Genomic DNA, 144179 nt, shown 5'->3' on the forward strand with positions numbered 1-144179 from the left:
ATACCTTAGTTACTGGACTGTTCTTATCTCAACCCATGGGAGTTACACTCTTTCAATTCTTCTCCCTATCCATCTGGTAGTGGGGGGAGGAAAGGGGGGAGTGAGCGAGTGTCTGCTTGGTTCTGAGTTACTGGCTGGGCTTAAACCATGACAGTTCTTTGTGGTGCCCAACATGGTGCACGAAGGGTTGAGATAAAGACATATCTGACCAGAGTGTGTCTAATTGTATTTGTGATAAGCATTCATTGTTTTGGATTAATAGTCACTCGTCACAATGCTGATTTATTGACTCTCAAAGTTGTTGCTCTTGATGTCAGAGTTTCAGCATGTCATACCTTACAGCCGGCATTTGCTGTTTTAGTGTTTATCAAGTGTGGGGCTTGGGCTAAGGTTCTTGTCTTATTGTACTTTATGGTAATGACTTGTAATACGGGCGGGCTATGGCAGCAGGGCAGCATGGACATGGCCGTGGACTTGTACCTGGCCATCCCGCTGCTCTTCACTGTCCAGGCCCTCGTCCTTGCCTCCGTCTTTGTGAGGCTGCTGGGAGCCGAGGGGGAGTGGCCCCGGGAGCCGGCAGCAGCTGAAGCGGCCTGGAAGAGCGGCCCCGGGGACGAAGCGGCGGTGGGAGCGGGGCCGAAGGCCAGGAAGGAGGCAGCTGCCAAGCCGCAGGAGAAGGCTTCGGAGGAGCCGAGCCCCACGGCTGAGCCCATCCCCGCGGTGGCTGAGAGCATCCCCTGGCAGCCACCCACAGAGATCCACGAGCCCGAGCCCCAGGAGGATGCAGGAGACCACGCATCATTTCCCAGCAAGGCAGAAGAGGAAAATCTGGTCTCAGAAAAAGAGAAGCTGGTGGTGAGAGAGCCAGCAAGCACAGAAGCTACACCAGCCCCATATGGCCAGTGTGAAAGTCTAATGGAGAGTGGAGACTAACAGTAGACTATTGTGGCCTGAATGAAGTCACACCATCATTGAGTGCTGCCGTACCTGACATGCTAGAACTTCAGTATGAACTAGAGTCAAAGGCAGCCAAGTGGTATGCCACGATTGATATTGCCATTGCATTTTTCTCAATTCCTTTGGCAGCAGAGTGTAGGCCACAGTTTCCTTTTACTTGGAGGGGTGTCCACTTCACTTGGAACCGACTGCCCCAGGGGTGGAAACACAGCCCTACCATTTGCCATGGACTGATCCAGACTGCACTGGAACAGGGGCAAGCTCCAGAACACCTGCAATACATCGATGACATTATTGTATGGGGCAGGCAATGATCCAACACTGCACACAGCCTCTCCTGCCCCGAAAGACTGTTACAAGAGATGGATCCTGACATCATGGACCGAATGGACTCAGCAGCATTATAGGGATTGGTCCTTGCACTAAGAAATGATCTCTTTCTCTCTGCCTGTGTGTGGATGTGGATGCATGTATATGTAAGAGCGATGGTATATTGAAAATGTGGGATCTGAGAATGACATGAATGATATGGAATAAAGGGTGGATATTGTCCTGGGTTTAGCAGTAGAAGTAATTTTTTCTCCTTCTTAGTAGCTGGTGCAGTGCAGACTTTCAGCCTGGGAACAGTGCTGATAAAACTGATGTTTTTAGTTACTGCTCAAATGTTTAGACTGACCAAGGACTTTCTGAGCTTCATGCTCTGCCAGGGAGGAGGGGAAGCCAGGAGGAAGCAGAGACAGGACTCCTCACCCAAGCTAGTCAAAGAAGTATTCCATACCACATCATGTCATGCCCAGGATGTAACTGAGAGTTACCCGGAAGGGCTAGGGGACTGCGGGGTTGGACAAGGTATCAGTCGGTGCTTGGTCAGGAGCAGGGGGAGCAAGTTATCGGTCGGCGGGTGGTGAGGTGTTGTATTTTCTTCCCTTGTTATTTCCTTTATCATTATTATTATTGGTGGTAGCAGTAGTGATTTGTGTTATACCTTAGTTACTGGACTGTTCTTATCTCAACCCGTGGGAGTTGCATTCTTTTGATTCTCCTCCCCATTCCTCCAGGAGCAGGGGGAGGACAAAAAAGGGGGGGGGGGGAGGGGGGGTGAGAGAGAGACTGTGTGGCTGGCTTACCGACAGGGCTTAAGCCTCAACAACTAGCCAAAGAGGTATTCCATACCACAGCACGTCATGCCCAGTGTATAAACTGGGGCAGTTACCCGGAAGGGCTAAATCACTGCTTGGGTTGGGCTGGGTATCGGTCAGTGGGTAGTGAGCAGTTGTATTCTCCTCCCTTGTTTTTTCCCTTATCATCATTATGATTGGTGGCAGCAGTAGTGGTTTGTGTTATACCTTAGTTACTGGACTGTTCTTATCTCAACCTATGGGAGTTACATTCTTTCGATTCTCCTTCCCATCCATCTGGGAGTGGGGGGAGGAAGGGGGGGAGTGAGCGAGTGGCTGTGTGATTCTGAGTTACTGGCTGGGCTTAAACCATGACACCTCATCACCAGCTGGAAGGATGATGTGAATGATGGTCTGCAGTTGTGCCTCTCTGAAATCATAGAATCATCAAATAGTTAGGGTTGGAAAGGACCTTAAGATCACCTAGTTCCAACCCCCCTGCCATGGGCAGGGCTTTGCAACCCAGAATAAAGTAGGAAGCAGAATGACATTGCAGTCTTCCATAAACACCAGCAGAATCAGGTTTTGTTGGCTTGCTTATGGTCCTGCTCCCACTAAAATCAAAAGGAGTTTTGGAGTTGGCTGCAGTGGGAATAGGAACAGTCCTTAAGGCACCAATTAGTACAGCTGGCTGAATAATGCATAATGAGCAGTTCATTCAGCTGTTTTAATCTCTTTTTCTATTCATGAATTGCCTGTGAACCAATCCAATTTTCTCAGTTTGGCCATCATTCAGAAGTTACTTGTGGGTTTCTTCAGGAAATTATTCCCATTGTGCAATTCCAGTGCATGACATGTAAATAGCTGAAGCTTGCACAGAAGTGTTTAAAGCGTGGGGCTAGCAGGTGGGGCAGAGGACATAATCCCTCTTGCCCAAGCTGGCATTTCTGTAACCAACTGTAGCATGAATTTTAAATGTTGCAAGGAAATGCAACAGTAAATACTTGTGCACGTTCCTTTTCTTCTTCATGCTGTCTCCTTGAGCATTGTAATCCATCCTGCTTTTGCTCCTGTCACAGCAAGGACACCTTCCACCACCCTGTCCAAACCAAATGTGTTCCATTTATTACTTGGAAGGCAAACTGCAAGTGATGCTGCAGGCCCAACATCTGGCTTCTTTTTTTCTTTCCCTTTTCCCAAAGCCCATGAGATATTTTTCTATGTGCTTCAAAGCTGGGATTTGGTGTGTTTTTTTCAAAACCAAGAGCTCCAAATTCAGCATCTGTGAGAAACCTTACAGGAAATAACCTGTGTACACAGAAGTAGTTGAGTGAACATGCCATAGCAATATTTATCTTTTCCTTCCATGTAACAGTGCAGATGGCACACAACGCTATTGCACCTGTCACTGCATCCCAGCAGAAAAGGAGATGGGGAGTGCAGGGTGGATATGAAGGATAAAAAGGCTCCACTGAGGCTGAGTAGGGAAGAAGAATGGGAGAGGTGGACAACGGACAGGTCAGAATGGGCGGTTTTATTTGGCAATAGGGAGCAAGGTTTTGGCAGAGGGCAGCCAGGAAGGGCATGAGGAGAGAGGCAGGGGATGATCAGCAGCAGAAACTTTGCAAGACGTGGGATAGAGCAGAGGAAATACAAGGAGGTAGCTCTGAGTAGCACAAAAGGAGCCAGCAGCTCAAGGGTGAAAGTCCACACAGGTGCCACTCACACACACAGAGCTGGTCCATCAGGTTTTATGTACATCAACAGACAGAAGTATGCTTTCTCTCAGCATGTAGTCCTGGGAAAGCACTCAGTCCCCAAAGAGAGGAAAGCTGGCTTGGGGTGGAACCCACCTGGGGGAAGATGCCCATCAGCTAACTCATCCCCAGTGAGACCAAGCCAGCAGTGGGTTCATCTAGGGCTTTGTAAGTCATTTTGGTAAAAGACTTAGAATTTCCAGGCCTAATTTCTGGCAGAAGTGCTAATATTTAAGCCACATTTAGGAGGTCTAAAAATACCAAACATGCAAAAACTACCCATTTCATGACCAGTGTTGAACAGCCTCCTAAAGGAACTGGAGAACTTCTAAAATGTGATAGCTGGAACTTCTGCTGTGGCCCTTGCTGGAGCTGGTGGAACCTCTCTAGAGCAGAGGGTTAGAGACCTTCCATTTGAGATCCCCTTCCTGAGAAGCATTCCATGTTGCATTGAATCATACTCACACAAAGAAAAAATTACCTTGGTGGATTTGGCTACATTTGCTCTGACATGCTGTTTAAAGGGAAAGACGTACTTCAGCTGGGCTCCTTGGTTAAACAGGATTGAGGAAATGGAGTACAAGATTTCAGACCCTTAAGACAGAAGGTGAGAACCAAAGGAGATGCATCCAGTATTGAAGAAATTTGCTCTGTCCCCTTGCCTGATGGAGGCATTCAGTGACAGCGTCTGCATGTTCTGAAAATCAGAAGAGGAAAATAACTGTGCTCTTGGTTATTGTTTACTGATTACTCTGACAAAGAATCTTCCCCAGCTGTTTGTCTCAAGCATGCACAAGGAGAATTTACAGGATGAGAGGAGATTCTGAAAACAGGACAATCTGGGGATGAAACAAGTAATCAGTTCTGGTGTCCTGAGGGCCGTGCTCTTATGGGATCATGGCTCTACAGACACCCCAGAACAACCTTCACTCACAACCCGATGCCTTGAGCAAGTGGTAACATGAGCTCTTACAAAGTTGATTTATCTTGCTGAACGCAGTTCCTTGCTTTGCCCACTGGCTAGCCAGGAATTCTTGGTGGCTTGTGACAGAATTATATGTCATGCTCTGTCTGGTTTCCTCAGGCTTCACCCAAAGCCACTTCTAATGAGAGGAAAGGCTCCCGGTTCATACACTACACTTCAGATTACGGTTTGTCTTACTGTCTGGCATCAAAGACAAACAATTTCTGCTCTGGGTGTGAACCACAGCTGTACTCGCTCTTTAGCAGCAAAATTCTCATGCAAACTTTCATTTGGGCTCAGGCTTAGACCTAATTCCCAAGCAGAAAAGTTTAAACTTTCACCTTCCTAAGGACCAGGTTGTTACCACAAAATTCAAAGAAACTCTCTAAGACTCAATTTGGAGTTTTAGAAAGCAACATTCTTTACTGCAGCCCTTGGAGTGCATGCAAATCATTTTGAAAAGGTGAGCGCACACATTACTTGACAATAGCAGCTATGTATTTAGCATACTCATACATATTCACACCTTTTCCATGAAATTATTTACATATGGTGACAGCCAGCATGGCTTCACTCAGGGGAAATGCTGCCTGACCAATTTGATGGCCTTCTATGATGAGGCTACGGAACTGACGGGAAGGGTTAGGGCAGTTGATGTCATCTACCTGGAACTGCAAAGAGTTCGACACTGTCCCCCATGACATCCTTGTCTCTAAATTGGAGAGACATCAATTTGATAGGTGGACAACTCAGTGGATAAAGAACTGGCTGGATGACCGCAAGCAAAGAGTTGTGGTCAATGGCTCAATGTCTGGCTGGAGAACAGTAACGAGTGGTGTCCCTCAGGGATCGGTGTTGGGACCGGTCTTGTTCAACATCTTTGTCGCTGACATGGACAGTGGGATTGAGTGCGCCCTCAGCAAGTTTGCCAATGACACCAAGCTGTATGGTTCAGTTGATACGCTGGAGGGAGGGAAGGAATGCCATCCAGAGGGACCTTGACATGCTTGTGAGGTGGGCTGATGCCAACCTTATGAAGTATAACCATGCCAAGTGCAAGGTCCTACACCTGGGTTGGAGCAGTCCCAGGCACAGCTACAGGTTGGGCAGGGAAGAGATTCAGAGCAACCCTGTGGAGAAGGACTTGGGGGTGCTGGTTGATGAGAAACTGAACATTAGCTGTAAGTGTGCGCTCGCAGCCCAGATAGCCAACAGTATCCCGGGCTGCATCAAAAGAAGCACGACCAGCAGGTCGAAGGAGGTGATCCTGCCCCTCTACTCTGCTCTCATGAGACCTCACTTGGAGTATTGTGCAGTTCTGGTGTCCTCAACATAAGAAGGACATGGAACTGTTGGAACAAATCCAGAGGAGGGCCACAAGGATGATCAGGGGACTGGAGCACCTCCCGTATGAAACTGTTCAGCCTGGAGAAGAGAATGCTGTGTGGAGACCTCATAGCAGCCTTCCAGTATCTAAACGGGGCCTATAGGGATGCTGGGGAGGGACTCTTCATTAGGGACTGTAGCGATAGGACAAGGGGTAATGGGTTAAAACTTAAACAGGGGAAGTTTAGATTGGATATAAGGAAAAAGTTCTTTACTGTGAGGGTGGTGAGGCACTGGAATGGGATGCCCAGGGAGGTTGTGAATGCTCCATCCCTGGTGGTATTCAAGGCCAGGTTGGACAGAGCCTTGAGTGGCATGGTTCAGTGTGAGGTGTCCCTGCCCATGGCAGGGAGTTTGGAACTAGATGATCTTAAGGTCCTTTCCAACCCTAACTATTCTATGATTCTATATTCATGAGATTTCCCTGGAACTAATTATATTTGCATCCTAATTTTGCATGCCCTTTCTTGCTGAGTGGGGGTCTCTGGTGGTCACCGATAGTCTTCCTCACTGTCTTTACTGAATGACCTCAGTGCTTGCACATGCTCACAAGGTCCTAGTGCTGAGTTAGCAGTTGGTATGTCTGCTGTAGAAAATATATGGACTCAGTCAGAGATCAACATGATCAGACAAAAAGCCCTTTATTACAAAGCCGTAACCCCTTAAATACTATTTCTTACATGCACTTACAGTGATTTGGCATATTATGATTGGATACATGTCCTGAAGACCCTTTGCAACTAGCATATAATTGGTTAAGCACAGGTGTGGGAACTTGACCTCGAAAGCTTGCCAACAGTCCACAGGTCTCATTAACTCATTGAATTCCAGCTTCTTCTGATCTTGCCTGTTTAGGCTTCCTCAGGCCTCTCATGGCCTTGCTGTATCTTTCAGGATTTTCAGAGTTTATGTACCAATTATGCATTCTCCTGTGAGAACACTGTCTCCACATCTCCCCCTTTTTGTTTTACATATGTTTTGGGTGACCCTACTTGAGCAGGGGATTTGGGCTAGATCATATCTCCAACATATGCCAACTACAGGCCTGCCCCTTTTTTCTGCTGTATGGCTCTCTGGTAACAGGGGAGGCCATCCTTCACATTAAGGTCTGGTATGGCATGTGTCCCCACCGCTCCACGCCTGCTGGGTTGCAGCCAACAGAGGAGCTAAAGGTTCTTCTTGGTGGCAAACACAGAGGCCAACCCACTCTTGCCCTTGACTGTGATAGCAGGCATTTTGTCAGCCTCAGTCCTTGCACCTTGTTGCCAATGCACAGTTTCACCTGCTTCATCCAGTAACAAGTTGCAAGGCACACACAAATTTACATTAGCAGAGTAACTATTACAGGGTGCAGCAGCATGTTGAAGATGCAGAAGGCAGCAAAGGACTAGCCAAAGAAATTTCTTACCAGTGGAATTCTCCCACCCTCTTAATTTGTTCCATCACCTGCTTTATAACACTACCATTGTATTAAAATCTTTCTAGCTTTTGCCTTAGCATTTTCTAGCAGCTACTGCAAATTTCCATACTCTAACATCTCTTTTACAAGTGACAAATCTATACAATACAAGGTGTAGTTTCTTATTAGCAACTAGCTAGTAAATACAGGTGGTTTTATACACAAAATCACAGCCTCTAATAATAGCTACTTTACAAGAACACATATTTAGGATGTTACTTTTCATTTGCCCCCAAGTAATGTTTTGCAGTCATTCGTTTTTCTCTTCCTCTATCTCATTCTGCTTGGGGTATTCACAGTCAGCTCCTGTAGCTGTGGCATCAGGTTTTTCCATTTGTATTGTTGAGGTCATGGCAAGGCTTGACAAACTTTGCAGGCAGTCGCCATGGATCTTGGACCTGTAGTCAGGTGTACACAAATATACCCCCTCCCCCAGGTTATCAGTTCTTGAGAAGTAGACAAGTTAAAGTGCATATTTGCAGCATCTTTCCCCCCCCTTTTTTTTTTTTGATCCCTGCAAAAGCCTGCCTGCTTCAGCAGCAACCATAAATACCTGCCAGCAGCCGCACTTTTACATTAACCCTTTCATGCCCAAAATGTTAAACAGCTTCTCATTAAAAACTTTTACATGAACCCAACAATACACAAAACACCGATTGCCCTCAACACACACACACATGTGTGGGGTCCCACAAGCACACGCACACAAGTACAATATTTGAAACACAAAAAGACAATTATTACTCCCACTACACAGTCCCACGTACAGAACGTGGCATAAGGACCCTGTGGAGACTAACAGAAAAACAGCTCCGAGAAGCATCATTGCAGTGCGAGGTGGCAGGATCAACCTTAGCGGGCGTCCCCACAGAGGCTCTGCCTCCCCCACAGCGCATGAGGCTTGGGCTTTTATACTGACCAAAATGCACACTCATTACGACACAGGTGGCCAGCCTGTGCTGGAAGAAGTGGCCAGCAATATCTACAAAGGTCTCCAAAGGTTGATAGAAACCTGGACATACTTATTTTTACCAACTTTTAGTTCATGAGTATCACAGAGAGACTGTATTAAATGAGTCACTGTATGCCCAATACCCCTGATAAGAGCATATGAAAGACCTTCCCACCACTGAAAATGCACACAATACGCCTGTATCCTGTGTTTGTCTCGCTGTAGGTTCAGGGGGGTGGGTGGGGGGTGGTGGATGGGTTTTTTGTTTTTTTCTTTTGTGTGTGTTTTTGTTTGTGTTTTTTTTTACTTTAACGTAAAAAAGATTGCTCCCTTCACTTCAAGAAGGATTGAAAACATCCATAAAACGGAAGTCCTAAGCTGAAATTTCAATTAATTCAATCACTGACAAGGGGGGTTGTCCTGGGGTAGTGCTGACTCTTTCCAGGGTTTCACCCATCGAGCTGGCACCCACCGCAGACCAGAATCTGTAATTACACATATATAACCTCGACCAGTTAGTTTTACTTTCACAGGACCTTTCCAAATCCTTGTATTGGACCAGAATACCTGGAGTTTTAGTCATATAACCTGAACCTAATGCCTGACCATGTATTATAGCGGGGGGGGTCATTAAAGTCTCCTGTCAATTGTACAAAATTCATAACATATACAGCTTCCTGTGTCCTTGCTACCGGTGTACGTCCTTCTTCCCCCGTTTTTTGTTTTTTCCAACAACTTTTTCAAAGTTTGATGTGTTCGTTCAATAATAGCTTGTCCTGTAAGAGAATAGTGTCAATAGTAACATGGACATATTTCAATTTCCCAAAAGAGGGTACATGAGTCACATCCATTTGCCAAAGCTGGAGGCCTCGAGGGTTGACTTCAAGGACCGTAACCTACTGCTTGGCCTTGACAATCGGGACAAGATTAGTGATTTTTGTCATGATGTGATCTAAGGCCTCATACTGAGCTTTTGATAGAACTCTTTTGTCCTGCCTTTGACTCACCCTTTAAAAGGGGCATGAGATCGGTCAGATCATCATTTGAGATTTGAGCTATTTTCAAATTTTCAGGGATGTTGACCAGAGGAGCATGTGTTTGCACCATGATCCCAATATTTCCAGTATAGTCAGCATCAATTACACCGGGTAATACAAAGATTCCTTTCCTTGATGTTGATGATCGTCCCAGTAGCAAAGCACATAACCCATGACCAGGAGGCCCATTTAATTTAGATGGAATACAATGAACAGAAGTATCAGTTATGGTAAAATCTATTGCTGTTGCCACGTCCACTCCGGCACTCCCTGTGGTGGCAGAGGGGATGCAGTCCAGACACCCTGATTTTGTGTCGTCGCGCGGGGTGGCATCACACGCACATTCAAGTTTGCCAACGGGGTTCTGTCTTTTTTAAACTTTGAACGACATTCAATTGTCTTGTGGCCAAATTTGTCACATTTAATACATTTGTCTGCAAAATCAGTAACACCACACTCAGGGGGGCGGGTTTCTGAACTGATTTTCTTTACAGTACACTGCTTTTTAAAATGCCCCATCCGTCCACAATTATAACATCTCATACCTTTAGTACCCCCACGATCACCCTGACCTTGTTGTAGAAGTGGTTTAGCAGCAGCGGCGAAGGCAGTAGCCATGTATCCAGCCTTTTCCTCTGCTGTGCCCACTTTAGAACATGCATCCATCATTTCTTGAAGACCAGCAGATTTTGGCAAAACCTGCAAAATACTCTTACAAGCTGGGTTAGCATTTTCCATAGCCAGAGACATAAGCATCGATTCTTTAGCATTAGATGCCAGATCAATATTCTTTTCGATAGCCTCTGTCAATCTGTCAATAAATCGCATATAGGGCTCAGCAGGTCCCTGCTTTACTGATGTAGATGAAGGATTAGGCTTTCCTGCTTCTGGCACAGCTTTCAGAGCAGCTAAAGCCAATTGCTGTGCTTGCTGTAAAACTTCAATTTTCATATGAGCTTGTACTCCATCAGGGTGAAATTGTCCCTTTCCCAATAACATTTCAGGTGAAACACCGTGCAAAGGGTGATGAGGATTACACTCTGAATTCTCATCTGCAGCCCTTGCAGCAAGCTCCTCAAACCCACTTTTAAAATGTAGGAGCTGTGAAGGAGTTACACTCTCCTCCTCAGGAGACTCCCACCCCAGCAAAAATTCTTGGGGACTAAGTTCAGGGGCAGTAGCAGCACGGAAAGGGTTAACATCAGTTTGTTTCGGTTGCTCAGTAGCCGCTACTGACTCCCAAGTATCAGCTGGAGCTACCGCCGGTAAAGGCATTGTTGACACAGGATAGGGGAAAGGCGCAGGGTCCTCAAACTTTCGTACTGTACTGCACGCCGGTTTTTGGCCAGAATGTTTTATGCCTGAAGCAGACGACACTACCATGGCTGTAGCACCGGGTGTTGAATCTAATGTAGGTGCCGAGCCCTGCTGTTGTGAAGGCGAGTCAGAGAGAGCTGTAAAAACAGATTTTGCTGCCTGTTTCTCAGCCTTCATTGCGGCTAGAGTCCCTTTTAGTAGTAACCAGGGGGCAGCAAGAGACTTCGCCTCTTTAAACCCACAAGTAACTTGATCCCACAGGCATGCCCCAATTATTTTCCAAGTCCCGAGATCAAAAGCTTCATTAACCCCTCCGAATCAGCTCTTTTTCTTTACTCCAGAGCAACAATCTTTTTAACAGATTATTGTCATATTCTATCCCTCTCACTGAGAGGATACGCTGGAAGAGCTTAAGGATGACCTTTTTTTTTTTTTTCCCATCCTAACCCTCTTCCAACCCCTGTCGGCTGTTACCTTATTTCCACTGCGCAGTGTCTTCCGGGCTCACTAGGCTCCGTTCCAAGGTGACTACCTCCCGATCCTGGTCCTGCTGGATCGAACCCAGCCAACGTCCCTGCGGCTCTGCGTTTTCCACTTTCTTCGGTGCCACACGCTTTAATTCTTTCAGCTTCAATATGAAAAATATGGGGGGTCCCTGTTCGGGTGCCAGTTGCCACAGAAAATATATGGACTCAGTCAGGGGTCAATATGATCAGACAAAAAGCCCTTTATTACAAAGCCTTAACCCCTTAAATACTATTTCTTACATGCACTTACAGTGATTTGGCATATTATGATTGGATGCATGTCTTGAAGACCCTTTGCAACTAGCATATAATTGGTTAATCACAGGTGTGGGAACTTGACCTCCAAAGCTTGCCAACAGTCCACAGTTCTCATTAACTTGGTGAAATCCAGCTGCTTCTTATCTTGCTTGCTTAGGCTTCCTCGGGCCTCTCATGGCCTTGCTGTATCTTTCAGGATTTTCAGAGTTTATGTACCAATTATGCATTCTCCTGTGAGAACACTGTCTCCACATATGTCCTTGCTTCTGTTCTGTTCCAGTGTCTGTTATTATGAAGGCTGGCATCCTTGGTCTTATTTACTGCCTCCTTAGTTGTTATCAGTCCCATGATGTTCCTTCGCCCATCAACTGGACATTCTTTACTACCTACGTGTTAGCAAGTTAGAGCAGTTTGTTGTATTTTACTATGTTAGTTTAAAGCCACACACGCTATTGTTAGTTTAAACCTATAATTTAAGCCTACAAGGTAATAATCAGATACCTGACTTTAAGCACAGTGCAGCACTTTCAGGATGGATTAATGCTAGGAAAAAGACACCAATATAAACAGAAAAGCCACCAAAGAACTTGGTGTCCTTATGTCTACTGCTGCAAATCAATGCAAACCTTTCCTAAGGGACTGAGAGCACTTCCTCTGTTTTCTTCATTATCCCTTCCTCCAACAGACAATACTGGGCATGGCAGGAAAAGGAAGCACATATGGTTTGCACTCAGTTTTCGGATCGCTACAAGGAAAGGACACAAAGAGGCTGTGTGGAGAGAGACCCTCTCTCGGCAGGAGTCTGCAACACAGAAGCAGAGTTGTGTAGCTTTACAATATATGACATTATGCAGCCCCAGTAAGCGTCCTTTGACTGTTTACTCTTCCATTTAAGTATGGCTTCAATAAATGCAGTTGATGGTGTAAGATATTCCACAGGGAAATAAAAAAGGATAAACTACCAGCATCTGGAATTTTTGTGGTGCATCTTAGCAAGGTGCATAATCAGGTTTCCAATAAACCATCACCCAAATGAATAAGCCTTTTCTTCTTATACGATACCAACACAAATGTTCACATAACTCGTGACAGAAAGCAGTCTGCATTTAGGCACCATGTTTATCCCATAAAGATAAACCCAAGGCAAAATACAGTTGTGCTCCTAAAAACATTAGTGTTAGGTCTTTTGTTTATCTGCCTTGAAGCAATATTGCACTTGCTAAAATAAAAAACACTCCGTCTTCCAAGAAGATTGCCATCATATAAAAATCAAGTCTGGAATCATTCTTTGCCTGCCTGAGGCTGCATTTAAAAATGTTATTCCTGGCCTGCTCCACTTAAAGATCACCACCCATATCATTTATCTATCTGATGCGCAGTCTGGCTACCGGGCTGTAGCAGACATACAGCCAAGTCCCATAGAAAAACAGTCTGGAAAAAAAAGAAATTATGTGTCAGTCTGTTGGCTGCTGGATACTGTGAAATACGAGCTCACTCCTCTAAACAAGATAACAAGGTTTTATTGAGGGACAAAGTCAGTAAAGCAAAAGCAACAGTGCTGGGCGTGTGACCATAGACAGAGGCACACTGATTAGCATTTATTACAGGTTTATATACTTTCACTATTGCATTAGCCATATACATATTCATAATTCCCGTGTATAGGCAGGGAATATTATAACTTACTCCAGGAACTTATTATCATAAGTCTCCTCCTCTTGGCGTCTGCGCACTGCTCTGAGGTAATTGTGGGCAAGGGTCTTGAGGATGAAGTAAGCAGTCTTCCTCATGCAGACTGGGGTCTTCAAGATGAAGTAAGCAGTCTTCCTCACAGTGTACTTTTCACCTTTGGCACAGTTGGACCCCCCAGTAATCACAAAACTAGCTGAAACCAGCCATATCTGTAATTTTCCTGATAGCTGTCAAAGATTTAGAACAGTGTGACCTTCAAGCAAAATTTATTGCAAGCAAAACAGGATGGGCAGACAAGGAGTATCCAAAGCTAGCAGATGTTTGGGAGGCACTGTCTCTAAACTAACTGATAAGTAGAAGGATGGTGTGAAGTAATTCACTCATGTTTAGTGGGGCCACTAAATTCTGTTACCTCACCACAGACTTACAACACAAACATCTTCAACCTAAGTTAAGCTAGAAGTACTTTAACCATATATTTTCCAGGCACTAGCTTTCCTCATATCAAGCTCCTCCCCCTTCTCTTTTACCTTTACAAATTCTTTTGCTATGTGACTCCATTTTGCTCAGGAGTTCTGGCCATTTTCAACTTGTTGTCTAGTCTTGTGTCTTTAGCGAGCTTTGCAAACTCATACAGTTATATCCACATAGCAACACCTATGATTTGCGAAAGCCAATACATTTATGTGTTTATCACAATACCATCCATGCAACCCTTAGGCAAATCTGAAGATGATAAAGCTGTTTCAAAATGTTAACCAGAATCCCAGTTTAGAGTGGGAAGGGGGGGAGGGAATATCACCATTTGAAGAGGCCTTTTAGTGTCGCTTATTTCCACATTTTTTAAAGATAATTTGAAGTCAACTGCCCAATTGGCTTTGACTGCATAGCACGGCTTGGTTCAGGCAAATGCTGGTACCAAAAGCTTTATCAGGATTTTGGCATCACATACCCAGCAGCATCTCGGCCATACCGCATCCCTGCACCAATCAGTGCTAGGGGCGGGATTAAGAGGGGGGCTATAAGGTAGTGATTGACAAATCTCCGAGACCCTGTTTCTGTACGCGAGGAAGGGCGTAGGGCCGGTGTGCTGGTAGCTAAGCGCCAGGTGTGCGTAGACGGTTCAGCTAATCGCTGGGGCGGTGGGTATGGTCCTCCGCAGGGTCAGGCCGGGAGTGAAGGTGCTCAGGCGCTCCTTCTTTTTCTGCCGCTCCGCTTCCGGTTGTGACTTCTCACTGTGGGATCCTTCCGCCATTAGCCGGCGGTGAATGTACAGCCCCGGCCCCCTCCGCCTGCTTGCTGCCTTCCCGCGAGGGATTATTTCCCGCTGTTGTGGCGGCGGTGCGGCGGTTTTGGTAGGGCCCAGTGTGGCGAATGGAGGCAGCTGGCGCCCGGTTGAGAGAAGGAGCTTCCCGGTGAGGGAGGGAGAGCGTGGGAGCCCAGAGACCTGCTCGAGGCGGCCAGGTCCTGCCGGGTAGGGACCCTGCGGCCAGGCCACGCTTCAGCGCTCGGGCTCTGCGCCGCCGGTGGCCGCCCTCGGTGGCCTGTCCCTGTCTGCCGTCTGGGGCTACCCCCGCGCTCCTCGCTACCGGCCCCCCTGGCCACCCAGGGGCCAGGCTTGTCAGGGGGGCGGAAGCGCGGAGGGGGACGCTTCGGGGGTATTGAGGCGCCGGTCTTACGGATCCTCCTCGGGGCGCTGTTGCCTGACTTCGCCGCCGCGGCCTCCAGCAGGGTGTGCGCTCTCCGGGCTGGGGAAAGGCGGAGCACCATGGTGGAGAAGCGGTGCCCGCGGCTGCAGCGGGACGGTGTGTACCGCTGGTTCTCTGAGCTGCCTTCCCCGCAGCGTGTGGAGTTCCTCTGCGGCCTCCTGGACCTTTGCATCCCGCTGGAGCTGCGCTTCCTGGGCGCCTGCCTGGAGGACCTGGCCCGAAAGGACTACCACTCCCTACGTGACTCTGAAATCAAGGCCAACAACCCCGCCGACCTGGGGAGCCTCACCAACCTGACGGACGAGGTGGTACGCAGCAAACTTCTGGTGTCTCTCGCCCTGCTCGGGTCTGCCCACCGTGAGGCAGCCGGAGTCCTCTTCCGTACCCTCACCCACATCGATTCGGTCATCAACAACTATGGGCTACAACTCAACGACGGCCGCACAGGGGACGAGTTCCTGTTGCTCTTTACAATGGCATCCAACCATCCTGCTTTCAGCTTCCACCAGAAACAGGTCCTGAGGCAAGAGCTCACCCAGATCCAGAATATCATGGCCAGCACCAGCAAGAATCCCAGCACCTCTACCCTCGATGCTATGCCAACCTATCCTGGCTGCCATAAGGTGGGTATGCTGCTTTTGCACACCATGATGGCACTGCTGCAGGGCACTAGATTGTGTCTTTAGCTGTGTTTTTAAACCATTCTCTTAGTACAGGCATTCTAGTGGTAAATGGGAGCTCTTAGACTGGTGGTGACCACTTGCTTGGTTAATGATAGGGATAGTCAATTGAGGGCAGAAAGAGGGGATGCATGGGGTTTTTATGGGCTTGTGACCTTTAAATGGGAAGGGGGTCACAAGCTGATCAACGGGCAGCAGTGCAAGCCTTAACTGATTGCTTCTGGCAGTACATCTGCTGAGGGGACAGTCTTGCCAGTTATGTGGAAGACCAGTGATTTAGTAGAGGAAGCAAACATATAGTATATCTAGATTTAGGAGCAAGCATCTGTTTTAATAGTTTTCTTGGAAGAAGTTGGAGAGGAGAATCAGCTTTGGGAGTAGCTTTCCAGTGGCAAAGGCATCTTGGCAAGTCTGAGTTTTGTTTAGACAACTGTGATGGCAAACACTTTGAATTTTTGATACTAAACTTGAAGAAATATCGTGGTTGCCCATCACCCTGAATCTCTCGGGATCTTAGTGGTTCACTGTCATTAAATTGCTGTTTGTTCGTTCAGCTGCCAGCAATTAAGCTAGACAGTATTATTTTAAGATGTGCTGCTAATAATTACGTATGTTACTGAATGCTCAAGTGCTCTTGGCCTTCTGCAATTTAAGGGAGTTAAACTGTATTTTTGACAGAATTTAATCTGCTTGAAAGCTCAAGCTAAGTACCAGTGAGGTGGGGGTATGTGATCAGTTAAACAGCCTCTATCTTTTGAGGATACATGATATCAATCAGTAAATAACTGTGTTAACCTTCTATTAGGAAAGGTGGTGTATACTTAAAGGCTATGAAAATGCCTCTGTTGAAGTAGGATCCTAAATAAAGCTTTTTCAGAGGGCTCAATACAGATTTTGTTGAGTATTGAATTTCAGACTGAGATAGAAATCTATTCTCAGTCTTCCCCTGAATACATATTTTTATAATGGTTTGAGTACTGCTGCTTTAATTGTAGAATTTAAATGAGTATTATTAAACTTTATATTTCTCTTAATCTTCCCTTCCTATGTTAAAGACTGTGAAATATGAACTCACTCTTCTAAACAAGATAACAAGGTTTTATTGAGGGACAAAGTCAATAAAGCAAAAGCAACAGTGCTGGGCGTATGACTGTAGCCAGAGGTGCAAGTGATGAGTATTTGTTACAGGTTTATATACTTTCAGTATTACATTAGTTACATGCATATTCAAAATTCCCGCATATAGGCGGGGGATATTATAACTAGCTGCAAGAATTTATTATCGTAAGTCTCCTCCTCTTGGCGTCTGCACACTGCTCTGAGGTGATTGTGGGCAGGGGTCTTGAGGGTGAAGTAAACAGTCTTCCTCATGCAGACTGGGGTCTTCAAGATGAAGTAAGCAGTCTTCCTCACAGTGTACTTTTCACCTTTGGCACAGTTGGACCCCCCAGTAATCACACAACCAGCTACATCTGTAATTATTCTGATAACTAGCAAAGATTTAAAACAGTGTGACCTGCCTGCAAAATTTATTGCAGGATGGGCAGACAAGGAGTATCCCAAGCTAGCAGATATTTGGGAGGCTCTGTCTCTAAACTAACTGATAAGTAGAAGGATGGTGTGGAATAACTCATTAACGTTTAGTGGGGCCACTAAATCCTGTTATCTCACCACAGAATTACAACACAAACATTGTTCTTTAAAACTAAAGATACTTTAGAAGACTAGTGTGAAACAATTAATTCATGTTTAGTGCGGCCACCACATTCCACAGACTTAGAACATAAACATTGTTCTCTTTCTACAACCTAAGTTAAGCTAAAAAAGTACTTTAACTCTATGTTTTTCCAGGCACTAGCTTACCTTATAACAAGCCCCCCCCTCTTTCATTTACCTTTACAAATTCTTTTGCTATGTGACTCCATTTTGATCAAGAGATCTGAACCTTTTTAACTTATTGTCTAGTCTTGTGTCTTTAGTGTGTTTTGTTTGTTATTGTGAACTTGTACAGTTATATCCACATAACCACACCTATGATTTGCAAAAGCCAATACATTTATGTGTTTATCACAAAGACAGTGCTTTTTCCTGACATTTTCTTTTGAGGGGAAAGAACAAGGTATGGGAGTGCTTTTTCTTCAGTTTTAACCTTTATGTGAATAAAATATAGAAGGAAAGATTTCATGCCGAGTATAGAAGGGTATAATTAAAACCAGAAAAAGCTTCCTTTCAGATGCTTAACTACTTGCACCTTCCCTTATTCAAAGGCTGCATGGACCCTAGGCTTGAAAGGGAAGAATAAATCAGATACAAGTTTTCCCAAAATAAGATGAGTAAAAAAAAAGATAAAATTTTGTGGGCAGGAATATTTATTTTTTTAGAGTATGCTTTCAAAGCTTCACAATAGCCCACAGTTTATGTAGCTGAAAAACTGTCACTATATCAATCCATTGTACCATCTCTTGTGCCAGCAGTAAGGCACACAGAACAGTTGTTTTTTTTGTTTTTTTTTTTGTTTGTTAGTTGTTTGTTTTTTGGTTTTTTTTTGTTAGTTTTTTTTTCTGACCTCTTTGAAGGGTTGTTTCTTTACAAAGTACTTGTTGAATACTGGTTGCCAAGTACAGAATAGTTTAGAGGGAACAAAAAAAGGTGGCTTTGCTTTCAGTCTGTTGATTATGCATTTTGTTTGAACAGACACAGGTTTCCCTTTTTAAGATTACTCTGTTCTTTTTATGTTGATAGCTGGGTAATTTTGCTACTTTTAGAGTAAGCACTTGGATTAAAACAGGAGTTGGATGAAGCAAGTGGAGAAAACAATGTCTTTCTTCATTCAGCCCAGTTTAAATATGCACAAATAAATTCCAGCACTGTGGACTTGTGATGTATTGTCACAACATAATTTGGTAACTTGTATTGTAACATCACCTTGGAGGAAAAAAACAAACAATGCAGATGTCAAGAGAAAGTGAGTGGCAGTGGGCTGCTGCCTGCCAAGAGTTCTGTGTTCTTTGTCCTCTTTGGAACTGGAAAAGAATTTATTCCCCAGTGCCAGCACTTTCTCATCACTCTTGTTGCTTTACTACAGCTTGAGCTATGTGAAGCCAGTACTTGAAGTCAGTGCTGTGTGTTAAATTGTGTGAATGCTGCTCCTATATTCTCAAGTGAAAACCTCTTTGACCTCATCCTTAAAAGTTAAATAGCAGAAATGAGCACCATTTGAGGTCCTGAGAAACTTTGGGACTCTGGAATGGCATGGTTGTATAACGGCATGCAAGTAGGGAGCTCCTTGGGAGCAGGGCTAGTTATCCATCAGCATTTCCCTTGTGCCAAGTGTGGGAATAGGGACTAACACTTGTGTGACCACCATTTTTTCTATATAACTAGAGGTCTGTTACAGTTTCTAGTGACTTGTACTTAAATTGTTTATTCAGGGAGTTGCAACAACAAAAAAGTTGAAGTGATCTGTTGTCTTTGCAGAAACAAATGTAAATGTGCTGCATCTCCTTAGTCCTATTAAAATATGATCCAACTTGATAGTACCTACATTTTTTCAGAGGATTGGAGCTTGCAGTCCTCCTTCCGTCTCTTATCTCTTTCACATCTAATAGTGAAATATCTCAAAAATAAATTGTGAAGTGACTGAACAGTTGATACAAAATTACTGTAAACATTTCATGACCCTTCAAGTTACTTCATATCACTAACCAACTTCAAATGTCTTCAACTACCCCAAAGAACTGCTTTTTGTCCTCTTTTACAGTCTGCTGCAATTGCTGAGTACAAGGAGGCTCAAAACAGCTGCTTTAATTTGTGCTCTTCAAGCTTATTCTTGTAATATATGAATCTTAACAGCAAAAGGTGGCTGTGGCTGGTTTTACGTTGGTCAGTAGTTATTAGATTTGTGGTTTCTACTTGATATTTCCAAATGAACATTGTTACCTTGCCATGAGGAGGGAAAATTCTGCCTTCTCTACAGCAGACTATGGTTTCAGTTTCTATAAAGATGATAATTTCTGCCCCTTGTCATAGAATCATAGAATGGTTAGGGTTGGAAAGGACCTTAAGATTATCTAGTTTCAACCCCCCTGCTATGGGCAGGGACACAACAGCACTAAACTATGTCACCCAAGGCTCTGTCCAACCTGGCTTTGAACACTGCCAGGGATAGAGCACTCACAACATCCTTACATCCTTGGGAAACACATTCCAATACTTTACCACCCTCACACTAAAGAACTTCTTCCTTATGTCTAACCTAAACTTCCCCTGCTTAAAATTTAGCCTATTATCCCTTGTCCTATCTGTGCAGTCCCTGCTGAGGAGTTGCTCTTCAGCGTCCTTACAGGTCCCCTTCAGATACTGGAAGGCTGCTATGAGGTCTCCGCTCAGCCTTCTCCAGGCTGAACAGTTCCAAATTTCTCAGCCTGTTTTCATATGGGAGGTGCTCCAGCGACCTTGTAGTCCTTACGGCATTCCTCTGAACATGTTCCAACAGTTCCATGGCCTTCTTATGTTGAAGACACATGAATTGTACACGATACTCCAAGTGAGGTCTCATGAGAGCAGAGGGGCAGGATGGCCTCCTTTGACCTGCTGATAACGCTCTTTTGATGCAGCCCAGGATATGGTTGGCTGTCTGGGCTGTGGGTGCACACTGCTGGCTCGTGTTGAGTTTCTCATTGACCAACACCCCCAAGTCCTTCTCTGCAGGGCTGCTCTGAATCTCTTCTCTGCCCAACCTGTAGCTGTGCCTGGGATTGCTCCGACCCAGGTGTAGGACCTTGCACTTGGCTTGGTTGAACTTCATGAGATTGGCATCAGCCCACCACTCAAGCATGTCAAGGTCCCTCTGGATGGCATTCCTTCCCTCCAGCATATCAACTGCACCGCGCACCTTGGTGTCATCAGTAAACTTGTTGAGTGTGCACTAAATCACGTTGTCCATGGCACTGACAAAGATGTTGAACAAGATCAGTCCCAACACTGATCCCTGAGGGACACCAGTCCTTACTGGTTTCCAGCTGGACATTGAGCCATTGACCAAAGCTGTTTGCTTGTGGCCATCCAGCCAGTTCTTTGTCCACCTATCAAATTGATGTCTCTTCAATTTAGAGACAAGGATGTCATGTGGGACAGTGTCAAAGGCTTTGCACAAATCCAGGTAGATGATGTCAACTGGTCTACCCCTGTCATAGAATCATAGAATAGTTAGGGTTGGAAAGGACCTTAAGATCCTCTAGTTCCAACCCCCCTGCCATGGGCAGGGAAACCTCACACTAAACCATGCCACCCAAGGCTCTGTCCAACCTGGCCTTGAACACTGCCAGGGATGGAGCATTCACAACCTCCCTGGGCATCCCATTTCAGTGCCTCACCACCCTAACAGGAAAGAACTTCTTCCTTATGTTCAATCTAAACTTCCCCTGTTTAAGTTTGAACCCGTTATCCCTTGTCCTGTCAAAACAGTTCCCAATGAATAGTCCCTCCCTAGCATCCCTGTGGCCCCCTTCAGATGTGTAGAGTGTGTTTGTTGTGTAATTCGTGCAGCCCATTTACTCCATGTAGCATCAGTTGCATGATGTGTAGAGGAGACCCTGCCTTTGAACATCCAGCCCAGCACGGGCAACCGGGGTGCCAGAAGGAGCTGTGCTTCAGTGCCAATCGCTTCCGAAGCAGCTCGAACCCCTTCATAGGCTGCCAGTATCTCTTTCTCAGTTGGGGTATAGCTGGCCTTAGACCCTTTGTATCCCCGACTCTAAAAGTCAAGGGGTTGACCTTGAGTCTCCCCTGGAGCTTTCTGCCAGAGGCTCCAGGTAGGACTGTTCTCCCCAGCTGCAGTGTACAGTACATGTTTTTCCATCTGGCCCAGTCCAGACAGGTCCAAGGGCTTCTGCGTGAACTATCTCTCATTTAATTTGCTCAAAGGCTTGTTGTTGCTCAGGGCCCCATTTAAAATCATTCTTCTTCTGGGTCACATGATAGAGAGGGCTTACAATCGAACTGTAATTTGGGATGTGCATTCTCCAGAACCCCACAGCACCCAAGAAAGCTTGCATTACTTTCTTATTAGTTGGTGGAGACATTGCTGTTATCTTGTTGATTACATCTGTGGGGATCTGTCTATGTCCATCTGTCCTGGGTTCAGCAGTAGCAGTCATTTTTCTCCTTCTTGGTAGCTGGTGTAGTGCAGTGTTTTGACTTTCAGCTTGGGAACAGAGCTGATAGCGATGTTTTGGTTTGGCCAAGGACTTTGTGGGCCTCATGCTCTGCCAGGGAGGAGGGGAAGCTGTGAGGAAGCACAGACAGGACACCTGACCCAAACTGACCAAAGAGGTATTCCATACCACAGCACGTCATGCCCAGGAGGTAACTGGGAGTTAGCCGGAAGGGCTGGGAGACTGCAGGGTTGGAGGAGGTATCGGTCGGAGCTTGGTCAGGCTGGGGGGCGAGTTATCGGTTGGCTGGTGCTGAGATGATGTATTCTCTTCCCTTGTTATTTCCTTTATCATTATTATAATTGGTGGTAGCAGTAGTGATTTGTGTTATACCTTAGTTACTAAACTGTTCTTATCTCAACCCGTGGGAGTTGCATTCTTTTTGATTCTCCTCTCCGTCCCTCCAAGAGCAGGGGGAGGGCAAGAAAGTGGGGGAAGTGAGCGAACGAGTTACCTGACTGAGTTTAAACCACGACACCATCTTGATATTTTATTCCCAGAAATTGAATCTCCTGTGCAGGTCCCTTGACCTTACTTCGTTTTATGGGAAAACCGGCTTTCAGCAGGATTTGGATTATTTTCCTCCCTTTCTCAAAGACTTCTTCCGCTGCATCACCCCACACAATAATGTCATCAATGTATTGCAAGTGTTCTGGAGCTTGCCCCTGTTCCAGTGCAGTCTGGATCAGTCCATGGCAAATGGTAGGGCTGTGTTTCCACCCCTGGGGCAGTCGGTTCCAAGTGAACTGGACACCCCTCCAAGTAAAAGCAAACTGTGGCCTGCACTCTGCTGCCAAAGGAATTGTGAAAAATGCATTGGCAATATCAATCGTGGCATACCACTTGGCTGCCTTTGACTCTAGTTCATACTGAAGTTCTAGCATGTCCGGTACGGCAGCACTCAATGGTGGTGTGACTTCATTCAGGCCACGATAGTCTAGTGTTAGTCTCCATTCTCCATTAGACTTTCGCACTGGCCATATGGGGCTATTGAAGGGTGAGCGGGTCCTGCTGATCACCCCCTGACTCTCCAGTCTACGGATCAGCTGATGGATGGGAATCAGGGAGTCTCGGTTGGTGCGATATTGCCGCCGTTGCACTGTTGTGGTCGCTATTGGCACTTGTTGTTCTTCGACTTTCCACAACCCCACAGCAGAAAGATCCTCTGAGAGACCAGGCAAGGTGGACAGCTGCTCAATTTCCTCAGTCTCCAAAGCAGCAATACCAAAAGCCTCTCGATCAGAAGGTCCCCTGTAGCACACGCAGTAGGTGTTTCTTCGCTGCACGAGTTGTTCTTTGTGGCTCTCATTTTCTTTTCCCCTTCCTTACAGGGTCATCTGGTGTTGGCATGGATTGGTCTTTTGGTTTATCTGCAGTGTCTTTCACTGTAATCAGAGTGGCTGCAGTTTCTGTCACCAGAGATGGAGTGGCTGCAGTGTTTGTTGTTGGGGTTGGTGTATCTGCTGTGCTTTGGGGTTGAGTATCTGTGTTGTCTGTTGCTTTGCCATGAGATCCAGTTACATCTTTTTCCAGAGACGCTCTGTATGCATAGGCCAGGCCCTAGCATGTTGCCGTCATTTGTCCCTCTCTGGTATTTCCAGGATGACAGCACACCTTGTCTAAGTTTTCTGCTAATTTTTCCAGATTTCGCACTTGTTCAGGGTGAAATTCCAAAAACAATGGAGGGGCCACTGGCCTAGGAGCTTGCCCATATGAACCCACACACCCTGCCACTTATGACTGTCCAGCCTCGGGGAAGATCTCTTGGTGGTCCTCTTTGATTGTCATTTAAACTTAGACAAGACCCGAGCCTGACCCTGCTTAACTTTTGAGGTCAGACAAAATAGGGTGTTCTCAGGGTGGTATGGCTGTGGGTAAAACACACACTGTATGTGTGGCAACATGGTGATCCCCATTAAAAGCAGCAGGCAGGTTTCATGGGTATCCAAAGGCAATCCAAAAACTTTGGAATTCTCAAATGCTGCTGTAAATGGCCTGGTGGGGGAGCAGAGGGTGTGAGGGAATGTTTCCTTCATAGGTTGACCCTGTGAAGAGTTAAATAAAGATGTGTAATTGCTAAAAATTCCCATTATATGCCTCCCTAAGTATATAGGTGATGACCACGCTGAGAACGCAAGCCAGACCACTTTCATGATCAATGATTCTAGCGTATTACAAGTGTCCTGGGTTCAGCAGTAGCAGTCATTTTTCTCCTTCTTGGTAGCTGGTGCAGTGCAGTGTTCTGACTTTCGGCTCGGGAACAGAGCTGATAGCGATGTTTTGGTTTGACCAAGGACTTTGTGAGCCTCATGCTCTGCCAGGGAGGAGGGGAAGCCAGGAGGAAGCAGAGACAGGACACCTGACCCAAACTGACCAGAGAGGTATTCCATACCACAGCACGTCATGCCCAGGAGGTAACGGAGAGTTAGCCGGAAGGGCTGAGAGACTGCAGGGTTGGAGGAGGTATGGGTCAGAGCTTGGTCGGGCTTGGGGGGTGAGTTATCAGTTGGCTGGTGGTGAGGTGTTGTATTCTCTTCCCTTGTTATTTCCTTTATCATTATTATCATTGGTGGTAGCAGTAGTGATTTGTGTTATACCTTAGTTACTAAACTGTTCTTATCTCAACCCGTGGGAGTTGCATTCTTTTCGATTCTCCTCTCCGTCCCTCTTGGAGTAGGGGGAGGGAAAGAAGGGGGGGAGTGAGTGAACGAGTTACCTGACTGGGTTTAAACCACGACAACAAGTAATTACCAGGAAGTACAGTGAAACAAGAACCTTAGACCAGGCCCCAGAGTTGGTAAACGTTAAACAGCAAATACTGGCTGCAAGTAAGGTATGACATGCTGAAATTGAGACCAAGCACAGCGACTCTGAGAGCCAATAAATCAACTCTGTGACGAGTGACTATTAATCTGAAACAATGAATGCTTATCACGAATATGATTAGACACACTCTGGTCAGATCTGTCATTATTTCAACCCTTCGAGTCCCATGTTGGGTGCGACAAAGGACTGTAGTGGTTTAAGTCCAGCTGGTAACTCAGGACCATGCAGCTGCTTGCTCACTTCACTGTCTCTGCTTCCTCCCAGCTTCCCCTCTCCCTGGCACATCATGACACTGAGAAAGTCCTTGATTGGAGGGAACATTACTTAGTAACAACTAAAAACATTGGTGTTATCAGTGTTGTTCTCAGACTAAAGTTGAAAGCACAGCACTGCACCAGCTACGAGGAAGGACAAATATAACTGCTACAGCTGAACCCAAGACACAAATTATTAGGGAACATGAATTGCGTCTCTATTGGGAAATAGCAGCTTTTTTACCTAAGACTTCCAGGGTTGTGTCATTGCCATCAAGCTCCAGCTGGAGCATTTTAGAATCACAGAATAGTTATGGTTGGAAAGGACCTTAAGATCATCTAATTCCAATAACCCTGCCTGTAGCTGTGCTTGGGATTGCCCCAACACAGGTGTAGGACCTTGCACTTGGCATGGTTAAACTTCATAAGGTTGGCATCAGCCCACCCCTCAAGTGTGTCAAGGTTCCTCCGGACAGCATCCCCTCCCTCCAGCATATCAACCGATCCACATAACTTAGTGTCACTGGCAAGCTTGCTGAGGGCGTACTCAATCCCACTGTCCATGGCGCCAAAACATGTTGAACAAGATCGGTCCCAACGCTGACCCCTAAGGGACACCACTGGTCTCCACTTGGACGTTGAGTCATTGACCACATCTCTTTGGTTGTGGCCATCCAGGCAGTTCTTTATCCACCAAGTGGTCCACCTATCAAATTGATGTCACTCCAATTTAGAGACAAGGATGTCATGCTGAACAGTGTTGAATGATTTGCACAAGTCCAGGTAGATGAGATCGACTGCTCTACCCCTGTCCATCAGTTCTGTAGCCCCATCATAGAAGGCCACCAAATTGGTCAGGCAGGATTTCCCTTGAGTGAAGCCATGCTGGCTGTCACCAAGCACCTTGTTGTTTTTCATGTGCCTTGGCATGCCTTCCAGGAGAATCTGCTCCCAAGGTTTTGCCAAGCATGGAGGTGAGACTGACTGGTCTGTAGCTCCCTGGGTCATCCATTTTTCCCTTCTTGAAAATGGGGGTTATATTTCCCTTTTTCCAGTCATCAGGGACTTCACCTGACTGCCATGATTTCTCAAATATGATGGACAGTGGCTTAGCAACTTCTTTCACCAGCTCCTTCAGGACCCGCAGATGGGTTTCATGAGGTCCCATGGACTTGTGCACGTTCAGATTTTTAAGATGGTCTCGAACCAGATCCTCTCCTACAGTGGGCCCAAGGTCTTCATTCTCACAGTCCCTGCATCAGCATTCCAAGACTTGGGTAGTGTGGTCAGGGCACTTGCTGGTGAAGACTGAGGCAAGGAAGTCATGAAGAACCTCAGCCTTCTCCAAATCCAGGGTAGCCAGTTCTCCTGATAGCTTCTGGAGAGGGCCCACGTTGTCCCTAGTCTGTCTTTTGATTGGTACATACCTAGAGAAGCCCTTCCTGTTATCTTTCACATGCCTTGCCAGGTTTAATTCTAACTGTGCCTCAGCTTTCCTGACTTGGTTCCTAGTTTCCTGGACAGTATCCCTGTATTCTTCCCATGCTGCCTGTCCTTGCTTCCACCTTTTATAAGCTGCTTTTTTTCTTTCCAAGTTTTCTCAGCAAAATAGGATTGTTCAGTCTTAAAGACCTTTGCGTTGACCTCAAAATAAGTTGCTTTTAATACTCCCTAATATGAAACTGGCAGGAACAGAGTTGACTTTTTCCTCCTACCAGACTTCTCTGCTCCAATCCCTGAATGCACTCTTACATGTTGCCTGCATCACCCTCAAGCATGGAGGTCAGTTTATGGTTATGAAAAAACTTTTTTAATGGAGACTTCCAAAGCAAATATTGGCAGAAGCATTTACCTGTGGGACTTTCCCAGTGTATCACTGGCTGTTTTCATAAGCTGAGTTTTATGTGAAAACATTTTCCTGCCTGATCAGTGTAATCCTGTGTAATGCAGGACCTAAATTTCATATCTAACTAGGTATAGAAATTGTATTTTATTCTCTTGGGTCCTGTATCATTGTTGCATGCATACTCTAGGTAGTAAGCTGTATTGATTTTTAGTATCGGCTCCACTTCAAACTCAGTCAGCAAATACTTGGTATTAAACCATGTATTTTCTGTGTTCTGTTCAGTTATTTTTAAAAGGAGCATAATATTGCTGTTTTGGTAAAATTCTTACCACATGAAGTTTGACTTAGTTGTGTTCTTTTTATGAAAGACTGCTATATTAAATGTCAGGCATTGTCCCTGGGGAGAAAAGCTAACAGTTACTGAATCTGGCTTCACAGATTTACTGTTTTCTATTGACTTCAATTGTCTTGGACAGTGGCAGAGACTCTTCAGGTAGCAGTGGCTGAAAGAGAACCTGTTGAAGTAACTGTTCCTGGTGATTTTGTTGTGCAATTTTTTTTTTTTATTATTTTATTTTTTTCCCTCCTGTGTGCTTTTTGATGGATCAAGGGTTTTAGAGAGCTTTCTAGAACTTTTCTTTTTGCTGTCCCAAGAAGATCTATGCCTGTTAGTATATCTATGATACTGAGGAAAAAAAAAATAACTGCACTGCTGGGGAAAAAAAAGAAATAAACGTTTCCTGGAAGGTGGAAAGGGAAAAATGTGATAACGGCTAAAGTTCTAGCAGTGAATTCTGGTACCTTGACATGTTTGTCCTCAACCCCTGAGTCAAAGCAATTGTTCCACTTCCTTGCTGACTCCTGGCGGTGAAAGGCTTCAGGGTGGCATTCTGTGATCCTTCTGTCTAGCCCTTGTTGGGAAGGATGTGCTTTTCAGTTTTGATACTTTTTTTATTACTATGGAGAATGAGGCACAGAGGAGTTCAGGCTGACCCTCAGTCATTAGGTACTGGTGAATTTTCTTTGTTATTATCATGGTTTAAGCCCAGGCCGTAAATCAGAACCACTCAGTCTACTTCCCCCCCTTTCTTCACTCCACTCCCGGACGGATGGGAAGGAGAACTGAAAGAATGTAACTCCCACGGGTTGAGATAAGAACACTTTAGTAACTAAGGTATAACACATACCACTACTGCTACCACCAATAATGATAAGGAAAATAACAAGGGAAGAGAATACAACCGCTCACTGACCACTACCTAGCCCAACCCAGCAGTGAACCAGCAGTGAACCAGCCCTTCCGGGTAACCCTCAGTTACATCCTGGGCATGACGTGCTGTAGCATGGAATACCTCTTTACTCAGTTTGGGTGAGGTGTCCTGTCTCTGCTTCCTCCCGGCTTCCCCTCCTTCCTGGCAGAGCATGAGGCTCACGAAGTCCTTTGTCAGACTAAACATTTGAGCAGTAACTAAAATCATTGGTGTTATCAGTGCTGTTCCCAGGCTGAAAGTCAAAAACACAACGCTGCACCAGCTACTAAGAAGGAGAAAAAATGACTGCTACTGCTGAACCCAGGACAGTATCCACCCCTTATTCCATACCATTCACGTCATGCTCAGATCCCACATTTTCAATATACCATAGCTCTTATCTCAGTGCACTCTTATCTTACTGCATGGACCAGTCCCTGTAAAGCTGCTGAGTCCATCCGGTCCATGATGTCGGGCTCCATCTCTTGTAACAGTCTTTCAGAGCAGGAGATGCTGTGTGCACTGTTCAAACTCGTGAATAACCTGGGTAATAGTTTCCATTGCTAAGTTCACCCCTCGATCCTGAGTCCATCTCTGTGTTGCATCTCTGCCCTGATGGCCTGAAAAGTCATGGGCCCACCAGGCTCAAAATAATTCACTGTCCCCTTCAGCAGTTTCTGCAACTTGTCGTTGGGGACTTCATACAGCTGCCTTCCATCTCCGACACTTCCAAATCACTGGAGGGGCCCACTGGACTAGACACTTGCCCATACTGTCCCACACACCCTGCCACTCATGACTGTCCATCCTCGGGGAAAATCTCTTGGTGGTCCTCCTCTATCATCGTTTAACCCCAGACAAGACCCAAAGCTGACTCTGCTTAACTTTTGAGATCAGACAAAATGGTCGTGGGTAAAATACACTCTGTATGTGTGCCAACATGGTGGTCCCCATCACAATCAGCAGGCAGGTCCCAAGGGTACCCAAAGGCCATTCAAAACCTTCAGAACTCTCAAATGATGCTCCTGTACTTGTCACTGGGGCTGGTGTAGCTGCTGTGCTTGCCGGCTCTCTCACCACCAGCTTCTCTTTCTTTGAGTCCAGATCTTCCTCTTCTGCCTTGCTGGGAAATGCTGCGTGGTCTCCTGCATCCTCCCTTGTCCCGGGTGCCCAAGGCTGGACCCAGCTGAGCCTCCCAAAGGTGGTATCTTGGTCTCCGCATCCTCCTGGGGCTTTGGCTTGTGGGGCTCGGGCTCGGCGGGCGGCTGCATAGAGATGCTCTCGGCTGCTGCGGGGCTGGGCTCGTCTGTGGGGCTTGGCTCTTCTGCTGCCTCCTCCCGCTGCTCAGCAGCTGCCTCCTTTCCCTCCTTGACCGCCCTGACCTCCTCCACCGGCAGCAGCTCCCTGCCGGCCTCCGGCCCTGCTCCCACCCCCGCTTGGTCCTTGGGGCCGCTCTCCCAGGCCGCTTCAGCTGATGCCGGCTCCCGGTGCTGCTCCCTCTCAGTTCCCCGCAACCTCACGAAGACGTAGGCGAGGACGAGGGCCAGGACGGTGAAGAGCAGCTGGACGGCCAGGTACAAGTCCACGGCCACGTCCATCCCGCCCTGCTGCCGGATCCCACCCGTATTACCAGTTATTACCATAAAGTACAATGAGGCAAGAAACTTAGCCCAAGGCCCCCAGCCAATAAACACTAACACAGCAAATACCAGCTGCAAGTATGTCACAACATGCTGAAGCTGTGAGATCAAAAGCAACAAAATTGAGAGACAATCAATCAGCATTTTGATGAGTGACTATTAATTCGAAAAAATGAATGCTTATAACAAATACTATTAGACACACTCTGGTTAGATCTGTTGTTATCTCAAACCTTTGTGCTGATACGGAGAAAACTCCAGGAACAAACTTGCCAACAAAGTTTTCAAGCTGACAAGCAGGTATTCTTTATCGCAGCGCCGGGAGACACGGGGGATAGCTCCTCCTAACGTGTGTCTCCCCATTGCCACACAAGCCATCCTTTTATAGCCACTGGGCATACATACATAGTCATGAGGCTACGTATGGATTACATCATTTTCCAGAAAGTTCCCCGCATGCGTACAGAATTGTGGTGGTGGTCTCTGAGGGTCGTTTACTTCTTCCAACAATCTTCATCACTTCTGGCAGCCTTTGAAGCATGCGCAGTAGATGCTCATACCAGTTTAATTGGTTCGTTAGCACCAGAGACATAATAATCCTCCTATCCTCCTACTTATCAGTTAGTTTAACTGTAGCCCATCCTGGACACCTGCGGTTCCCAGATACCCCTTATCCCTGTGTCCTGTTCTTCTAGACTGTTTTTCTTAAACTATGTCACAACTATAAAGATTTATCTTGTGAGAATTCTCAGTATGTTCTCTAGCTGTATTTTTTTTTCTCTATGTATCATGCACCTCAGTAATTTTCCATTGCTACTGTTACAAAGCCATCAAACTTAACATTACTTAAAACTAATTCTAAAGGTTTCTATATTCCATTTTGTGATTTTGTGCTCCCTTGTTTCAGTGCCCCACGTTGGGCGCCAAAAAGAACTGTTGTGGTTTAAGCCCAGGCTGTAAATCAGAACCACGCAGTCCTCTTCCTCCCCCCTTTCTTCCCTCTGCTCTCTGAGGGATGGGAAGGAGAATTGAAAGAACGTAACTCCCATGGGTTGATATAAGAACACTTTAGTAACTAAGGTATAACACATACCACTACTGCTACCACCAATAATAATAATGATAAGGAAAATAACAAGGGAAGAGAATACAACCGCTCACCAACTGCTACCTAGCCCAACCCAGCAGTGAACCAGCCCTTCTGGGTAACTCTCAGTTTACATCCTGGACATGATGTGCTGTGGTATCGAATACCCCTTTGGCTAGCTTGTGTCAGGTGTCCTGTCTCTGCTTCCTCCCGGCTTCCCCTCCTCTCTGGCAGAGCATGAGGCTCAGAGAGTCCTTGGTCAGACTAAACATTTGAGCAGTAACTAAAATCATTGGTGTTATCAGTGCTGTTCCCAGGCTGAAAGTCAAAAACACAACGCTACACCAGCTACTAAGAAGGAGAAAAAATGACTGCTACTGCTGAACCCGAGACAGTTATTTAAAGTTATGACCTCTACTTTAACTTGAAATTCAAGAGACAATCAAGGTTTTAATCTGGACAATCAGCAGTTCATCTGTGAGCCAGGTGCTTTGATATGGAGGGAGTAGCCATAACATTAAGAGTTGAGTAGAAATAATTTAAGAATCTCTTCTGCACCCATTTGTGTGGTGCATCTTCTGGACTTTTTGAATAAGCCACTCTTGTGTTTAAATAATCTATAAATAATATAGTGAAACTATGGCTAGGTGGAACAGAGGGCTTTCCTTCTCCCTTGTCCTCTACAAAATGCTGTGCTAAGGGTAAGATTAGGTATAGTGAAGAATATTTTTATTCCTTTAACTCTCTGGGGTTGCTGTTCTATTTGATTAGTCTTCATGGACTGTTTCTGCTGATGAATAATTTCAGTTGAGAAATCCAAAGTCTTCTATTCAGATGTCTGATGCTGTACCCTCTTAGACCTTAAATGGTTGATGAATTTTTCTGCACTTATAAAAATGTCACTGCTGTGGTTTTATGATCTATAGCCTGGGCCTTTCTGGTTTGTGAGGCCAGCTTATCCACCTTTATTGTGTACTCTTACTGCTTTAGAAAACAAGCCTTTAACAGTTCCTGAACAGCAGATGCTTATTCTTTAATGGCATCTTGGCTTTCTTCAAAGATGTTACAGATCCCAAAAGGCCCCAAACAATTTACTTGTGACTTTTCAGAATCTTTATCTCACTGGAATGCCTTGTTCTTTATTCAGAATCTAGTGACTGCTTATTAGTAGTTGTGCTGAGCCAAATCTATGGGATTACAGTAATGTTTAGGTATGGTGAATGTTCCTCCCAGAAGTGATATGACACTGAGTTTCTTAAGTTGAACAAGTTGTACAAGTTCTTCCTGGGCATTTATCTACTGTTAAGCTTTTGCCAGTGGTTCTCCTAACTCTCCTAGGACACTGTCTTCTGCAGTTTGTAGCTCATGGGTTATTGTTCCTCTGGTTTGCTTGGCCTCAAATTAAAACAAAAAAGCTGTTACTACTTTGGAAATAAAACTTTGATTTGCAAAACATTTTTCATTATTTTACTTTTCCTAAGCAAATCCAAACCTTTGAAGTATTTGTATGTTTAAGTCGGTGGAAAAAAATATTTAAAATTTGGAATGAAAGTTTCAAGCAGTCGGATTCACTGGTTATAACCCCATTCAGCTCACTAACAAAGTGCTCCATTTGGAACTAATCAGAGCTTTGTGATTTTTCTAGGCCAATTTGAAACTGCTTTCCTTTGTGTGGCTGAATCAGATAGTATATGAGCTCAGTCAGTCAAGACATATGGGCTAAATTAATCTCTACCAAGTATATAAAAATTAAGTCTTTATGGAAAGAACTGGAGATTATGTATAAACAAAATGTGAACTTTAAACTGCACGTGATGCCTATTGTAAGGATGGTGTAGAGAAGGGAATACAAGATAAGAGGCAATATATTGTAGCAAACTGCTTGTTTAGAGATTTTTCTGATCCATGTGAATCTTACTGAGTTCTTACTCAGTTTCATGTACTGTAAGTGTTTATATTTGCTGATTGTTCTGAATATTTAGAACCTGGTTGTTCAGGATAACATAGTCTTGCCTGAATCTAATTTTCTAGCTTCTGTTACTCGCTTGCTCTCATGAAATCTCCTATGGCCAGGAGGATGGTGGTGTCATTGCTCAGTCTGCTGGAACTTCCTCTCAGCAGCAGTCCACTGGAGTGAGAGTTTAATCAGCTCCAGGAGAGAGGTGGTGTGGGATAAACTTGGGTAAAGGCTGACTTTGGCAAGGAGACTTAAACTATTCTTCACCTTCCCCCCAAGCTTGATATTTAATGTCTGGTCTTCCTAATGGGAAAGCTTGATACTAAGTTTTTGTTACTGCTGGAAAGCTGTGCTGAAGCAGCATACAAGTAAACTTTATTTTTTGATCAAAAAATAGACAGTGTTGAAAAGGAAAGCAGGTACTCGTAATCCTGCTTTCTTCTGACACTCATCTGTCCTTCTGGATTGATTTCTTTGCACATATAAGTTTTCTTATGGATGCCAAGTATACCAAGTCTTTACTTGTGATACTGCGTATATTTATACTGTGTATAAATCTATAAATGTTGATGCGCGGATTGACTCCACAACTCGTTAAAGTGGTAAAGTAGGTATGCTTTTTATTCAGCGCTGAGATGCACGGGGATAATTCCTCAAAGTCATGCGTGCCTCAGTGTTGTTTCCCTCTACATTTATTTTCTAGAGTTATATATATTCATAAGGTTGCACAATACGCCTATACATATTCATATCCTATCCCCGCTTCGTATTATAATGAGCCAGAAGGTCCTCTGCGCCTGCGCAGTGCCCCCTCTGGTCATGGGCAGGGGTCTCAAGATGAAGTAAATGAGTCTTCCTCCTCTGGGTAGGGGTCTTCAAGATGAAGTAAATGAGTCTTCCTCTTCTTGTACTTTTCACCTTTTTAGTCTTTATGTGTGGCCTTAGAGATTGGTCAGTGTCCCAGCCGTAAATCCTCTACTTCTCCCCTTTATCAGTAGAGTTTGATCAGTGTCCCAGCCATAAATCCTCTGCTTCTCCCCTTTATCAGTAGATTCAGGCGTCTGCTTATTAACAGGACCGGAGGTCTCTGTTCTGCTTAGCAGGCATTTAGTCCTTTTGTTTAAACAAATTCCTCTAACCCCCTTGTACAACCCCCCTGTACAATCCCCTTGTACAACCCCCCTGTACTAGCCCCCTGTACAATGGTCAAACCTCTGTATCAATCCCCTCTTTTTCTTTTAAAGTTAGTAAATTCTTTTACTATATTATTCATGACAGAGCTATCCATGTTCCTTCTATCGATTTTATACAAGGTACAATCATAAAAGGCCTTGTTTCAGTATGTCCCTGAACCATCCAGTAACTCCTAGGTTATTTAACCACTCATCCAATCTGCCTCCAACAATTCTAAGCTCTTGCATATTTTCCTGCAATTTTTGCAGCTTAGCATGAATTGATTCAGAATGATCCAACATGTCAAATGATGTATATCTGCTTCTGCGGAGGCTGTCCTTCATGTCCTGGACTAAATGCCTTTTGGAGGCTGCAAACAGGGACAATTTACCTAGATAACATGGTCCTCCAAAGGGTTTGGTAGGAATCCCTGGCCATGCATGGTCTCCACATATCAAGAAATATCCTGGGGGTAGAGCTTTAGGTATTGTATCGTACCATGTCTTCCCACTAGTTACCTTGGTCTTAGGGACTTTGCTTGACCATGTATTAAGTTATACAGCTCTGATTAGTCTTGTCAGATCCCAAGAGGTGGAGTAATTTAAGTTTCTTCCATTTGCGCTGATGCAACTGTCCAGTCGGTTCCATGAGCTCTCTGGACCATTCTGATCACTGTGCTAGGATTTAGAATCGAGTCATTCCTAACCCATCCCTGAAAATCAAAGGGGTTCAAGTATGGTATACCAATTAGGCACGTTTGAAAGGGATTTTCCACCTGTGCCAAGGTCGGACAAAAATCAGTAATCCCAGTCTTGTTTGCCCATGTGAGCCAGACATTCGTATTTGAACCCAGTATTGAAGTTTCTTTTTCTATGGCTTGGACCATGGTACAGGTATAGGGGATTAATATCAATAATCGCTCCGTTTTAACTATTCTACTTAACTATATATGTTGATTACAATTGCAACATCGTATTGACACCCATGAATCACTCTATTTTTTTTAATTGTTTTCCCAGATTGACCAGAAATTTTAGGAGATAAACTTCTCCCACTTCCAGAAGACTTTCTCCTTTAAACTGGGACCGATATGGTCTTCCACATAAAATTTTTACATAGGATAGCCTCTGGTACTCCAAAACCTACAAGGGAATGCTTCTGGCCACCCTAAAACAGTATTCGTTAACACCAACAAATATTGGTCTAATTGAACTATGATATATAGATTCATATATATAAAGACTTGCTATCTCCTGAACTACCGTCCAGAGTTGGTTATAGGGGATTATAATTCACCCATCAGGTATCTGAACCCAATCTTCTTTGTTTTCCTCTCCTCCTCTGAGATCTTCAATAAATTTTCTATCCTCCTTTGATTTTCTAGGTTTAGATTTCTCAATTGTTAGTTTGCCGTCAGGGATTAAGGGAATGAGTTTAGATTGTTAAAATCAGCCAAATTTCATCTTGTTGATATCCTTGACAACACATAATAGCTACTTCCTCAGGTAGCTGAACAGCTCTCAGTAGTCGTAGCATGTTTATTCTGTTTCTCCTGTGCGTTCAAAGGTCCTCGTTCTTTCCAGATGGCACCATGTGCATGGACCACACCAAATGCATATTTAGAACCAGTGGGCTTCTTTCTGTTCCAGGAATGCTGATACAACACAGGACACTAGTACAGTAATTTTTGTCCCAAGGTAAATAAGCGGGCCTCTTCAATATTCATGACAACTGCTGTCACAGCTCATAGGCATCCGGGCCATCCTTTGCTCACTTCATTCAGCTCTTACAGGGTCCTGGTTTCTGAGTAAGGACCACCAAAGCTATTCCCTGTTCTTCATAGGAATATAGCCAAAAGGGTTTAGTCACATCCAGAAGTCAGAGCTGCAGCTCTCATTAGCTCTGCTTTTAAATTTCTAAAGCCCTCCTCTGCTGAATCAGTCCATACCAAAGAGAGAGGGGTTTCTTTTAACAGTTCACATAGGGGTCTTACCAGAACACCATCATCATGCATCCAAAGTCTGCATCATCCAGTTATTCCCAGGAACGTCTGGAGCTCCTTGATGGTTGTCAGTCATGGAGTTTGACAAATGGCTTCTTTTCTAGCAGTTCCAAGTTTTCTCTGTCATCCTAGGTAGGAAACTCAGGTTTGGATTAGTTGGGCCTTTTGTCTGGTTACCCAATAACCATTCAGTCCCAGAAAATTCAATAATTCCACCATTCACTGGACACATTTTTCCTTTGTTTCTGTGGCAATAGGTCATCCACATATTGTAAGCAAATAAATTCTGAATGGTAAACAAAAGAAAGAGTCCTTTAAATCCAAGACGGCAAACCATTTCTGATTCAATTTAGTCAATACGGATTAGTTATTACTGAATATCCTCTACAAATTTGTTGATTTCTGAGATCTTGAACCAATCTGCAACTTTTCTTTCCTGGCAAGATAGGAGTATTATATTCCAATTCACATTCATGATTTTTTTTTTTTTTTTTATTTCCCTTTCCTGCAATTTTAGGGGCTATTGTTCTATTCTAATTGGGCAGGCCCCTTTTTTATTTCTACTTTAACAGGCAGAGCATTTTTCGCTTTACCTGGAACTTCAGATGTCCATATTCCCAGGTATACCTGGATTAAGGATTTCTTCTATTTCAGGGAGGTCCTCCTGTTTGCTTTTTCTGTTGAATTAAAGATAAACTCAAAACTGCAATTAATTGATTTTTAACTCTTTAATTCCATTTTGCCTTCTTTAAATGTTGCTTCTTTCCAATTTGTGCCTCTTTTTGCCTTTTTTTTTTTTGGTTTTGTTTTTTTTTTTCTTTTCCTTGGTGGCCAGTAGCTCCCACATCTGTAACAAATTCTTTTCCCTCTGAATTAACGCCGAATAAGTTGCTCCTGTATCCACTAAAATTCCACTTTATTTCCTCTGGTCTCTAGTTTTAATTTAATCAGTGGATCTACTAGGGCAGATTCCCCAGGTCCTTTGTCAGTCTAGTTTCAATTCAGCCACCGGAGTCACTCCATGGCATTCTTCCCCCAGGGCAAAAACTCTCCACAGCACACTCACACCGATCCGGTCCCATAGGAGAAAAACCCACTTCCCCCACCTTTGCCTGACATTCCTCCTCCACCAGTTTCAAAACATTCAACAACCCCTCAGTCCCGTCTATCAACATGTCTGTTCCCACTTGTTTGCCTGTCCCAGCACTCATCCCGTGCTCAAACACAGGAGCTGCTCGAGCTCCCCTCCTTTCCCCTTTGATTTTCCCTTTTTTCTTTTTTTTTTTTTTTTTTTTCTTCTCACAGGTGCTCACCCTGCTCTGCAGGGGTTACAGATGCCTGCCTCTGCAACAGCACTTCTGGTTTTGTTGCTTGTTGCCAGTGATAGAATCTCCTCCTCCTTATCAATATCTGATAGGACAGGTATAGAGGATGTTCCTCTCAGAGGTATAATTTTTATACTTATTTTCCTGATTCAACTTTTAAACATCATTCTCCCAATATCACAGGCTGAACAACATCTCTTCAGCTTAGCTTTCTGGTTTTCTCTGTCCTTTTCCAAAGCCAAAATTAGGTTTTTCACTTTAAGAAATCACCCGGAGTGGCAGACAGGATAACATAGCTCTGCCAGATCCCTATCTGTATATAGTACTTCATCCCATTTTCCTGGCCACCTCAAAACCAACATTAATTGTAGCAATGTATTATAATTCAAAGTTCCATTTTTAGGCCATTTCTCCTGATCACAGAATCGTAGAATTAACCGGGTTGGAAAAGACCTTTGAGATCATTAAGTCCAACCATTACCCCAGGACTGCCAAAACCACCACTAAGCCATGCCATTAAAGGCCTCATCTCAATGTTTGTTTTTTTTTTTTTGAACGCTTCCAGGGACACATATTCCACCACTTCCCTGGGCCACCTGTTCCAATGCTTGATCACATTTTGGTGAAGAAATTTTTCATAATACCCAGACTAAGCCTCCCCATGCCCAGCTTGAGACATGAGATAAATTTAAAATAAATAAATTATACATGTACACACTGCCATAGAGGATTCTCTGGCTTAGGCATCAAACATCCTTAAAGAACTGCTATCAAACCCTAACACACGACAGACAGAAGGAGGAATCAAAGTCAGGGAAAATTCTATATCAAATAGGAAAAATGCTTAGCAGTCTCCAGAGCAATCCAAGTCTGGAAAGGCAAATCAAACACATATAGATGATGACCATGGGAAAGAGTCATTTAATTGACACACTGTTCTCTTCCCATATCATTCCTGAATGTCTTATGGGTTTTTTACGGATAAGCATATAATAAATAGGGGGCTAATACTTGTCCTCTGGTACTCAACTTCAGAGACTTCACACCAAAATCCCAATTAATACTTTCCCAATCTCATAAACAATCACAAGTTTGGCAATGAATTTTTCAAAAGTAAGCTTTTTACACTCACAATATTTTTACAGATAGGAACATCACAGTCTTCATAAAATTATATACCTGCACACAAGACCTGATATTCCATACGTATGCATCAAGTACTCAGTTTTATCCAGAGAAGTTTCCTATCAAATTTTACAAGTTAAAAATAACAGGGGTGTACATCATGCAAAATTACAGGAATGGAGAATTTTACAATATTTTATCAACGTTTTCTTGTTTACCGAACCCCCAGAAGACCCTCCCAGTTCTTTCCAATGTGCCAAAATGTAACCCAATGGGCTTTTCTTCAGAATTCCCTTATTTCGACCGGCTCCCATTTCAAACAATCTTTTACAAATCTATAGCTTCTCTTTCCTAGTGCTCTGCAAATGCACTTAAAAATGAGAGCACCTACACACAAGTTTTATGATATTCTCAGGGGTTCAGTAAAATAATATCTCTGGGTTCTGCAGATCAGTTCCCCTGTTGTTAGATCATAGTTTCGGTTCCAGCAAAATTTACACTAGTATCCACGGTAGGTTCCACTGTTCAGAAGTTACTATGCACCCATATGTGAGGCTACAAGCCTCTGGTACTGAGTGTAAAGTCCAGATCTCAAGAATAGGACTACAGATATTAGAGGTTATACTTCTCTCATACAGCCACTGGGGCGCAGAGAGGGAACTCTTCTTAAACCCCCATTAGCCACAGTTTACTTTTGTCTACTCCTCCCCCACCGCTTAAACACTAATCTTTAACACTAACGACAGACATACACACACACAAAGCACTTAGGCACAACACAAAACAAAGACGCTTCGTCCGTCTCCGGCCGCTCTCCTCGCGGAGAACACGGAACCGCGGATCAGGACTCCACACTCGCTTCGTAGCTGTGCTACGTCTCAGTCACACGGAAACAGAAACACAAACACACATGGGATCCCACACACTCACACTGTGGTTCCGCCTTACCCTTCTCCTGCTTCCTATGGTAGCAGGTCTGTCCTGGATCCCAGAATTTGAGATGCAGCGGAGACCTGGTGGGTTCGCCTACCCCTTCACCTGCTTCCACTACGGTCATTAGCAGATCCTTCCTGGCTCCCAAAACTTGGGATGCAGCGAAAACCCGAACTCACCCGATCCACCCTCAGGATCGCTAGCGGCCGCTCTACCGGTCGGCGAGTCCCCTGCTTGCAAGCCCTACCTGCCAAGGGAACTACGCTGTGCGCCAGACGTCTCTGCGCGCCTTACCAGCAGCCCCGGGCCACGCGTACGCCTTACAGGCCCCCTAAGTTTCAAGCATACCGTTTCTCCGCAGCCGGCACAGGTTGTTGTCTGTCCTCGCAGTGAGCGGACGAGGAGCGGAGCTCCTCCAGGCAAGCGGCCTGGGGCGCCTAGGATGTCCGCCCCTCAGCCGATCCTGCAGCCGAACAGAGACCTCCTGCCTGGCTCGCCAAATTGATGCGCGGATTGACTCCACAACTCGTTAAAAGTTGTAAAGTAGGTATGCTTTTTATTCAGCGCTGAGACGCACGGGGATAATTCCTCAAAGTCATGAGTGCCTCAGTGTTGTTTCCCTCTACATTTATTCTCTAAAGTTATATATATTCATAAGGTTGCACAATACGCCTATACATATTCATATCCTATCCCCGCTTCGTATTATAATGAGCCAGAAGGTCCTCTGCGCCTGCGCAGTGCCCCCTCTGGTCATGGGCAGGGGTCTCAAGATGAAGTAAATGAGTCTTCCTCCTCTGGGTAGGGGTCTTCAAGATGAAGTAAATGAGTCTTCCTCTTCTTGTACTTTTCACCTTTTTAGTCTTTATGTGTGGCCTTAGAGATTGGTCAGTGTCCCAGCCGTAAATCCTCTACTTCTCCCCTTTATCAGTAGAGTTTGATCAGTGTCCCAGCCGTAAATCCTCTGCTTCTCCCCTTTATCAGTAGATTCAGGCGTCTGCTTATTAATAGGACCGGAGGTCTCTGTTCTGCTTAGCAGGCATTTAGTCCTTTTGTTTAAACAAATTCCTCTAACCCCCTTGTACAACCCCCCTGTACAATCCCCTTGTACAACCCCCTTGTACTACCCCCCTGTACAATGGTCAACCCTCTGTATCAATGTCAGTCTTAAAATGGAGCTTACAATAGGTAATTTTAGAGTAAGTATGTGCTATTTTTAACTTGCATTACGTATTCTGCCTGATGTCAGTGTGTAAGGCTAATGGTAAGGTGAGCAAAGTATTGTTTTCAGCTTAAGTTGTACAAACTCACACTAGTCTCACATAAACAGGGTCTGAGTGAGCCTTTTTCCTTACAGAGACCTGTAGTCACTGGTTTTGGTTACAATGAATAAAGGATAGCTTTTCTTGTGATGTGGAGATGCAGGTTTTCTCCTGTGATTTGTGAAAGGCTAAAATGGATGCTAAATTCTAGTTACAGCTCTCTATACCAGGATTTTGCATTGATTCAAAATGTGGCAATTGAATTTCAAGTGATGCATTAGTTAGCATGAGTGCTTTTGTTAGTCTTAACTACCTCTTTAAAGCACACTTTCCTCTTTATGGTACTTAAACCCTTGTGTTCAGTACTGGTAATATAACTGTTCATCGACTTCTGCTTCTCTTTACCTAGAAAACAAGAGAGTAATTGCCTTGCTTATGAGGCAGGCATTGAATGTTATACTGCAAGTAATAGATGTGGTTTTGTTGCTACATAATTGTGAATGCTCTTGTGGACAGCAGCTTGTGGGCAGTGTTTAGTTCTGCTTTTCCTAATGACTTCTGTTTGTTTCTGTAGCTTTAATGGTGAAAATAAGTTTTCTTATGGTAAATGCAGTTTAGAAGGTAGGTGAAGGCCATGAAGTCTGTTTTGATGATGCAGCCTTCTGCTTGGGCATTTTTAGTGTGCAATTTTTCATTGAAATAAGTCATGATAGCAGGCTTTTAAATTGCAAAGACCATTATTTTTTTGTTGAATTGGAATTCATTCCTTGTATTCTTCATGGAAATACTTTGAAATGACCAAACCAAGGAATTTGTTCACCACTTCCCATTGGCAAGCCAATGGTATTCAGCTATCTCCAGGAAAGCAGGGGTTCATCATGCTAATGGTTACTTGGGAAAACAAATGCTATTACTCAGAATGTCTCCTTCTTCCCCCAGCTTTTATAATGCTGAGCAAGATGTCATGTGGTCTCAAATATCCCTTGGGTCAATTGGGGTCATCTGTGTACCCTCCTGTATCCTTGTGTGCCCCCAGCCTGTTTGCTGGTGGGGTGAGGAGCAGAAGCTTGGACTCTGTGTAAGCACTGCTCAGCAGTAACGAAAACATCCCTCTATTATCAACACTGTTTTCAGCATAAATCCAACACACAGCTCCATACCAGCTACTGTGAAGGAAATTAACTCTATCCCAGCTACAACCAGCACAGTGCCATAACATAAAAATGGGATTTCCCAAGAGCCCTTTTCCCCTAGTTTTTTTCTTCAAGAGTTAAAACTGCAATGTGGAGAGGTTAAGGATATTGCAATATCTCTACAGTTGACTGCTGTGTGACTATTGTTTAAAAAATATTTATACTTTAAGTAGCTTTATAGATTAGCCAAAATAATCTAAATTTGCGAATAGCTGCTAACTAAAACAACTTCCCTGAACTGTTACTTGTGGAATATCGGTAGTAACACCCCTTGGTTTTAGAAGAAACAAACTTCTAACTGCCATCAAAGTGGTTCTGCTCACTCTGGAGGAAGGTGTGATGTTTGTACATTCCTTCAGTTTATTTTATTGGATTTTTGTGTTTTGTTTTTTTTTTCTTTCCAGGTCACTCCAAGATCCGAGACCCCCATCAACAGTGTCAGTACTAGTTTAGAAAATGTACTACATACATCAGCACATTCCAGTGAGGAGTCATTACCCAAGAGGCCTTCAGGGAAACACTCCAAAGGTGTGTCCTTTTCCACATGCGCACTTCCAATGGGGTAACAAACTCCTATCTCTTGGTGGCAATTGGTGTTATTTTAATTGTGATTGGAGACTGGAATCTTGCTTCTTCTCAACAAAGGAAGTCACAGAAGGGGTTTTGTAGTAAGGCTATCAGTGAAAAAATCGTTAGCAAGAGACAAATATGCTTATTTTTCTGTTGGGGAAATAAACAAGAACTTTCCTTATGAGCTGAAATAGCAGCTTAGCTCTCATGAAATATTTTCAGAGTGAAAATCTGACACTACACCTCTCATTCTTATAGTAGCAGGTTATTTCTTGGATGAAGCATATGGTGGTGAGTGTTGCTTTACTGGGGAGAAGGTGTTTAAAACAGCAGTTAGGCTTCTACTTCCACCTGTCTCTTGGCTCCCAAGAATGTGTGAGAAGCTGAGGGAAGAGGAGTGGAAGACAGGAGAGAAAACTTGCACCTTTCTCTGCATATGTGTGCACTCTGAATGTTGTTACAAAATAAGTCTTATTTTTCTAATGCTGTATTACGTCCTGACCTGGCTAAAACCTGGGCTTAGCAAATTTGAGTTAACAAGTATGCATTCCATTTCCACACTCCAGGCTATGATTACAGATATTAAAATGTTGAGGTGAAAAAGTGACTAATAGTATTTTTTTTAATGCGTACAAAAAGCACTGTTAAGTGAGGAAAGTCTTTGAACTGTGAGCTGCTATTTGTGTAGCAAAGAGATACTCTTTGTGGTATTAATAAAAACAGCTCTGTGTGGCAGAGCTAATGTATGGGTGTCGTGTTTTAAGCTCAGCCGGTAAATCAGAACTACGCAGCCTCTCTCTCACTCCCCCCCCTTCCTTCCCCGCTCCCAGAGGGATGGGGAGGAGAATCTAAAGAATGTAAGAATGGGTTGAGGTAAGAACAGTCCGCTAGCTAAGGTATAACACAAACCACTGCCGCTACCACCAATAATAATAATAATGAGAAGGGAAATAAGGGGAGATAATACAACCGCTCACCACCCACTGACTGATACCCAGCCCGACCCCAGCAGTGATCTAGCCCTTCTGGGTAACTGCCCCCAGTTCTACATTCTGGGCATGACGTGCTGTGGTATGGAATACCTCTTTGGCTAGTTTGGGTCAGGCGTCCTGTCTCTGCTTCCTCCTGTCTTCCCCTCCCTGGCAGAGCATGAGGCTCACAAAGTCCTTGGTCAAAGTAAACATGACTTAGCAACAACTAAAACCATTGGTGTTATCAGCACTGTTCCCAGGCTGAAAGTCAAAACCACAGCACTGCACCAGCTACTAAGGAAAAAAATGACTGCTACTGCTGAACCCAGGACAAGGGGAAATGCACCATCACAGCAGCATCACTAGTATATTGCCTTTAAATGTCATTAAAAATACTGCCGTGGACCATATGAATTTTTTACTTGGAGTTGGTCTTCAGAGTTCTGTTTCCTTCTCTGCCACTGGCTTGCTGCATAGTCTTGCAAATATAGTTTAATTCCACTTAAATGGCAATGAATGATTTCACAGCATATCTTCACTCAGAGAAGCTGATATGGATTGGAAAGGGTTACATGTCTCAAGAAAATGTTCTTAGCTTGCCTGGACCAGACCTCCTTTTCTGTGACATACTCAACTAGAATCCCAGAAGCTGTAAGCAGCAATATTTTTTTACAGCAGAATAGTGCTCTAAGTAGCTATTTTTCCAGCTGTAAAAACTGTCTGGGTAGAAGAAAATGCAGCACTAAGCAGAAGCATGGCTAAGATTTGTGGCTTCCATCTGATTAAAAATAGAACAGGGTTCAACACTGTTTTCAGTTGTACTCAGTGGTTGCTATTCCAATACCATATATGCCAAGATTAGTCATGGGTAGCATTTTGTGACCTTTCTGTCTAGCCCTTGTTGGGAAGGATGTGCTTTTCAGTAGGTTTTCCTCTGATCTGTTTTTCTTTTGTAGAATACCTGCTTAGTTTTCAGGGAATGTAGCTTTTATAGATTTTAGAAGAATTAGAATTTTAGAGGAATTTAGAATTTTATAGATTATTCATAGATTACCTTAGTAATAGCCATAAAAGGAGTCGTGGAACAAATACAATTTTCTTACTAACTGATACTCTCTTTTCTGGTTCACCAGCAACGGTGTTGAATTCTCCATGATATATGATCTGTCCGGTAGGGAGTTCTGCCTCTTAAGGTTGGAGTACAGCTGAAGATCCTGGAGCCTGCCTGGAGCCACCATTGCTCACTTACATATTTCTGATTCTCATAGCAAATAGACACATCTCTTAATGTAGCAGGACCCACAAACTTCATGGTCAGAAGTAGTGAGCTGCCCAAGTTCGTCATTCCTCTCTTGGCAAAGTACTGGAGCTGGAAGTGTCTCAGTTAAAAAGGCTGTAGCTAAACCAGAAGAAAAATGGGAAGCTCATGAAAGGTGCAGTATCCATGTGCTTAGCTGGCTTAGAGGCAGTTTGTATTAATCCAGTGAATGGTTTTAATCCCGATTTGCAGAAATGTTAGTAATTTAACATACTCTGTAGTTGAACAGTGAACGGGTTTATAGTAAGCTTGGACCTGAAAGCTGTCAGTGGCTGTATCTTCCCTAAACCACATTTTGAAAGTAGCTTTTAGTATAAAGTATTTCCAGTTTCTACATTGGAGAGAGATGAGAAGAATGGAGTATATTGCTGAATACTCCTTAACAAGCTGTGGTGGAGGTCTGTATGCACTTGTTTGCATTAAGTGGTTAGCTGGAAACTTTCATACATGCTTCATGTAGAGACTTGTCAAATACATAACTTCTGAATAATTTCACCATCCTATCTGCACAGAATATTGCTGCCTTGGGAAACAAATTTATACAATGAGTGTCACTGAGAAGCTTTTATCTCAGAGGCCCAGCTAACTGTGGGAACACTCTCAAGCATGGGGCTCCTGGATCCATGCTGTAATGCCCAAGTTGTTGGGAGTGGTGACCATCTGGGGGCAATCATATGGTTATTTAGGAAAATTCATCAATTCTTTTATGCTGGTCTTCAGTCTTAGTTAAAACCCCCTCTCCCTTCTGCATATAACGGTGCTAAAGCAAGGCAAACCAGATGGACATTTCTGCAAAGACACTAGGCACATCCTGTAGCTGTTGACATAAGCACTTTGGGTATCTGCACTTTATTTTATAAAGAAAAGTCCACATAAAGTTAAAAATTTTGGCCTATGCAAGTTTAGAAAAATTACAGATGGGTATTGACATAAAAGGAGGTGGACCTCTTTTGGAATCTAGTAGCTGTAACATGCAGTATGAATTGTGCTTTTAACTCATATCTTTTGGTGATTTAGGATTGTTCAAACCTGTTTTCACAGATGTGGAAGTAATTTTAATTGAAGGTAACTTCAGGAAGTGGAGACTTTCCCTGTTCTCAGGGATTGGCTATTGTTGTTGTTGTAAGCTGCAGACAGGCTTATTTACAGGTTTTAAGGTATTGACAGATCTCACAGGTCAAGGAAAACAGAGGTAAATACAGATTTTTGTGTTAACTGAAATTCCAGGTGTAATGTGTTGCTAGATCTTTGTCTCTTTCCACTATTTCTAGAATGTAGTCAGGTTTTGACTATGGTTTTAACACTCATCTGAACAAAATTATCAAATCCAAATGAAGATTGGGCATCTTTTGCATACTGTGTGAGCTGAGTTGTGCTGTCTTTGTTGTCTTGCCCTGGGCTTTTCCCCTCAATACTACAAGAGCTGAATCAGTGCAAATAAAGCTACGTGTGTCAAACTGGAATCAACGTTTCTGACATGAAGATGAGATTTCATGCTTACAAATTCTTGCCTTATAGGCACATACTTTAGCAACAATGCAGCTGTGTAGTGATGGTCCCTTCCATAGGCATGTTTATGTTTCCCAGCACAATGGCAACAAAGTCAGTAGACTTATTGGAGGGATTCTGATTCTGGTTGTCTGAAACTTAGGATTTTACCTTACATTTTATGGAGAGCCACCTCAAACCTTTTCCCAGTAGCAAGTGACCTGGGTGGTTAAAGGTCACTGGTTAAAAATAGTATATTCACTAGCAACTTCTGTTTTGTGGGCAGTCCTGTGCTGGTAGCTAAAGGAAATGAAGTTACTATGCCAAAGTCCAGAAGGAGCTATCAGACTTAGGGGAAGTCCCATTCACAGAGCTAATTTGTAACAAGCCTATGGATGTAGAGTTGTTCTGACTTTGTGTGGCAGTTCCCAAAAGAGAGTAGTTATCAAAGCCGAATGAAAAATTGAGCTTATTTTGTATTTTAAAATACAAAAGTGATAGGAATTTCCTCTCCACCAGACATGTTATTAATTACTTTATGGTTCCAAGCAGAACAATTTGGCCAATAGGTGAATAGCACTGTAGGCAAGTACTACTCTGTGCATGTGAAATATTTTAGCAATGTATTAAACATGCTCAGTGACCACAGCATACTTTCCAAAAGCACAGTGGAATAAAGTATATTAGACCAGATGTTGAAGTGCAGAACAAAAGAATCTTTATTATAAAGGCAGTGTAAGTTGCAAAATATTACTGTGCAGTCTTCATACTGTAATTTATTGTGATACTGAGTAAAGTTTTGATTTGTCGCAGCCTCTGTTTTAAATTTTCTGCAGTGGAAGTTCTGTCGTGGTATTTATAAGATGCTCATTGCTGCTATGAGGTTTTACAGGTGGCACTTACTACTGCTTTCATCCATAAAGCAATCTGGAAGATGATTTTCTCAACTGAACAAGTCTCATTTTGTGCAAAGTGACAAAACTTCCCCTATTCTTGTCTTTCCTGTATATTTATCTTGCCTTTCTGCTGTTGCAACACAAAACCTTAAAAGCCACTCTGACTTCAAATGAAGCAACTGTTGAAATATGATCCTTATATAGTGAAGCTGAATCACAATTCTTGCAACACATATCTAATGATAGGCACAAACTGCTTTCTGCGAATGGAGAGGTATAAAGCTTTTAGATGTGAAATGGGTGCAGTCAGCTTTATTCTACAATCTGTTCTCCCATTACTGTGCTCAGAAGGAGTACTAAAAACTTCTTGCTTAACTGAAGGTATACTGTTAGTCCATGTACCGGTTCCTGTAAAGCTTCAACAGTATCCCTGTTTAGAATAAATACATAGAATAGCACATGACATACTGGACAAAAGGAGCTTCAGTCTGTGGACATGAGGAAAACAAACTTGAGAGAAAGTGCATCTCAGTAATGTATTGATATAATTTTGGATTAATATTATGTTGCAAAATATATCCTTGTTTGCAGCAATCCTGTTGACCTTGGGTAGGATACAAGTTGTAGGTAGGTTAAGCTGATTATGTGCTGCAAGCTTTGGTATTTGAATTGTTTTGTTACAGTAGTCAGCAGAAATGTGTGCTATAAGCTATCCAGAACTTTGAACCACTGTTTTTGCTACCTGATTTATTTTCCTTGGCAAAATGTATTTGTATGGTCTTGCACCTTTTTTTTTTGTCTCTCACTTCCTTGACTCATCCTTTTTTTACAAGATGCCAGACTGCAGGAGCTCTCTTAGTTAATGGCAATCAGCAGACTTTTTCTCATGAAATACTGGCCACCAGTTGTTCAGCCTATTGAAGGCAGGGAGAAAATACAGGTGGAGGAAAAAAGCTATGAAATCCTTTTGGTTCGGGGTTCAGACTTTATAGTACCTTGTTATGCATCAGTTATGTAGCTGGATTATTCTATTTTAAATTATATACATCATCTCCAATAATATTGGTTCAGCTACTGTTGGGGTAGGGCTTAAAGAAATATTTAGGCTATGTTAATCCTTCAGGAAAAATCTCCCTCTACCAACTGTATGTAATTTTTTAGCTGTTTGTATATGTTTTCCTTCATCTTTTCTCTGAAGTAGAACTCTGCCGCTAAACTTCAGCAATGTAGGTTGTTCAATCACACACAAGGCATTGTATTCCCAACTACTGCCTCAAACACAGTGGTTGTTTTATGAGTATCAAGTATTTAGAGTTAATTCTAGCAATCAAATCCAAGGGTTAGTGTACTTTAAAAAAAGATGTTTGGATGCTTCCCCTGTGCTAGAAAATTATTGTATATTAAGAAATTTCTTGATGCCTATATGTTGCATAAATCATGCAGCTTGGTCTTCTAGAGTTGTAGTTCACTTAAGGTTGCAGGTCTGATTTAGCAATAAAGACAATACTCAGGAGTTTTTAATTTAGTTTAAAAAAAAAATCAAAACCATTGCATTTCATCTGAAGTCTTTTCTGAATGTGCAGTTGTACTCTGTGCTTATGTAGGCAGGCATTGAAGCCCATTACCTGCCCCCCAAAACCAGGTTAAGTAGCTCACCTTTGGGCTATGTCACAGCTGGGAGTTCCACATTCCTGGGGTTGCACTTGGAGTCTGGCAAATTTATGTTGTTAACTGTTAATAAGTTAACTTTTGTACTCTCTAGAGATCAGAGTCAGTATGTATTTGTCTTCCTTGTTACTACCCTTTCCACATAACAAGACTTGTCAAATGAGATCAGGGATTGCTATGACAAGATGCAAAGGGGGGAGGAAGGCAGAGCAGCATGGACTCTTGTAACTGAATGAAAAGGAGGGTTCTGATCTGCTTACTCATGCAATAATTGTCATAACTTTTTTTGTGCAAATACTCAAAGGTGCTCCTTATTGATGTTTGGAAGTCAAGGCCTAGATTCCTTCATGAGGGCAACCCTTTTGCGGTTCACCGGAACTTTACATGAGGACATGGTCTACGGCTTGCCCAAGAGTTGCAGTGAGTTGGCTTCAGTGGAAAGTCATGCTGTGTATGGTTACCAGTGGCTCCAGTTTGAGTTCATGACTCATTAATGCACACTTTAAGCACTTTCATTTATATATATACCATAAGCCTTGTTCACATACCTAGAATAATGTTTATATCAAGCATATGCCTAAGGGCATTATCTTGAAGCTGCTGAGTGGTTCTTTTTCTTTAGTCTTGCTTGGGTTCTTGATTATTTTGCCTCAGTAAAGGTGGTAGAATCATACTGCTTGGGCAGCTCTGTCAGTCCCTACATTATTAACTATTGACCCTCTTAATCAAAATTTCACAGAGGTATTTGGAGTTTTTATTTACAGTAGTGTCATAGAATCATAGAATCACAGAATAGTTAGGGTTGGAAAAGACCTTAAGATCATCTAGTTCCAATACCCCTGCCATGGGCAGGGACACCTCACACTAAACCATGGCACCCAAGGCCTCGTCCAACCTGCCTTGAACACTGCCAGGGATGGAGCATTCACAAATTCCTTGGGCGACCCATTCCAGTGCCTCACCACCCTTACAGTAAAGAACTTCCTCCTTATATCCAATCTAAACTTCCCCGTTTAAGTTTTAACCCATTGCACCTTGTCCTATCACTACAGTCCCTAGCAAAAAGTCCCTCCCCAGCATCCTTATAGGCCCCCTTCAGACACTGGAAGGCTGCTATGAAGTCTCCACGCAGCCTTCTCTTCTCCAGGCTGAACAGCCCCAACTTTCTCAGCCTGTCTTCATATGGGAGGTGCTCCAGTCCCCTGATCATCCTCGTGGCCTTCCTCTGGACTTGTTCCAACAGTTCCATGTCCTTCTTATGTTGAGGACACCAGAACTGTACACAGTACTCCAGGTGAGGTCTCATGAGAGCAGAGTAGAGGGGCAGGATCACCTCCTTCGACCTGCTGGTCACGTTCCTCTTGATGCAGCCCAGGGTACGGTTGGCTTTCTGGGCTGTGAGCGCACGCTGCTGTTTCATGTTAAGTTTCTCATCAACCAACACCCCCAAGTCCTTCTCCACTGGGCTGCTCTGAATCTCTTCTCTGCCCAACCTGTAGCTATGCCGATGATTGCTCCGACCCAGGTCTAGGACCTTGTACTTGTCATGGTTAAACTTCATAAGGTTGGCATCAGCCCACCTCTCAAGCATGTCAAGGTCCCTCTGGATGGCATTCCTTCCCTCCAGCATATCAACCGAGCCACACAGCTTGGTGTCATCAGCAAACTTGCTGAGGGCGCACTCAGTGCCACTTTCCATGTCACCGACAAAGATGTTGAACAGGACTGGTCTGATTTGGAGAAAACTCCAGGAACAAATTTGCCAACAAAGTTTTCAAGTAGACAAGCAGATATTCTTTACTGCGGTGCAGGGAGACATGGGGGATAGCTCCTCCTAACGTGTGTCTCCCTTATTGCCACATCAGCCGTCCTTATATAGCCACTGGGCGTACATGCATTTTCATGAGGGTACGTATGGATTACATTGTTTTCCAGAACGTTTCCTGCATGCGTACAGAATTGTGGTGGTGGTCTCTGAGGGTCGTTTACTTCTTCCAACAATCTTCAGCACTTCTGGCAGCCTTTGAAGCAATTGCAGTAGATGCTTATACCAGCTTAGTTGGTTTGTTAGCATCAGAGACATAGTAATCCTCCTGTCCTCCTACTTATCAGTTAGTTTAGCTGTAGCCCATCCTGGACACCTACGGTTCCCAGATACTCCTTATCCCTGTGTCCTGTTCTTCTAGACTGTTTTTCTTAAAACTATGTCAACTATTTTATACAAGAGTTCTCAGTATGTTCTCTAGCTGTAGTGTACTTTTTTTTCTGTGTATCATGCACCTCAGTAATTTTCCATTGCTACTGTTACAAAGCCATCAAATTTAACATTACTTAAAACTGATTCTAAAGGTTTACATATTTCATTTTGTAATTTTGTGCCCCCCCTTGTCTCAGATCCCAACACTGATCCCTGAGGTACACCACTCGTTACTGGTCTCCAGCTGGACACTGAGCCGTTGACCTCAACTGTTTGCGTTCGGTCACCCAGCCAGTTCTTTATCCACCAAGTGGTTCACCTATCAAATTGATGTCTCTCCAATTTAGAGACAAGGGTGTCATGTGGGACAGTGTTGAATGCTTTGCACATGTCCAGGTAGATGACATCAACTGCTCTACCCCTGTCCATCAGTTCCGTAGCCCCATCATAGAAGGCCACCAAACTGGTCAGGTAGGGTTTCTCCTTAGTGAAGCCATGCTGGCTGTCGCCAAGCACCTTGTTGATTTTCATGTGCCTTGGCATGCCTTCCAGGAGAATCTGCTCCAAGATTTTGCTAGGCACCGAGGTGAGACTGACTGGACTGTAATTCCCTGGGTCATCCATTTTCCCCTTCTTGAAATTGGGTTTTATATTTCCTTTTTTCCTGTCCTCAGTGTCTTCACCTGACTGCCATGATGTCGTGGTTTAAGCACGGTCAGCCCTAAATCACGCAGTTGCTCTCTCACTGCCCCCCTTCTTCCCCTCCTCTGCTCCCGGAGTGATGGGGAGGAGAATGAAAAGAATTCAAGTCCCATAGGTTGAGATAAGAACAGTTTAATAAGTAAGGTATAACACACATCACTACTGTTGCCAACAATAAAAAAATAAAGTAAGGAAATACCAAGGGAAGAAAATATTAACACCTCACCACCCACCAACTGATAACTCACCCCCCCCCCCCCCCAAGCCCTTCCAAGCACTGACCGATACCTAGTCCAACCCCGCAGTGCACTAGCCCTTCCAGGTGACTCTCAGTTACATCCTCGGCATGACGTGCTGTGGTATGGAATACCGCTTTAGTCAGTTTGGGTGAGGTGTCCTGTCTCTGCTTCCTCCCAGCTTCCCCTCCTTCCTGGCAGAGCATGAGGCTCACAAAGTCCTTTGGCAGACTAAACATTTGAGCTGTAACTAAAAACACTGGTGTTATCAGCACTGTTCCCAGGCCGAAAGTGAAAAACACAGCACTGCACCAGCTACTAAGAAGGAGAAAAAATGACTGCTACTGCTGAACCCAGGACAGTATCTACTCCTTTTTCCATACCATTCACGTCATGCTCAGATCCCACATTTTCAATATACCATCGCTCTTACATATATACACCCACATACACGCACAGAGAGAAAGAGATCATTTCTTAGTGCAGGGACCAGTCCCTATAAAGCTGCTGAGTCCATCTGGTCCATGATGTCGGGCTCCATCTCTTGTAACAGTCTTTCAGAGCAGGAGATGCTGTGTGCACTGTTCAAACTCGTGAATAACCTGGGTAATAGTTTCCATTGCTAAGTCCGCCCCTCGATCCTGAGTCCATCTCTATGTTGCATCTCTGCCCTGATGGCCTGAAAAGTCATGGGCCCAGCAGGCTCAAAATAACTCACCCTCCCCTTCAGCAGTTTCTGCAACTTGTCGTTGGGGACTTCATACAGCTGCCTTCTATCTCCGACACTTCCAAATCACTGAAGGGGCCCAGTGGACTAGACGCTTGCCCATACTGTCCCACCTGTACTTGTCACTGGGGCTGGTGTAGCTGCTGTGCTTGCCAGCTCTCTCACCACCAGCTTCTCTTTCTTTGAGTCCAGATCTTCCTCTTCTGCCTTGCTGGGAAATGCTGCGTGGTCTCCTGCATCCTCCCTTGTCCCGGGTGCCCAAGGCTGGACCCAGCTGAGCCTCCCAAAGGTGGCATCTTGGTCTCCGCATCCTCCTGGGGCTCGGGCTCGGCGGGCGGCTGCATGGAGATGCTCTCGGCTGCTGCGGGGCTGGGGTTGGCTGTGGGGCTCGGCTCCTCCACCTCCTTCTCCCACTGCTCGGCAGCCACCTCCTTCCGTTCCTTGACTGCCCCGACCTCCTCCACTGGCAGCTGCTCCCTGCCGGCCTCCAGCCCTGCTCCCACCCCCGCTTGGTCCCTGGGGCCGCTCTTCCGGGCCGCTTCAGCTGATGCCGGCTCCCGGTGCTGCTCCCTCTCAGTTCCCCGCAACCTCACGAAGACGGAGGCGAGGATGAGGGCCAGGACGGTGAAGAGCAGCTGGACGGCCAGGTACAAGTCCACGGCCACCTCCGTCCCACCCTGCTGCTGGAGCCCGCCCGTATTACAAGTCATTACCATAAAGTTCCATAAGACAAGAACCTTTGCCCAAGCCCCACACTTGATAAACACTAAAACAGCCAATACCGCCTCTGCGTAAGGTTCAACATTCTGAAACTGTGATATCAAGAGCAACAACTTTCAGAGCCAATAAGTCACCATTGTGACGAGTGATTATTAATTCAGTCAGATCTGTTGTTATCTCAACCCTTCAGGTTCTTAAGATGGTCTTGAACCAGATCCTCTCCTTCAGTGAGCCTAACATCTTCATTCTCACAGTCCCTGCATCTGCCTTCCAAGACTTGGGTGGTGTAGTCAGAGCATTTGCCAGTGAAGACCGAGGCAAAGAAGTCATTAAGAACCTCAGCCTTCTTCAAATCCACGGTAGCCAATTCTCCAGATACCTTCTGGAGAGAGCCCACGTTGTCCCTAGTCTGTCTTTTATTTGCAGTGTGCTTATAGAATCCCTTCCTGTTATCTTTCACATGCCTTGCCAGGTTTAATTCTAACTGGGCCTTAGCTTTCCTGACTTTGTTCCTAGCTTCCCAGACAACATCCCTGTATTCTTCCCAGGCTTCCACCTTTTATAAGTTGTTTTTTCCCCTTGAGATTTCCTCAGCAGCTCCTTATCATTCCAAGGAGGTCTCCTGGCTCTCCTGTTGCACTTCCTTCTAGTTGGGATGCAACACTCCTGAGCTTGGAGCAGGTGATCCTTGAATATCAACCAACAGTCTTGGGCCCCCCTGCCCTCTAGGACTATATCCCATGGAACCTTACTGAGCAGGTTCCTGAAGAGGCCAAAGTCTGCTCTTTTGAAGTCCAGGGCAGTGAGCTTGCTGCACGCTCTTCTCACTGTCCTGAGGATCTCAAACTCGACCGTCTCATGATAGTTGCAACCAGGGCTACCCTGGAGCATCACATTTCCAACCAGCCCCTCCCTGTTGGTGAGCTCGAGGTCAAGCATGGCACCTCTCCTTGTGGGCTCCTCTATTACTTACAAAAGGAAGTTGTCTTTCCCACAATTGAGGAACCTCCTGGATTGCTTGTGCCTGGCCATACTGTCCCTCCAACAGATGTCAGGGTGGTTGAAGTCCCCCATGATGACAAGGAATCCTTGCTCCTTATGAATTCATCTTGCTTTTATTTATTCTTATATCAAGATTTGTTCTGAATATGTGTACTGGGCAATATATTTCTCTTATTAAACTCTAGAAAATGACCACCTTTCTGCTAAAGTAAGGTTTGTCAATGAAGTACTTAATTTTGCATACTGTGAAGCCTGTTCAATTTGTCTTTAGTGGGAGTTGGATGATATTTCTGTTTATAATGAATCAGAATCGAGCTACTCTGGAAAAATGAAAATTTTATGAATAGTATGCTGGTAAATTCAGCCATGGCAAGGAGTTTGCCTCACTGTAATGCATTCCTCAGACAGATTCCTGATCTTGGATAATGCAATGTAGTTGTTAATATCTAATGTGAGACTATAAACTCATATTGAATACTATTTGCCTTTTTTATGCCTCTTCAGAAGCACAGGAGGCAACACTGAGGCATGTACATTCCTTGAAGGACTCTCTTGTATTGTCAGTTCATGTTTATGAAGTCCTGGAAATTCCTGCTGTAGCACATCAGTTGCTAATGCAGATGAAATTAAGAGCCATTACCTCAACAGCTATGGAAGCAATTGCATGACTTTCTGTCAGTAATGGAAACAGCATAAGCAACTTGAGCTTTTATTTAAAATTCTATTAAATGAGCAAACCCAGTTTTTCTCAAATCTTTAGGTAATGGCTTAGTGCAGCACATCTGGAAAAAATGTATCAGAGTCAGAATAAAATGAGTTGTGAAAACTTTACCTGTTGGAACTAATGCTTAAACCTGCATTTATACTGAAAATCCTTTATAAAGTGAGGGGGTGGGGGAAAGGAAATTTGAAATCTAAAAACTTATTGAAGTATAGAAAACATGTCAGGCAAGACTTCAAGACAAAATGATGGTGAATATTAACTGCTGATTCTTCTCTCTTGGCAATTCCTGCTGCAACCTGATGGCAAATAGCTCTCACTGGGACTGGACATTTCTATGTCTGCTGCTTGAAGATTAAGGGCTGTGTGAAATGTTCAGAAATACTCAGCTGTTCATTTCATCTCTTTAGAACTTAGCACCCTTTATAACATCTGGAAGTGTCTTTGTAAATAACCCCTTTCACTGCCATGTTAAACAGAGGGATACAGGAATTTAAAATAAATGGTTTGCTTATCCTTACAAAGTGAATTGGACAAAAACCAAAACCCACTTTTAAGAGGAAAATAAGTGATTCATGCGTTCCTAGAAAACCATAATGTCCTTGCCCATTTTATTACATGCTGTCACAAGTGTAATAATGACAAAATGGCAACTTTCTTGTGTATGGCATGCTTCATAAGCTTTTATAGCTGGTTAATTTTTAGCTGGTAGATATTCTTTCCCTTCTCATATCAGTTTATTGTTAAATCCCCCATTTTCCAGAGCATATTTTTCATTTTCACATACCTTTACATTTAGATTGTTTTTTCCAAAAGGTGGTTCTTTGAGGGTGATAGACTTGAAGTACAGTAATTGTATCAATAGCTGGAGTTTTTATAGGTAGTTCTATTTACAAATTAGAAATGTTTACATCCCTCACAGATTTTTTTTTTGGTGTGTGTCCATCTGAAAATTCATGAGAGCTTAAAGTAAATCTTGGGTTTCTTGCTTGACTTTTGATGTCAGCCTTAGAATTCTGATACTGTGGCTTTTCTCTGCAGGCATGAGAGGCTATTTTCAAAAGAATCAGACTACAGTAAGGAAAAGATACCAGGCATTGTAGGACTTGAGTTAACATTAGAGGAATTGGTGATATTGGGAACTGGAAACAAATTCTGGTTCCAAGTAGGGCAGTATGTCAAGGAGGAGATGCATTTTCTTTAGTACTGAGCACTGACATGACATATTGGTCTGGTTTGGAAATGAGGAGGTGAGTGGAGAGGAAAGATGAGAACATGTTGGAAAAAATAAAAAATAAAAAATTGTTTACTTTGCCAGCAATTTTCTTTGCTTTCCCTACTACTACAGCAAGTATTTCTTTACTCTGCTTCCCTTCTTTCTAAACTGGAAGTGACCTGTCCTGGGTTCAGCGGTAGCAGTCATTTTTTCTCCTTCTTAGTAGCTGGTGCAGCACTGTGCTTTTGCCTTTCAGCCTGGGAACAGCACTGATAACACACCAATGTTTTTAGTTGCTGCTCAGTAATGTTTCCTCTGACCAAGGACTTTGTGAGTCTCATGCTCTGCCATGGAGGAGGGGAAGCCGGGAGGAAGCAGAGACAGGACACCTGACCCAAACTAGCCAAAGAGGTATTCCATACCACAGCACGTCATGCCCAGGATGTAAACTGGGAGTTTCCCGGAAGGGCTAGTTCACTGTTTGGTCGGGCTGGATATTGGTCAGCAGGTGGTACTGTATTCTCTTCCCTTGTTATTTCCCTTATCATTATTATTATTGGTGGAAGCAGTAGTGGTTTTGTGTTATACCTTAGTTACTGGACTGTTCTTATCTCAACCCGTGGGAGTTACATTCTTTTGATTCTCCTCCCCATCCCTCTGGGAGCGGGGGAAGGAAAGGGGGGGGAGTGAGCGAGGACTGCGTGGCTGATTTACGACTGAGCTTAAACCATGACATGACCTTATTTAGTAAATGACAGGGCTTTATTTCCATGGAAGTGATCATGATTTCTCACATTCAGTATCTGGCACAAAGGAACAGATGGACTACAAAGAAGAAACAATGAATGTAATGATACTTATGGTAGTGAGAGAGACCTTTTGCAGACGGTAACTCACGAGTCTAACTGCAGGGCATGCAGTTAAAGGGGAGGACATTTTAATCAGTGTTCTCCTGCGCTTTAACTACCAGCTGATGCCAACCTTGATTCACAGATCAGAAGACAGTGGGTGATTTTATTATATTTTTTTAGACTGCAGATTCAAACTCTGAAGGAATTGGTGCCTTGTGTTCTTCAAGGATCACTGTGCCAGAGCTTCCAATTCTTGTGTTCTGGATATGGCTTTGCTCAAGGTTTATTGTAGTGTCTTGTTTATGTATCCATCAAGCTGGGGTGGTTCTTGCTTCACATCAGGGCTGGATTAATGTTTGTATGGCTCTAAGGAAAAGCTCTGGTTTATGTCAAAATATTTTGGATTCTTCCAGATGGTGGTCAGAAAGGCTCTTTGGACACTCTTTTTAGACAGAAACAAGTTCTTCTCCTTTGTTTTGCCTAAATAGTTAGATATTATTTCTTAAATTATATGTGCCTTCACTAACCTGTATCTCCTTTTGCTAATAAACAAATATTGAGTTGATTATAAATAGAATCAAAATAAAGAAAAAATTATGCTGAGGAAAGTCAAAGCAGTGAAATTTTGTTTATGTATTAAATTTTATTTGGGGTTGGTTAAAGAAAGATGGGTTCTGTTTCATGCAGGCTTCATGTGGTTTTCATACACTGCATCTGTTAAAAAATGCAAGAGCAGAGCCAGATATTGAGACCTGGATTAAGAGATTTGACAGTGAATGCTCCATCCCTGGCAGTGTTCAAGACCAGGTTGGACGAGGCCTTGGGTGATATGATTTAGCGTAAGGTGTCCCTGCCCACGGCACGGGGGTTGGAACTAGATGATCTTAAGGTCCTTTCCAACCTTAACGATTCTATGATTCTATGATTCTATGGTAATGAAAGCGTCTAGAGTTGTTCATGGGTTGATGCTAAGAAGTAAGTTGAGACTAAAATCTCATTTGCGGATTGTAGGTAGTGGAAACTGGGAGAAGCTTAAGGGGTCATGCTGCCCCAAACCTGTGTGGAGCAGGGTATGTTAAGCATTTGATGCTAGTGCCATCAGATGCATTCCTGCAATGGAGGAGCTGTGGCTCCAGTCCATATGGTCATCTGTTACTGTGTGCCACACAAGTACAGGAGGAGAAATATAGTCAACTTTAGCATTGTTAAGGTGCTTTGTCAGATTTTATTTCTAATTTAATGTTCTCTTGCTCTTTTATGCTGGAAAGTCATATGCTGTAATCATGCAATACAGTGGTTTTGATTAAAATGTTTTTTTTTCTCAGGTGCTAAGCTAAAAGGTTAACGTTTCAATTGCTTTCTGACTTGTTCTTTTATTTCCCTGGGGAGAAAAAAAAAAAAAAGGCAGTAGACTTGCTGTGCTGCATTACTTTACTGGTGCGGATGCTATTTTTAACAGTAATTTGAAGGGGTAGTCCTTCTGAAAGGAAATGGCATAAAACACACCAGTGCCTTAGATATTATCTTCATTGTGTTTTCCACTTCTGTGGTTGAATTAATTTGTATCATTCAAGCAGAGATATAGTTGGACCCCACCATATTTGCAAAGTATTCAGACTTTGTTTTCATGTAAACAGTCCTGTGGAAGAGTGTAATAAGTGAACTTTGTATGCAAAGACAGTAGGTATGAAATGGATATTAGTGGCTTGGGAAGCTCAAAGTTTGTGTTCCTTCCTGTCCCTGTTACTAAATAGTTCAGGGATTTGATGGATCTCCTACTACTGCAAAAGATGCTGGGGAACAAGGGTGTTAAACTCTGGTTTTGCTAGAAGTGTGTTTTGCTTCATTCTGTAATGCATGCTGAAGGACCTAGTGCCAAGTGTGGAGAGTCAAAGCTTTAAAACTCTGAGATTTTTACTGGATGAGGTTTTGTTTGGTTTTTTTTTTGTTGTATTTTTGTTTGGTTGGTTTTTTTCCCCTTTCAGTTTCTGGGCACTCTCACTGCCTTGGCAAATACTAATAAAATCTACTTTCATCATCTTTTCCCTCTTACATTTGCTTCATAGCTATGTTAGAAATAGTTGTCTAATAGTTGACAGTATCTCAAAATAAGCTTAAATGCTGAATTAGAACTTTTTTCTGTCTCTTTGGTCAAATCTTGTCTGGGATTCAGAATGAAGGAACAATGATTTATACAAAAGTAGAAAAGGGAGCAAGAATATTAAAGCCTGAGATCAGAGACCTGAAAATGTACAAGGACATAATTGCCAACAAAAGGAGAACCTCACAGAAGTGGCTGTGCAGAGGTATATCCGTTTCTCGCTGAACTAAGTGCTTGAATGCATTTGTAGCTCTTGGCAAGACTGTATGTACTCATGGTTTTGCCTGTTCTAGATTAGTCCCTGAGCCTGGTGTTTTTACATAGTATGCTAACAGAATATTTTTTCATTGTTAACAAAGTTTTCATGTTATAATTCTTTAAGAAAAAATAAAAAAAAAAAAGAAGCTGATATAAAATTATTTTGTCCTTGCTGGTTATTGCAGCCTTAGTCATGAGTTTCAAGATGCCAGTACTGTTCTCAAACATGCAGAAAACAGCACATGCTTATTTGCATAAGCATTAAACTGTATTGGTCTGGAGTTGCTGCCTTTTAAATAAGACTAGCTGCATGTATTCATGTGCCTTTGAGTTTGAAATGCACATTGCTGCTGTATTTTTGCTTCGGAGTTAGAAACTCTCTTAACTCCTTTAGGTAGCTGAAGAAATCCTTCAGCCAAGGTTGGAGCAGGCGGCATCTGACCTCAGAGCTCTGGTGTTTTATCACCAGGTTGCCCTTCAAGCCAGGGCATGCTGGCTGAGCAGCTGCTGTGCTGTAATCTTGCTGACAGGAGTCCAGCTATACTGACATATGGTTACTTGCTGCAGCCCACAAGTGGTATTTGTGCTGTAGAAAAAAATATATGAATATATGTATAAATAGAATGTATCATTAATATGTATACATGTAATATTCAGGTCCTGACTTGGTAACTTTTAAGCTTAAACTGTTGCTGGGCAAATACTCATGTGATGCAACTGTGATTGCAACTAATTGTTTTTATGCAGTGGGGACTGGGTCTTGTTAATAAAGAGTAATAGCGGATTATAATTATCAAAGTGGGACCTAGAAGACTTAAATGAATAAAATCTAGTGTGAGGAAGGAAAACTAATGGATAGTAGGCAACCTTAACTCAGTTCCCAATTTCCTCATCCTTCCAGAAAAGGTAGTTTGTTGGTAGTTCAAACTGCACCCAAAGGTGGCATCTTAAATTACTTCACTGGTGGGTTTGGGTGTGTTGGTGTGAGACTTGATTTGTCTGGCTGTATGTAGGACACTGCTCAAAGCTTCAAATCAAAGGCTTTGATTCCCAGGATTCCCAACTGTGGAGACTACCTGAATGTGTCATGTTTTCCCCATCTGGTTTTCTTTCAGGGTGCATTGGTGAGGTTTGTATTCTCTTTTTAAGCTCAGGGTAAATGTCTCTTCCATGTAGACATAGAAACTTCAAAGGCTTCAGCTGAATTGGGTTTGTTTTCTCTGATGATGTTTAGGATTTAGTGAAGCCTGGCATTTCTGGGGTTTGGCACACTTTAGCACAAAATCTGTCATTAGGAAAGGGCCTACACTACTAAGAGTGTTTTCCATGGAAAACTGACTTTGCAGTTTTAGTTTTGACAGTGAATATAGCATTTGGATTAAAACTAATCATCTGGCTTGCCTTGGGTTTGCGGGGGTTTGTGAATTATGTGCCAGAGAAAATTCTTTCTAGGGAAGTATAAAACTTCTCTAGGATAAGCTAAACTCTTAAAAAATAAGAAAGACAATATTTTCTTTAAAAGGAATCCAAGAACAGCAAATAAAATAATTACTTGATCAGATAAAACTAGACTAAATATACAGCAACCTATTAGTAAGTAAAAGTATTTATATACTAACTTGAACATCTCTCTTGATTGCAGAGATATTTTTACTACCATGGGCTGTGTAATTAGATATGGGCAGCCTGCTTATTTGAATTGCCTGTACAAGAATGTATGTCAGTCGTTACTGAAGCTGCCTTCAAACTGAGTGTTTGGGCTTATGGTCACTTTTGCAGGAGTACTTTTCAAAAGAGAAGTTACTCTAGTTAAATCCGAGAAGGAAGATGAGTCAGACACTGGGCTGGATCTCCAAGCAAATTCACAGCTGTATTCATAACTTACACATGCTTTGCTCAGTTGTATGAAAATAGTTAATTAGCTACTGTTACATGTACATTAGCTAGCTTGGGGAATTAAATTCTGAAGTCCTTTAAAAATGCAGCAGTCCCCCAGCCACCAAGCAACAAAATTTGAGCACATGCTTACTTTCAAACACTGCAACTAGTCTGAATTTGTTGTAGGATACCTTTAAGCCTTCAGTGTTGCAAGTATTTACCTAAAATCATGCTTGAAAATGCCGAAGTGTTTCCATGGTATTAAAAAGCATAGTTAAGTGTTCCTTTCTGGATATGTTCTACCTGATATTACAAAGAGATAAATCTTTGCTTGATTAGAGCTGCTTGAATAAAGGAATATATTTTACCTGTTGCTCAGTTGTCCCTAGCTAATGTCAAACTCTTGCAGACTCTTGGCTCTGTATCATAGCTCTCCTTTTGCCCAAAGCATTATTTTATATATTTCAACAGCATATCCTTGTAAGTATATGTTTCAAGGCGCAGCACCTGTTTAGTGACATGTATTGGTGCTCAGATTTGGTAAGGCAGAGGAGCTGTTACACAAATATGTCCAATACAGCATCCCTTTCTGGATAACTTATTCTGCAAAAGCTTTTTCTGGCCTTAGAAAAGAAAAAAGGCAACTTGTAAGGCAGTTCTCTTCAGTGGCAATGCAGGCAGCTTGGCAGCAGTAATGTGAATGCTAGTGCTCTTGGCACTAAAGTAAGAAAAAGCTTCAAATTAGTGTTTGAAGCTGTAGCTTGATTTTGAAAGCAGCTGACTGATTCTTCTGGGGTTTACATTTTCCTGTCCAGATGGGAGTCTTCTCCAGCCTTCAGTGCAGACAGCTTTTTGGTTTATTTAAGCTTTTTGAATCCAGTGAAGTTGCAAAACCATTCTTTAGACTGACTGGCTTTTGTGGTTGACTAAAGTGCTGACAGTATCATTCAGTAGGCTCAAAACAATATATGAATTCAATTAAATCTTAAAAGCTAAAATACAGATTTTATTAAAATATCTTTTTTTCTTGAGAAACATAAGAAGGTTGCTTAGTTGGCAAGTTAAATAAGCCAAATTGAGGAAATAGCAGGAATGTGAAAACTACTAGTTTGATTGGGGATGAGTGATAGAATTCCAGTGTATTGCTGCTTCCTATATGCAGCCAAAAGCAAACTGATGTCCTTGATTTTATTTTTTTTTTAAGCTGTGTGATTATTTCCTGTGGAATATTGCAGTTTGTAGTCTTAAGTCTGCCTTTTAAATTAAAGGAGGATTAATTTGTCACTTAAAGTCATGTTACAAATGTATTGTTTGTGATGTTAAATATTCTCTAAACTGGAAGGACCCCCATGTCTGACAATGAAAACTGACAGTTCTAAGAGCATTTCTTCTGCTAATGTTGCTCCTAATTTTTTTTCATTATGTCCATGAAGCTTTAATTTCCAGTGTCTTCCTGTGTGTGTTTGTAGAACCAACAACTGGCCAGAAGACTTTCTTGCTAACTAGTAAAACTAGTTACAAGTTTTTTCCTAGCTGTATCTTCCTTTTCAAGCAGACATTATGGAAAAGCTGCTGTCTGCTCTTCTACTTTTAGTCTTAAGAGATACCAGCAGAAAACAGGATAGTGGAACCCATTATGAGGCTGAACTGGGTCCTAACAAATACAGCATACCTTTAACTTGAATTCTGTTTTCTCCCTTTTTCTCCATAAAACTATCTTAGGAAGAAAAAAAATAACAACTTAGCATTGACTCTTAAGGAACCACAAGCTCTCGATCTTAAGAGAAGTAAAGGCCAAAAAGTGGAAATATAGGGAGCAGAAAGTGATATGACATGCTCAATAACTGCTAGCCAGTAATTCTTGGGTCATGCACTATGACAGATGCTGCTTGATAAGCTTCAGTTACAGAAATGGGCAAGAAGCAGAGGCCCCTTTTTGTCCTCTGCTAAATTTTCCCTCCTTTGTTTTTATTTTTTAATGAAAGCTGATGGTAATTTGTGGACACGGGAGTCATGGACAACACAGAGACGATCAATGTGATCAAGCGATTGCCAAATTTATTACAAAGCCTTAACCCCTTAAATACTATTTCTTACATGCACTTACAGTGATTTGGCATATTATGATTGGATACATGTCTTGAAGACCCTTTGCAACTAGCATATAATTGGTTAAGCACAGGTGTGGGAACTTGACCTCGAAAGCTTGCCAACAGTCCACAGGTCTCATTAACTCAGTGAATTCCAGCTTCTTCTGATCTTGCTTGTTTAGGCTTCCTCAGGCCTCTCATGGCCTTGCTGTATCTTTCAGGATTTTCAGAGTTTATGTACCAATTATGCATTCTCCTGTGAGAACACTGTCTCCACATCTCCCCCTTTTTGTTTTATATATGTTTTGGGTGACCCTACTTGAGCAGGGGATTTGGGCTAGATCATATCTCCAACATATGCCAACTACAGGCTTCTGGACCTGCCCCTTTTTTCTGCTGTATGGCTCTCTGGTAACAGGGGAGGCCATCCTTCACATTAAGGTCTGGCATGGCATGTGTCCCCACCGCTCCACGCTTGCTGGGTTGCAGCCAGCAGCAGAGCTAAAGGTTCTTCTTGGTGGCAAACACAGAGGCCAACCCACTCTTGCCCTTGACTGTGATAGCAGGCATTTTGTCAGCCTCAGTCCTTGCACCTTGTTGTCAATGCACAGTTTCACCTGCTTCATCCAGTAACAAGTCGCTACTACAGCAAGGCACACACAAATTTACATTAGCAGAGTAACTATTACAGGGTGCAGCAGCATGTTGAAGATGCTGATGGCAGTGAGGGGCTAGCCAAAGAAATTTCTTACCAGTGGAATTCTCCCACCCTCTTAATTTGTTCCATCACCTGCTTTATAACACTACCATTGTATTAAAATCTTTCTAGCTTTTGCCTTAGCATTTTCTAGCAGCTACTGCAAATTTCCATACTCTAACATCTCTTTTACAAGTGACAAATCTATACAATACAAGGTATAGTTCCTCATTAGCAACTGGCTAGTAAATACAGGTGGTTTTATACACAAAATCACAGCCTCTAATAATAGCTACTTTACAAGCACACATATTCAGGATGTTACTTTTCATTTGCCCCCAAGTAATGTTTTGCAGTCATTCGTTCTTTCTCTTCCTCTATCTCATTCTGCTTGTGGTATTCACGGTCAGCTCCTGTAGCTGAGGCATCAGGTTTTTCCATTCGTCTGTCCAGCTCATGGCAAGGCTTGACAAACTTTGCAGGCAGTCACCATGGACCTGTAGGCAGGAGGACACAAATATACCCCCTCCCCCAGGTTATCAGTTCTTGAGAAGCAGACAGGTTAAACTGCACATTGTTAACAGTCGAGGAGTTTGCTGCATCATGGCCTCTTTTTTTTTTTTTTCTTTTTTTTTCTGCCACCCTGATGCTGCTTAGGTGACAGCTCATAAAGCTTGTGGTTGCACTACCCCTCTCGCTTTTTCAGTTAGCAGTTCTTATTTCAACCGATCTATCTATTCCTCCAAGTCTTGGATTCACCCCCAGGTTACCTTAAACATACTAAGCAAGGCTCCTACCACGCACCCACTGTGTTGCAGGTGCTCTTTAGGCTTTGTCTGTGTTGCCTCTACAAACTGCCTCGATACCTCAATAGATTGAGTTTTGTGGGTTTTTTTTTGTTTGTTTGTTTGTTTCTGGTTTTTTTTTTTGTTTTGTTGCTTTGTTGTTTGGTTTTTTTTCTTTGCTCCTCGGCTCTGGCATCCATCCTGGCCTTTCCGCTGGTGGAGCACCGGGAGTTGAATCGGAGGTCAGCCTTTTTTTTTTTTTTTTTTTTTTTCCAAAAGTAGCTCACCATGCTTTGCACAGATACAGACACCGGCTATAAAAGCCTGCCTGCTCGGCAGCAGCTACAACTGCCTGCCTGCTTCAGCAGCAACCATAAATTGAGCGGCAGTTGCTCCTTTACATTAACTCTTTCATGCCCGAAATGTTAAACAGCTGCCCATTAAAAACTTTTACATTTTTTACACCAATCGCCCTCAACACACACGTATGGGATCCCACAAGCACACTCCACACAACTACAATATACAGAACGTGGCACAAGGACCCTGTGTAGACTAACAGAAAACCAGCTCCAAGAAGCATCATCACAGTGTGAGGTGGCAGGCTCATCCTTAGCGGGCGTCCCCTCAGAGGCTCTGCCTCCCCCACATCGTATGAGGCTTGGGCTTTTATACTGAGCAAAATGCACACTCATTCCAACACAGGTGGCCAGCCTATGTTGGAAGAAGTGGCCAGCAGTATCTGTAAAGGTCTCCAAAGGTCGATAGAAACCTGGACATACTTATATTTACCAACTTCTAGTACATGAGTATCACAGAGAAACTGTATTAAATGAGTTGTATATGGGGTCCCAAGTCCATGGTCCGTCACAGTATGCCCAATACCCCTGATAAGAGAAAATCACACAATACGTCTGTATCCCATGCTGAACTCGCTTCCCTGGAGGTTCGGGGGGGGGGGGGGGGTGGGGGGGTGGGTGGGTGTTTTTTTCTGTTGTGGGTTTTTTGTTGTTTTTTTTTTTTACTTTAACATAAAAAAAGGTCACTTACTTCACTTTAAGAAAGGCTGAAAACATCCATGAAACGGATGTTCTGAGCTCAAATTTCAATTCATTCAATCACTGACAAGGGGGGTGTCCTGGGGTGATGCTGACTCTTTCCAGGGTTTCACCCATCGAGCTGGCACCCACCGCAAACCGGAATCTGTAATTTACACACGTATAACCTCAACCTGTTAGTTTTACTTCCACAGGACCTTTCCAAATGCCGGTTTCCAAATCCTTGTACTGGACCACAATACCCGTAGTTTTAGTCATATAACCTGAACCTAATGCCTGACCGTGTATTATAGCAGGGGAGTCATTAAAGTCTCCTGTCAATCGCAAAAAAAATCATAGCATATACAGCTTGAGTATAAGAGGATTTTAACCCATATGTGGTCACTGCTTGTCAGGCCTCCTTAATTATTTTGAGATCAAAAGCTTCCCACTCTTTACCCCCTGCTGTGTAGTAAACACAGGATATGCAGAGAGGCCCATTGCAGAAAATTCACCAGTAATAATCACATCTTTGATTAACCCGTGCCAACAGTGCGCAGGATTTGTGCACCCCAATACCTCTCCCACCCCCTCCCCTGGTTGCCTTCTTTAAGGAAGGGGTTTTGCGGAGGATAAGGTGGTGGCACTGATAGAGATGTGTCAATCCCAGTCTCGAGGGCTTCAAGCTTTTTCATCAACTGTTGCAGCTGAGCGTCTCCAAGGCCAGTGAGTAGTTGCTGATGAACTGAGCAGACCGACCCGGGAGACAAAGAGTCAGAGTCTGGAAGCAGAGGATATAAATCTGGCTTGGATTCAGGGGACTCGGAGTCTGATCCTGGGCCGAACTCAGGGTCTCCGTTGTTCGCAGCTATGTCTTTCTTGTCAGGTGTCTCTTGTTCGGTATGTGGCCATCTGCGGACCTGGCTCTTGCTTTCATCGGCTCAGGGCGTTGATTTTTTCGGCGCCGTTCCAGGTACCACAGGAGGTGCAAAAGTCATGGCCACAGCACTATGATGGGGGTTAGGGGAGACAGCCCCTTCTGGAGCTGTGGTGGCAAATACAGAAGCTACCACCGCCCTTTAAAATTTCATCTCTTTCAAAGTCTCAAACACCAGTCTCCAAAGTGTAGAGTGTTTCAGTGCATCTTTGGTCTCTTTACTAACCTCGTGATCACAGGACCACTTTAACAGCCTCTGTAAGGCGGCTCTATCATATTGCAGTCCTCTCTTAGAGAGAATGTGTTGGAGGAGCTTCACCACCGCCTGTTCCTCTTTGGATAGCAAGTGCCCCATCTCCTCCCTGGCTGCTTACCTGATCAGGGCGAGATTCCCAAAGTTTTGCAGACGTCTGACTTCCCAGCGCCGGGGCAACGCTGAATTTCAGCCGGCTCTCCGCCCCCTCCTTTTCGTCGGACCTTCAAACTCATCTTCGTCGAGTTACCGATCGGAGGGTCCCTGTTCGGGCGCCACTTGTTGACGTGGGAGTCACGGACAACGCAGAGATGATCAATGTGATCAAGCGATTGCCAAATTTATTACAAAGCCTTAACTCCTTATATACTATTTCTTACATGCAGTTACAGTGATTTGGCATATTATGATTGGATACATGTCTTGAAGACCCTTAGTGAGTAACATATAATTGGTTAAGCACAGGTGTGAGAACTTGACCTCGAAAGCTTGCCAACAGTCCACAGTTCTCATTAACTCAGTGAATTCCAGCTTCTTCTTATCTTGCTTGCTTAAGCTTCTTTGGGCCTCTCATGGCCTTGCTGTATCTTTCAGGATTATTCAGAGTTTATGTACCAATTATGCATTCTCCTGTGAGAACACTGTCTCCACAGTAATTAGTCCTATCTCCTGAATTTGTGTTAGCAGAATTAGTTCCTGCAGAATACTTGGTTTAAAGAGTTTGGTAATCAGAAAATGCTGCTCCATTTGGAGTCTCAGGTAAATGTGTGATTTTTTTAAGAGTGTTTCGATGAATTTTTTATTTTATATTTTTGTATTGCTGTGGTCAACACTAGGTTTCAAAGCTATTGTACATAAAGTAGTCTCATCCCTGGAACACAGTCCATGATTTCCTGGATGGATCAGGCTTCATGGAGTATTTTGAAAATACTTGATGTGGGAAGAATAAGCAAAGATCTTATTGTGTTTTCATACCAAGGTTTTGGGATCACTTAAGTGTCCCAATTATGCCTCTTCACATTTTTTCTCAATCCATAACTATTGTATTATATAAAAACAGGTTAATATCTTAATAAATTACCCTGCTGTGTCTGGAGAGTTCTGAGAATATGTCATTTCTCTTCACTAATATAATAATGAAAGTTCATTATTATATGACAACTCAGTGTAGTGAACTGTAGAGAAATTGCTTCATACTTTCCTAGGTTTGACTTTTTCTAGAAGTAGTAAAATAAGTTAATTTTCAAAAAGAAACACTTCCCTACCTGTTTTCCCTCACTTTTAAGGAAATAATCTAAAGGTGTTTCTTGATGCTCTTGAGTGGAAGCTTTTTTCCCTCTAGTATAGCTATAGATAGACAAACTCATAACTGAGTGATATGCACTTGTCACTTAAGTTAAATTTACCTGATGCCTTTTAACTGTTTGATGCACTTACATTCCAACAATGTATTGTTTCCTGTCTTTTCATGTTCTTTCCCTCCCCAAAAGCAGTTTCTGTAAGTATAAACTATTTCATAGCAGAGAGCATCTCTTGTCATTCTATTATTTGGACTCTGGCCCATCAATATTTTGATGCAGACTGGTATTTCTTAAAAGGAATAGTTTGTGAGTTAATGTGTCATGAAATAATCCAAGGTATGATTTTGCTGGTTGTTGAATTGAGCAGAGTTCAAGCTGAATGTTTTCAGTGTCATCCTCTTAATATTTAGGGATTCAGAACCTCTTAGGTCAAAGTCTGAAGTGAGGATTTGGGGACATGCTTCCAGTGAAATCTTCCTCTAAAGGAGTCTTGAGGACAGATCAACAGTGTCATCTCTTTCTTGGCTTTGATGACAAAACTATTACAAGCTAATACTGCAGTTCTCTGATTTATTACAAGGGATTTTAGTAAATAAACATGAGACTGACCTTATTTGAGGTCCTGGGATACATCATTACCATCAAATTCTCAGCAGCCTGGAAGTTCCTGATCAATACCGGAGTTAGGTAGATCTCAGTTCTCACTTATCTGCTCATCTTACAGACTTTGGCCAACCATTTCTGTATGTGCTTTGAAAACCTAGTATTTGATCTGCAAGTTTTCTTCAGGCTTCCAGTATTGTTGTTAATAAATAATTTCAGTTTTGAGAAGTACGAGGCTAGTGAAATAAAATTAGTTGATATGAAAACAGTCGTGTGTGTGTGTGTGTGTGTGTGTGTGTGGCAGAAGAGGTTCAATGTATTTGCTGATGTCCTGGGTTCAGCAGTAGCAGTCATTTTTCTCCTTAGTAGCTGGTGCAGTGCTGTGTTTTTGACTTTCAGCCTGGGAACACCGCTGATAACACCGATGTTTTTAGTTGGTGCTAAGTAATGTTTACTCTGACCAAGGACTTACTGAGTCTCATGCTCTGCCAGGGAAGAGGGGAAGCTGGGAGGAAGCAGAAACAGGACACCTGACCCAAACTAGCCAAAGGGGTATTCCATACCAGGCTTTGGGGCCTGGGCTAAGGTTCTTATTTTGCTGTACTTCATGGTAGTGACTTGTAATACACTAGAATCATTGATCATGAAACTGGTTTGGCTTGCGTTCTCAGTGTGGTCATCACCTCTGTACTTTGGGAGTCATGTAATGGGAATTTTTAACAATTACACATCTTTTTTTCTTCCTCAGCTGGTCAATCTATGAAGGAGACTTTCCCTCACATCCCCTGCTCCCCCACCGGGCTATTTACAGCATCATTTGAGAATGCTAACGGTTTGGAATATTCTTTGCATACCCATGAAACCTGCCTGCTGCTTGTGCTGGTGATCAACACCTTGCTACACATACACTGTGTGTTTTAACCAGGACCATACCAACCTGAGAATGCCCTATTTGTTCTGATCTTGAAAGTTAATCAGGCTTGGGTTCGCATCTGGTCTGAGTTTAGACGCTAATATAGGAGGACCACTGTCCTGGGTTCAGCAGTAGCAGTCATTTTTCTCCTTCTTGGTAGCTGGTGCAGTGCAGTGTTCTGACTTTCGGCTCGGGAACAGAGCTGATAGCGATGTTTTGGTTTGGCCAAGGACTTTGTGAGCCTCATGCTCTGCCAGGGAGGAGGGGAAGCCAGGAGGAAGCAGAGACAGGACACCTGACCCAAACTGACCAGAGAGGTATTCCATACCACAGCACGTCATGCCCAGGAGGTAACGGAGAGTTAGCCGGAAGGGCTGGGAGACTGCAGGGTTGGAGGAGGTATGGGTCAGAGCTTGGTCGGGCTTGGGGGGTGAGTTATCAGTTGGCTGGTGGTGAGGTGTTGTATTCTCTTCCCTTGTTATTTCCTTTATCATTGTTATTATTGGTGGTAGAAGTAGTGATTTGTGTTATACCTTAGTTACTAAACTGTTCTTATCTCAACCCGTGGGAGTTGCATTCTTTTTGATTCTCCTCTCCATCCCTCCGGGAGTAGGGGGAGGGCAAGGAGGGGGGGGGGTGAGTGAACAAGGTGTCTGGCTGGGTTTAAACCGCGACAACCACCAAGAGATTTTCCTCGAGGCTGGACAGTCATGAGTGGCAGCGTGTGTGGGATCGTATGGGCAAGTATTTAGGCTAGTGGCCCTTCCAATGCTTTGGAACTTTGCCACTCAACAAGTGCAAAATCCATAAAAACTAGTAAAGCACTTAAACAAGGTGTGTTGTCATCCTGGTCATACCAAAGAGGGACAAATCATGGCAACATGCTGGGGCTTGGCCTATGCCTACAGAGCCCTGTTCAACACTATCCAGCACCTTCAAAGGGAAAAAGATGTCTCTGGATTTAATGGCAAAGCAACAGACAATGCAGATACTCAACCCCAAAGCACAAAAGCTACACCAACCCCGACAACAGACACTGCAGCCATTCCATCTCCGGTGACAGATACTGCAGCCACTCCAAACACAGTGATAGACACTGCAGCTAAACCAAAGGACCAATCCGTGCCAATACCAGTTGCCCCTGGAAACAAGGGGAAAAGCAAACAAGAGGCACAAAGAGCAACCCGTGAAGTGAAGAAAGATGAAGACCCAGTGTACTTACTAGAGGGGACAGCATCTGAACAAAAGTTATTAATACAGGAATCAGAGGAAGAGGGAGAAGAAGAGATGACTTTTCGATCCTGGACCTCGACTGAGCTGCGGAATATGTGAAAAAATTTTAGCCATCTTCCAGGGGAGCACATATTCACCTGGTTGCTCTGATGCTGGGACAATGGGACCGACGGTCACAAACTAGAAGGTAGGGAAGCCAAGCAGCTGGGATCACTTGCTAGGGAAGGGGGAATCGACAAAGAGATTGCAGAAGAGAAACAAGCCTTCAGCCTCTGGAGGTGACTCTTGGCAGCTGTGAAGGAAAGATTTCCCTACAAGGACGATGTTATGAGTTGCTCAGCCAAGTGGACCAGGATAGAGAAAGGCATCCAGTATCTGAGGGAATTAGCTATTCTAGAGAAGATCTGTCATAGGCCAGATGCCAGGGATGCATCTGTAAACCCAGATGAAGTTGCATGTACACGACCCATGGGGCAGGAATTTACACAGAGTACGCCATCATCATACACCCAATCATTGGCATCAGTGACCTTGAGTGAGGCAGCACCACGAAGAGTGGATGAAGTGAGTCTTCAACTCCAAGAGCCTGAAGACTCTCACCCCTTCCATCATTTCAGCTGTGGAAAAACTGTCCCAGGAATTTAAGCAATTGAAAGGCGATCTATCTGATATATCCAGCTCCCCATGTGTGCTGACCCACGTCTCAGCTATTAGCAGAAGGTGCCCTACTGCCTGAGGGAGAATATACAGGAGGTACATTCCACAGGGCACCCTATGGTTTTACCTGTAGTATCATGGAGAAGACTTGAGAAAGTTGGATGGAAAACCAGCCTCACTTTTGGTGGAACGGGTGCGTGAATTAAAGAGAACACCAGTCAAGGATGATCCTCCCAAGAAAGCTTTTGCTCCAGTCTTTGGTGAGCAGCTTCCCAGATGGAGTGGAAGAGCTGATTTTCGTCCAATTTCTGTGATAAGGAATTCTAATCCCTTTCCTCAAGACCTAAGTGGAGAATCTGATGATGGCTATTAGAAGGGCCCTGCCTCCAACCAGGTGGAGGAGAGGGGCAATAGTTTTTACTGGATGTCCTGGGTATGAACTTTGATGAAACCAGAGGAGCTCAGCAGTGACCAGACGAGTTCCGCGGTGTCATCAGCAGGCAACAATCCAACACTGCACACCATCCTTCCTGCTCTGAAAGACTTACAAGAGATGGAGCCCGACATCATGGACCAGATGAACTCAGCAGCCTTATAGGGATTGGTCCATGCACTAAGGAACTATATCTCTCCCTTTGTGTGTGTGTGTGTGCAAATATATATATATATGAAACAGAAGCGATGGTATATTGAAAAATGTGGGATCTGAGCATGACGTGAATGGTATGGAATAAGGGGTGGATATTGTCCTGGGTTCAGCTGTAGCAGTTATTTCTCTCCTTAGTAGCTGGTGCAATGCTGTGTTTTTGACTTTAGCCTGAGAACAGTGCTGATAACACTGATGTTTTTAGATCTTGCTAAGTAATGTTTACTCCAGTCAAGGACTTTCTCTTTCATGCTCTGCCAGGGAGGAGGGGAAGCTGGGAGGAAGCAGAGACAGGACACCTGACCCAAACTAGCCAAAGAGGTATTCCATACCATAGCACGTCATGCCCAGTATAGAAACTGGGGGGAGTACCTGGAAGGCCCAGATTGCTGCTCGGGTTGGGCTGGGTATTGGTCTGTGGGTGGTGAGCACTTGAATTCTCTTCCCTTGTTATTTCCCTTATCATCATTATTATTATTGGTGGTACCAGCAGTTGGTTTGTGTTATACCTTGGTTACTGGACTGTTCTTATCTCAACCCATGGGATTTACATTCTTTCAATTCTCCTTCCCATGCCTCCAAGAGTAGGGGAAGGAAGAAGGGGGGGAGTGGCTGTGTGGTTCTGAGTTACCAGCTGGGCTTAAAACCACGACAGAATAGATCTTAGGGTTTTTTTGGTTTTTTTTCATTCTTCATCGTAACCCCGATAAAAAGCTTCTAAAAGATCAGAAAGTTGAAAGCAGGAAAGCTTTCTGAAAACAAGCAAATAAATAAATAATAAAAATCCGTCTTTAAGTTCATACTTATCAGCAGTTTCTCAGGTTCAGTTCAGTTGATCATTGATGGTTTTGTTAAACAAAAGCAACCATGAACAACTTTAATTTTATGTTCTTGTAGCCAAAAATATGATTTGAAACTAGCAAATAAACTGTTTCTTGTCTGTTTTCTCTCCCTCCTTTGCCTGTATGTATGGGATTATAAATACTGGTGGGTTTGAGGGTTGAGTGGGGAGACTTTGTGGGTTTTTGTTTCCAGTTTTGGACAGTCATATGGGATTACCTTCTGATGTCTTATGGAAAACAGTAATTGAGTAATGCTGCTTTTGAAGTGTTTCTTTTAGCAAAACTAAATGAGGTAGCATATGAAAGTCTTGGTGTTACATTTTTGGTTACCGCTTCCGTGGAAATAAGGATATGGAAAGTATTTTATTAGGTCCCTTTTGTTAAGTAGACCTTTTCAGCAAAAGTTCAACTGCTGTATTTGTGTTTGAATGCCTGTTTCCATGAAGGCACAGCTTCATGAATGAAAATTAATAAGTGTTTAAATGCAGAATCATCAATTATGATTATGTACTTGGCCTCCTGTATAACACAAACTAAAGGATTTTAGTTAGGATTCTTTCCTGCTTTACATAAATGCTATGATTAATTTTTACTTTCTTGTCTGGTACCATGTCTCAAGAGCTGTACAAGTTCAAGCCAGTCTCTTGACACTCAAATTTTACTACCTCAGTGCTGGAGAACAGTGTTTCCATGCCACAAAAACTGAACCTACAAGCAGTGATTTAATAAAAAGGAAAATTATGAGCTGGATATGGAGTATAATTACTCTTTCAGATGGTGTGGTAAATTCTTCCTGGTAGTTCAGTGTCATTCACTTTAATCCAGTTGCTCAGCTCTTGTGATGTGCTCCTGGCTTGCAGTCTTTTCTGTGGTTTTCATCTAGTGTTGTACAGAAGAAGCTCTAGACTCCCATGTATGTTTTCTTTTGGTAAAGAAAATGGCTTAAAGAAAGGTGTTCTTTTAAAGCTATTCATGTAATCAAATATAAAGCACACTGGTACAAATGATACTGATACGCACAGTAAAACTAGTGAAAGATGGAATGGGTGTTTGATTTAATTCTGATTGTTAGAGCTGAAATATTGGATGTTATGAAAAAAAGGTAGCCTTCGATCAGCACTTATGTGATTATCTCAATTTTATTTTTACTTTTTCAGGAGGAATACAAAAAAAAATCTCAGTGTAGACTGAGACATTGATCTGTCAAGTCCTTTTACTGATTAGCAGGGGTTCCTTTTACTGGTTAGCAGTGGCTTGATCTAGAAGTTGAAAAAGAGAGTTACAAAAAACCCCAACCTACAATGGGGTATTAAGGTGTCTTCCACAAATGATGTCTCTTCTGCTCTTGCTCATATCCACTGCATGTTTTACCCTGACCTGCCAGGAGTGGCTAATCTGAAAATGTTTAACTCAGTCTTTCACTTTATGTAGCTGCTGATATTTTGGGAGAAGGAGGAGGTCCAATATCCTGCTCTTTCAGATGGAGAGGATCCTTCTGTTGTGGGGTTGCTGAAGGTCAAAGAACAAGTGACGATTGCAACCACAACAGTGCACCAGCGTCAATATCGCCCCAACCGAGACTCCCTGATTCCCATCTATGAGCTGAACTGTAGACTGGAGAGCCAAGGAGTGATCAGTAGGACCTGCTCACCCTTTAACAGCCCCATATGGCCAGTGCGAAAGTCTAACGGAGAGTGGAGACTAACAGTAGGCTATCGTGGCCTGAATGAAGTCACACCACCCTTGAGTGCTGCTGTACCGGACATGCTAGAACTTCAGTATGAACTAGAGTCAAAGGCAGCCAAGTGGTATGCCACAACTGATATTGCCAATGCATTTTTCACAATTCCTTTGGCAGCAGAGTGCAGGCCACAGTTTGCTTTTACATTCAGGGGCGTCCAGTACACTTGGAATTGACTGGCCTACGGGTGGAAACACAGCCCTACCATTTGCCATGGACTGATCCAGACTGCACTGGAACAGGGGCAAGCTCCAGAACACCTGCAATACATTGATGACATCATTGTGTGGGGAGATACAGTGGAAGAATTTTTTGAGAAAGGGTGGAAAATAATCCAAATCCTGCTGAAAGCCGGTTTTGCCTTGAAATGGAGTAAGGTCAAGGGACCTGTACAGGAGATTCATTTTCTGGGAATAAAATGGCAAGATGGATGTCACCAGTTCCCCACAGATGTGATCAACAAGATAACAGCAATGTCTCCACCAACTAACAAGAAAGAAACACAAGCTTTCTTGGGTGTTGTAGGGTTCTGGAGAATGCACATCCCAAATTACAGTCTGATTGTAAGCCCTTTCTGTCACGTGACCCAGAAGAAGAATGATTTCAAATTTGCCCCTGTGCAACAACAAGCCTTTGAGCAAATTAAACGAGACAGTTCATGTGATAGCCCTTGGACCAGTCTGGAACAGGCAAGTTGTGAAAAATGTGCTTTACAGCACAGACGGGGAGAATGGTCCTACCTGGAGCCTCTGTCAGAAAGCTCCATGGGGGACTCGAGGTTGAGACAAGGGGGGCACAAAATCACAAGATGAGATATATAAACCTTTAGAATCAGTTTTAAGTAATGTTCAGTTTGATGGCTTTGTAACAGTAGCAATGGAAAATTCCTGAGGTGCATGATGCATAGAAAAAAAAGTAGAGTACAGCTAGAGAACATACTGAGAACTCTTGTATAAGATAAACCGTTGTAGTTGAGGTACTTTTAGGCCCTTATGACTTTAGTACAAAATGAGTGTAAGGAAAACAGGCTAGAAGAACAGGACATAAGGATAAGGAGTATCTGGGAATGGCAGGTGTCCAGGATGGGTTGCAGTTAAACTAACTGATAAGTAGAAGGACAGGAGGATTGTTATGTCTGTGGTGTTAATGAACCAATTAAGCTGGTATAAACATTATCTACTGCGTGTGCTTCAAAAACTGCCAGAAGTGATGAAGATTGTTGGAAGAAGTAAAGGGTCCTCAGAGACCACCACCACATATTTGTATGCATGAGGGGAAACTTTCTGGAAAATGATGTAATCTCTACATAGCCTCATGAATATGTATGTATGCCCAGTGGCTATATAAGGATGGCCTGTGTAGCAATACGGGGACACACATTAGGAGGAGCTATCCCCCGTGTCTCCAAGCGCCGCAATAAAGAATACCTGCTTGTCAACTTGAAAACTTTGTTGGCAAGTTTTTTCCTGGAGTTTTCTCTGAATCAAGGTTGATCCCTCAGCTTTTGGAGTCAGAGATGCAGAGGATCTGAGGCCAGCTATACCCCAACTAAAGAAGAGATACTGGCAGCCTATGAAGAGGTTTGAGCTGCTTCAGAAGTGATTGGCACTGAAGCACAGCTCCTCCTGGCACCACGGTTGCCCGTGCTGGGCTGGAAGCTCAAAGGCAGGGTCTTCTCTACACATCATGCAACCGATAATACATGGAATAATTGGGCTACACAAATCACACAACGAGCTCGAATAGTAAATCCCAGTCATCCAGGAATCTGAGAAGTCATCATGGACTGGCCAGAGGGCAAAGATTTTGGAATGTCACCAGAGGAGGAGGTGATGCGTGCTGAAGAGGCCCCACCATATAATAAACTGTCAGAAAGTGAAAAGCAATATGCCTTGTTTACTGATGGGTCCTACCATATTGTGGAAAAGCATCGGAGATGGAAGGCAACTGTATGGAGTCCCCTCAGACAAAGTTACAGAAACTGCTGAAAGAGAGGGTGAATCAAGTCAGTTTGCAGTGGTGAAAGCCATCCAGCTGGCTTTGGACATTGCTGAATGAGAACAGTGGCCAGTACTTTATACTGACTTATGGATGGTGGCAAATGCCCTGTGGGGGTGGTTGAAGCAATGAAAGCAGAGCAACTGGCAACGCAGAGGGAAACCCATCTGGGCTGCTGCACTGTGGCAAGATATCGCTGCCTGGGTGCAGGAGCTGGTGGTGAAGGTACGCCACGTAGTTGCTCATGTACCCAAGAGTCAGGCCCCTGAGGAACACCAGCACAACCAACAAGTGGATAAAGCTGCTAAGATTAAAGTGGCTCAAATGGACTTAGATTGGCTACATAAGGGTGAATTATTTTTGTCCCAGTGGGCCCATGACACCTCAAGCCATTAAGGCAGAGATGCAACAAATAGATGGGCTCCTGATTGAGGGGTGGACTTAACAGTGGGCACTTGGAGGGTTGGTGTTTGCTTCTTGATGTTATTAAGATAAGTCCATGCACGTTTGATTAGCACTCTGTTATATAGATGAGTGGTATGATAAGGCCATGAGGAACTTTGCATTTAGTGTATTGTTTGGGTGCTTGTTGAGACGAAGCCTTGCTAAGGCTGGAGTTGAAAGCATCACACAGTGGTGTTATCGACCTTCCTGTCTGCTGAGCGAGGCAATCCTGAACTGTGCACCTGAAGGACTTCCACAAGCATCAGGTGCTCTCAAAGCAAGTCCTGGCACTCACAGAGAGTCATCACTTTTGCATGCATTTAAGAATATCTGCTTCATTGTTCTGATCTCTTTTTTTTTTCATAGTGAGTGTTGAAAAAGTAGAACTAAAGGGACTGGCACACAAGAAGAATGAAAGAAATGTTGAATATTCCTTTGAGGTAAGTTGTTTTTTTTTTACTATGAAAGAAGGGAAGATAATAATACTTAAGGAGGATTTAAGTTCTCAAACCTCATTGCTAGATCCCAGAAATTGGTCTAGTGGATCTCCTGTGAGATAGATGGTAGCATTTTTTAATCAATGATTTGGAAGTAGTCATAAAATGCTGGTTATGAACATATGTGGATGATGCAGAGATTGTCCAGTTAGTGGGATACAGGCAAAGTATCTAATGCAGCAAGTTATGGCTAAGTATATATTTAGGAGAAAATATCATGCCACACTTACAGAACAGTTATCTATGTGCTGAATGCAGAAGCTAGAAAGAATTTAAGTCTTAATCTGGACAAATGTGAATTTAAGGCACTTTAGGCACTGCTGCATATACAGAAAAAGAGGTGGGATGGTCATTTAGCTTTGCATGCAGCTCTGAGGGGAATGGAGACTGGTGTATTCTTCAGGCATTACTGGTTATAAAAGGGGTGTTGAGGAGTACAGAAAATAGCTCTGGAAATTATTCAAAGCTTGAGGAAAATGCCCTGTAGTGAGACACTTAAAGAACTTGACTGAAAGATGATTTTCAGTATCATATAAAAGCATTTTCAAAGGTAAGAAAATGTTATACTGTAAAGGGGGCATCACCTAAAAAATCCACTGTGCAGGCTGGAAGGGCTTACTCTCACTTGTCTGTATGGACGGGTGAGGGGGTCTAAACGGTAGGTGACAAGGTGCATGGGAGATCCAGCGCTGCATGTGGGCGGACCAGCACATGGGTAGCTCGAATTAGCTCAGGAGTTGACAGTCGTGGTCGGACACTTCCTGATTGCCTAAGCAGCCTTTTTTCCAATCAGATTTGGATATCCGACTTGCCCTTGGTCATCGTGCTTGTAGTAAGCGTGGTTAAAGCCCTTCCCAAATCTTCGCTCATGAAGCCAAGCCATCAATCAGTCAATCTATCAGAAAAAGGCATAACAGGAACTGTGGTCTGGAAATTGAAGTCAGACTAATTCAAACTGGAAATGAGAATAGTTTCTTTTGAATGAGGGTGGTTAGCCACAAGCTGCTAGAAATGGCTCCCGCCCCCCCCCTCCTTTCAGTCAGCTTTTGGAGGTCCAGTCATTGCTCATAGTTTCTGTGGAGGGATGACTTCATTCTGTGAAGCCTTGTGTTAATAGTGGAGACTGAATTCTGGGTGCTGGTGAGCAAGAATGACAAACTGCTTGTCTCCCATCTAGTTGGAATGATGTATTCCAAAATTCAAAATGCAAAGCCCAGAAAATGTCTTTGGTTTGCTTAATGAGGCAGCGGAGCCAGACAGTTGGTGAGAAAAGGAGAACCTGAAAGCAAACAGCAGAATTTCAATTCTCTACGACTTTTACCAAAAAGAAAAAGTTATTAGATAAAACTACCACCCAAGATAGAGCATCAGTTCAGCATCTGCTTGTGGTGTTGACAGTGTTAAACTCTGTGACTTGGATAATGTTCTGAATTTTCCAAATCCTGTGATTGTTCCAAATATCAATATTAGAAAGGAGTTTTTCAAGGGGTTTTAAAAAGTCTTTATGAAGTATGCAGTTGTGGTGATTCCAGTTGCATATTAGCATCTTGTAAAGCATCTTTTCTTATTATAAATTTTTCTATAAATACCAGAAATTGCTTTTACCAGCTTTTCACTTGACAGCTTATAGCTCAAAGAATAATATGTAGTGTAGTTTAGTTAAGCTAATAAATTGCTGTTTGCTTGGTTAGAAACCCAACTATTAAATGTTTTGCTTAGCAGCTTGGGAATAGAAGGTCAATAGTGTAGTTTAGTGTTTTCAGCATCACTTCCCTGCAATTATGGTTCATATTTTTGTTTTATAAGTATTGAAATTTATAACAAGTTGGCAAAATGGAAGTCATAGCAAATATTGGGTTATTACAAAGCTATAAAGTTCTAGTTTTTTTCTGAAATTTCTCATGAATCTAAAAAAGTATTAATTTATCATGAATGTAAAAAAAAAAAACCAAACAAAAAAGCCCCACCAAACAACAAAAAACCCCACAGGCTTTGTAAAACCAGCAACTGCTTAAGTTCTCTTTATCTTTTCCTTTTTTTTTTTGTGTAGCAGCTCTTTAGAGAGGAAATTCCTCCATTATGTAATATATTTTGAAATACTTTTCTCTCACCAGTCTTTTTGGCAGCATTCTGATGGCTGGAAAAACTTTCTGTATATTTTCAGTTGTCATTGAAACTAGTGTCATTTGAGAAGATGGTCGTCTGATTCTTAACACATAAACCCAGCTTTCTTCCCTAGCAGTTCTAACTGCTGAAGATCCATATGCTTCCCAAATGCCGTGAACAGATACTTGAAGTCTGAAGGCATTTATCATTGGTCAGTATCATGCTGATGTCCTTTGTGGCAAGAAATCCTGGCTTTGGCTCAGTTAAACTAATCATCTACCAAGCAATAAATGCCGTTGTATCTAAGAATGTAATGACTTAATGCATATGAGAAGGGATACTGAACCTTTTCCTTCTTCTAGGGCATATACAAGATGGTGTCTAAAGAGCATAGCTAGAGCAGGAACTGCAGGTTTCCTTTCTAAGGCTATACCTTTCTTTGCAGTGGAGTGATTTACTGCCATCTTCGATTTTGCATGGCATATGGAGTTGTTTAACTATAAATGGGCTCTGTTGTGCTGTGGTGAGTTGTTCATATTGTATATCAGATTCTACAAAGCAGGTGTTTTAACAGTAATGAGAGGAAAAAATCTATTACTTAGTCTGTTGCTTAATGCAACATCTGTAGCATGCAATAGCTGTGTAAACTGTGGAGTGCTTTTTTAAGCATTTAGAATAGCTGTTAAGTATAATAACAGCAAGAACAGGGCAGTGAGGGAGAACTGAGTAATAGTTACTTGTGCGCAAAGAAAAAAAATTTCCTTATTGCTGTCACACATTGCAAACTTTATTGCAGTCTGGGGGGTGACATTTGATACCTATTATTGATCTTTTGGAACCAAATTTAAATCCCTGACCGTTAGTTACTCAACTGAATACTATTTACTTCCTAAGGTCCTGTGGTCTGATTCTTCAATGACATTGGTAACCAAATCTTCCATTGAAGTGACTGAATTTATTTCAAAGGTAAAGGCAATATGAAAAGTACTTTGAACATGGAAAGATATTTTATTCCTGCATGTAGTTTTGTTAAATGACATTTTTAAAATTAGATTGAATTTCATAAAATGTTTGACTTAAAAGTTACTGTGCATCGAATCTCATATGAGTAACAAGTCTTCTTTTCACTTATTATTTGTACTATACTCTACATTTAGCTATCTCAGCTGTATCCAGAAGAAAACTTGGAGAAATTCATTCCTTGCCTAGCTGGTCCAGATTCATTTTACCTAGAACGGAACCACATGGACCTGGAATTGGACCTTAGGTATGCTGGGATTTCTGTTGTTGTGGGTTTTTTTTCTTGACACTTGGCTTTTTTCACCGACTGAAAGAAAAAAAAACCAACCAGGAAATAGAAATAATACATTCATATTCTAAATTACTCTCAAGAAGTTACAGCCTGATCCTAAGCATTATTTCTTGATGTTCTACTAATTCCAGTGCAGAAGAATTTTCCACGAATTCTTTCTTCAGAAACATAGATGGTAATAATATTCAGTATTAAGCTTCCTGGAGAACTGACATTTCCTCATTCCTTGTTCAAAACAAATAGAGGATCGTGGGATTTGTAGAAGCTTGGTTTGGGATCAAAAAATAGCCCAAACTGCTTTAATAAAAAACAAAAAAAAACCCAAACCCACAACAAACAAACCCACACCCCAAAACTCAGCAAAAAGATAGCTGCCTGAATAGTCATCCTTCTGTATTGAGGGATGGGTTGTGGGGATTTTCCCCCACCACCACTTTAGAGAGGTGTGATTTTTTGTTTGTTTTTTTGTTTGTTTGTTTTGTTTCGTTTTGTCTTTTTGTCTCAGTTTAGGCTGTCATGGTATTTATTTTATTTTAGTTTTTAAAAGGTAGGTGTGTATGTATATGTAATAGCATTACATTTGTGGAAGCCATTAACAAATAAGATGTTTTTAAAGCATTAGATAGTACCTCCTTGAATTATCACAAATCACTTGGCCATTATCTAATCTAAATCGCAATTTAAAAAAAAACTTCATCTATGCCAGGTCACATCAGTTCTCTCTTTCAAAATACTGAAATAGTTTTGCTAGGAAAATTTGAGGGACTTCATTATTTTCATCTACTACTGTCTGTATCTATGCAAAGTATTAAATGGCATTTTAAAATACTAACTTTTATTAGAGCTTCTGCTGAACACCTATTTTCCCTAAGTTAAGAAAGACCACAGGCAGAGCCACCATGGATATTGGTTTTCCACAGTCAGAGCCAATAGATGCATGCCTAGATTATTTTTCATGGCAAACAGCATTACAGACCAGTCAGTCTCACCTCTGTGCCTGGCAAAATCTTGGAGCAGATTCTCCTGGAAGGCATGCTAAGGCACATGAAAAACAAGGTGCTTGGTGACAGCCAGCAGGGCTTCACTAAGGGGAAATCCTGCCTGAACTGGTGGCCTTCTATGATGGGGCTATGGAACTGATGGACAGGGGTAGAGCAGTTGGTGTCATCTACTGGACTTGTGCAAAGCATTCAACACTGTCCCACATGACATCCTTGTCTCTAAGATGGAGAGCCATCAATTTGATGGATGGACCACTCGGTGGATAAAGAATTGGCTGGATGGTCGCACGCAAAGAGTTGTAGTCAATGGCTCAATGTCCGGCTGGAGACCAGTAACGAGTGGTGTCCCTCAGGGGTCAGTGTTGGGACTGATCCTGTTCAACATCTTTGTCGGTGACATGGACAGTGGAATTAAGTGCACCCTTCAGAAAGTTTGCTGATGACACCAGGCTCTGTGGTTTGGTTGACACACTGGAGGGAAGGAATGCCATCCAGAGGGACCTTGACACGCTTGTAAGGTGGGCCAGTGCCAGCCTCATGAAGTTCAACCATGCCAAGTGCAAGGTCCTACTCCTGGGTTGCGGCAATTGCAGGCACAGCTACAGGTTGGGCAAAGAAGAGATTCAGAGCAGCCCTGTGGAGAAGCACTTGGGGATGTTAGTTGATGAGAAACTGGACATGAGCCGGCTTCAGTGTGCACTCGCAGCCCAGAAACCAACCGTATCCTGGGCTGCATCAAAAGAAGCGTGACCAGCAGGTTGAAGGAGGTGATCCTGCCCCTCTACTCTGCTCTTGTGCGACCCCACTTGGAGCACTGTGTACAGTTCTGGTGTCCTCAGCATAAGAAGGACATGGAGCTGTTTGAGCAAGTCCAGAGGAGGGCCATGAGGATGATCGGGGACTGGAGCACCTCCTATATGAAGACAGGCTGAGAAAGTTGGGGCTGTTCAGCCTGGAGAAGAGAAGGCTGTGTGGAGACCTCATAGCAGCCTTCCAGTATCTGAAGGGGGCCTACAGGATGCCAGAGAGGTCCTCTTCATTAGGGACTGAAGTGATAGGACTAAGGTTTAATGGGTTATAACTTAAACAGGGGACATTTAGAATTAGATATAAGGAAGAAGTTCTTTACTGTAAGGGTGGTGAGGCACTGGAATTGGTTGCCCAATGAAGTTGTGAATGCTCCATCAGTGTTCAAGGCCAGGTTGGACAGAGTCTTGGGTGACATGGTTTAATGTGAGGCATCCCTGCCTATGGCAGGGGTTTTGGAACTAGATGATCTTAAGGTCCTTTCCAATCCAAGCCATTCTATGATTCTATGATTTTAAATAGTCCTTTCTGTGCTTTGAGGATCACAGCCTATTGATGAGAATTAGGGAGGGTAAGACAGAATGCGTGTTGCTGCAGTTCAACAAGCAACAGTTTCTACAAATCTAGGTTAATGGATCAGCAGTCTATGTTCACAGAATGATGGTTGTGTCTCTGGAGCAGAGAAAGAAGCTGTTCTGTTAAATGCTACATATTTGAAATATTCAGAAATGAACTGTGATTTTTCAAGGTGGAGAGCACATTTGTGTGCATGTGTATAGTTGTATTACTTCTTACTCAAAGACTTTTTAAACTCGGCAAAGATATGTTCAAAATTGTCTCTTTTTTAAAACATTTTTCTATATATTTTTGAAATCTATAGAAGATTTGGCCAAAGTTTTTGCATGACTACAAGTTTAGTCATGTTGATAGAACACACTTTATACTTTGCAAAGTTTTAGGATATTTTCCCCTAGAAGAGGCACAGTAATCCCAGAGAAAATGTGACATAAGTTTTACAGACTTTTTCCCTACACTGCCGGACTATGCCTCTGCTCTTTATCTCCAAGAGGAGAAAATTAAATAACATATCTATCTATACTTTATGGTTGTCAGATTTGTGAATTTGAAAGGAAAATTTCAAGTTTATATTTGAACATTTTCTGCCTTACAGGTGTTCAGTGTTCCTAAATTAAGCATCTTTACCAAAATACTCAACAGAGTTGAGAGCAACACAATGGTAACATGTTTAAGTAGTATTCAGCATATGAACATCCGTACTTTGATTCAGTATTGCATGGTGATATTAATTTGAAAGGTCTTTTATGTTTTAATTTTAAAATTTCCAATTTAATTTCAAAATGTCATGTACATTCTGTAATCTTGATTGTATAGGCGGCTGCAAATCAAATATAACAGAATGGGGGGGGTGTTTGCTTTTGATGAGCATGCAGGTGTTTGGCACCATTACCTTCCCATATGGTGAAAAATGACTACGTTAGAAAGTTCTTCAGCACTTCATCTCCTTCACAGCAACTTCAGAGCTCAAGTAAGTTTAAATAAAGTTTCAATTTATTTTTTTTTGTACTGATACACATTTCATAAACCAATGCCACTTGTAACTTCTGTTTCCTGTTTTTTAGATCCTGGTGACCCCTCCCTTTATAAAGTAGGAGCTACACTGGGAACATCTGGAAGGTGAAACATTTATTATGTTTAAATTTGTTCTGATTAGTTGTAAAACCCCATCACCTCAGGAACTATCTGTCATTGGCAGTTATGAAATCAGCAGTGGCTCTCTTGCCCTAAGAAATGTGTATATTCAGAGAGAAGAATTTAGGGAAACCTTTTGACCAGTGTTAACATGGGAGATGAGATCAGAGGACTGCAGTGTTCCTGCTGGCAGAAAAAGCCTATGAACACCTGCTCTAGGCAGCCTTTCTCTGAAGGTTTAAAGCTTCAACACTTTAAAGTTAAAGCTTTAACACTTCAGTGTTGAGCTGTGGTGATGGATGATGTCTTTGTGATACACTGCTTGCTGCAGAAGTTGTAATGGTCTCAATCACATACTTAGAAAGAATTGTTTTGCATCCGAATTGTAGGCGTGTCATCCCTAGTACAGGTCTTTGTGGGCAAAGGGAGACTAGATCATCTCTGAAAGGGTTTTCTTCTCTGTACAGCATGTTTGAATGTTTCCTTGTACATCAGGGTTTTTCATTTCAGAGGGAGGAGGAGACCTCTTCCAAGGGAGGTAGAAATCAGCTTTTGGAAAAGGAGGAAAGAAATTCTTTTGCCTTTTGTTAGGATTTAGCCAACTCAGAACTCATTCTCTTAAGAGGCAATTTTAATTTTCTCCAACAAAACCCAAGACCCTCCAAGGAGCCAATATTGTGAATTATTTTGCTACCTCCACATGTAAAATTTCCCACAGGATTATATTTGGGCTTCTTTTTAATAATGCGAAGAATTACGATGAACCATGGCCATTATCTCTAAACTTATTTTAAATCGCAGAGGTAGTAGAACATGCACTATCTGTGATTATAGAAGGAAACCTCTGCTTAAGCTAAAGATAATACTATTTGCCCTAAACTGCACTGGTTTTATTGTGCTGTTGAACAGCAGAGAGATAAATCTGTAACTTGGATCCAACAGTGCAGGTTTTACCAGAAATCCTGGAAGTGGTAGATTTGTATGGCCGTAGTAGCTGAACTATGGGTGAGATGGATTCAGTGTGCTAAACTGAATTATGTTATTGTTTTGCAGACCTATATGTGGAGTGACTGGCATTCAGTCTTCTCAGAATCACATTCAGCACTCAGCTGCTGCTGCCGTTGCACTACCCCACTGTTCCCATGCAGGAGGTACTGGCTCATCGTTGGCCTATCGCACCCAGGTGGACACCTCTTCTTCACCCATGTTAATGTCTTCCAGTCCACAGACCCCTCAGATGCAGGAGCAAAATGGGATCTTAGACTGGCTCAGGAAACTGCGGTTGCACAAATACTATCCTGTCTTCAAACAGCTCACAATGGAAAAGGTAGGGCAGTAGGTTAAGCAAAGGGAGACGGCTTTTAAATCATACTTATGTTCTCTAGTGCAGAGAGGCTGCAAACATCTGCATCAACAATTGCAGAAATTATTAGCAAATACTGTGAAGGTTTTGCTCTCTTGAAGCAATAATATTTTGATGAAATCCTTTCTATTTTGGCTCTGTGTTGTGTCCGGGGCCTGGGCTGTTCCACAGCTGCCTCCTGTTTCAGAATTCTTAACTGAATGCTTGAAGATCCAACTTGCATGCGGCCTTAGGAGCTATGCTTTGGCTCCCCCTGTTCATCTCTTTGATATGCAGTACATAACTAAAATTCATAAAGATTTTTTTTATTCTGCTTCTTTGTGGATTTTTCTCTGAAAATATTTGGTTATCCTGATTTAAAAAAAAATAGATTCAGAGACTTTTGACATGATCATTAGTGTGGCATGTACCTGCAAGTGAACGTGTGGTGGTTTTTTTTCTGCAGAAATTCTTGTGGAAAACTAATCACTTCTGTATTTACATAGTAAGAGTCACAAATGGTATCTTTGTTTGCTGGCTTTTATCTAAATGGAATACCTTTACAGCGTTTACCCAACTCCATCTATAAAATTCATGTCCTCTTACTGTCTTGAACGCCCTCCAGTGGAGCAAGTGCTTAGGTTGAGCTAAATCTAAATTGGGGTGGCTTTGTGCTTGCTGGTTGTAGTATGTTGTATGGATTTAATTATAATCTGTTACCAGAGTCATCTGATTCGATTTTCTTCATTATGTGAGGGAAATATATAGGAGGTTTTTTCCTTAAAAAAGTAGCAAAACTGTGCATATTCTAGCGTGTTTTAAAAAAGCATGTGTTGTTATGCATACTTTGCTGCCTTTAATTTTCATTACATTATATTATAAATGTGTATATTCCAATTTCATATTCTATGTTTATATTTTATTTTAAGATTTAGTTTTGGAGTATATTTTCTAATTAAGCTGATGAGATGATTGCACATTGATTTCTATGTTAAATGACACAACTAGGTAAACTAGAGTGGTTTTGTTTGGGGTTTGTTTGGTTTGGTTTGGTTTTGTATTCAGAGAATCATATCCTTAAACCCATTATAGCACAAAGTTCTATTTAAATTATGTATACAAATTACTTCATCTTTATTGTGAGTAGTTAATATAAGCACATGCCTAATTAATCTATGTATGTTCTTTCTTTTGTTCTGGTCCCCCACACTTTCTTCTACATTGATTCTATAGTTAAAAACTAGAGAGTTTCTTTGAATTAACACGTTAAAAAAATGGCTTTAAAGTTGCTTTTCAGAATTCATCTCTACTGAAAATGTACATAAGAATATTCCAGGCTGTAAAACTAAGCACACATTTTTTTCTTTACAAGTTTCTGAGTCTTACTGAGGAAGATCTGAATAAGTTCGAATCCCTCACCATGGGAGCAAAGAAGAAGCTCAAGACCCAGCTAGAGTTGGAGAAGTAAGTGTGTGTGTGGGAGCTCTTTTTAAGGCCATAAGATATTTAACACAAGTTCCGTGATGGTCTTTGCTTTCTAGAGCATAAACCTATCAGGATTCCCAGCTTTAAATATAGGTAATGCTTATCTCCCTTCCTCTGAAGTTGTTGGTTACTTTGAAAAGCTCTTACTGGATAATATTTAGTACTTAGTGGTTTACTGTTGCCTGTTCAGGGTTGTGGTAAGGATTACCAAATGGAAAGAATTTGTGAACTCTGTTTTAAAAGGATACAACGACCCAGTTGTAACATAAATACCTGTTGTCACCTGGTCTCAGGAAGACCACAGCTTCATGTGGTGAAGGTGATATAAAAAAGGTGACATAATATTGCCAGTGCTTTGTGCAGTATTAATAGCCCTTTGGGGAAACTGATGCAACAGACTGTCCTATTTTTTGCATCTCCTCTTAGAGGGAAATATTTATTCTGAAGCTACTGCAGTTACTTACAAAGTAATTAAAAACCCAAATCCATGCCCATTTATCAAAGCTCCTTGACAGCACTTTTCATCAGTTTTAGTTTTTCCAAAGTGTGTTTACGAAAAGAAAACTTTGGGCTGCATTTGGCTTTTCTCTTTGGTTTTGGTGTGCATGACTAGGCTTTAGGATGTGCTTATGTGATAGAATTTAGTCACTGTTCGGTGATATTTTCCCTTGTACAAATAAAAGCATTAGTAGCTTCTTGCCAGCAGTTATATTTGGACTATGTGCCAAGATTGATGTGTTTTCCAAATGTTTCCAGTTGAAATTAGCATAGCATTTAGTGGATTATTTAGTGGGCTCTGTCTGCTTCAGTTTCATTCAGAAATCGATTTATCTGTTGTGATTTAGCCAGTTTCTGTTTCCTCATATGCTTCTCCATCACCCTATAGAGAAAAGTCAGAGAAACGGTGCCTAAACCCCACAACACCTTCTTCAGTTACCAGCAGCGGTGTGGCAAGGGTTCCCCCTACTACACTCGTAGGGCAAATCCAGAGTATTCATGGCAACCATGCTTCAGGTAAGAAAGAGGAGCAGAGGACACTGCTCTGCTATCAAGGCTGAATGTGTCCTTGCACAAGAGTAAGCTCATTCTTACTGTGCTTTTTCACCAACCTGCCATAAGCTTTTTCTTCCAAAATGTCATTGGCTTAATGGGAGCAACCAAAAAGTCTGATTCCTTACTGTGAGGGTGGTGAGTCACTGGCACAGGTTGCTCAGAGAAGCTGTGGCTGCACCATCCCTGGCAGTATTCAAGTCCAGGTTGGACAGCGGTTGGAGCAACCTGGTCTAGTGCAAGGTGTCCCTGCCTGTGGCAGGGGGTTGGAATTAGATGAGCTTAAAGGTCCCTTCCAACCCAAACCAGTCTGGGATTCTGTGTATATGTAGTGCAATAAAAAGTAGTTTCCTCCTCGTGGTTTCATGTGAATGGCTGGCTGCACTAGTCAGCAACTCCAGACTTCTGCTCCTTAGCTGATGCATGTGTCTGTAAACCTTGACCATCACTGTATGTTACATGGTGTCATGAAACAGTTGTAATTAGGTACTGCCAAGTAGGCGTTACCACTCTTGTTTGCACTCCCTGATGGCTTGTACACCCTTTATCTGCAGAGCTGCGAGTGGATGTGGATCAGCCAGCACACCCACTGCCCCCTGAGGGCAGCTCTTCGGAGTACTCCAGCTCTTCTTCCAGCCCCATGGGGATCCAGACAAGGGAAGACAGCTCGGACAGCGCTGAGGAGAATGAGAGGCGTAAGCAGAACCAACCAAAGAGGGTGCCTGTGTTGCCCAGCTTTGTCTAATGAAGCAGTTGTATTTATAGATGTTTCTGTCCCTAGGTTTAGAGATTCACTTAGATGGTTCAGAAAAGGAGAAGTCAGTGATGTTACTGAACCATTTCACTTCAAGCTCTACCAGACCCACAGCTCAGGTCTTACCAGTGCAAAATGACATGGGCTCCAATCCGTCCAGCCACCATGCTCTGCCCATGCAAATGATGTCAGCAACCTCTACTCACATCACCCCCATTCGGATGCTAAACTCAGTGCATAAATCAGAGCGTGGAAATGCAGACATGAAGCTACTTTCATCGTCTATGCATTCTCTTTTATCTTTAGAAGAAAGAAATAAAGTTTCTCCTGGATCTAGGAGCAGCATAAAAGTGGAAAAGAGCTTTGGAAATACAGTGGTGGATGTAATGTCTGCATCTTCTCCCCACCAGCCCTTGCAAGTGCTGTCAGGGGCCACTGAGAACATCTCACCCACTTCTACTATTAATTTTGGTCCTCGAGCCAAAGCTGTGCATGCTTCAACTCTGGACAGAGTGATAAAAACAGCTCAGCAGCCAGGATTAATAGTAGAAACGAGTACTGCTGCCACTGTAACATCCAGCACGGTCTTCCATGTGGCTCGTCCACCCATCAAACTCCTGGTGTCTTCATCTCTTCCTACTGATTCTGCCATTGCTGGACAGACTTCCTGCTCCAGTAATATGCAAATAACAGTGTCTCCTGCAATAATAAATCCTCGAACTGCTCTGTACACAGCCAACACCAAAGTTGCCTTTTCTGCAATGAGCAGTGTGCCAGTGGCGCCAATTCAAGGCAGCTTCTGTGCAAACAGCAACACAGCCTCCTCCAGCAGCCACCCCTCCATGTCTTTTGTGACCATGGCCAATCTGCCCAGCTGCCCCGCACCCAGCTCCAGCCCCACGCTCTCCTCTGTTGCCGAGAACAACTTCTACAGCAGCAGTAGCAGCAGTGGATCCGCAGGGAGCATCCCAGTACCAAACCAGAACCACCACCACCATCACCACCAGCAGCTTCAGCCGCCTGGGTGCATGGTGTGCAGCTCCTGCGGGTGTAGTGGGAACTGTGGATCAAGCGGTATGACCATCAGCTACACTAACTATTTTCAGCACCCGTTTTCAGGCCCGTCAATGTTTACTTTTCCATTTCTGCCCTTCAACCCTTTGTGTAGTAACAGCTACATCAACACGCAGCAGTACAACAGCAGCACAGCATTCCCCATGGTCCACACCACTTACAACAGTGGTATAGCACCAGACTCTGTGATGACTGGACAGTCGACGTTTGCGGTACCACCAGTGCAGAACTTTATGGCAGGGACAGCAGGGGTGTATCAGGCACAGGGAATGATGGGAAACAGCAATGGTTCAAGTCACAAAAAAAATGTGAATCTCTCCTGTTACAACTGCGGGGCCAGTGGTCACAGAGCTCAGGACTGCAAACAGCCTCCAATGGATTTCAATCGACAAGGTAAAGCAGAAAGAGGGACTGATACAAGACATGGCTTACACATGGAGTGCTGTGCTTAGCCAAGGGGAATGGGTGCATGCCCTGAGGGCTGGAGGGAGGCTGATGGCAGTGCCCTGTCTTTAACTTCTGATTTGCATAAACAAAAATTTGTTCTTGAAAGCTGGTGGGGTTTAGCTGTATTTGTAAATTGAACTTGGTTTTGTGCAGACCCAGTGCAAGGACACAGGGCCCAAGTATGGTCCAGGGTCAGACCTGGGTGCTCTGAAAGGCAAGGGGAGAAGCATGGAGGGAGGGAAGGAGCTTCTGTTGATAGGTTGCAGCTGAACTGTTGCTGCTTATACCTTGTCATCCAGGTCATCTTTGGTTCTAATGGCAAGTTCCCCTGGAAGTTTACCAGCTGAACAGCTCTGTTCCCCCTTTCCCTTCCTCCCCAAAATAGTAACCTAAATGAAGAATTACTGTTCAGATGCTCCTGAAGGTCCTGTGTTTGCTGCTATAATTTTTTTTTAGGGCATATTGCTTACACAGTTATAGCCCAGGCTTCTTCAGGAGAGAGATGAAATCCTTAATTTCAGGTGGGAAACTGCTAAGATAGAGACATTACTTTTGCTGAGAGCACTTTCTAGTCCCATTTTAATTTATTTTGATTGACATACTGTGGTGGGATAATTTGCATGTGGTATAGGTTTAAAAAATGAAATATGAACTTTTGACTGGAGGGAACTGCACTGAGGTGCTCATTTTACACAGTGTCTTGTCTGTAGTGGGTGTCTGTATTTGGTTTTATATGGTGCAGACAAGTATTTGAACACTATAAAAAGTTACTCTAGTTTTGAGGCAGCAATTGAGAGCACTGCTAAAATGTACATAATTAATGGTGTTTCTGTGGATAATATTTTGATAGTGGCCAATGGGGAAGAAGCGACACTGCCTCATCAGTCCTAATTCAGAGAACTTCAGAAACACAGTCCAATCATTTTTAATCTGAATTTCATTTCATTAATTAAATTTCCATTTAAACTATCCCAAATGAATTTTTGCCAGCCCTAAAACTATATCTAAGCCAGTGACGTTGACTGTGTAAAACCAAGCTTTGATTTTTAGCTCCACCAGCTGCAGATATACGTTTATCAGCCTCTTCTGCAGCTTCAGTGGCATGCTGCAAGCCAGTGTTCTACTGTAATATTGTTCTGTGTCTATGAAGCAGTTTGTTTTAGAAAGTGCAGGGAAGTAATGGATGTGAAGGGGTTGATGTTGTTTAATTCTTCTGTTTCCTCTCCCCCAGGTACGTTTAGGCTGAACTATGCTCCTCCCTCTGAAGGTCTTGACTCCACAGACTGATATTTTATCAACTGGCAAGAAAATACTGTAAGCCATGGAGATATAAGGAGACTGAAAAACAAAACTGAAACTTCAAGTTGCTGTTAAGCTTAATGTATTTTTTTAATCCAAAGGTGCTTTACTTTATTAGACTAGGTAGAAAATCTAGCTTAGGGGTGCATCAAACCCATTTTTGATTGCCAAATTCAAGCTTGGATCTTTTTGTTGGAACTTCTGAGTACGTGTCATAGGATTGATGGATGGTGGAGCTGGCCTGATGCGAGTACAACATCTAAGGTACTTTCTTTTTGCTGGAGCACGTTTCCATATGCAGACTTCTGAAGGTGAAATGTCAAACTCCAGGGCAACTACATTCTGAAGTGGAGGCTGAAGGTGGGAGTAGCTGTTTGCCAGAAGGACTCTGGCACCCTTGGGCTAGGTAAAATGTCTACTTTTTTTTCAAAAGTGATCAGGCACTGATCTCTGCGATTTTTAAGGATTACACTACGGAAGAATGTAAAACTCTTCAAGCTTTCTGCACTTGTAGCAGACAGTATCACTATGAGACCAGTGCAAGAGGCAAAAGTTCCAATTTTTAACAGTTGGCACCAGTAGGCTATGTGACTTAACCACACAATAAAAATCTGAAGTAAGGCTCTCCTTTCCCTTCCAGAAGAACACACATGGCAGTTTTGTTTTCTTCTGGAAACAAACTTGTACTTCATTGTCTAACTTATTACTAGATAGTGCTAGGTTCCCAGCAGTGGAATAAACTTAGTTTCCAAGGGTCCAAGTCCCAGAGACTCCAGAGTCATAAAGGCTTCAAGGATATATTCCTGTAATACACAAAACCTTTGTATCCTCTTACTGTACATAGGTCTCTTTCACAGAAACCTTATTATTCTGCTTTTGTAAATGAATTTTAAACCATCCTAAAAGGAAAAAAAACCAACAACAAAACCCTCTGGCAGCAGAGTTTGTAAGCTTTTGCTTTACTTTATATAAAAAATACCCCCTTGACTCCTACCCTGAAGCTTTTGCTACAGGATTCAGAAGTGGTAGAAGTCAAACATGTAAAAGGTAGTAAACTTCATTATTATCAAGACTTTGGAGGATTACTTGTCAGCCTCCGTTGCAATAGATTGTAGATGACTAGCTTTGGTGCTAACCACTTAGTGAACATCATTTGTGGGTGACAAATCTAAATTAGGACTTGAGAGGAAGCCAAACAAATCTTGAACTGCTAATTTGAAACAGTTTGGTCCTGTCTGGTTAAAAGAAGGTACTAATCCTCATGGTTCACCCAGGGAATCTGATGGCATTAGATGGGCGAGGCCTTCTCTTTAAAACATCTGACATCATAGCAACATTTGCTTACTGTAATTGAGAAGACACCTTGAAAGTCTGAAGCCTTGTTTATACTTGGAGATATTTCTTACACCCATTTAAACCACACCAGGACGAAGAGTATTTGTAGTGGTGCAGCCGATTTTGCTTGGAAGCAAGGGAAGTTGTATCGGAGAAGTTTGTAGAGCTGCCCTGAGGGGCCTTAGCAGTGAAACATTCATGTGAGGGGGTGACACACTAGCTTGACAGCTGAGACCTTTCTGGACCGTGTTCATAGGAAAGAAATGTTCTGGGCCATTCTTCAGTCCTGTGTTCTCAGAGAGAGGTTGTCAGCCTCACCAGGGAGATGAGCAGGAATAAGGAGCGTTGCTGGAGAGGCACAGCAACATGAAATGGCCAGGAACCAAGCTCAGTCCAAGTAGTGATCTGTGGCTTGTAGTGGATTTGGCTTCATGGAAACCCAAATCTAAATTTGCCTAACATTCAGTTTTAAAACAAACAAAAAAAGATTAATTTTTATTCCTATGCAATGAAGAAGAAAGATTTGTGTATCCCCAGCCCAGCTCACGTCCTGCAATACTGCATGCACTGTGGAGATTCTTCCTTCGCTCTGCCCGTCATAGAGGAGGTTCCCTGAATTCTAACAACCAACCTTCAGACCTACAACACTGAAGTGACGAAAACTGACAATGCAATTTACTTTGCCTTAATGAGCTTGAGACAAGGGTAGGAACAATCTGTCATACTGTGTTACGCTAAGGAAACATGCAGTTTTCAGTGGTGATGTTTACTCTTTACAGCTTGGAGGGTCTCTCCAGTGGCCTGGAACATGTGCTGAAAGCTAAACCTTATTTTATTGGGGGGGGTGGATTCACTTCTTTTAAACAATATTTTAAAACTGAATTGTATTTAAGTAAACTGTATTTCAAAACACATGCAAGTGTTACAATCCCTCTCAAAATAGCAAAAATCAACAGCAAAAAAAATTAACACTAATTTCTGTACCAGTTGTATTTTGATTTAATGCCTAAGGCTGGGCTCAGTGTCTTGACTAATATTTCTCACAGTCTCAAAACTGTAACAAAAGGACTGTAAAACTGAATTTCTGTTCAGCAAACTGTTTCATTCCTTTCTTCCGAGCTTTCTTTGGGATAGTTTCCTTTGTGTAAAGTTAAGGCTGATGTTTCTTAAACTGGCTTCTGTGTACTTTTAGGGAACAGTTTTAAATGGTGGAGTCTGGGTTTAGAGTAAGTTCAACTTCAGAGGTCTCGAGTACCTTAAATCAGCACAAGTGTTTGATGAGCTAACAGCAATTCCCAAGCCTTCCCTACACCCAGTGAGCTGAGGCTCCAGATCTGTGAGCAAATGCTGTCCACTTTAAATTACCAAGAACATCCCAAGTTGGTAAGTCTGAACAGAGTACTTTAGTACCATAAAATAATCTTTACATCTGTTTTTAAAGGCACAAATCCATCTTTTTAACCAAAAAAAGCAAGGCAGCTTGTTTTAGAATTGTAGTTCCAGCTTTACTGGCTGAAAGAACCAGTTCTTAAAGCCTATTTTTATACATTGAGAGATGGGGATTTCAAGTAAAGCTATTTATTCCTGTCTGTGTCCTAGAAGTATCAAAAGAATTAATTCTCAAAATGGATTTCACTGTGGAATAGAAGTGATTTTTAAATATAAGGTGGAAGGGACTCCTGAGTCCTCTCCTGCAGGGGCACAGAGAAGTTAGTGCTCAAGGGAGTGAGTGATGTGCAGTGCATTCTCAGAAGCGGTTTCCATTTGGGAGTGTTGGTGATGGAAAGATTTTAAATAGGATGGAATTTCCAGCAAGCTCCTCCTTGCACTGGCAGTCTGCAAGTTAAGCGTTAATAAATAGGCTAGGCTTGCCACTGAACAGCAGGAGGGCAAAGAAGGAAGCCTTGTTTTAGTAAGCGGGGTATGGATCAGAGTTCCATGAGACTTCTTCAAACAGCATATTGCACTCCCCTTTATGTGAAACCTTTTCATACCATAGTCAGTAAATCTTGGCAATTTAAGTAAGTGCTAGACTTCCAAAAATAACAGTCTAATGCTAGGCCTTTACCATTGCCCCAGTTCCATTCTGTGCTATTCCTGGCTGGCAAGCTGCAGGGTGAGAGGGTACTTGGAAATGAAACGGGGCCTGGTGGCATTCAGAGCAACGCTCCTCCCCAAAATAAACCTGACGTCATCTGAACCCCCAGAGCATTGGTCCACTACCTGGTTTTTAGTCTGGAATGCTGTTAAATGATAAGGATGTGGACAGAGAAATCTGTGACTGAGCACTTCAAGAGGCCCAGAAATATGTTGGGTGGGTGAGGCCACAGCCCAATGACACCTCCTGTACCAAACCCTTGGAACTACCCCTTTGCTCCCTTCCATTTTTCCTAACATAAGGAAGAACCATGTTGGTACTGAAGCAGAAAGCAAATCTTGTGTGTTTGCAAGTGCAGTTTAACAGCTTCTCTTGAACATAACTTTCCACTAGGAATGAAAGAAACTCCTGTTACATTTGAGCCATTTCTTTTACTTCGGTCAATTCTAGTATTACAAATTGCGCATGTAACTTTATAAATATTTTAAATAGTTTTGGAAATATTTAATATTCAGCTAATTTGATTTTGAATTGTAAATGTCAGGTATTCTGGTATTGGGATTTTTATGTTTTATTATACTTTGTTAAAAGTAAAATTGTACATTTTTAGAATGTTTTTATCTGAGTAAATTTAATGTATGGAAAATAAAGAGTTAAACAGAATCCCTTTGTATTTTTTGTTTTGCTTGGGGGGGGGGGGTTGGTTTGTTTAAAGGGGCTTCATCTGTGTGAGGGCTTCTCCTGCCTGGCACTTACCAGGGGCTTTTCTTTTTGATTCCTTTAATTGCTGCTGCTGTCTCTCCACCCATAGACATCTGGTTGTGAAGCACAGACTTGTGCTTGCAAATGCTCCGTTCCCAGCTGAGCCAAGGAAGCCAAGCTGCTCTGAAAGGATTTGTTACCAAGAGTATCTGTGGCCCAACTCTGGTGCCTACCCATGGCAACATCATGGGGGGACAAGCAGGGAAGCTTTGGCCCCTGTTCTGTAAGAAGGTGGCAGCTGAGCCTCTGGGCTCCACTCAGCCACCTCACATCAGCCCTCATGTGCTGACTGCAGAGCAAGGTATGGGTTGGGGGTGAGCAAGAGGAATTGCCACCTTGCTGTGTCCTTAAACCTTCTGTGGCTGGTGCCTGGGCTCATTCCAGAGGAGCAGAGTCCCACTTGTGAGAGCATAAGGATTCTGAAGCCATGAGGGAGAGGTAGGTCAAGCAGGAACAGCAAAATGGAGATATGCAGGCACACCCTGGGCTCAGTGATCAGCACCAGCAGGTCCTGTACCCTAAGTAAGCTGTCTAGAAATAACCACACGAGCTGTTGGGATGTAATCCATCTGTATTGGCACTGTATTAAGTTTAAAAAAGCAAAATTTGTACAGGAGTATCAATCATGTAATTACAAGTATGGTTGTCAGTTATGAGTTAAACAATTCCTTACACGAACAAAACTAAACATAGAACAAGCTGCATTTAAAAGTTTACATTGGAGTACAAACACAAAGAACAATAAAAAATCCCAAGTCCGTCAGCCTTGTGAGGGCAATGCGTGCAGAGATGTGTAGGTAGTACAAAGTGTACACCTTGCTGAGCTAGAGTGCTGAGGTGCAGTAGTAGTATTGCTTCTTTTTTCCCCCATTATAATAAATTAGCATCCAGTAACAGTTGCAGTTAGTTCACAGACACATAATATACATGAGTAATCTCATCCTGCTACGCTTCACTTGACAGCAACTCTAGAGGAGAAACACAGGTCCTACGCCATACTGTTTCTCTGCACAGGCTGCTTCCCTGCTCAGGACAGGCCTAATACCAGGATCTTCCCAATCCCATGCAAGTGGCAGGAAACATCAGTGATGGCAAAAATTATTTGCTCATCTCTGGACAGCAGCTCCTGGGGCTGAGCTGCTTCCAAAAGCCATTCTCCCTGACCCAAAACAAGTGCCAGACTGGTTAAGCAGCATGGGCTGGTAATTCCAGTGGCAGGTCCGAGTTTAGTGCTAGGTACAACAGGAGGGGTACAACAAAGCCATTGGAGGGCTTGAACATGCCAGCCCTGCCGACAGAAGGAGCGAAGACAGGTGCTGCTCATCTCAGCCAGCTCTGGCCTGCTCCATGGCTGGCCACACACATCCCAGCAGCCCCAGTGCTGCTAGCAGGTCCCTCCACTGACTCCTCCTGACAGGCTTTGCTGAGCAAGGGAAGGGGCAAACCTCCGTGCTGGGGGGGGGGGGGGGGAAATCTTTAGGAAGCAAGCTCATATGAATGGTGTTTCACTGAACACACAGGAATTGGAAATTCATAACAGACTGGAGTTTATTTCAATGTTACCTGTCCATGTATGTATTTTACATTTAAACACTTCCTAAACCTACAATAAAGCTGTGGTGTTTGGTATGAGTATTTCAGAAACTGGCACCGTTCCTACATTTGAGGTGCCACAAAAAACAGAGACAAAAAGAGTTGGACTCTCCCAGCTCACCTCAAGCGCTCGCCTTTAATCACTGCAGCACTGACACGAGTCTGACTGAGCTGCAGAAGACAAAGCTCCACTCTGGAACATTAAAACATATTTGCATAAGAAGCCTTCCCATTATTTAAAAAAAAGAAAGCTTTAAGGAATCAGGGATATTTTCTATAAAACTGTCACAGAACACTTTAGGTACTCCCTGGTGCCTGTTTGCTTGTTAAAAGTCAATCAAGTGTCCCTTTATTTGCAATGGTCACATGCACAATCGGGTTCCATTCATAAAGTCCAGAAATGTAAATGTGCCTGTGTGGAATATTACAGCAGGTTTCAAAGCTGGAGGCGCTCATCTATACTGTTTGTCACAAACAAAGCAAAGTAAGATGAGACACCTGCTAAAGCAAGACTGTGCTAAGGTACTGAGAGCATAGGTGACATCTGTTTCTTTTCCTGGGGAAGAGTGGGGGTAACAGCCAAGGGTAAACCAGAATGCTAGGCTAGAAACCACTTGCATGTCTTAGACGGAAGACTACACTCCAAAAGTCTCCTGAGAGGCATACACCATGTACAGGAATCCATCCTCATCCTTCTCGCTCTTGTACACCTCGGATATGGGTGTGGAAACACTCACCATGCTGTGTCCATTCACCAGGAGGAAGAACGCCTGGTTGGAGTTCAGCTGCAGGCGTCGCCTGTGAGGGAGAGGTTAGGGGAGCAGAGGAGGAAGGAGTGTGACAGTGATGACTTGGCATTTCCACACACTTCATAAAGGCTTTACAACAGATGGCAAAGCAAAGTCCTCCACCACTGGCAGCAGTAAGATGACCCCACACAAAGCAGCCCTGCCACTGGAGAAGGCATTTGCTTCCCACCTCAAAGTTCTACTAAGTTCAACTACTCAGCCCAGTCAGACATATCCACTGGCAGAAGCCCTTATTCCTCTAGAAAAGCTCCACTTGACAAGGCTTCTAAACTGAAGGGAAAAGGAGAAGCCAAGGTGATCCTGGTACAACCAGGGCCTGCAGGTCCTTGGGCTCACACCTTAGCTCATTAAATCATAGAATCATAAAACAGTGTTGGAAAGGACCTTATGATCATCTAGTTCTAACACCCCTGACATGGACAGGGACACCTCACACTAAACCATCTCACCCAAGGCTTCATCCAACCTGGCCTTGAACACTGCCAGGGATGGAGCATTCACAACCTCCCTAGGCAAACCATTCCAGTGCCTCAGCACCCTTACAGTAAAGAACTTCTTATATCTAATCTAAACGTCCCCTAAGTTTGAATCTGTTACTCCTTGTCCTACCAGTACAGTCCCTAATGAAGAGTCCCTCCGCAGCATCCTCATAGGTCCCCTTCAGATACTGGAAGGTTGCTATGAGGTCTCCATGCAGCCTTCTCCAGGCTGAACAGCCCCAACTTTCTCAGCCTGTATTCATAAGGGAGGTGCTCCAACCCTCTGATCATCCTCATGGCCCTCCTCTGGACTTATTCCAACAGTTCTATGTCCTTTTTATGTTGAGGACACCAGAACTGTACACAACACTCCAGGTGAGGTCTCACAAGAGCAGAGTAGAGGGGCAGGATCACCTCCTTCGACCTGCTGGTCACGCTCCTTTTGATGCAGCCCAGGATACGGTTGGCTTTCTGGGCTGCGAGCACACACTGAAGCTGGCTCATGTTCATTTTCTCATCGACCACCACCCCCATGTCCTTCTCCACAGGGCTGCTTTGAATATCTTCTCTGCCCAACCTGTAGCTGTGCCTGGGATTGCTCCGACCCAGGTGTAGGACCTTGCACTTGGCATGGTTAAACTTCATAAGGCTGGCATCAGCCCACCTCACAAGCATGTCAAGGTCCCTCTGGATGGCATTCCTTCCCTCCAGCGTATCGTCCGAATCACACAGCTTGGTGTCATCAGCAAACTTGCTAAGGGCGCACTCAATCCCACTGTCCATGTCAGCGATGCAGATGTTAAACAAGACTGGTCCCAACACCGATCCCTGAGGGACACCACTCGTTACTGGTCTCCAACTGGACACTGAGCCACTGACCACAACTCTTTCCAACCCTAACCATCCTATGATTCTATGTGGATGTGCAACCAAAGAAAGAAGGAAAGAACAACATATCAAAAGAGCTTCCTGTCACTTCTGCTCGCTGCCGAGGGGCAGCAGCAGCAGGGAAAAAGGCTTTATTTAGCCTTCCAGACACAGCCCTGGAAAGGGACCCTTTGAAACCCAATCTCTCATTACCCCAAAGATACCAGGCTTGGAAAAGGCAGCAGCTACCTGAGGGCTGGGAAAGACAGGCCTTGCTATGCACAAGAGGGGCTGGCAGAAGACCAAGTCCAGCTGGTACGGAGTTATCTATTGACAACAAAGCCAAAGCAAAAAGGTGGGAAATATCCTTCAGCTTGCTGTTAACCTTTTTGCCCAGGGCCTTTAATATTTATGAGAAATTCTGGAAGACTTGAGAAATCTAGATCCTGCTTCCAAAACCCTATCTCATTTTCTTGCTCGTGTAAGAGCTGGGATTTGTTCGCAACAGACAGTTTCTGTACAAGCCTTAGAGACGGGATTGTTTGAACAACCTGGACAAGTCTCAGTTTTTACAGCTTATGGCCTCCAGGAACCAGCTCCCTGCTACACCATGACCAACAAAAAGCAAACTCTGGTTTGTTGCTAACATTCAAGTTTACCACTTCAGAACTTTTACTAATCAACGACTATTCCTTCTAAACCAGGAGAAATGCACTTCTAGCAGAAATTTTGACCACACAACTTCCACTCCATGGCTATTTTTACTGCTCTTGTAAGCAAAGCTGCAGCACCAGAGTTGAGCAGTCCTCAAGCCACAGTCTGTGCAAACAGCCGGGACAAAGACACTAGTCTGAAGGGGTGTTTCTTCAGGCCTCAACATCATCATTGAGGGAAACCTCATTTCAGGATCAAAGGGTGCCAACATCTACCCTGAGCAATAGCTCAGAGCTCTGGCTGTGAGCTCGCACTCCCCCTCCAGTGGGTGGGAAGAGGCAGGAACTCCAGAGAGGGACTCCCAAGTGGAACACCAAGAAGGCAGACTAAAATAGCCAAGCAGGAAGGACTGAAGCACTGAGCCGGAGGCACCACTGTTAGATGGGGATTCACAGACCCAGACTCTCTCCTATGTCTCAGGGAGACAGTTATTTCTCTTGAAAGCAGACTAACAGCTCAGCAATTTTCAGAGGTTTGGGGTTTGTTTCCTGAAAAGCCAAAGGAAAAGTACCGATTCGTCCTAATGATGATACCAAGGGCCCATTAGATGAATTTTCTATTTAAAGAGTTCCCAAATGCATACACCAGGTGGAGAATTAAGAAAGAAACATAGTCTTAGGCTGATGCAACTTACACTGAAATCACAGCATACTACCTGATAATTTTGATTAGCTCGCTCATGTTGACATGATCTGGCACCAGGAATTTGGTCTTATCCAAAACTGGAAGCTGCTTCTCTCCCTTGTACCTTTCAATGATCACCTAAGGAAAAACACAAAAAGAAAGGAGCAGAATATGTGAAAGGCAGAAACCGTGCCTGGTGCCTTCATCTCCCCCCTCCATTCTAAACACAACAAAGTATGAGCATTTATACTAAACTCCATTTCCCCTAATTTGTGAATGCAGCCTCTCACATCTGAAAAGAAACAATTACTATTGTCTTCATGTGCTCCTCTTGTTCTGTTCACAAGAGTCACTGCTCAAAGGGGGAACAAACAGGGATTTAGCAGCACACATTCACAGCTTCAGTGCAGTTTTAGAACTGCAGTTAATTTGCTGGAATCATTTAATCTAGCATTGAATTGCCCAGCAACAAGGAAACCCATGATTTGTAGAAAAACGCTAAGAACTCACCAACAAAGTTTAAGTTGACAAGCATGTATTCTTTATTGCGGCACCAGGAGACACAGGAGATAGCTCCTCCAAGAGTGTCTCACTCAAGCACAAAACAAGCCATGATTATATCATCATCAAACATATATATTCTTTCCATTACATGCATATTCATAAAACTACTTATACATGACATCACTCTTCTAGAAAATTCCTCCCGCATGCACACAAGAATGTGGTAGTGGTCTTTGGGACTCCTGGTGGACATTTCTTCATCATCTTCTTCTTCATCACTTGGTCCTTTGGCTGAACTTTGGAGTTGGCCAGTCTTGTCCGTTTGCCAGCTCCTTAGTTGGTTCTAACTGGTTTCCCTAAACATTAACTGAAGGGTTCTCTTCCTTATCACTATTATAGAGTCTACCTGGGGTCCAGGTCACTTAGTTATAAGCAAAAGGTTCATTCTATAACAAGCTATCCTTCATTCTATCTTTCTTGTTCTTTCCCCATTCACCCAAGAAAAAGATAAAGCACACTTCACTCTAGCACATTACAATGGCTGATTAGGAGCTTGGGCTGCTACAGAAGTCTGCAAATTCAAGCAGTTTTCACTAGAATTTCACCACTTTACAGACTTCTCTTTCTAAGAACTACACCTCCAGATTAGTATGTGATTCCATTCACCTCCCACTGTAACTCGAATGCATGAGAGAAAGCTACTTTTGAAGACTATAAAACCTCAAAGGAAAGAACTTTCTCCTCCTTAATCTCAAGACAGCACGCTTAGGAACCACTAATTCCATCAAGATTGCTAAGTAGTAAATACCAAATTCACAAGGAAGTTGCAGATTTGCCAATTTAAGCAGCACCCTGCCCAGCAACTGTATGTAGCTCCTGCTTTTAAGAAATGATCTCAGAATTTGTGCACTCCTGCTTCCACATCCATGTGGGGTTTGTTGTTTCTAAAGCAACGGTAGCAACGTGACACCATCCGCTTGGATCATTTCCATGCTTACAGGGCCTGGCTGTGTTGATATTCAGAATCTGCACAGATTAAGAGATAGCAAGCCAATTTAATTATTTCGGAGAAAGACTTCCTTACAGCAGTATAAATAATTGCTGGCTAATTCTGGAAAAAAAAACCCACACCATTATTTTTAAAAAAGCAGACCATAACCAATAGATAATATTTCCAACAGCAAAATGAAGGATATTGACAGCATGGGAGGGATTTACCAGCTAGCGTGACACTGCCATCTTATCTCAAAGCTAGGACACAGACAGGCAACTCCAGCAAGCCTCCAAGTATCCCAGCAGGCCTCTGCCATCACTGGGAGTTTGCATCACTGTATCTTCACCAAGTTGTATAGGTCCCTTTGAATTTTTGCTAGTAGTATATCTGTGGCTGACTTAAAATGAGAGCTTTGCTATAATCCAGTGGCTTTACATCTGTGATCACAGAGCTTGGGGACTACAGTGATCTGTGAAAGGTGGGTGTAAAAGCATGAGCAGATGGTTGAAGGAGGTGATCCTGCCCCTTTACTCTGCCCTCGTGAGACCTCGCTTGGAGTACTGTGTACAGTTCTGGTGTCCTCAACATAAAAAGGACATGGAATTGTTGGAACAAGTCCAGAGAAGGGCCACGAGGATGATCAGGGGACTGGAGCACCTCCCGTATGAAGATAGGCTGAGAAAGCTGGGGCTGTTGAAACAAGGGGGCACAAAATCACAAAATGGAATATAGAAACCTTTAGAATTAGTTTTAAGTAATGTTAAGCTTGATGGCTTTGTAACAGTAGCAATGGAAAATTACTGAGGTGCATGATACATAGAGAAAAAAATAGAGTACAGCTAGAGAACATACTGAGAATTCTCACAAGATAAATCGTTATAGCTGACATAGTTTTAAGAAAAAACAGTCTAGAAGAACAGGACACAGGATAGGGAGTATCTGGGAACTGCAGGTGTCTGGGATGGGCTACAGTTAAACTAACTGATAAGTAGGAGGATAGGAGGATTATTATGTCTCTGGTGCTAATGAACCAATTAAACTGATATGAGCATCTACTTCGCGTGCTTCAAAGGCTGCCAGAAGTGATGAAGATTGTTGGAAGAAGTAAACGACCCTCAGAGACCACCACCACAATTCTGTACGCATGCGGGGAACTTTCTGGAAAATGATGTAATCCATACATAGCCTCATGACTATGTATGTATGCCCAGTGGCTATAAAAGGACAGCTTGTGTGGCAATGGGGAGACACATGTTAGGAGGAGCTATCCCCCGTGTCTCCCGGTGCCGCAATAAAGAATACCTGCTTGTCAGCTTGAAAACTTTGTTGGCAAGTTTGTTCATGGAGTTTTCTCCGAATCAATTTGGCACCCCAGATGGGACCCTCTCTGCTTGGCTGCCGGACCCGCTGAGAACAGGGCTCCCTAGGGCCCTCAGGAATTTTTCCAGGAGGGACCCCTCAACTCATTTGGATCACTGCGGGAGCAGACAAAGATCATCTCATAAAAGGTATTCTTTTCTTTTATATAGTTTGTAAGGTGCAGGGGGCATCTCGGTTTGGTAAATTGGTAAGCGTACGCATGGTTTGGAAGCCTTCCGTAAATCGAGAGAGGAAATCTCGTAGGTAAAGGCGTATACCCGGCTGCTAGCCTCTGTTTGGTATACACCCACAAGAAGCAGGGGGCATCCTGTGGTTTGGGTCCTGCAAGACGCAGAGGGTGTCTTGTAGAAAAGGTTTTGTATTTTACTGGCATACACCCATAAGAAGCAGGGGGCTTCTTGAGGTTTGGGTCCTGAAAAATGCAGGGGGTGTCTTGTGGAAATGGTTTTGGATCTTGCTGGTATTTATTTTGTGGCTTGTTACATTAAGGATATTGGTCTTGTGATTTTGGTATCAGTGACAGGATGTTGTAACTAAGCAGGGGGCATCTTGTGGTTTGAGTCCTACAAGACTCAGGGGGTGTCTTGTGGAAATGGTTTTGTGTCCAGTGTGCTATCAACAGCCCATAAGGGATTTGATTCAGTGATGCTGTCAGCGTGGGTCCCTGAATAGGTTAGTCGAATCACCCTCCGATACAGTGGGCTCTCCAGTACGTCCCACAGTGGGACGCAGACAGGCTGGTCGGGCACAAGGGTCTCGTCCTTCTTGGGACACTGACAGGCTGGTCAACTATAAAGGGGTCAAGGACCCCCCCATTAATGTTACAATATTTTGTGGCTTGTTACAGTAATGATTTTGGTCTTCTGATTTTGGTACTGGTGACAGGATGTTTGTCCTGGGTTCAGCAGTAGCAGTCATTTTTCTCCTCCTTGGTAGCTGGTGTAGTGCAGTGTTTTGACTTTCAGCTCGGGAACAGAGCTGATAACAAGGATGTTTTGGTTTGGCCAAGGACTCTGTGAGCCTCATGCTCTGCCAGGGAGGAGGGGAAGCCAGGAGGAAGCAGAGACAGGACACCTGACCCAAACTGACCAAAGAGGTATTCCATACCACAGCACGTCATGCCCAGGAGGTAACTGGGAGTTAGCCGGAAGGGCTGGGAGACTGCAGGGTTGGAGGAGGTATCGGGCGGAGCTTGGTCGGGCTGAGGGGGGCGAGTTATCGGTCAGCTGGTGCTGAGGTGTTGTATTCTCTTCCCTTGTTATTTCCTTTATCATTATTATCATTGGTGGTAGCAGTAGTGATCTGTGTTATACCTTAGTTACTAAACTGTTCTTATCTCAACCCGTGGGAGTTGCATTCTTTTCAATTCTCCTCTCCATCCCTCCAAGAGCAGGGGGGAGGGCAAGAAAGGGGGAGGAAGTGAGCGAACGAATTACCTGACTGGGTTTAAACCACGACAATGTTATAACTGTGTTATTAACTGTTGTGTGTTTGGTTGAATTTTAGTCTCTGTCTCAAGTGTTGTAACTGTGTGGAGTGTATCTGTGTGATCCCGTTTGTGTATGTGTGTGTGTGAATGTGAGATGGATAATTTAAGAAACCACCCGGAGTGACAGACTGAATGCAAAATTACTATAGTTCCGCCAGATCCCTTAATTTTGGCTTGGAAAAGGACAGGCAAAAACTGAAAGTTAAGCTGGAGAGATGTTGTTCAGCCTGTGATATTGGGGAAAGATGTTTAAAGTTAAAAAACAGTAATCAGGAAGATAGATAGGTTGAAAATTATGTATCACAGGTACCTCTGAGAGCATCTGTCCTATCAGATATCGATAAGGAGGAAGAGATTGCTGTCACTGGCAACAAGCGGCACATTCACATTCAGATTAAGAAGGGGTTAAACCAGAAGTGCTGTTGCAGAGGCAGGCATCTGCAGCTCCTGCAGAGCAGGGTGAGCAGCTGTGAGAAAAAAAAAAGGGAAAACCAATGGGGAAAGGGGGGGGGGAGCTCGCGAAGCTCCTGTGTTTTGAGCGTGGGAGGAGGGATGACGGGCAGAGGTTGGGGGAGTGGGCTCTTCTTCGGAACCAGATCGGTGTGCGTGCTATGGGGTGTTTGGACGTTGGAAGTGAGACTGCCTGGGGGGGGGAGGGGGCAGTGCCATGGGGTGGCTCCGGTGACTGAATTGGAACTAGACTGACAGGGACATGGGGAATCTACCCTAGCAGATCCACTGATTAGATTAAAACTACAGACTAGAGGAAATAAAGGGGAATTTTAGGAATTTTAGTGGATACAGGAGCAACTTATTTGGTGTTAAATCAGAGAGAAAAGAATTTGTTACAGATATGGGAGCTACTGGCCACCAAGAAAAAGCCTGGGGAAAAAAAAAAAAGCATTCTTTCTGAAACCTTTAAAGTACAAATTGGGAAAACAAATAGGAATGCATAAATTTTTATGCATGCCAAATTCTCTACAATCTTTATTAGGGTGAGAAGCAACATTTAAAGAAGGCAAAATGGAATTTAGAGTTAAAAACAATCAATTAATTGCAGTTTTGAGTTTATCTTTAATTCAACAGAAAAGCGAAAAGGAGGACCTCCCTGAAATAGAAGAAATCCTTAATCAGGTATATGTGGGAGTATGGGCGTCTGAAGTTCCAGGTAAGGCAAAAAAATACTTTGCCTGTTAAAGTGGAAATAAAAAAGGGGGGCCTGCCCAATTAGAATAAAACAGTATCCCTTAAAATCAGAAGATCAAAGGGAATAAAAAAAAATCAATTGATAAATTTTAAAATATAGATTATTAATTGAATGTGAATTGGAATATAATACTCCTATCTGGACAGTAAAGAAATATGATGGAAAAAGGTGCAGATTGTTCACGATATCAGGGTAATCAACAAAATTGCAGAGGATATTTGTCCAGTAGTAGCTAATTCGTATGATTTATTGACTAAATATTGAATAATAATCAGAAATGGTTTGCCATCCTGGATTTAAAGGACACTTTCTTTTGCTTACCACTGGCCAAAGAAAGCCAAAATTATTTGTTTTCAAATGAGAAAATCTTGACACAGGTAAAAAAACTCAATTAACTTGGACAGTATTACCTCAAGGGTTTTAAAACAGTCCATCAATTTTTGGAAATCAGTTAGCATGAGAATTAAAATCATGAAAGCCACCTGCTCGGACAGGGACTCTGTTACAATATATGGATGACCTGTTAATGCTACAGAAACAAAGGAAGAATGTGTCTAGTGGACAGTGGAATTATTAAACTTTCTAGGCTGAATGGTTATGGGGTATCCAGACAAAAGGCCCAGCTAATCCAAACCCGAGTTTCCTACCTAGGATATGAAATAACAGGAGGACAGAGAGAACTTGGAACTGCCAGAAAAGAAGCCATTTGCCAGACTACATGGCCATCAACCGTCAAGGACCTCCGGGCATTCCTGGGAATGACAGGATGGTGCAGACTTTGGATCCATGATTATGGTGTTCTGGTAAGACCACTGTATGAACTGTTGAAGGGAAACCTTCCCTCTTTGGACTGGACTGATAAAGCAGAGGAGGCTTTTAGAAATTTAGAGGTAATGAGAGCTCCAGCTCTGGGACTTCCGGATGTGGCTAAACCGTTTTGGCTATATTACTATGAAAAACAAGGAATAATCCTTGGGGGTCCTTGCTCAGAAACTAGGATCATACAGAAGGGCAGTGGTGTATTTTTCAAAACAGCTGGATGAAGCGAGCAAAGGATGGCCCAGATGCCTAAGGGCTGTGGCAGCAGTCGTCATGAATATTGAAGAGGCTCGCAAATTCACCTTGGGACAAAAGATTACTGTGCTAGTGTCCCATGTAGTATCAGCAGTCCTGGAACAGAAAGGAGCCCACTGGTTATCTCCTTCAAGTTTTTTAAAATACCAGGCCACCATTGTAGAACAGGGTGATACAGAATTGTGATCACTAACGTTGTGAATCCAGCATCTTTTTTGCAGGAACAATCGACAGAACCCCTAACACACGACTGTTTGACCACCATAGAGACTGTATATTTGAGCCGACCAGACTTGAAAGACAAACCTCTGGAAGACGCTGATTCTTGGTTTACTGATGGTAGTAGCTTCAGGAAAAAGGGTAAACGAAAGGCAGGATATGCCATTACCATCACTTCAGAGGTAATAGAAGCTAAAACTTTACCTGCAAACACCTCTGCCCAGAAGGCAGAAATAATAGCATTAATGAGAACCCTGGAATTGGCTAAAGATAAAAGGATAAATATTTGGACTGATTCTAAATACGTATTTGGTGTGGTACATGCACATGGTGCTATCTGGTAAGAATGAGGACTTTTGTACACACAAGGGAAACAGATTAAATATGCTACAGAAATTCTACAATTACTGGAAGCTGTTCAGCTACCTGAAGAAGTAGCTATTATGTACTGCAAAGGACATCAACAAGGTGACTCTGATCAGGAAATTGGAAATAATTTGGCTGATTCTGAAGCCAAACAAGCAGCTGAACAATCCCAAATCATGTCCTTAATCCCTGACAGCAAACTAACAATTGATAAATCTAAACCTAGGTATTCAAAAGAGGATAGAAAATTGATTGAGGATCTAAAGGGACAGGAAAATAAAGAGGATTGGGCTCAAATACCTGATGGGTGAATTGTAATCCCCTATAACTAACTCTGGAAGTTAGTTCAGGAACAAAACAATGTCAGTTAGAACATAATAAAACTCATTGGGGTAGCAACTCTTTGTATAAATATTTAGACAAACAAATTGTAGGAAGGAATCTATACACCACAGTTCAATTAATGATGTCTTAAGAATAATCCTAAAACTGAAAACAGAAATCAAATTGGGACAATTGGGAGAGGAAGTTATCCGGGACAGCAGTGGCAAACAGATTTTTCTGAATTACCAAGAAAAGGGGGTTTATCCATATTTGTTGGTGTTAACGGATACTTTTTCAGGCTGGCCAGAAGCATTCCCTTGTAGGATAAATAATGCAAGACAGGTGATTAAAACATTATTAAATGAAATAATACCTGGTTTTGGAGTACCAGAGGCAATTTCCTCAGACTAAGGTTCACACTTTAGTGCAAAATTGTCACACGAAATTAGCAAAAAAATTGAAATTAATTGGCAACTACATGTTCCATATAGGCCTCAGGCCAGTGGGCAAGTAGAAAAGATGAACCATCTGATTAAACAACAGATTAGCAAAATATGTCAGGAAATGAATTTATATTGGCACCAGGCGTTACCACTGGCTCTATAAGAATTCGAACTAAACCTCGGTCGAAAGAAGAGGTCAGTCCATTTGAGATTTTGTATGGAAGACCATATCAGTCCCAGTTTAAAGGAGAAAGTCTTCAGGAAGTGGGAGAAGGCTATCTCCAACAGTTTCTGATCAATCTGAGAAAACAATTGGAGGAGATAAATAAGAGAATAGTAGGGACAAGAGCAAGAGGTTTGGATTATCCGATTCACCCTTTCAGACATGGAGACTGGGTTTATGTTAAGAATTTTTCAGGAGATCCTCTACAGGAGAAGTGGAGCGGACCATACCAGATATTACTGACCACCTTTACAGCAGTGAAGATAAAGGAATGACCTGCTTGGATACATTATTCAAGAATAAAGAAAGCACCAGAGCCAGAGAAGACATGGCGGATCAAGCCTTCAGGACCCTTATGTATGAAATTACATCGGTCATAATTTGGACTCATATGATAACTGGTGCACAAGCTTGGGACCAGAATTTATATCTGAAATGAGTGCAGAATGTTACTGTTTTAATAGTAGTGACTGTTGGGTGTGTGCACAGTTGCCTAAATCAGGAGAAAGCCTGGATCTCCCATTAATTGGAGTTCCAATTCCTAACACTGTCTCATGGACAAATTTGTGGGTGAACACTAGCAATCTGTATTTGAAGGAAAGGTTAAAATTTGGCATAGTTAATCCTAATCCAGGTAATAAATATTACACCTGCACACAAAGATATATTACACCAGGAACCAGGGTAAGAAATCTTGCTTAAATACCATAGATGTAGGTCACCATTCAAATTGCATGGTATCATAGTTCAGTGGTGGCCCATTCCTAAAAAGGATGGTATTGGTTATGTGGAAAAAATGCTTATAAGACTCTACCCCCAGCTGGAAGGGGGCATGCACCTTAGGTGCTGTAATACCCAATTTTACTATTATCGACAGATATCCTTCTGGGACCTGGATTAGAAGTTTTGCTAAACGGATTAAGCGAGGGTTTAACCCTATTACCGAACGGCATAGAGCATTTCATAGTTTTGTAAGAGGGCTAATTCCATCTTTGGGAGTAAGTGAATTAGAGAAGGCAATTGTAAATATCTCAGCAACTACAGAGGAAATGGAAAGTAAAACCATTGATATAATTCAGGCAGAACAAGAGATAACCAGCCTGTCTAAAGTGGTATTACAAAACTGAATGGCTCTAGACATGTTATTGGCTTCACAAGGAGGGGTTTGTTCCATAATCAATGAAAGCTGTTGTTCCTATATAGACCGAAGTGGCAGAATCGAAACAGATCTTGAGGAAATTTGGAAACAAACTAAGATATTTCATGAAATGGCCAGGGATGACACCTCCTGGGGTTTTGAAGGAATATGGAAAAAGTTAACTTCATGGTTACCCAATCTCTCCTGGTTGAGGCAACTGGTTGCAGGAATATTGATGTTAATTATTGTAATATTGATTACTTGTGGTATGATACAATTTTCCCTCTGGTGTTGCAAACAGTCTATGATTGGAAAAGGAATGAAATTAAGCACCAAGTAGAAATGAGAAATTATTTCAAAAAGAATTTTGACGGTAATGGTAATAAACAAAATGTTGCAAAAGAATTTGCAAAAGGACAGAAAAAGAGGGGAACTTGAAACAAGGGGGCACAAAATCACAAAATGAAATATAGAAACCTTTAGAATTAGATTTAAGTAATGATAAGTTTGATGGCTTTGTAACAGTAGCAATGGAAAATTACTGAGGTGCATGATACATAGAGAAAAAAAATACAGCTAGAGAACATACTGAGAATTCTCACAATATAAATCGTTATAGTTGTGACATAGTTTAAGAAAAACAGTCTAGAAGAACAGGACACAGGATAAGGAGTATCTGGGATCCGCAGGTGTCCAGGATGGGCTACAGTTAAACTAACTGATAAGTAGGAGAATAGGAGGATTATTATGTCTCTGGTGCTAACGAACCAATTAAACTGGTATGAGCATCTACTGCGCATGCTTCAAAGGCTGCCAGAAGTGATGAAGATTGTTGGAAGAAGTAAACAACCCTCAGAGACCACCACCACAATTCTGTACGCATGTGGGGAGCTTTCTGGAAAATGATGTAATCCATACGTAGCCTCATGACTATGTATGTATGCCCAGTGGCTATAAAAGGACAGCTTGTGTGGCAATTGGGGTGACACACGTTAGGAGGAGCTATCCCCCGTGTCTCTCGGTGCCGCAATAAAGAATACCTGCTTGTCAGCTTGAAAACTTTGTTGGCAAGTTTGTTCCTGGAGTTTTCTCCGAATCACTCTTCAGCCTGGAGGAGAGAAGGCTGCGTGGAGACCTCATAGCAGCCTTCCAGTATCTGAAGGGGGCCTATAAGGATGCTGGGGAGGGACTCTTCATTAGGGACTGTAGTGACAGGACAAGAGGTAATGGGTTCAAACTTAAACAGGGGAAGTTTAGATTAGATATAAGGAAGAAGTTCTTTACTGTGAGCATGGTGAGGCACTGGAATAGGTTGCCCAAGGAAGTTGTGAATGCTCCATCCCTGGCAGTGTTCAAGACCAGGTTGGACAGAGTCTTGGGTGACATGGTTTAGTGTATGATGTCCTGCCCATGGCAGGGGTGTTGGAAGTAGATGATCTTAATGTCCTTTCCAACCCTAACTGTTCTATGATTCTATAAAAGCAATCTTTGGTCAGGAAACAGGATTTGTTAGGAAAGGGCCTTTTGGGAAAACTACATTCCAGAAAAGTAAAAAAAAAAACCCCTCTGCTGTAAAATAGAACTTGTTCCCATGCCCAACAGCACAGTAAAACAGCAGCAGCAGATTTGAGATGAAACATTTTAAAGCTGAACAGAAGCTGAAAACCTTTCGGTTTCTATCCAACATGGAAGCAACAGCTGCTTTGTTAATGAAGTTGTACTGGAAGTGCAGACAGTTTGCAAGCAATCTGCTCACAGCAGAATTTCTGTTGCAGAATGACTCTAAGAGCAGGACCATAGAGCCCTGGAGGACTGTGCGAGCAAGGCAGGGGGTGGCCCCCACAGGTAACCGGAAACCGGACATGGGAGGAGAATGCGGAGGAAGCTGTGTGGGTCTAACCAGTACTGTTGTGAATACGAGGAGTGGCTGAATACCACTCCTATATAAGTGAACTGCGTCACAAATAAAGTAGAAGTTTGCTTATCACCCATATTGGGTTGGCCTGTCTGCTTCTCCTCGCCGCTTACAAATTTCCACTCACAGGGATCATCTGCTCTCATCACTGAGTACCAAAGGCTGATACATCCAATACAGTTCTCTCTTCCATCCCCCAAGATCTCCTATGACCACCCCTGTTCCAGGAATATGTATTTATTGCTTACTGCAGTGACAGCCATCACAAAAAGCCCACCAGCTGCAAAGAACTCATCATCAATAGAACATGATCCATGCATTTTGCTTCCTAGGATGCTTTACTTTGCATTTGTAACCTCTAGGGTGCCATAAGTAAACGAAAACAAATATTCAGGCAGCATTTGGAGATGACCAGCTGAAGAATAAGAAGGTGAGGGCTGATCTCTTCAAGGTAAGGGGTTTAATAGCCAAGCAGCATTCTGGGCCCTCAAGCACAAGCCCATTTCCCAGAAGACAAACATTTCTGTCTGTCCTGGGTTCAGCAGTAGCAGTAATGTTTCTCCTTCTTGGTAGCTGGTGCAGTGCTGTGTTTTGACTTCCAGCCTGGGAACAGTGTTGGTGAAGTTGATGTTTTCGGTTGTTGCTAAGCGATGTTTACCCTGACCAAGGACTTTGTGAGGCTCATGCTCTGCCAGGGAGGAGGGGAAGCTGTTAGGAAGCAGAGATGGGCTGCCTGACCCAGGCTAGCCAAAGAGGTATTCCATACCACAGCACATCATGCCCGGGGGGGGGGGGGGGGGGGGTAACTGGGAGTTACCCGGAAGGACACAGGCTTCCGGGTGGGACTCGTTTCTTGGAGGGTGGTATCGTATTCTCTTCCCTTGTTATTTTCTCTTATCATTGTTGTCGTTGGTAGTAGCGGTGGTGATTTGTGTTGTACATTGGTTGCTGGACTGTTCTTGTCTTAACTCGTAGGAGTTGCACTCTTTCAATTCTCCTCCCCATTCCTCTGGGAGCGGGGAAGGGGAGAGCCCTGGGGGGGAGGGGGGGTCGGGCCTCGATTGCTCTCAGCCTGGCACCACTCACTGGGAGTGAGTGCACAAGTTGTCTGGCTAGGGTTTAAACCACAACACTGTCTCAGCACAGATTGGTGATAAAAGGTGGATCTGTCTCTACATTTCTGTGCATTCTCCTTGGTTAGCCCCTGCAGACTCTTCTATTGGAGAAGAAAAACACTGAGATGAGGAGAGCTGAACACTCAAGGGAATCTCAGAACCAAGCCAGGGTATAGTTTTCTTTAAGTTACAATACACAACTACAATACACAGGAAACCCCACTTCCTCCAGTCCCAGCTAGCACCTTGCTCTGCTACACCAACTGCTGGCTACTCATTTTAGATTGTTTCTGAAATCCAGGCTTAGCGACCCTGAGCAGCCAAACTTTCATCTGGTCTCATCAGGACAGCACTTTCACATGTTTCTGACTACTAAAAGGAATATGAGACTGGAAATTGAAGTGAAAAATGAAAAGAACCAGACTTACCGGTATTTTAGTTGGGTGCTGCTCTCGAATCAGCTTTACATCTTCCACTCTTTGCTCTGTAAGAGATTTATGAAAAGTCTGTTCAAAAATCCACACTTAATGCTGTTATTACCTTATTGCTCCACCACTGAAGACTGCATGTTAGCAAAAGCAAATTCAGGAAAAGAAGTTTTCAAATGGAACAGCACTGTCACAAGTAAAACCTCTCCTGTGACTGATGACACTTTGCTCTTAAACCCGTGACAAGTAGTACATGCACACTACCTGGGAATCCTAGAAAGCATTGAAGGAGACAGCTTCCTCCCCACACACCCCTCATTTTCTGCCCACTAAAGTAAACATTTAATCTCAAATTTATGGCACCAAATTACACTGCCCAAGTTAATGACTAAGTATTCTGTACAATTTCTATGAGATCCCAGAAGAGGAAATAGTAAACAATTATGTGAGAGCTGAAACAAGCCAAAGCCTGGCAGCATCATCTTACCCTGTGCGTTCTGGTATTACCAAATTACAGTTTTCTGTTTTGATTATGCTGCACCCATTGTTGCAGAAGCCATTGGTAGGTTCTTCTGTACCTAGACATTGCATTACTCCCTGTGCCAGTTTTCAGGATAAAGTTTGCCTCTCAGGCATAAATATTAATAGCACAGATATTATAAACCAGGCTAAAGTACATGTCCCAGGCAAAATAAATAGGTGCAGTTGCTTTTAAAGTCATCTGCTTATACCCTGCCTACTTTCAGATTCAGCAAACTCAATTTTAACCTCACCAGTCCTTTTCAGAGGGTCAGGGCTTTCCAGGTCATCTCCATCTTATAAACACCTCTCAGAGAGGAGATTTAATGTTGCATCACAGTTTTAACAGACACTCAGCTAGGGAAAAGTGCTTCTCATAGGAGAGGAAGAGCTTAGATCAGCACCCATCAGCCCAACCCGCTGCTGGTATGCTAATGCACAGGACACATTACCTGTCCCGTTGCTCAGCAGTAACATCACTCAGCTCTCCATTAGTCCATATTAAATTTGGGTGCATGAAATACATCCATGTGCCTTTTTACAAGCCTGGTTAAGGATATGCAACTCCCGTGAATCACAGTTTTGAGCTGGAGATGAATCAAGCTGAACTAAGGCAAGGAGCATGCAAAGCCTTCACCTGACTGCAGGACTGAGAAGCTGAAAGCCATTCTGCTTCACATCCCACAGGGCAAGCCACGCTCTTACAGACCAGCATTAACACACCAAGGGCAGAGGCAGAGATTACTAGCTAATTAAAATACTTTCTAAGATCAACCAGAAACACAAGAGATACAGGGAGGAATGAGACCAACCATCAACCTAGCAAGCACAGGGTTTGATTAACTTTGCAACCGAAACAGCTTTGTTCACTGCAGTGTTATTCAACAGAACTCCCTGGAATAGCAGGAACATAAACCGGACAAGTCATTGAGATTATTGTATATGGCATGCTCAAAATCAGGCTTCAGTCAGCTACAGATAAACACTGTTCTCTGATGATATTAATTGCAGTGGCAACTGCTTGGCTACCATCCTAGCTGAATTTAATACCTGCAATAGAGGCTGTTGACAGGCGATGGGGTCAACAATAGTTTTGGAAGACTCCAAGAAAAGGGGCAGCTTAAACAAAGACTTTGTTAGATCAAAATTCTCTCTCTTTCAGTGCAGAGAATGGCTTATGGCAAAGGGTGAGCACACCGGAAAGCTCCCTTAAGCTGCGTGACTTTAACCCAAAAACAGAAGGAACAGAAAATCTGGATCAATTACTTCCATCAACTCTATTTTACATATGGGATTTTATAGTTCACGCAGAAATAGGTTACGCTGCCAGTTCTTGTTATCCTCGGAGCATTTCAGCCTACCTCAATGACACACATGAACAGATACCAAGCTCTTTGATTGCTTTGGTCCCATCCTAAGCATAGAAAGAAGTGTTGGCACCGCTCTGTCAAGGCTGTTCCTTCTAGAAAGGGACTAATCTCATTTCCCTAGCCATCATTACACAGCTCTTTTCAATGCCTTGATAGTTTTCAATAACTAAATGGAGACAGAAGGCATACATCTCGGTCCACTCATGGCTCCCCGGGTAGAGAATTCCTCACCCCACGCCAAATACCAAACTTCAAGTGGAGCTTAATTATCCTCTTAATAGCACAGATGAGGTTGGATGCTGAGCAGACACATCGGGAAGGACGGGCAGGCCCAACTCCTGGCACACAACTTAAAGCTCCTGGGAATTTTGCAGTCGATAATGGATGATGTGAAGAGGCCATCTCCCCATCCCAAACCCTTCTCCCAACGCAGAGCTCACCCTGACACAGCTCTGTGTCCACCTCCACACCTCACTCATCACCCCCGGACACCCGAAACAGAACCCTAGCACAAGCTCTCAGGCTCGCCCGTCTTATCGGCGCGCGGAGGCCGGCCCGGGGTGTGTTTCCATCTCAGTGCTGAGCAGGGCTGTGACTCCCCTTCCACCCCAGCACCAGGGATACCCGCGCAGCCCTCGGCGGAGCGGCACGACGACGCCGGTGATCGGAGCACGGAGGCCGGGCCCGCTCCGGCCGCTGAGCCCCGCTGTCAGCGGAAGCCGGCCCCAGCCTGGGCTGCTCGGAGATCTCATAAGCTCCTACTCAGACCTGTCCCCTCCCCGCTTCGCCTATCCCTCCATCCTGCAGCCAGGGCAGCAGCCGCCACCAGCCTGCCCCGCCGGCCGCCTCCGAGCGACGAGGCCCAGAGGGTACAGGGGCAGCCGGCGGGCTCTGTCAGCGACCCGACCCCGCCGCATCCCTTTCCGGGGGGGGGCTCACCGAAGGTGCGGCGCTGCTTGAAGCTCTTCTCCGAGGGCATGACGGCGGCTTAACACAGCGACGGCAAACAACCCTTAATACCGACGCCCGCCACCGCCAGCGACTCCACCGTCAGCTGACGCCGCGCGTCACGGCGAGGCGGGGCAGGCACGGCTGCGGCGACATCTTGAGTGTGGCGGGATGGGCCGCCTGTCGCCGCCCGGCTGGGTGCTGCGCCCCGGTGCATGGTCCCGCGGAGTGCGTGGTCACTCTTTCGAGCTCTGTCACGTTCCTGCTCGGTGACACAGCAATGACTGTCTCAGAGAGCCCTGCCACTGTAACCCCATAGCCATGGCTGTCTCAGAGAGTGTCACCAAAAGTCGGGAGAATAAAACTCCTTAACACCAATGTATCATTAAGAAGCAGGCATTATTTATTGCAGCGCTGGGTGGGTGCTAGGTGGAATTTCCACAAATCAAGCACATCCCATGCTGATTTCGTCCATTATATTTATACACAAAAATTACAAGGTAGTACACTCCCAGTTACAATGATTGGTTAGTGATTTATGTACAATTATAATATCTGCAGTGTCATTCTCTTCTGTCACTATGCTTGTGTGGGGGAAGGGTCTTCTCGATCTGTGGGTGCGTTTCTTCCTATTATAATGAAAGCAGTTTACTTCAGGACACATTAAAAGTAAGTTTTGTTGCTAAGTTGGCCGGCTAGATTTATACCTTGCCAGGTTGTCAAATAACTCATCCTATATACAATAGACCCTAGGTGCTTTGGTTATGCTCTAGAGAGTAAGGACTAAGGCTAACATGTTACGGAGAACAGGGACTTCAAGCAACACCGCATCAGATTTCAAATAACACAGCAACCGGTGCTAACATAAAGGCTAACTTCTTAAATCAAGATGCTCCTATAGATAACTGTTTCACAAGCAAACACAAAATATAGAAAGATTCAGTAAAACTTAAGATAATCTACAACAAGAGCACTGCCAGTGTACCCACACAGCGAAAACACAGCCATGGCTGCCTCAGAGTGTCCTTCCAGTGTGCCCCCTCAGTGACACACAGCCATGGCTACCTCAAAGCACCCCACCATGTACCCCCTCAGCAACATTTGTCTATGGCCGCCTCAGAGCACCCTGCCAGTGTTCCCCCTCAGTGACACACAGTCATGGCCACCTCAGAGTGGCCCACCCTGTCTCCCCCTCAATAACATGTGCTTTTACGTGACTTCGCCTCCATGCAGAGTTGCAAGTTGAGTTATTTGCCTTCAGTTTACATTCAGCATCCATAGACACGAGTATGAGGAGGCTGTGGTAAAACTTATGTTCAGGGAACAACATTTTAGTAGCAGGTGTTGCAATTCACTTGAAGCCCACCACCCGTTCTCATGTGGTTTGTCAGGAATTGCTTCAAACTTGGTGACTGTGCTGGAACAGGGCCCTTTAAAAACCTAGCCTACAGAGCATTTTTAATTCTAGTCTTAGAATGCTTTACAAAGCATTTAACCGGAAAAAGAGAAGACTTAACTGAAAGAAGACATTATATCTTCAGATATGCTAAAGGTTGCTGCAGAGCAGGAGGGAATTAGCTCTTCTCTGCATGCAGTGAGTCTAGGACAAGAAACAATGAGCTTAAATCTTGGAAAAGGTGATAGAAATTACACATTGGGTTAAGAGTAAGAATAGGTGAGCACCGGAACAAATTGCCCAGGAAAGCAGTGGAAAAGTCATCATTGTATATTTTTATATAACAAGAAATTAGTAAAACATCTGTTCTGAAGAGTTTAGAGACAATTGTTCTTATCTCAGGGAGAAGAATGGAGAAAATAATCTCTTACAACATCTGTCAGCCCTAGTTTTTCATAAAGCAAAAGAGATGTGATTTGCCCAAACTTACAAAGCAGGTTAGAGCACAGTCTGGATTTGTATTCCAGTTAAGATCCTCATGTCTGCACCCTATACATCAGGCTATATTAAATCTGAAGTTGAAAAAAAAGCCAGGTTTTCCCATCTGTTCTCTCTTCCACAAGGCTGGGTTTGTTGTTGGTGTTTTTTTTTGTTAAAAAGCCAGAATGTATGGTGACTTCAAGACCTAGCTGATATTTACAGCATTTCCCTGGAGAAAAACCTCCCACTTTTCTTTTCTTTTCTTTTCTTTTCTTTTCTTTTTTTTTTTTTTTAACATATGAGCTGCTTTACAACAAAGTGAGAGAGTTTCACAATCAGAATTATAAATCATCCCTTAATTTCTCTGGTACTTTTTACAGTGAATACATAAAGCTATTCCTCTGCAGTGCTACACCCTTGCTGGAAGACAGCACTTAAGTGCTTAGAGCTATTAGCTCAGCAGCTGTCAGCAGTATTAAATTCACCAGAAACACAGACAGAAAATCCCCACAAAATAAAAGGAAGGAAGGACACTGTACTGACAGTAACTTGCATTTAAACCTGAAAAAAATACCTTCCCTCAGTTATTTTCACATGAATTGTTATTATTGATCTAGCTCAGGTAAAGATCAATGTGGACCTTGATTTTTTAACACAGTGTACAACCATTACCTAGCTAATATGGAGATTTTCAGACAGAAATAGATTGTAGTGAATTGTTTTCAATGCCTTAAAATAATTTTTCTGAGAAGTTTTGATCTTAAATTCGTCCTAAGATAAGATTACCCTATGAACAAATTCCCAAACTTCACATTTCTCTGCAGAAGTCACCTTTTGAGTTAGTAGAACTCTAGCAAGAAGTGATGAGAAGGACAAAATATCTCTCTTTTTGGGAGTTATGAAAATGTAACTTGAGAAAAGTGAAGCTAAAGAAACCACTTGCAGAACATTTTCCATGTGTGGGTTTTCTCTGAGATCTAACAACAGATGAGCCCGTCCCTCAGTAGGAATGCTGACTCTCTTCTATCTATCTGGCCACATATTTCACAAGACTTCTGGAATATAACACTTTTGAGATTAATAGACAGATGCTTTTCTGGATGGTAAATCAAAACTAACATACCTGTTCAATGTCACCACAAAATCACCATTTTCTTAGAATGTTTGGCTAAAATCTCATTGTACTCCCCCTGCCCAAGACATCATTGCCATGTACCATAAACCTGACATCAGGTACTGCTGTTATTTTTATTCCAGCAAATATTGCTTGGCTTCAGGATCACATTTTAAATGGGAGCCATTGGTTTCACAAGGAAATACAGTGAATCGGTTGGTGTAAGCAATAACAACTTATGTTTATGTACTACCTTTCGCTCAAACAGATCCATAACCTCTTGGCAAACTCACAATAGTGTGAGTGCAGAAGGCATAGCAGGGAAATTGTGGAATAATACAGCATGCAACAAAGTCTTCCACTGATTTTTAATACTCCTAGGATTTAAGCAATTCCACACATATTTAAATATTAAGAGTACTACTGTCCTGGGTTCAGCAGTAGCAGTCATTTCAGTAGCAGTCATTTTTCTCCTTCTTAGTAGCTGGTACAGTGCTGTGTTTTTGACTTTCAGCCTGGGAACAATGCTGATAACACAGATGTTTTTAGTTGTTGCTAAGCAATGTTTAGTCTGACCAAGGACTTTCTGAGTTTCCTTCACTTTGTGAAGACTTTGCCAGGGAGGAGGGGAAGCCAGGAGGAAGCAGAGACAGGACACCTGACCCAAACTAGCCAAAGAGGTATTCCATACCACAGCCCATCATGCCCAGTATATAAACTGAGGGCAATTACCCAGAAGGGCTAAATCACTGCTCGGGTCGGGCTGGGTATCGGTTGGCGGATGGTGAGCGGTTGCATTCTTTTCCCTTGTTATTTCCCTTATCATTATTATTATTGGTGGCAGCAGTAGTGGGTTTGTGTTATACCTTAGTTACTGGACTGTTCTTATCTCAACCCATGGGAGTTACATTCTTTCTATTCTCTTCCCCATCCCTCCGGGAGCAGGGGGAGGAAGGGGGGGGGAGTGAGTGAGTGGCTGCGTGCTTCTGGGGTGCCGGCTGGGCTTAAACCACGACAACTGCATGCATCCTGGACTCAGGATGACCATGGCAACACAGTTCAACCTGATGAATAATCAACAGCAGCAAAGAGCAGAACAAGACCTGACATACAGTCACTACAACTCCCCCTTCAGACTTGCAGAAACTCTAGTAGGATGGTAGTGAGCGGCCAGGGAACAGGTAAAGTGAAGTCTGACTTGAAAGGAAACTGCTCCAGACACTAGTTGAATAGTCTATGACAGACAGCCTTATGCATGCAGTGAGCCAGGTTTCCAGAGGACATAAATAGCTGCAGTTTTGTTGAAGCTAGTAGACCTGTGCTGGGAGGTAATAAAATATATTATTAGATGCAAAGCGATTTTAAGGAGAGCTTTAGTTTTCCAAATAGCCTATCCTGGCTAACTTGTTTCAGAGGTTTTAGAGCTGATCATTCCAGAAGAAAACCAAAATACCCTCAACAAAATAGATGCTGTAACATGGGAGTTTATGATATCTTCATTAGTCTATGATGTCGGGCTACATCTCTTGTAACAGTCTTTCAGAGCCGGAGAGGTGGTGTGCAGTGGTGGATTGTTGCCTGCTGATGATACCACAGAACTTGTCTGGTTCTACAGCATCCAGGATTCCCAGGCGGTCTCCCATCCAAATACTAACGGAGCTCGACTCTGCTTAGCTTCCGAAACAAGTGAACTTATGGAAGGAAAAAAGAGCAGTAGCAGTTTGGCAATAATTCCTCACATCACTAACTACAACTTATTTAAGCCTCCTGTCCTGGGTTCAGCAGTAGCAGTCATTTTTTCTCCTTCTTGGTAGCTGGTGCAGTGCTGTGTTTTTGACTTTTGGCCTGGGAACAGTGCTGATAGCACCAATGCTTTTAGTTACTGCTCAAATGTTTGGTCTGGCCAAGGACTTTCTGAGCCTCATGCTCTGCCAGGGAGGAGGGGAAGCCGGGAGGAAGCAGAGACAGGATACCTGACCCAAACTGACCAAAGAAGTATTCCATACCACAGCACGTCATGCCCAGGATGTAACTGAGGGTTACCCGGAAGGGCTAGAGGACTGCAGGGTTGGACGAGGTATCGGGCGGTGCTTGGTCTGGCTGGGGGGGCAAGTTATCAGTTGGTGGGTGGTGAGGTGTTGTATTCTCTTCCCTTGTTATTTCCTTTATCATTATTATTATTAGTGGTAGCAGTAGTGATTTGTGTTATACCTTAGTTACTAAACTGTTCTTATCTCAACCTGTGGGAGTTGCATTCTTTTGATTCTCCTTCCCATGCCTCCAGGAACAGGGGGAGGGAAAAAAGGGGGGGGGGGGGGGAGGGGGGGAGTGAGAGAGCAACTGCGTGATTTATGGCTGACTTTGTTTAAACCACAACGCCTCCTTTTTCCCAACACTCACATGCTGAAGCCTGTGGCTTCAGTGAACACACTCCTTATTTACATTGTGAGAAACTGAGGCACATAGAGTTTCAGTGAGCTGCCTGTGGTTGCAGCAAACCCAGTAATAGCATCTCAGACACCTGACTGTATGTCCCATGATCTGTCCTGGACAGGATAATGCTTCTGTGAACTAAGCTGGCAGAAGTGTTGGGCACAGTGAAATTTTTCAGGCTGGACAGTGGCCAAAGCAGAAAGAGCAATGACTGCTTCTAGCAGAAATGCCATAAAGTCTTTGTTGACCTCTGGCACTCATGACCACGGCTGATCATTTGGATTGACTAATACCACATTGCAAGGACAGTGTATTATAGAAATACCATAATCTTTTTCATAAAGAGAAGGCACTAAGCTCAGCTCTAAAGCAGAAGGATGCAAAACACTTCCTGAATCATCCACAGCATTTTCTGCAGTGCTCTGGATTTTCCTTGAAGAGCCCAGTCTGTCCACTAATCAGTTTATCCTGCAAAATCAACATCCAGACAGAAAGGAAAAAGGTAGAAAACACTGAAATCAGGATGAGAAAAGCTATTTTCCAGCTTAAAAAAATCAAAGAAAGGCTATCTGAGAGGAAAAGATTATACCATAAAAGTCAGTCGGAGAAGCTCTCTAAGACTCAATTTGGAGTTTTAGAAAGCAGTATTCTTTATTGCAGTGCTGGGCACACACACAAAGGTGAGCCTTTACTTGCTTGCAGCAGTTATGTATCTATCATACTCATGCATATTCACAGCTTTTCCATGAAATTATTTATATATATTAATGAGATTTCCAGGAACAAATTATAATATTTGCATCCTAATTATGTATGACCTTTCTTGCTGAGTGGGGGTCTCTGGTGGTCACTGATAGTCTTCCTCAATGTGTTTATTGAATGACTTTAGTGCTTGCACATGCTCGCAAGGTCCTAGTGCTGAGTTAGCAGTTGGTATGTCCTTGCTTCTGTTCTGTTCCAGTCTCACTCTACGTTGGGTGCCACTCTGCTATCTTGAAGGCTGGCATCCTTGATCTTATTTACTGCCTCCTTAGTTGTTATCGATCCCAAGATGTTCCTTCCCCATCAGCCGGACATTCCTTTCTTTCTACATGTTAGTAAGTTAGAACAGTTTGGCCTATTCTACTATGTTAGTTTAAAGCCACACACACTATTGTTAGTTTAAACCTATAATTTAAGACTACAGTGATAATGTACTTTTACTGTTTTCCCTATCATCACAAACAAAGCTGGTAGATTCAGATAATGGATTCAGTAACAGAGAGGGGAAAGTGCCGGTTTTATAGTCTGATGACAGGGTGGTAACCACTGAAGTTGTAAGTTATATTCAGTTATAAGCACCCTGCTCTGCTCTCTGCCTTCCAGGCCCCAAGTACCTTTGCTGTGCCCAGCCTACAAACTCTGCATGTAACTACAGTGGGATGCTCCACAAGAACAGCACTGGAAACCTTTTCTGTCTGGGTCCTGAAACTTAGGGTGGAGACAATGATTGTTTCTCCTCTCTAATGTGATGAAAAGCTGAGATTCACCCCCCCCCCCCCTTCTGCTCTATGGGAAGGGGAAATGCAGTCACCCCGAGCACTGGAAGCCCATAGGGCTTGTCACATTGCCTTGTCTTTGCTGGGCTTTGTTCCCTGCCAGGTGACATCAGTGCATCATGGAGGTAGCACTGCCTTTCAGCCAGATGGACTTTTCCCCTTCTTAATCTGAAGGAAATGAGCATGGGGCAATGGAGCTCTGTGGAAATTGGCATAGATTTATGATGGTCTTTCCTACCTTCTGCTGGGCCAGGCTGGAAAGGGGGTCAAGTGGGCCAGGGAAAAGTCTGAGCACTGAGGGACGGAATAGGATGCAGTGGCTAGGCACCTGTGGAGCCAAGGCTGGTGGATAAGGTTATAGGGATCAGGTGAGTGACAGAAAAGGAGAGAAGGTTGTAGGGAGATTAGGCACAGCAGAGTATTCAGAGGAAAAGGAGAAAGAACAATGTCCAGATAAAAATAGAAAATGCAAAAGAGTGAAAAGCTTGTGTGTGCTGTAGACTGTTGAGATTCTGCTCTTTTGTATCATTCACATAAAAACCCTTGCCATTAGTACTTTTCCCCTGTCCTCTCCATGAGTCCATCAGTTCCTCAACAAACAGACATGATGAGGCCTTCTAGAGGTCTGTCAGAAACTGTGAGTACCAGATGATGCCCTGGGTTTGGCTGTAACAGTTATTTTTCCCCTTCTTAATAGCTGGTGCAGTGCTACGTTTTGGCTTTAATCTGAGAACAATGCTGATAACACAACAATGTTTTAATTGTTGCTAAGTAATGCTTACCCCGGTCAAGGACTTCTCAGTTTCATGCTCTGCTAGTGAGGAGGGGCTGGGAGGAAGCCCGGAGGAAGCAGAGACAGGACACCTGACCCAAACTAGCCAAAGGGGTATTCCATACCACAGCACGACATACGCAATATAGAAACTGGGGGAGTCACCTGGAAGGCCCATATCGCTGCTCAGTTCAGGCTGGGTATTGGCTGGCAGGTGGTGAGCAATTGTAGTGTGCATCACTTGTACTTATTCTTTTTTCTTTCCCTTTTATTTTTATATTTTCTCCCCTTTTTATTTCCCTTATTATTATTATTATTGGTGGCGGTAGTAGTAGATTTTTATTATACCTTAGATACTCTACTGTTCTTATCTCAACCCGTGGGAGTTACATTCTTTGGATTTTCCTCCCCATCCCTCTGGGAGCAGGTGGGAAGAAGTGGCGGAGTGAGTGAGCGGCTGCATGGTTCTGAGTTACCAGGTGGGCTTAAACCACTACAGTCCTTTGTGGCTCCCAAGGTGGGGCTTGAGATAACGACAGATCTGACCAGAGTGTGTCTAATCATATTTGTGATAAGCATTCATTGTTTTGGATTGATAGTCACTCATCACAATGCTGATTTATCTGCTCTCAGAGTTGTTGCGCTTGGTCTCAGAGTTTCATTATCTCACACCTTACTTGCAGCCAGTATTTGCTGGTTTAGTGTTTAGGAGTTTTGGGTCCTGGGCTAAGGTTCTCATTTTGCTGTACTTCATGGTAATGGATTGTGATACAATAGAATCATTAATCATGAAACTGGGCTGGTATGTGTTCTCAGGGTGGACATGACCTCTATACTATGGGAAGCATGTAATGGGAATTTTTAACAATTACACATCTTTTTTTTTTTTTTTTTTCCCTAGGAGTGTCAATCTATGAAGGAGAGATTCCCTCACACCCTCTTCTCCCTCACCGGGCTATTTACAGCAGCATTTGAGAATGCTAAAGGTTTGGAATATTCTTTGCATACCCTTGAAGCCTGCCTGCTGCTTTTGATGGGAATCAGCATGTTGCCCCAAATACTGCATGTGTTTAAACCGTGGCCATGTCACCCTGAGAATGCCAGATCTTGTCTGATCTCAAAAGCTAAGCAGGGTTGGGCCTGGGTTTTGTCTAAGATTAAATGACTATCTAAGAGGGACACCAACAGTTCTTCCCTGAAGCTGGACAGTCATGAGTGGCAGGGTGTGTGGGATTGTATGAGCGAGCTCCAAGGCCAGTTGACCCCTCCAGTGCTTTGGAACTTCACCCCTGAACAAGTGTGAAATCCAGAAAAATTAGCAGAGCGCTTAGACAAGGTGTGCTATTGTCCTGGCAATACTAGAGAGGGACAACCCGCTGCAATGTGCTGTGGCTTGGCCTACACCTACAGAGCCCTGCTCTGTAAGGAGCAAAAAAAAGATGTCTCTGGATCTGATGGCAAAGCAACAGTCAACACAGCTACTCAAACCCCAAGCACAGTAGCTCCCCCAACTCCAGAGACAAGGACAGAAGCTACTCAAACCCCAACAACAGACACTGCAGCCACTCCAACCACAGTGAAAGACACTGCAGCTGAACCAAAGGACCAATAAATGCCAATATTACTTGCCCCTATAAGCAAGGGGAAAAGCAAGCAAGAGCCATGAAGAGCAACTCGTGCAGTGAAGTAAGATGAAGGCCAAATGTGCGTACTAGAGGGGGTGATACCTGAATGAGAGGAATTAGTACAGGAATCAGAGGAAGAGGAATCAGAGGAAGAGATAACTTCTTGATCCCAGACCTCAACCGAGCTGCAGAAAATGAAAACAGATTTCAGTCGTCTTCCAGGGGAGCACATCATCACTTGGTTCCTCCAGTGCTGGGAAAATAGGGCCGACGGTCACAAACTAGAAGGTAGGGAAGCCAAGTAGATGGGATCACTTGCTAGGAAAAGGGGAACTGAAAAAGAGATTGCAAAAGAGAAACAAACCTTCAGATTATGGAGGCGGCTCTTGGCAGCAGTGAAGGAAAGGTATCCCTACAAGGATGATGTTATGAGTTGCTCAGCCAAGTGGACCAGGATAGAGAAAGGCATCCAGTACCAGAGGGAATTAGCTGTTCTAGAGATGATCTATCGTGGGCCAGATGGAGAGAGGCATCCAGCACCTGTAGTAACAGATGAAGTTGAATGGACACGACCCATGAGGCGGAAATTTACACAGAGTGCACTATCATGATATGCCCACTCACTGGCATCAATGACCTGGAGTGAGGCAACACCACCGAGAGTGGATGAAGTGAGTCATCAACTCCAAGAGTTTGAAGACAATCTCACCCCTTCCACCATTTCAGCTGTGAAAACTGTCCCAGGAGTTCAAACAACTGAGAGATGATCTATCTGATCTATCCAGCTCCCACGCGTACAGACCCGTGTCTCAGCTATTAACAGAAAGCTCCCTATTACCCAAGAAGGAAGATATAGGAGGTACACTCCATGGGGCACCCTATGGTTTTACCTGTGGGATCACAGAGAAGACAAGAGAAAGTGGGATGGAAAAAATGCCTCAGTTCTGGAGGAACATGTGTGTGAATTGAAAACACTGGTCAAGGATAGAATCATAGAATAGTTAGGGTTGGAAAGGACCTTAAGATAATCTAGTACCAACCCCCCTGCCATGGGCAGGGACACTTCCCACTAAACCATGTCACACAAGGTTCTGTCCAACCGAGCCTTCAACACTGCCAGGGATGGAGCCTTCACAGCCTCCCTGGGCAACCCATTCCAGTGCCTCAGCACCCTAACAGGAAAGAATTTCCTCCTTATATATAATCTAAACTTCCCCTGTTTAAGTTTGAACCTGTTAGCCCTTGTCCTGTCGCTACAGTCCCTAATGAAGTCCATACCCAGCATCCCTATAGGCCTCCTTCAGATACTGAAAGGCTGCTATGAGGTCTCCATGCAGCCTTCTCTTCTCCAGGCTGAACAGCCCCAACTTTCTCAGCCTAGCTTCATACGGGAGGTGCTCCAGTCCCCTGATCATCCTCGTGGCCCTCCTCTGGACTTGTTCCAAGATTTCCATGTTCTTTTTATGTTGAGGACACCAGAACTGTACACAGTACTCCAAGTGAGGTCTCATGAAAGCAGAATAGAGGGGCAGGATCACCTCCTTCAACCTGCTGGTCATGCTCCTGTCCTGGGTTCAGCAGTAGCAGTCATTTTTTCTCCTTCTTAGTAGCTGGTGCAGTGCTGTGTTTTTGACTTTCGGCCTGGGAACAGTGCTGATAACACCGATGTTTTTAGTTACTGCTCAAATGTTTAGTCTGGCCAAGGACTTTCTGAGTCTCATGCTCTGCCAGGGAGGAGGGGAAGCTGGGAGGAAGCAGAGACAGAACACGTGACCCAAACTAGCCAAAGAGGTATTCCATACCACAGCACGTCATGCCCAGTGTATAAACTGGGGGCAGTTACCCAGAAGGACTAGATCACTGCTTGGGTCAGGCTGGGTATTGGTCAGCAGGTGGTATTGTATTCTCTTCCCTTGTTATTTCCCTTATCATTATTATTATTGGTGGTAGCAGTAGTGGTTTAGTGTTATACCTTAGTTACTGAACTGTTCTTATCTCAACCCATGGGAGTTACATTCTTTTGATTCTCCTCCCCATCCCTCTGGGAGTGGGGGGAGGAAGGGGGGGGGGGGATGTGAGCGAGGACTGCATGGCTGATTTATGACTGAGCTTAAACCGCGACAGCTCCTTCTGATACAGCCCAGGATATGGTTGGCCTTCTGGGCTGCGAGCGCTCACTGAAGCCGGCTCCTGTTCATTTCTCATTGACCAACACCCCCGAGTACTTCTCCACGGGGCTGCTCTGAATTTCTTCTCTGCCTAACCTGTAGCTGTGCCTGGGATTGCTCTGACCCAGGTGTAGGACCTTGCACTTGCCATGTTTAAAGTTCTTGAGGTTGGCATCAGCCTACCTTACAAGCGTGTCAAGGTCCCTCTGGATGGCATTCCTTCCCTCCAGCCTATGAACCGAACCACACAGCTTGTTGTCATTGGCAAACTTGCTGAGGGCGCACTCAATCCCACTGTCCATGTCACCAAAAAAGATGTTGAACAAGACCATCCCAACACCGATCCCTGAGGGGTCCAGCTGGACATTAAACCATTGATCACAACTCTTTGCGTGCGACCATCCCTGTTTAATGATTTGATCAGGGTCTTCACAGATACACTTTCTTCAAATATCTGGCAGATGTTTGGTACTGCTAAAGAAGGCTGGTGATTGATCTGTGGTGTAGATGTCTGATGTCAAGGAGGGTAGTTTTCTGTTCTGAGATCTATCAGGGTCACTGCAGCAGGGTGGTTTTTGTTGCTGATGATTTTTTGGGATCTCCCTCCTCTCATTTCCTCCCTCTGGTCTTCTAAGAGTTCCTTATATTGAGATGTTAGTACTTGGTTTTGTATTTTTAAAGTTTCTTCTAAGTTCAGCTTGTACTTCCTGAAAATGAAAGAATCTTATTTTCTCCTTTAAAGCTGCCTTTAAGATCCCTGTATTGCTTTGTTTTCAGGGTGTTCTGTAAGCAATCAAAGGCATATGTGTGTACAACAGACCCATCTGTCCTGGGTTTAGCAGTAGCAGTCAATTTTTCTCCTTCTTGGTAGCTGGTGCAGTGCTGTGTTTTGACTTCCAGCCTGGGAACAGTGCTGATAATACCGATGTTTTCAGTTGTTGCTAAGTAATGTTTACCCTGACCAAGGACTTTGTGAGGCTCATGCTCTGCCAGGGAGGAGGGGAAGCTGTGAGGAAGTAGAGACGGGACACCTGACCCAAGCTAGCCAAAGAGGTGTTCCATACCACAGCACGTCATGCCTGGGGGGGAAGGGAAGGGGGGAGGGTAACTGGGAGTTACCCAGAAGGACATGGTCTTCTGGGTCGGACTCGTTTCTCGGCGGGTGGTATTGTATTCTCTTCCCTTGTTATTTTATTTTATCATTGTTGTCATTGGTGGTAGCGGTGGTGATTTGTGCTGTACATTGGTTGCTGGACTGTTCTTGTCTCAACCTGTGAGAGTTGCACTCTTTCGATCCTCCTCCCCATCCCTCCAGGAGCAGGGAAGGGGAGAGCCCCGTGGGGGGGCCTTGATTGCTCTCAGCCCGGCACCACTCACTGGGAGTGAGTGAACAAGCTGTCTGTTTAGGGTGATCTGCTTTCAAGTATAACCATACTTGTATGTGCTGATGCCTCTTTTATGTCTCCATTTCACTCTTTTAAAAGTCTGTGACCTTTTCTTTAGGTTCCTAATAAGCAGGAATATGATCAAATATGATCCTAATATGATCAAAACCATATATAAACCATGTAATCTAAAGTAAAATGGTCTTCGACTTGCAATCAGAGTCCATGCCTTAAATCCCCTCAAATGGTGACCCCGACGTGATCGCAGACCGAAGGGCTCAACTTGCAGAAAAGGGCTGCGTACTCCCAAGAGGACTGTCTCAGCTGAAGGATCATCTTGTCGGCTGGACCCAGCAGACCAGAAATCCCAGGTAGCTTCACATACTTCAGAAAAAAATTCAGGTGAGCAGCTGAGAGACTGGAGGGAAAGAGAGAAGATGGGTTTGAATATCTCGAGCAAAGAAAGGACAATAGTTAGGGTGATGCAACAAATGTTAAAGTGACAAGGAGTAAAATATGAAAGAAACAATTTGGAACTATTTCTAGCATGGTTAAAAAATAAGGACTTGCCTGTGGAAACACCGCCTGTATTTGACTGTGAAATTTGGAAAAAACCTGGTAATCTGATCTTTGACCATGCTACAAGGGGTGACTCAAATGCCGTATGTATACAATCGATGTGGCATTTGGTATATGAGACACTAAAGCAGAAGCATTGTGAAAAAACTGTGACAGAGGAAGTCAGTGGAATATTAGTGACTGGAGACCTGAATGAGGAAACTGCTCACAGTGGAGAGTCAGCAAAACAGGAAACAGCAGTTCAGACAGACAAGAGTGAAGCATAGTGGGAGGAAAGTGGGTCAGAAAGCTTGGATGAGGAGGGGACTGTGGTCTCACAAAAGATAACATTGCTGCCACATATGCGACCTACGTTTTCACGTAAAAAGGATTCAGGCAGAACGATGATGGCTGCAAGCTGTGGGGAGCAGAAAGAGGAAGATGAAGGGAGTAAAATAAGAGAAGGGTGGAGAAAAGTGCATTAAGACGGAATCAAGGAAGGGGAAAAGTTTCAATTAACCCCTCACTTGGCATTTCTGGTGGTGGTTCAGCTCAATCAGCACGGGACCCATCAGGCTTTCAATTGGGAACTGGTAAAGGAGGTTCGAAAAGCTGTGATGCAAAATGGGCTACAATCATCATTTACCCAGACATTATTGGAAAATGTCTTGGGTGTACAGCTTGTGACTCCATTTGATTATCATCAATTAGCCGCATTGATTTTAACACCAACCCAAAAGTTGTTGTGGAAGGACAGATGGGCAGATATTTGTGAGGTGCAGGCTCTAGAGAACTTAAATTGGCAACCAGGCGAGCCACGCCTGGAAGTAGGGGTAGATCATCTAATGGGAACAGGCGCATTTGTTACTCCTGAGACTCAGGCTCTAATGGTGCCAGACATTTTAAGAGACTCAGCCCATTTAGCATTAAGAACATTTGCAACTATTCTGGAAATGGGAAGGAAACAGGTCGATTTTACTGCGATAAGACAGGGGAAGGACGAGCCCTATATGCAATTTATAGATCGCTTGCAAGAAGCCGTGGATAAGCAGTTTGATCATCCAGAAGCAAAAGAGTCTTTGTTACTAAAATTGGCTATTGAGAAGGCGAATGTGGACTGTAGAAAGGTTTTGCTGTCCCTGCTAAAATCTGCATCATTAATAGAGATGGTAGAGGCTGAGGAACACGTAGGCTCTTTAGAACAGCAACAGACAGTGTTAGCCGGCATGTTTGCGAAGGCCATGCAACCCCTAGGAACCACAAATAAAAGATATGCTTGTGGCAAACTAGGTCACCTTAGCTGCCAGTGCCTGAAAGTCAAAGCAGCCAAATCCAAGGGCCAATCAGACCGGGTCCCAGGATTGTGCCCCTGATGTCAAAAGGGTCATCATTATGCCAACCAGTGTTGGTCCAAATATGATCGGGAGAGCAAACCCCTTGATCAGGGATTGGGAAACTGGAAGCGCAGTGTGGGGCAGGGCCACGCCATGACACAAATGCCCCTGAATGTGGTGAGTGGACCCCCATCATTAAACAACAACCTTCAGGGTGCTTGGACCAACTCACCACAAAAACTTGTGGAAGTGCCAGAGTGGATGTAGTGACGACTGAGGAAGTCGCATTAATAACATCTGCCCTCCACACGGTGGCGCTTAATGCACATGGACCTTTAGGCCACGGCCCTAGTGCCCTGTTATTCGGACGTTCTAGTGTAACGCTGCAGGGTATCATTGTGCTGCCTGGGTGTCTTGGGTTCAGCAGTAGCAGTCATGTTTCTCCTTTGTGGTAGCTGGTGCAGTGCTGTGTTTTGACTTCCAGCCTGGGAACAATGTTGGTGAAACCGATGTTTTCGGTTGTTGCTAAGTGATGTTTACCCTGACCAAGGACTTTGTGAGGCTCATGCTCTGCCAGGGAGGAGGGGAAGCTGTGAGGAAGCAGAGACAGGGCGCCTGACCCAGGCTAGCCAAGGAGGTATTCCATGCCACAGCACGTCATGCCCGGGGTGGGGGCTAACTGGGAGTTACCCGGAAGGACACGGGCTTCCGGGTGGGACTCATTTCTTGGAGGGTGGTATCGTATTCTCTTCCCTTGTTATTTTCCCTTATCATTGTTGTAGTTGGTAGTAGCAGTGGTGATTTGTGTTGTACATTGGTTGCTGGACTGTTCTTGTCTCAACCCGTAGGAGTTGCACCCTTTCGATCCTCCTCCCCATTCCTCTGGGAGCGGGGAAGGGGAGAGCCCCGGTGGGGGGGTGGGCCCTCGATTGTTGTCAGCCCGGCACCACTCACTGGGAGTGAGTGAACAAGTTGCCTGACTGGGTTTAAACCACGACACTGGGGTAATTGATGCGGACTATATGGGACAGATTAAGGCAACGGTATGGACTCCAAGCCCTCCAGTACATACCCCTAAGAACACATGTATAGCACAACTTATTCATTTTTAAATCAGGCACCCAGAACTGGGTCAAAGAAAAGGGAAACTGGAGGCTTCGGCTCCACAGGACAAGAAATAAATATTATGTGGACATTAGAGATTCAGCAAACAAAACCACAGATTTGAATAATGATGAACTGGGGAAATCAATCAGTGCAGCTTGATATGCTAGTAGATGCTGGAGCGGATGTAACAGTAATTGCTGAGAAAAATTGGCCCCAAGATGGGCCATTAATTAATCCCCAGGGAACTTTAGTAGGCATGGGAGAAAACATCACAACTAACCAAAGTGCTCATTTAGTGACCTTTCAAACATCAGATGGATCTCAGGGTTTCACCAGACTATATGTGACTTTAATTCCCATGAATCTGTTGGGAAGGGACTTGGTGGGACAAATGGGATGCACCCTGTTGTCAAAAAAATTTTTAGGATGGGCCACTGATGGGCAACCAGTACTCAAACTGAAATGAAAAACCTGTTTGGGTAGATCAGTGGCCATTAACCACAGAAAAGGTTGCCATTCTGTGACAGCTCATCCAAGAGCAGCTACAAGCCATCAACAAGTCCATGGAACTAGGACATGCACTGGTAAAGAAGATCTCTACTGGTGCTGCCAGGAAAAAGCTGCGGGTCGTAGTAGTAGGGGACTCTACTTTGAAAGGGACAGAAGTACTTGTCTGTCGGCCTGACCCAGTCTCAAGGGAGGTGTGTTGCCTACCAGGGGCACGGATCAGGGATGTGGCAGAGAGGCAGCCTCCTCTAGTAAGTCCCATGGACTATTATCCACTTCTGGTGATACATGTGGGTGCCAGGGATATAGATAGTAGTAGTCTGGGGAACATAAAGAAGGACTACAGAGGCCTGGGGGAGGTGGTTAGGGGCTCTGGAGCTCAGATAGTCTTTTCATCAGTTCTCCAGGGTACAGGGGAGGACCTAAAAAAAGCTAGGAGGATTAGCCAGGTTAATAAATGGATAAAAGGGTGGTGTCATAGTCAGGGGTTTGGGTGTCTTGAACATGGGACCCAAGTTAGTAGGCCAGGTCTACTGGGTGCTGGTGGAGCAGGTCTGATAAAGAAGGGAAAGAGCAGTTTTGGTAGGAGGCTTGCCAGACTGGTCAAGGAGGCTTTAAACTAGATGTGTTGGGGGAGGGGGGCATCATTCCATCCCAACACACCCAGTCAGTTGCCAGCACCTATAATAAATGCTCGGAGCAATGTAGATATATTCCAGCTGCTCCAGCCAATGAGCCAGCTTCATTTGGAGCTTGGCTCAGATGCCTCTATACAAATGCCCGTAGCATGGGGAACAAACAAGAGGAATTAGAGATGTGTACACATCTACGGGGCATGATATAATAGGCATCACAGAAACATGGTGGGATGGCTCCTACGACTGGAGTGTTGGAATGGAAGGTTACAGGCTTTTTAGAAAAGACAGGCCTGGCAGGCAGGGAGGGAGAGTTGCCCTTTATGTTAGGGATAGGCTGGAGAGTATGGAACTCTGTCTGGGGACAGGTGAGCAGTTAACGGAGAGTTTGTGGGTGAGGGTTAAAGGGAATATAGCTATGTGAGACATTACTGTGGGGATGTGTTACAGACCACCTGACCAAGAGGAAAATGTGGATGAAGCACTCTAGAGAGAGATATGAGAACCCTCAGGCTCACAGGCCCTTCTTCTCATGGGTAACTTCAACCACCCTGACATCTGTTGGAATGACAGTACGGCCCGGCACAAGCAATCCAGGAGGTTCCCCGATTGTGTGGAAGACAACTTCCTTCTGCAAGTAATAGAGGATCTGACAAGGAAAGGTGCCGTGCTTGACCTCGTGCTCACCAACAGGGAAGGGCTCGTTGGAAATGTGACGCTCCAGGCCAGCCTTGGGTGCAGCGATCACGAAATGGTTGAATTTGAGATCCTCAGGAAAGTGAGAAGAGCGTGCAGCAAGCTCACTGCCCTGGACTTCAAGAGAGCAGACTTTGGCCTCTTCAGGAACCTGCTTAGTAAGGTTGCAGGGGTTATAGCCCTAGAGGGCAGGGGGGCCCAAGACTCTCAGTTGATATTCAAGTATCACCTGCTCCAAGCTCAGGAATGTTGCACCCCAACTAGAAGGAAGTGCAGCAGGAGGGCCAGGAGACCACCTTGGATGAATAAGAAGCAGCTGAGGAAACTTCAAGGGAAAAAAAGAGGCTTATAAAAAGTGGAAGCAAGGACAGGCGACCTGGGAAGAATACAGGGATATTGTCCGGGAAGCTAGGGACCAGGTTAAGAAAGCAAAGGCCCAGTTAGAATTAAACTTGTCTAGGAATGTGAAAGGTAACAAGAAGGGATTATATAGATACATTGCAAATAAAAGACAGACTAGGGACAACGTGGGCCCTCTCCAGAAGCTATCAGGAGAACTGGCTACACAGGATTTGGAGAAGGCTGAGGTTCTGAATGACTTCTTTGCCTCCGTCTTCACTGGCAAAGGCTCTGACCACACGACCCAAGCCTTGGAAGGCAAATGCAGGGACTGTGAGAATGAAGACCTTGGGCCCACTGTAGGAGAGGATCTGGTTCGAGACCATCTTAGGAACCTGAATGTGCACAAGTCCATGGGACCTGATGAAATCCATCCGCAGGTCCAGAAGAAGCTGGCAAATGAAGTTGCTAAGCCCCTGTCCATCATATTTGAAAACTCATGGCACTTAAGTAAAGTTCCTGACGACTGGAAAAAGAGAAATATAACCCCCATTTTCAAGAAGGGGAAAATGGATGACCCAGAGAATTACAGACCAGTCAGTCTCACCTCTGTGCCTGGCAAAATCTTGGAGCAGATTCTCCTGGAAGGCATGGCAAGGCACATGAAAAATGACAAGGCGCTTGGTGACAGCCAGCATGGCTTCACTAAGGGGAAGTCCTGCCTTACCAATTTGGTGGCCTTCTATGATGGGGCTATGGAACTGATGGATAGGGGTAGAGCAGTTGATGTCATCTACCTGGACTTGTGTAAAGCATTCGACACTGTCCCACACGACATCCTTGTCTCTAAATTGGAGAGACATCAATTTGATAGTGTCCTGGGTTCAGCAGTAGCAGTCATTTTTCTCCTTCTTGGTAGGCTGGTGCAGTGCAGTGTTTTGACTTTCAGCTCGGGAACAGAGCTGATAGCGATGTTTTGGTTTGGCCAAGGACTTTGTGAGCCTCATGCTCTGCCAGGGGGGAGGGGAAGCCAGGAGGAAGCAGAGACAGGACACCTGACCCAAACTGACCAAAGAGGTATTCCATACCACAGCACGTCATGCCCAGGATGTAACAGGGAGTGAGCCGGAAGGGCTGGGAGACTGCAGGGTTGGAGGAGGTATGGGTCGGTGCTTGGTCGGGGACTGGGGGGCCGAGTTATCGGTTGGTTGGTGGTGAGGTGTTGTATTCTCTTCCCTTGTTATTTCCATTATCATTGTTATTATTGGTAGTAGCAGTAGTGATTTGTGTTATACCTTAGTTACTAAACTGTTTTTATCTCAACCCGTGGGAGTTGCATTCTTTTTGATTCTCCTCTCCGTCCCTCCGGGAGCAGGGGGAGGGAAAGAAGGGGGGAAGTGAGCGAACGAGTTACCTGACTGGGTTTAAACCACGACAGATAGGTGGACTACTGGATGGATAAAGAACTGGCTGGATGCCCGCATGCAAAGGGTTGTAGTCAATGGCACAATACCCAGCTGGAGACCTGTAACGAGTGGTGTCCCTCAGGGATCGGTGTTGGGACCGGTCTTCTTTAACATCTTCATTGCTGAAATGGACAGTGGTATTGAGTGCGCCCTCAGCAAGTTTGCTGATGACACCAAGCTGTGTGGTTCGGTTGATACCCTGTAGCACACCTATCATAGAATCATAGAATCATAGAATCAATCATAGAACCATAGAATCATAGAATCGTAGAATAGTTACAGTTGGAAAGGACCTTAAGATCATCTACTTCCAACCCCCCTGCCATGGGCAGGGACACCTCACAATGAACCATATCACCCAAGTCCTCGTCCAACCTGATTTTGAACACTGCCAGTGATAGAGCATTCACAACCTCCCTGGGCAACCCATTCCAGTGCCTCACCACCCTAACAGGAAAGAATTTCCTTCTTATATCCAATCTAAACTTCCCCTGTTTAAGTTTTAACCCATTACCCCTTGTCCTGTCACTACAGTCCCTAATGAATAGTCCCTCCCCAACATCCTACATCCCCAACAGTCCATCCCCAACATAGGCCTCCTTCAGATACTGAAAGGCTGCTATGAGGTCTCCACGCAGCCTTCTCTTCTCCAGGCTCAACAGACCCAACTTTCTCAGCCTGTATTCATAAGGGAGGAGCTCCAGTCCCCTGATCATCCTCATGGCCTTTCTCTGGACTTGTTCCAACAGTTCCATGTCCTTTTTATGTTGAGGACACCAGAACTGCACACAGTACTCCAAGTGAGGTCTCACGAGAGCAGAGTAGAGGGGCAGGATCACCTCCTTCGACCTGCTGGTAACACTCCTTTTGATGCAGCCCAGGATACGGTTGGCTTTCTGGGCTGCAAGCGCACACTGCCAGCTCATGTTCATTTTCTCATCGACCACCACCCCCAAGTCCTTCTCCGCAGGGTTTCTCTGAATCTCTTCTTTGCCCAACCTGTAGCTCTGCCTGGGATTGTTCCGACCCAGGCGTAGGACCTTGCACTTGGCATGGTTAAACTTCATGAGGTTGGCATCAGTCCACCTCACAAGCGTGTCAAGGTCCCCCCGGATGGCATTTCTTTCCTCCAGTGTATCAACCGAACCACACAGCTTGGTGTCATCAGCAAACTTGCTGAGGGCTCACTCAATCCCACTGTCCATGTCAGCGATGAAGATGTTAAACAAGACCGGTCCCAACACCGATCCCTGAGGGACACCACTCGTTACTGGTCTTCTGCTGGGTATTGTGCCATTGACTACAACCCTTTGCATACGGGCATCCAGCCAGTTCTTTATCCACCCAGTGGTCCACCTATCAAATTGATGTCTCTCCAATTTAGAGACAAGGATGTCGTGTGGGACAGTGTCGAATGTGTTGCAGAATGACTCTAAGAGCAGGGCCATGGAGCCCTGGAGGCCTGTGCGAGCAAGGCAGGGTGTGGCCCCCACAGGTAACCGGAAACTGGACATGGGAGGAGAATGTGCAGGAAGCTGTGTGGGTCTAACCAATACCGTTGTGAATAGGAGGAGTGGCTGAATACCACTCCTATATAAGTGAACTGCGTCACAAATAAAGTAGAAGTTTGCTTATCACCCATATTGGGTTGGCCTGTCTGCTTCTCCTCGCCGCTTACAAATGGCGCCCAAACAGGGACCATGGACTAATGGGCCCCGGCTACTGGGGACCCGGATTACAGGGCCCCGGTTAACAGGGACCCGGATTACAGGGCCCCGGTTAATGGGGACCCGGATTACAGTGCCCCTGTTAGCGGGGACCTGGAATACAGGGCCCTGAGTATCAGGGACCCAGAACGGCGAGTGAGCGGCGGCAGCGGCCGGGGAGCGCGGGCAATGCTACTGCGGTGGCATGATGGACCCGGGTGCTTGGACTGACCGAAAGGAGTCTGCTGCTGGGGCGAACCAGACACTGCTGTGTCGGGAGGCCGATCCGGAGACCAAGGTTACAGGACGACCCAGAAGAAGACGATCCGGAAAAGTCCGGCCATGAAAATGGACCGAGAGGTAGCCCTGGACTTATTACAGTGCTTTTTATAAAAGCGGGGAATTGAGCCTGAGACTCTAAAGCAGCTAGCAGGTCTAGTGGCTGTACGGAAGGCTAAGGGATTTTTTGTAGATCCTAATACAGTTTTTGAGGAGAGTGAGTGGCGAAAGTTTGGTGATGAACTATTTGACTCAATGCTTAATGATGATAAAACGGCAAAGAAACTCGGTAAACCACGGAGAGAAGTAATGAACTGTATAAAAAGATACAAGGCAGAAAAGAAAACTGCCGCGGTAGCAACGAAGAAACTAGGAACAGTTGAAATCGGGGGAAGATTACAACTCGTTTCCCCCAACTCGCGGGAGCACAAGGTTTCCCCCCCCTTCCTTTTCTCCCCCTCCATCAGAAGGTGCAGCGGAGGAGGTGTAACCCCCTGCTCCCCCACCCCCCCCAGTTCCGAAAGTAGGGACTTTGAAAAGGACAGAGAATGTATATTAGAAGGTATGCGCATGATAAATGTGGAGGAATCCGAAAGAAAGAGGGCGGTGCTTCAGCGCCGGATTGATTGCGGCACCATTTTGAAGCACGCAGTAGAAAATAGAGATCATGCGCTAGCGGGAGATTTAAAGGAACTGCGAGCCTCTCCAACCCACTATGCCCTAGAGTGGAAATTTTTAACTCAGTTACGGATTAGCCAGGTCTGCAGATGGCTACATACCGAACGAGATACATCTGATAAGAAAGACACAGCTGCGAGCAACGGAGACCCTGAGTTCGGCGCAGGATCAGCCCCCGAATCCCCTGAATCCGAGCCAGATTTATATCCTCTGCTTCCAGACCCTGACTCTTCATCCCGCGGGTCGGTCTGCTCAGACTTACTGGCCCTGGAGACGCTCAGTTGTAACAATGGGTAACCAAGGATGCAATCATTACTGGGGAATTTTCTGCAATGGGCATCTTTGCATATCCTGTGTTTACTACACAGCAGGGGGCTAAAGAGTGGGAAGCTCTTGATCTCAAAATAGTTAAGGAGGCCTGACAAACAGTGACCACGTATGCGTTAAAATCCTCTTACACTCAAGCTGTATATGTTATGATTTTTTCTTGCAATTGACAGGGGGAGCCCATACAGTTTCTCTGTGACACTCATGTACTAGAAGTTGGTAAATATAAGTATGTCCAGGTTTCTATCAACCCTTGGAGACCTCTGTAGATACTGCTGGCCACTTCTTCCAGCACAGGCTGGCCACCTGTGTCGGAATGAATGTGCATTTTGGTCAGTATAAAAGCCCAAGCCTCATACGATGTGGGGGAGGCAGAGCCTCTGCGGGGATGCCCGCTAAGGTTGAGCCTGCCACCTCGCACTGCAATGATGCTTCTCGGAGCTGTTTTTCTGTTAGTCTCCACAGGGTCCTTGTGCCACTTTCTGTACATGGGACTGTAGCGGGAGTAATGATGGGTTTTGCAGGGACTAAAAAAAAAAAAAAGGGGGGGGGGAGAGAGAGTAATGATGCTGCACTTAACCTGTCTAACCTGTCTACTTCTCAAGAACTGAAGAACTGATAAGCTGGGGGAGGGGGTATATTTGTGTCCTCCTGCCTACAGGTCCATGGTGACTGCCTGCAAAGTTTGTCAAGCCTTGCCATGAGCTGGACAGACGAATGGAAAAACCTGATGCCTCAGCTACAGGAGCTGACCGTGAATACCACAAGCAGACTGAGATAGAGAAAGAGAAAAACGAATGACTGCAAAACATCACTTGAGGACACCTGAAAAGTAACATCCTGAATATGTGTGCTTGTAAAGTAGCTGTTATTAGACGTTGTGATTTTGTGTATAAAACCACCTGTATTTACTAGCTAGTTGCTAATAAGAAACTGCACCTTGTATTGTATAGATTTGTCACTTGTAAAAAAGATGTTAGAGTATGGAAATTTGCAGTAGCTGCTAGAAAATGCTAAGGCAAAAGCTAGAAAGATTTTAATACAATGGCAGTGTTATAAAGCAGGTGATGGAACAAATTAAGAGGGTGGGAGAATTCCACTGGTAAGAAATTTCTTTGGCTGGTCCCTCGCTACCATCAGCATCTTCAACTGCTGCTGCACCCTGTAATAGTTACTCTGCTAATGTAAATTTGTGTGTGCCTTGCTGTAGTAGCGACTTGTCACTGGATGAAGCAGGTGAAACTGTGCATTGACAACAAGGCGCAAGGACTGAGGCTGACAAAATGCCTGCTACCACAGTCAAGGGCAAGACTGGGTTGACCTCTGTGTTTGCCACCAAGAAGAACCTTTAGCTCCGCTGTTGGCTGCAACCCAGCAGGCGTGGAGCGGTGGGGACACAAGCCATGCCAGACCTTGATGTGAAGGATGGCCTCCCCTGTTGTCTGATAACCATACAGGAGAAAAAAGGGGCAGGCCCAGCAGCCTGTAGTTGGCATATGTTGGAGATATAATTTAGCCCAGATCCCCTGCTCAAGTAGGGTCACCCAAACAATATATAAAAAAAAAACATAAAGGGGGAAGATGTGGAGACAGTGTTCTCACGGGAGAATGCATAATTGGTACATAAACTTTGAATAGTCCTGAAAGAAAACAGCAAGGCCATGAGAGGCCCAAAGAAGCTTAAGCAAGCAAGATAAGAGACTGGAATTCACCAAGTTAATGAGAACTATGGACTGTTGGCAAGCTTTCAAGGTTGAGTTCTCACACCTGTGTTTAACCAATTATATGTTAGTCACTAAGGGTCTTCAAAACATGTATCCAATCATAATATGCCAAATCACTGTAAGTGCCTCAGCCAGGGCCTTGGATCAACTAAGCAGACTGGGTTGCTGAGTTGCTAAGCAGACAATTCTACATCGAAGGCAATTTCTGATTTGTTTTAATGTTGACTCTGTAAGACATGCAACACTGCAGAACCTTTTGTTGTTGGAACAGGGACATGGATGTGAAGAGTTTGATGGAATGTGTTGTATGAGTCTCTCTGATTATGCTAATTTGATGCATGCACAGCTGAGAACCCTGGCTCAACTTACCCAGCAATAGTAAATGAGCAATATCCTAAGAATAACTAGATGGTTATCTTCACAGGGCATTACAGGTTGAGTCAAACACTGCTGTTTAAAGTATTGCACTTATGTATTGTTGTTAGGTTAATCATCGTAGCTATTAGACTTGCTTATAGTTGTGTGATACAACAGGTGAGCAGAATAACCCACAATGCCTTCCTCGCACAAAGAAAAAGGGGGGAATTATTGCAGAATGACTCTAAGAGAAGGACCATAGAGCCCTGGAGGACTGTGCGAGCAAGGCAGGGCGTGGCCCCCACAGGTAACCAGAGACCGGACATGGGAGGAGAACATGGAGGAAGCTGTGTGGGGCTAACCAATACTGTTGTGCCAAGGAGGAGTGGCTGAATACCACTCCTATATATATGTGAACTGCATCACAAATAAAGTAGAAGTTTGCTTATCACCCATATTGGGTTGGCCTGTCTGCTTCTCCTCGCCACTTATATTGTTCCATAATCAATGAAAGCTGTTGTTCCTATATAGACCGAAGTGGCAGAATCGAAACAGATCGTGAGGAAATTTGGAAAAAAACTAAGATATTTCATTAAATGGCCAGGGATGACACCTCCTGGGGTTTTGAAGGAATATGGAAAAAGTTAACTTCATGGTTACCCAATCTCTCCTGGTTGAGGCAACTGGTTGCAGGAATATTGATGTTAATTAATTTAATATTGATTACTTGTGGTATCATACAATGTTCCCTCTGGTGTTGTAAACAGTCTATGATTGGAAAAGGAATGAAATTAAGCACTAAGTAGAAATAGGAAATTATTTCAGAAAGAATTTTGATGATAATGGTAATATATAAAATGTTGCAAAAGAATTTGCAAAAGGACAGAAAAAGGGGGGAATTTGAAACAAGGGGGCACAAAATCACAAAATGGAATATGGAAACCTTTAGAATTAGATTTAAGTAATGTTAATATTGATGGCTTTGTAACAGTAGCAATGAAAAATTACTGAGGTGCATGATACATAGATGTCCTGGGTTCAGCAGTAGCAGTAATGTTTCTTCTTCTTGGTAGCTGGTGCAGTGCAGTGTTTTGACTTTCGGCCTGAGAACAGAGCTGATAGCGATGTTTTGGTTTGGCCAAGGACTTTGTGAGCCTCATGCTCTGCCAGGGAGGAGGGGAAGCCAGGAGGAAGCAGAGACAGGACACCTGACCTAAGCTAGCCAAAGAGGTATTCCATACCACAGCACGTCATGCCCAGGATGTAACTGGGAGTTAGCCGGAAGGACTGGGAGACTGCGGGGTTGGAGGAGGTATGGGTCAGTGCTTGGTTGGGCTGGGGGGGGGCAAGTTATCAGTTGGCTGGTGGTGAGATGTTGTATTCTCTTCCCTTGTTATTTCCTTTATCATTATTATTCTTGGTGGTAGCAGTAGTGATTTGTGTTATACTTTAGTTACTAAACTGCTCTTATCTCAACCCGTGGGAGTTGCATTCTTTTTGATTCTCCTCTCCATCCCTCTGGGAGTAGGGGGAGGGAAAGAAGGGGGAGAGTGAGTGAATGAGCCCTCTGCCTGGTTTTAAACCACGACGAAAAAAAATAGAGTACAGCTAGAGAACATACTGAGAATTCTCACAAGATAAATCGTTATAGTTGTGACATAGTTTAAGAAAAGCAGTCTAGAAGAACAGGACACAGGGATAAAGAGTATCTGGGAATGGCAGGTGTCCAGGATGGGCTACAGTTAAACTAACTGATAAGTAGGAGGATAGGAGGATTATTATGTCTCTGGTGCTAACGAACCAATTAAACTGGTATGAGCATCTACTGTGAATGCTTCAAAGGCTGCCAGAATTGATGAAGAATGTTGGAAGAAGTAAACGACCCTCAGAGACCACCACCACAATTCTGTACGCATGCAGGAACTTTCCGGAAAATTATGTAATCCATACGTAGCCTCATGACTATGTATGTATGCCCAGTGGCTATAAAAGGATGGCTTGTGTGGCAATGGGGAGACACACGTTAGGAGGAGCTATCCCCCGTGTCTCCCGGCACCGCAATAAAGAATACCTGCTTGTCAGATTGAAAACTTTGTTGGCAAGTTTGTTCCTGGAGTTTTCTCTGTGTCATGATGG

The 144179-nt window shown here is 43.8% G+C and overlaps 2 protein-coding genes across 7 annotated transcripts; one reads left to right on the top strand and one right to left on the bottom strand.

Moving 5' to 3' along the window:
* Positions 1-15000: 15000 nt before the first annotated feature.
* Positions 15001-92552, top strand: LOC133276329 (zinc finger CCHC domain-containing protein 14-like). Of its 2 annotated transcripts, XM_061467044.1 has the most exons (13): positions 15067-15756; positions 42306-42429; positions 77965-78038; positions 81096-81167; positions 81359-81468; positions 84773-84867; positions 84962-85016; positions 86085-86358; positions 87746-87837; positions 88745-88872; positions 89463-89603; positions 89690-91129; positions 92415-92552. In XM_061467044.1, exons 1-13 carry the CDS (start codon positions 15193-15195, stop codon positions 92468-92470), a joined length of 3225 nt encoding a protein of 1074 aa, XP_061323028.1. In that variant the 5' UTR covers positions 15067-15192; the 3' UTR covers positions 92471-92552. The 2 variants fall into 2 exon arrangements, with proteins under 2 accessions (XP_061323027.1, XP_061323028.1); XM_061467043.1 differs by lacking the exon at positions 92415-92552 and having other exon boundaries at positions 15001-15756; positions 89690-92037.
* On the bottom strand, positions 78994-117564 carry LOC133276338 (microtubule-associated proteins 1A/1B light chain 3B). Of its 5 annotated transcripts, XM_061467067.1 has the most exons (6): positions 117411-117564; positions 114583-114638; positions 101795-101901; positions 99008-99068; positions 81464-81528; positions 78994-79374 (listed from the first exon to the last, which is right to left on the bottom strand). In XM_061467067.1, exons 1-6 carry the CDS (start codon positions 117448-117450, stop codon positions 79269-79271), a joined length of 435 nt encoding a protein of 144 aa, XP_061323051.1. In that variant the 5' UTR covers positions 117451-117564; the 3' UTR covers positions 78994-79268. The 5 variants fall into 5 exon arrangements, with proteins under 5 accessions (XP_061323051.1, XP_061323055.1, XP_061323056.1 ...); XM_061467071.1 differs by lacking the exon at positions 78994-79374 and having other exon boundaries at positions 81426-81528; positions 117411-117549; XM_061467072.1 differs by lacking the exons at positions 78994-79374; positions 81464-81528 and adding an exon at positions 92548-93285 and having other exon boundaries at positions 117411-117561.
* Positions 117565-144179: the final 26615 nt, after the last annotated feature.

Source organism: Pezoporus flaviventris, unplaced genomic scaffold (genome assembly GCF_033815535.1).
Source record: "Pezoporus flaviventris isolate CSIRO_AGI_PZ_B2104156 unplaced genomic scaffold, CSIRO_AGI_Pfla_v1 ptg000044l, whole genome shotgun sequence".
NCBI classification, from domain to species: domain Eukaryota; kingdom Metazoa; phylum Chordata; class Aves; order Psittaciformes; family Psittacidae; genus Pezoporus; species Pezoporus flaviventris.

Coding starts and splice junctions, on each gene's coding strand:
- LOC133276338 (XM_061467067.1), bottom strand. CDS start 117,450: ATGCCCTCGGAGAAGAGCTTCAAGCAGCGCCGCACCTTCG. Junction 114,639..117,410: donor CAAGCAGCGCCGCACCTTCG/GTGAGCCCCCCC, acceptor AATCTCTTACAG/AGCAAAGAGTGGAAGATGTA. Junction 99,069..101,794: donor GAGCTAATCAAAATTATCAG/GTAGTATGCTGT, acceptor TCTCCCTCACAG/GCGACGCCTGCAGCTGAACT.
- LOC133276329 (XM_061467043.1), top strand. CDS start 15,193: ATGGTGGAGAAGCGGTGCCCGCGGCTGCAGCGGGACGGTGTGTACCGC. Junction 78,039..81,095: donor ATGTTGAATATTCCTTTGAG/GTAAGTTGTTTT, acceptor TTACTTCCTAAG/GTCCTGTGGTCTGATTCTTC. Junction 87,838..88,744: donor ACCCAGCTAGAGTTGGAGAA/GTAAGTGTGTGT, acceptor ATCACCCTATAG/AGAAAAGTCAGAGAAACGGT.